The following is a 141750-nucleotide window of genomic DNA, read 5'->3' on the forward strand; positions in this document are numbered from 1 at the left end:
GTAATTAAGTTTGATCATGTTGGCGGAAAAATCTTCTTCTCCCTCCCTATTTACAGCCTTCCTTAGGAAATTATAAGACCAGACAACCCTAGCTCTTCCTCTATAAAAAGAGGTCTATTTCATCTTATTTCACCAATAGTAGCGGCTGGTTTGGTTGTCACTCAAATCATATTGTTGTCGTTTTCTTTTTTCACTAATTTAATGCAACCACAAAGGACGAGTGAGCCACATATGAATTCTCTAGCTTTTTTTTTTTTTTTTGGCATTCTTCTACTGCAGACCATAATTTATATCACTACTAGCAAAATAACAACACACACGGATTTACTGTAGTTAAAAGCCACAGATATCCGTGTGAAATAGAAATACTGACAGAAATCCGTGTGAAATGAGCATAATGGGGCCCACAATAATTTATACAATAACAATATCAACGGATATCCGTGTGAATAAACAACAGTCACAGATATCTGTGTAAAAACTAAAACATTTTCACACGGATATCTGTGTGAAAAACAATTCACACGGATTTCTGTATGTATTATAAATTAGTTTATTTTGAAATCATTAATTTTTTATGTTATGTGAATTATGGAGGGACGGATTTCCGTTACAATAAGTATTTGATACAGATTTCTGTGTGAAATGAGTAATACACACGGATTTCCGTGTGAAAAAGCCAAAAAGGAGACTACACACAGAAATCCGTGTGCATAAACAATAGTAACTGATGTCTGTGTAAAAACTAAAACATTTTCACACGGATATCTGTGTGAAAAACAATTCACACGGATTTCTGTATGTATTATAAATTAGTTGATTTTGAAATCCTTAATTTTTTATGTTATGTGAATTATGGAGGGACGGATTTCCGTTACAATAAGTATTTGATACAGATTTCTGTGTGAAATGAGTAATACACACGGATTTCCGTGTGAAAAAGCCAAAAAGGAGACTACACACAGAAATCCGTGTGCATAAACAATAGTAACTGATGTCTGTGTGAAAACTAAAACATTTTCACACGGATATCTGTGTGAAAATAACAATTAGCTACAAAATTCCGTGTGAAAAAATATAGGTGTATATAAGGTTGACCATTTATTTGATATCGAAATAACGGCTGATTGAGTTAATTTTTTTACACAATATCTATTAATACACTATAAATAGATGGGTAATGTCAAATTTATTGATTTTCAATTTTGATTTATTGGTTCGCACCAAATTCTTATATGTCTACTAATGTGGTATAACTAGTTTATTAGTTGTCAAGAAAAGTATACATTTAATGAGTAACAATGTGGAGCAAATAGATTTTATCAAAATCGACCGTTGGATGTTGTCATGATTAGAATAAATAGTTATGGTCAAAATATCAGCTATTTTTGTTATCGTTTAGGTCTCGATCTACTATATCAATCCTTAACCCTAAATACCACATAAAACTAATATGCTCATAACCGCTCATTCGCAACTTATTTTTTCGATCTGTCAGCTCTCATACTCTCATGAATATGAGGTATACCAAATAATGTAAAAATTTTGTAAAATTTATCTCCTTGTGGTTTAACTCCCCTTAGGGAAGTATCGATGTATATAAGGTTAACCACTTTATTTGATATTGAAATAATGGCTTTAATTTGAGTTAATTTTTTTACACCATACCTATTAATACGCTATAAATACCCATCTCAAATTTATTAATTTTCAATTTTTATTTTTTGGATTGCACAAAATTATTATATGTCTACTAATGTGGTATAACTAGTTTATTAGTTATAATGAAAAGTATACCTTCCATAAGCAACAATGCGTAGGAAATAGACTTTATCAAAATCGACCGTAGGATGTTATCATGATAAGAATAAATGGTTGTGTTCAAAATTTCAGCTATTTTCGTCGTCGTTTGGGTTTCGATCTAGTAGGTCAACCCTAAACTTTAAATACTACATAAAACTAATATGCTCATAACCGCACACTCCTAACTTTTTTTTTTGATCTGTAAACTCTTATGCTCTCATGGGTAGAAGCTATATCAAGTAATGTAAAAATTTCTGAAATTTTATCTCCTCAAGGGTCGGCTCCCCTTAGGGAAGTAGAAGCTTTTAAAGGATTGACCAGTTTTTGGTACAGACATCTGTGTGCAATGAGTAATACACACAGATATCTGTGTGAAATGTTAACACAGAAATCCGTGTGAAAAGAACAATGAGCTACAAAATTCCGTGTGAAAAAGGAGACTACACACAGAAATCCGTGTGAATAAACAACAGTAACTGATGTCTGTGTAAAAACTAAAACCTATTCACACGGATATCCGTGTGAAAAGAAAAATTAGCTACAGAATTCCGTGTGAAAAAGTATATGTGTATATAAAGTTCACCACTTATTTGATATTGAAAGAACGGCAGATTGAGTTAATTTTTTTACACCGTACCTATTAATACGCTATAAATAGATGAGTAATGTCAAATTTATCAATTTTTTATTTTTATTTTTTGGATTGCACAAAATTTTTATATGTCTACTAATGTGGTATAACTAGTTTATTAGTTATAATGAAAAGTATACCTTCCATAAGCAACAATGCGTAGGAAATAGACTTTATCAAAATCGACCGTAGGATGTTATCATGATAAGAATAAATGGTTGTGTTCAAAATTTCAGCTGTTTTCGTCGTCGTTTGGGTTTCGATCTAGTAGGTCAACCCTAAATTTTAAAGACTACATAAAACTAATATGCTCATAACCGCTCACTCGTAACTTATTTTTTTGATCTGTAAACTCTCATGCCCTCATGGGTAGAAGCTATATCAAGTAATGTAAAAATTTCTGAAATTTTATCTCCTCAAGGGTCGGCTCCCCTTAGGGAAGTAGTAGCGTTTAAAGGGTTGACCGGTTTTTGGTACAGACATCTGTGTGAAATAAGTAACACACACAGAAATCCGTGTGAAAAGAACCATTCGCTACAGAATTCTGTGTGAAAAACTCTATTAGCTACAGAATTCCGTTACAACAAGTGTTTATTACAAAATTATATGTGAAATGAGCAACACACGAATATCTGTGTGAAATGAAAAATTAGCTAGTAAATTCCGTGTGAAAAAAATAGAATAGAGACAGAATTCAGTGTAAACAATAATTAACATGACAGTTATATATTACCAAGATAAATACACACGAAAATCAGTGGTAAATATATATGTATTTCACACGGATTTTCGTGGTAAATTTTTTCCCGCTCACTTTTTTGGAACAAATTCAATTTCCCTCCCGTAGTAGTATTACACACGGATTTCCGTGGATTTCTTAAGTACATACACACGGATATCCGTAGCAAAGGTAAATGTATTTCACACGGATTTCCGTATGAAATACTATAAACACACAGATATCTGTGTATAATGCTACTTAAAACCTGAAAATTTTCCACAAAATAACAACACATAGGGATTTACTGTATTTAAAAGCCACAGAAATCCGTGTGAAATACTAACAGATATGTAGCTCACACGGATTTTTCGTTGTAAATTTTTTTCCCGCTCACTTTTTGGAATAAATTCAATTTCCCTCCCGTAGTAGTATTACACACGGATTTCCGTGGATTTCTTAAGTACATACACACGGATATCCGTAGCAAAGGTAAATGTATTTCACACGGATTTCCGTGTGCAATACTATAAACACACAGATATCTGTGTATAATGCTACTTAAAACCTGAAAATTTTCCACAAAATAACAACACACATGGATTTACTGTACTTAAAAGCCACAGAAATCCGTGTGAAATAGAAATACTAACAGAAATCCGTGTGAAATACTAACAGATATGTAGCTCACACGGATTTTCGTGGTAAATTTTTTCCCGCTCACTTTTTTGGAATAAATTCAATTTCCCTCCCGTAGTAGTACTACACACGGATTTCTGTGGATTACTGAGCTATACACACGGATATCAGTAGCAAGGGTAAATGTATTTCACACGGATATCCGTGGCAATTCCGCTTATAACCAGCACATTGATCCAAATCTGAAGCATATCGATCCCTATTTCTCTCTCTCCTCTCCCCGAGCTGAAAACAGAGCATGGAGTCTCCGGCTCCGTTCTCCCTCCTCCGGCCACCGTTTGACGCCAAACCACATCCTACAGCTTCGTATCTTCCTTGTGCAGCTGCCTGTGGTAGCCTTGAGCGGCGGCACGGCCTGTATCGGCGGCGGTAACCACGTTTCCATTTTCGGCCGTTTTGGTTCAAACCGAGATTTCTCCTAACTCCGGCCACCAAAACTCGAGTTCTTTAGTTTGTTGAACTAGTATCAAGGAGTAGAACATGCAGAAAGAAGGACCGGACCCGAAGCAACCGTTTTTACGTTGAACGGAGCATCTATCGGAAACTGCAGTTTTTCCGGCCAAACCGGACTGTTTTGGTAATTTTCGATCACTTTTACTCATTTTCTAACTTCGTGCTAGTTATAAATGTTTCTCAAAATGATGAAACGAAGCGGAAAAGCCCGGCCCCAACACCATTGGAGGTGGTCGGCGGCGGCTCTGCCCGTAACTCCGGCGACCTTTTTCGGCCAGTTCCGGGGGTCCCAAGAGAAGTTTCTGCTCATTTTTAGATTCTACATGTCGATACGATCATTTTGATATATAGCATGTGAATTTTGGATATCGTATGATTTAGTTGTGAATTTTACAATTTCGATCGATTTTGATAGTTCGATTTGTGATATGTGAAGATCGGACCATCCGTTAGACTTGTAATTTTGATATGATGATCGTAGGACTGTCACAAATGTGGGTCTTGCAGAAACTACCTACCTATATTGATTTTCAATTTGCTTGAGACGTGTTACTCTATGACATTGTCTTGGTTGCCATACAGACGAATACCGGTAATCGAAGACAAAGTTCGGTTATGTCAAGCTCTCATCCAAACTTTTCACATTTCACTTGGAATGTTGCAGCTTGGGCAGACAATGAAATTAGTAGTACTTGCATTGTTGATGATCATGTACTAATTTTTATTCTAATTAGCATTGGTATGAAATGTAAAAAAATATCTTGCTATGAATGTAAAGTTTGAATATTTTCGATTGAGTTGTGGATTTGTTCATTTTATTGTAAATATTTGTAATATATTTAAATTGTAGAAAAATAAAAGTATTTTTTTTGAATAAAAAATAAAAGTATTATTATGTTTAGGTTGCAAATTAATTAGCAGAATTTTTTTTTTTTAACATGCTGTTACTTTTACACACAGAAATCAGTGAGAGTTAGGGTAAAAGGATTTGACACAGAAATCCGTGTGAGATAGGTATGTATTTGACACAGAAATCCGTGTGAGATAGGTATGTATTTGGTACAGAAATCCGTGTGAAATAGAGTTGTTCACACGGATGCATTCCATTACGGTGATCTATATTTACGGAAAGATAGTGGGGCCCACTTCTAATATTCACACGGACAAAATAATCCGTGTGAGATAGTTATGTATTTGACACAGAAATCCGTGTGAGATAAGTAGGTATTTGGCACAGAAATCCGTGTGAAATAGAGTTGTTCACACGGATTGCAGCTAATTCCGGTAATTTATATTTGTGGAATTATAGTGGGGCCCACGTAAGTATTTCACACGGACAACATAATCCGTGGGGGATGAGCATTACCCCCCCCTCCAAACCACACGGTAATACCAATCTGTGCGTGCACCGTGGGTAAAAGCTATCACACACTGAAATCCGTGTGAGATAGTCTTATTACCCACAGATTAAAATCCGTGGGTAATTGTTGTTTTGCTAGTAGTGTATGTCATTGACATGCCTCCTTTCTCAGGTTAACGAAGACAACAGTACATGCGTCATGCATGAATAACAGGCTGTGCAGCTTTCCAATGACAATTAAGCTCTCATTTGTATTTTGTTTGTCTTTGTCCCAATGTAGTAGTGATGAGAATTGAAGAAAGTGGTTTACATTTTGGAATAATTTTCATATACTAATCACCTGAACACAGGTGCTATTATTTTTTTATTTTTGCTTGCAATCACATACGTTAAATAAATAGTACATAGCTAGTAATATTTTTCTTCGCATGATTTTTTTTCAACATGGACAAGCAAATGACCAAGCACATAGCAATCTAGACGTGGTGTAGGACACCAAGCAATTCTGCTTCACGCAACAAATTGAAGACAACAAACAACCTAAGCACTTGAGTTCTTCCATTTCTTAGACTTGGTGGGAACTCGGCAATCCAAGCAATTAGGCTTTGTGTGTTTGTCGACGATGAAGGAAAGAGAAATAACATCCTGAATGCTTGGATTCCTCAATCTCATGGACGTACGAAGAATCCGCTTCAAGCAATTTGGTTTTGCGTTTTCGTCAATTATGAAGGGAAGAAAGTGAACGTCCTCAGTGGTTGGATTCCTCCATGTCTTGAAAATGGAAGAATCCGCTTCAAGCAGTTAGGCTTTGCGTATTCGTCAACTACCAAGGGAAGAACGTGAACGTCCTAAATTCTTGGATTCCTCCATCTCTTAGACATGGGAGAATCTGCTTCAAGCAATCAGGCTTTGCGTATTTGATGATTGCGAAAGAAGGCGCGAACTTTCAAAGATTCTACAGAGTTATGCTCCCGGTAGATATTTAATATTTGAGTTCTACACACACGTTTCTTCTTTGACTTGGCAGACAACTCCAAATGCTTGAGTCATATTGAATCCAATCATCATCTTGAAGTATCTCTGAGCAGATTCATCTTTTTATTTTGTGGTGATTGAATTTTAGAGAGACTTTCCAAGTAGAGTCATCTTCTTGCTTTGATATGACCGTACTTAGAATAACTTCCCGAGCAAACTCATCTTCTTTCTTTGGTATGACTGGACTCAGAGTAACTTTTCGAGCTGCCTACGTACCCTTCCGAAGAAAGAGATTAAGTCATCACGTAGTTCAAGAATTTATGGATGATGATGGTTTTTTTTTTGTCCTTATTTTATTTGAGCCGCCCTTTCGGATTTTCAACTCAAAGGACTTTTTTTTTTTGGGTGCCACGTGCAGTTTAGGCTCTTGCTGGCTAGGAGTGCTATAATTCTTGTGTGCTCTAAGGCAATTTGGGCAAGTAGCATGCCCCCAGCAAAGGTGACGATGACACTGCTTCGAGTTGTTCAAAGATGATGGCAGCATGATTTGATTGAGCCACGTCGTCTTCAATGTCTAAATAGATTTTTTCTTATTATGTGAGCTTCATGATTAGGTCTTTTAACACAAAGCACTTCTCGGTCGGGTGACCGATGACACGGTGGTATATGTAATACTTTGGTTCATTGATGCGATACCCCTCTTCCGGACGCTTGCAGTCTGGCAATTTGATTACTTTGTTTTGAAGCAAATCTTCCAACATGTTAGCAACATCGGAATATGAAAAAGGATAACATTTAGCGTCTAGCTCTTTTAGAGTGCAGCGCCTTGCTTGACCTTGAGTCGATTCAAACCTGTTTCGATAAATTGATTTGATTTTTGTTGTGATCTTGACAGGAGTTGTGCTGATCGCCAAAGACTCCATGAAACGTTTTTGATTATGTGGTTTAACAATTTCACCTTTTCTTTGACCATGACTAGCGATGCTAAGTTCCATGTCATGAGCTCAAGTGGCAAGTTCTTCAAAAGTGCGAGGCTTTATCCTCTGAAAGATGTACAGCAAGTCCCAATGCATGCCTTGAATGCACATTTCTACTGCTAACAACTCTGAGAGTCGGTCCTTACAATCGAGGCTTAATGCATGCCAACGGTTGATGAATTCTATGGCTGGCTCGTCTTTTCGTTGTTTGGTGTTGGTGAGCTCTAACATGCTCACAATGCGACGTGTACTGAATAAGCGATTCAAGAACTCTTTTTCCATTTGTTCCCAGCTGTGAATGGATTCAGGCTCCAATTCTATAAACCATTTGAATGTTGTCCCTCAAAGTGAGAGAACGAATTGTTTCGCAAGGTAGTCGCCATCTGTGCTAGCGATATTGCATGTCTCGATGAAATGCGCAATGTGTTGCTTGGGGTTATCTTTGCCATCGAATTGTTGAAACTTAGGGGGTTGGTACCTAGTTAGCATCCTCAAATTATCTATCCGCTTGGTATAAGGCTCAGAGTATGTTAGCGTATCTTGAGAGGGACCGCCATATTGAGCTTTAATTATGTTGGCAATCATGTCTTGAAGTTGTTGAATTAACCATGAAGCTAGGATGGAATTTGATTCTTCTTTTTGTTCAGAAAATGATCCACCGGACGAGTCTTCCTTATGACCATGCAGACCTTTTTCTGAGTCTTTTCCATGTTGAATTTCTAGCTTCTCCATGAGCCCAGCAATTTCCATATCCTTCTCTTTAATAGTTTTCTGTAGCTTCTCAACTGCTTCAGCTAATTAGGCTATTTGGGTCACCTGTTCTTCCACGGTGGTGACCCCTATTACCATGACTTTTGGTTATCATTAGATGATTTGGGGCATAGGTGTGTATGCAGATCAACACTGGTAGTGGGCGAAGGAGAATGTTTTGTTGAGTTGCTTAAACATGCTGAACACCCTTGCTTAGTGATGTTTGCCCCTACTGTTGTGAAAGTGGTGATCGTCTTACACGACTTGGATGGATGAATTGTGAATCTCGCGAGTTGAGACAACTCTTTCCAAACGATACAATTGTTAAGGTTTCTACTCATTTTTTGAGTAGCTACCTTATTGGTCTTGTTTATTGATTTGAGTTGAATCATCTTGGAAGCCATATGCTGAGGATGACAACTTAAGATTGTTGAAGAAAGGAGATAAGAAGCAGAGATGGTCCCGCTGGGCGTGCCAAATTTGTAAACACGAAAATCCTGCAATGAATGAAAGAATGACACGTGTACAAAATAATATATTTTTTATTAATGAATTTGAGGGTTACAATCTATGTAGATGCTCTTTCACAAGAATCTCATCTGATTCAATTTCCGACGTTGATTTGATCCAAGGGTGGTGAGCACTTGATCTTGAATCGAACGGTTGTAGTGTAAACTTCTTGTTATGTTGACGATTTGAGGAAGCCGATTGACCAAGGGTTGTAGAGGCTTGATCTTGATCGGATTTAGGCCACGAGAGGTGTCACATGGTGAGCATTCTTCAACTTGGGTAGGGGATGAACTAGCACGTGTGTTTGTGCTTGTTGATTCTCCAGGAGCTTGATGAGGAACTTGTAGAGGATTTACTTTGTTGACGACTTGTAGGAGGCGATTGATCAAGGGATGCAGAGACTTGCTCTGATCGGATTTGAACCACGAGCGATGTCACGTGGTGAGTGTTCTTTAACTTTGATGGTGGATGAATCGGCACATGTGCTTAGTGCTTGTTGATTCTCCACGAGCTTGATGAAGAACTTGGCAGAAGCTTTGCTTTGTTGACGACTTGAAGACAACATATGATCAAGGGCTGAAGAGGTTTGATCTTGATCAGATTTGAACCACGAGCGGTGTCACATGGCGAGTATGGCTTTGATTGGGATGAGTTGTCACATTTGCTTGGTGCTTGTTGATTCTCCGCGAGTTTGACGACTTCTGAGCTTGTAGGTGATTTTCCTTGTTTGTTTGAAGCCGGTGAGGTGAAAGGACCGACTATTTGGCAGCTTGATGGTTCTTCACGATCTTGGGAGACTTCTAAGCTTTGGAGAGATTCTTCCGTCAGTCTGTCGGCCCCTTCTCTTGATTTAAGTAGAGGTATTTATAGTGTCGGTTTTTCTCTCAACTTGGAATGCATTGATGACACAACTTTAATCACATAACTTAATTGTTTAATTAAATCAACCAGTTTTAATTGATTGATTTAATTATTTTTTATTTAAGGAATATGCCAATCAATTATGATTTGATTTAATACTTAATTTTAATCAGAATTAAACAATTTAATTTGATTGATATTTGTATTTGATGTTTGATTTTCTTCGAGATCAATCAGTTTAATATGATTAATCCGTTTTAAATGCTTAATTCGAGCAACAATATCAATCAGCGATAAATTGACGCTTTTACAATTGATGCTTCGACGTCATTCAATTGATGCATTACTCGTTTTGGTGACGTACGAGCCACATATACCTTTTGTAAGAACCATGTGCAAAACTAAGCTTGTTTAGACAGAATTTTAAAGATTAACTGATTTATTTAATAAATTAAGGGGGGTGTATTCAATTCAGATTTTAAAAGACTTTGTTTGAGTTTTTATAATCCATGGATTTACTTAATCCACGGATTGTTTAAATTCTATATGGACTATGATTGATTTTAATGGATTGATTTACTAGTATTTGTTTAGATTTTACAAATCCTTGTGATGTTTTTGGTAGGTTAATTTTCTTCTTCTTCTTCTTCTTCTTTAATTAAGCAATGGATGTATGGATCCAACTATAATGCTATATCAATGACAAGAAAGTATGGCAATCTACCATTCTTTATGTTGTGTATAATGATATATGAACAATAAGAGAAAACTAACGAGCCAAAATATTACACAAAAAATAAAGTAGTAAACTAATGACATAATTTATTTCATATCTAATTTACAAAAGAATCATGTGTGTATGTATCATCTTAATAATACCATTGAAAGTGAGCTTCATTAGCTAGAAGGATTAAGGCTTCTAGAGCTATAGAGATAAAAATAAAATAAAAAAATTATTAGATGAGAGCAGAGGCTGAGGAAGATAGTGGGAAAATAGGTTTAAGACAAAATGGATGAGTGTCACCTGTTGAGACCTGCTTTTTATTTATTTTATTTTTTGGGTGAAGAGGTTCTTTATTTTTTGAGTCAGAAAGAATCCATCAAAATCTTTTGGGAAGTGGTTGGATTGTTTTTGAGTTTTGATATGTATAAAAAGCACTATAAAATCTTTCAAAATCCATCATTTAATGAAATCCTTAAAAATCCATATATTTTTAAATATCAGCATATTTGAATGGATAATTTTAAATTTTAATTGAATACATCAAGATTTTAAAGGACTGTTTAAAATCTCAGTTGAATACCCATAGACTTTTAAAATACAAAAAAATCTTGTAGACTCTTAATTGAATACATCCCCCTAAATTTCTTGTGTCTGCACACACCTCATGGAGTATCAAAATGACGTGCAACTTCATCTACTACATTTATGGGATCATAAATACCAACAAAATCAGATAGCAACTGACATGGATGGCCGTTGCAGACTTGCAGGACTTGCCCATTGGTACTTCAACGGCCATCATTCACTTTTTACCCCCGGCTTTTTTCATCAAAAACGTATGATTGCAGAAATCCAGGCATTCACTGAATTTACTGCTGCGGAATCATTATGTTGTCCGTTTTGCTTAAACCCTATACCCCGTAATGCCAGCACCTACTATCTTGGTGCTGCAATTAAGAGCAGAACTGCCCACCAAACTTTCTCATTGATATCCCAAATTTTCAATTCTTCCATGAAATGAATACATAAACTAAAAGTTAAGTTTCCTTTCTCACTCAGAAAACCGTTATTGGATTACATTCTATTTCCCGTGAAGAGTGAGACACAGCAAAATGGCAAACTTGTTGATTCCTTGGCTATTTTTAGTTCAAACACTGACAATTGTTGCCAAAACCAGAGCTAAAGTTCCAGCAGTCATAGTGTTTGGAGATTCCTCCGTTGATTCAGGTAACAACAACTTCATTCCAACAATTGCCAGGAGCAACTTTCCACCTTATGGTCAAGATTTTCCGGGAGGCCAAGCCACCGGGCGGTTCTGCAACGGCCGAATTCCTCCTGACTTGATCTCCGAAGCTCTAGGCCTCAAGCCAACCATACCTGCATACTTGGATCCAATGTATAGCATCTCAGATTTTGCTGTAGGAGTTTGCTTTGCTTCTGCAGGGACTGGCTATGATAATGCCACTTCTGAAGTTGCTGTAAGTAATCCAATTAACTAGTATTTGATAATTCCTGCACTTGATTTCTTTGTTGATAAAATTTCCAGCTACGGAAGTGTTTACACTGATATACTAATCCATTATGTCGGCTGGGGTTTATGTATACTGTTATCGGTAGATATTTTTGTTCTTAGAATCTTTAGGATTTTCTATCAATTTAATGAGAATACAGCTGCGCTATTTTTCTTGTTAACACTGGCATCTTTGTTGCAGGATGTGATTCCATTGTGGAAGGAAGTGGAGTATTACAAGGAGTACCAGCAGAAATTAAAAGCCTACCTTGGAGATAGGAAGGCAAAGAAAATACTGAGTGAGGCTTTGTATTTGATTAGCTTAGGAACAAATGACTTCATGGAAAACTATTATACACTCCCAAACCGACGATTGCAGTTTACCGTGAACCAATATCAGGATTTTATTATAGGACTTGCTGCAGATTTTGTGAAGACAATATATTCTTTAGGGGCAAGGAAGATGTCCCTGACAGGGGTTCCTCCAATGGGGTGTTTGCCACTGGAAAGAACCACAAATATTATGGAAGACCATGCTTGCATGGAGGAATACAACAACGTTGGTTTGGAATTTAATGGCAAGTTAAAGGGTTTGGTGGCAAAGCTGAACAGCGAGCTTCCTGGTCTTGATGTGGTATTTGCAGATGCATATAACCTCTTGTTGCAAGTCATAAAAAGGCCTTCTGTTTATGGTAAGTTTTGACTCAAAATTCCCAAATGATTGGTTCTGTTAGGCTATTAACCCCAAGTTTTAACTTGGACCAGAGTTTCACTTCTAAAATGTTTGCATTTATCAAATCTGTCTATGGCTTTTTATTTCTCAGTCCCCTTAAAGTGATATAAGTTTTCCTTTGATGACAGGATTTGAGGAATCAAGAACTGGGTGCTGCGGCACAGGGAGGTTTGAGATGAGTTTCCTATGTGATCCGCATAGTCCATTTACATGCCAAGATGCAGATAAGTATGTGTTTTGGGATGCCTTTCATCCTTCGGAGAAAACCAATCGAATGATCACAGATCATCTACTCAAAACTTCTTTAGCAAAGTTTCTTTGATCCTGTTTCTAAAGTGTAGTAATGTGCAACATTACGTTACTATTCTGGGATCATCTCCCATAGTAATTGAATTCTCATTCCACGTATGAGCAAACCAGAACAAGATTTCACTAGAGGAAGTTAATATATGGACTTTTATTCATCTTTGAAATATTTTACATACATGACCAGAATGGGCAACCAGTTCATGTTCATAGAGTTAAATGCAGGTCATTGTACATAATTCAATAGGTACCAACCATGAAGCTTGTCATACACGACAGGGCACTTGCTTAACCTTAAAAGACTAATGAGTAAAAGTTACAACCAACCTGGCTTCAGCAACTACCTTATTTATACAGCACCATGGACAAACCTGAAATCACGCAGCTGCCGGCTCTGCAATTTGCCTGGCTTCAAGTGTCTTCTCGTATTCTTCAATGGACTTGAAGAGCTCCGAAAAGTTACCCTTGCCGAACCCACCACATCCACCCTTCTGGTAAACCTCCCCTTTATCATTCTTAAGCATGCACCCAACTCTCTGTATGATCTCTATGAATATCGTCGGCCTGCCCATTCAACATGAGAACCGATTAACTCAACGTGGTTTTCTTGTCAATTTCCTTTTCCAACATGAAAAAGTATAACCACATCGCAAACAAGTGGCCAAAATGCCATGAATACGTTTTGCCACAAAACTAGTTATGACACCATAATTCCAAAAACCAAATGGACCCAATTTTAGTTCAGTAGCATAACTTTCGTACAATCATGAAAAAGATCTTAGCAAGCACAGAAAGCTATCATCTTTATAGCAAAAGTGAAATAAATACCGTACCTTAACCTTAAACACAAAAACAGAACTTTTAACAAAGAAATGAAGAGAATGGCACATACCTATCTCCCACAGGCTTTGTGAAAATCTGAAGCAGGGTCCCCTGGTCATCCCTATCAACCAAAATCCCCAACTCCTCACACTCCTTGATCTGCTCATCCGTCAACACGTCGCCGGCCCTCTTCTTCAAATTCCGGTAATACGTCGGCGGCGGCGCCGGCATGAAGTCAAATCCTCCGACTCCGCTCCGCTTCCTCATCTCCCTCAAGGTCCTGAATATGTCTCCGCTGACCAGAGCCAGGTGCTGGACTCCGGCGCCTTCGTTGTGCTCCAGGTACGTCTGAATCTGGCTCTTCCTCTTCGTCCCGTACACCGGCTCGTTCATCGGAAGCAGCACCATCTCTTCGTTGTTCGCCAGAACGACGGAGTTCAGTCCGCTCTCGCTCGTCCCGACGTCCTCCGCCGTGAACTCCGCGAACTCGTGGAACCCGGTGAAGCCTTTCACGTAGGCCACGGCGGCGGAGAGGTCGGGGACGTTGCCTACGGCGTGGTCGAGGCGGCGGAGGCCGAAGTCGAGGGGGAAGGAGGAGGGGACCGGCTCGAACCCGGGGAGGAACCACAAGTCCGGGTTCGGGTCGGATAGCTGGGCCGGGTCTTTGTAGCTTACATACCGCAAAACGACGTCGCCGTAGAGTTGGACCTCGGCGATTGTGACGCGGTTGTCGAGGAGAATCGGTTGGGAGGCGGGTTTAGCGCCGTGGGAGACGCTGGCGTGGTAGGCGAGGTCGGCGTCGGAAACCTCGATGGCGATGGCGCGGACGCCGAGGCCGTGTTTGGCGGAGAAGGCGCGTGAGGCGGAGTGGTCGAAGGTGGGGATGGAGGCGGTGGAGGTGGGCCGGGTCGGGTCGGAGAGGGTGGGGGAGTAAGGGGCTGTGAAGAGGAAGGAGAGGTCGCCGGAGCGGAGGAGATAGGAGGCGTGGGATTGGTTCCCTGTGGAGAGGTCAGACTTAGCTACCATGGGCATGCCGAGGCCCCAGGAGAAGCGGAGGGCGGCGTTGGTGGCATCGGTGCACCAGTACTCGATGTGGTGGAAGCGGTTGACCTCGAAGCGATCGGAGCGGGGGTTGGACCGGACGAAGTTGGAGAATCCGACGAGGTTGGACTTGTTCTGGGTTTCGGCGAGGCCCATTGTGATGGTGTGCTGATGATGGGTGTGTGGTGAGGTCCTTGAGGATATAGTGATGTGGAGACTGAGAGTGGACTTGGAGGGAAGTCCACGTGGCCGGGTATGGGTGGTGGTGAGGAGGGGTTTTCAGTGACGCAACTCCATACCGGCTAGGGTATATAGTTTTCATTTTCATGAAGAAGAAAATTCAAGTTTGAGACTCGATGTTTCTTAGGCGGTTGAGGGCAAAAAGGATGGATGACGAGGAAGAAGAAACATATTGTTTTCTATTGAGCTCTCGTGGCTAAATTGCATTCACATGTCAAAACAGATTAATTTCCATGTCTCTCATATCTTCCGAGAGGGCAATTACATGGCAGATAAGCTTGACCTGCCGGGTGTGGGTGGTGATTAGGATTTAGGAAGGGGTTCTAAGTCACGCAACTCCATACCGACTAGTTTTGTTTTCATTGAAGAAAGAAATATTGAAGTTTGAGACTTTTTGTGTTTTTGGGATCCCTAAACAACCAGAACCTATCATTTTGGTCCGCACTTGCACCCTGCTCCAAACAGACTTCCCAAAATGTTTTGGACACCCAAACTAGAATCTCTGATTAGATTTTTGCAGTCTGGTTTGGGTCCCAAAATGACTTGGCCCAAATTTAATTTGGGCATCTAGGCAGGTCTGGGTCGACAATTTGCTTTGGACACCCCCACCATGAAATGGCAGCTCTGCACTTGTAACTGTCAAGTTCGCTGCCCGTATCAGACCCGCCGCCGCACATCCTCCACGAGGTGCAGAGCCTTTCTCCGTCACCTCTACCCAAATCCTTTTGCAATTGTCCCATCGAAAGATCGATGGCGGCAAAATCACTATCCACAGTATGGTGAGACACGCATGTGCAGAATGAAAACTTCATTCTCGATTCTACGAGGCCTTTCATTTGCTTCTCTTTGGTGGAAGTTTTATTTTCCCAGAATGTATCCTATTGCCTAATTCTTCTTCTGATTGCCTAATTCTTCTTCTGATGATCGATTCAACCTCTGATCATAAAGATCTACCTTGGTTTTATTTCATCTCTTTAACAATTTTATTAATGAGCATAACAGCCCTAATCGCCCTATTGTTCTGATGGAGAGAAGAACCTACGATTAGCTTTTCGGAAATATGTATTATTTCTAACATTACTTTCTGGTGAATCTCAACTTGAAGGAGGGGGAATTATTAGGTGGTCCTGGAGTACCACGTGGCACTGCCATGTGGTGGTCCCAACTAATAATATCACTAGAATGTGGTGGGGTCTATGCAGGGGTGAAAAAAGAAAAGAAAAATTAATTTAAGAGACCAATAGAAATCACTAAGAGTCACATGAATCAATAATATCATTCAGGACCACCACATGTACTATAGTCCATAACCATGTAATAATTTTTTTTCAGGAAGGAGAAAATTTATTAAAAAGAGAAAAAATTACATTCGCAGGTGGGACATAAATCATACCAAAAAAAACAAACACCAATAACGAGGTAAAAAAAACCTCATTTCTACAAGCCACTCAAACAAATAATTAACAGAAAAAGAAACTAAGAAGTCCAAATTATTTCCTAAACTCCTAATACCCAAAATAAAAAACCATACACAAACAAACTTTAACAAAGAATATTTAAAAAACAAAACAAACAAAAACAGAACTTTTAACAAAGAAATGAAGAGAATGGCACATACCTATCTCCCACAGGCTTTGTGAAAATCTGAAGCAGAGTCCCCTGGTCATCCCTATCAACCAAAATCCCCAACTCCTCACACTCCTTGATCTGCTTATCCGTCAACACATCGCCGGCCCTCTTCTTCAAATTCCGGTAATACGTCGGCGGCGGCGCCGGCATGAAGTCGAATCCTCCTATTCCGCTGCGCTGCCTCATCTCCCTCAAGGTCCTGAATATGTCTTCCGTGACCAGAGCCAGGTGCTGGACTCCGGCGCCTTCGTTATGCTCCAGGTACGTCTGAATCTGGCTCTTCCTCTTCGTCCCGTACACCGGCTCGTTCATCGGAAGCAGCACCGTCTCGTCATTGTTGGCCAGAACTGCCGAGTTCAGTCCGCTCTCGCTTGTCCCTATGTCCTCCGCCGTGAACTCCAAGAACTCGTAGAATCCGGTGAAGCTTCTCACGTAAGTCATGGCAGCGGAGAGGTCGGGAACGTTGCCAACGGCGTGGTCGAGACGGCGGAAGCCGAAGTCTAGGGGGAAAGAGGAAAGGACCGAGTCGAATCCGGGGAGGAACCACGTGTCCGGGTTCGGGTCGGTGAGCTGGGCTAGGTCTTTGTAGCTTACGTACCGCAAAACCACGTCGCCGTAGAGATGGACCTCGGCGATTGTGACGCGGTTGTCGAGGAGAATGGGTTGGGACACTGGTTTAGCGCCGTGGGAGACGCTGGAGTGGAAGGCGAGGTCGGCGTCGGTGACCTCGACTGCGACGGCTCGGACGCCGAGGCCGTGTTTGGCGGAGAATGCGCGTGAGGCGGAGTGGTCGAAGGTGGGGATGGAGGCGGTGGAGGTGGGCCGGGTCGGGTGGGATATGGTTGGGGAGTAAGGGGCGGTGAAGAGGATGGAGAGGTCACCGGAGCGGAGGAGATAGGAGGCGTGGGTTTGGTTGCCAGTGGAGAGGTCAGACTTGGCAACCATGGGGATGCCGAGGCCCCAGGAGAAGCGGAGGGCGGCGTTGGTGGCGTCGGTGCACCAGAACTCGATGTGGTGGAAGCGGTTGACCTTGAATCGGTCGGAACGGGGGTTGGATCGAACGAAGTTGGAGAATCCGACGAGCTTGAAGGGGTTCTCGGTTTCGTGGCCCATTGTCATTGTGTGCTGATGAACTGGGGTGGTGAGGTACGTGAGACTGTGAAGAGGATATGCCAGTGGACTTGGAGGGAAATGAGACTGTGGGGACACGTGTCCCGGATTGTGTTATCTGGGGTGGCGACACGTGGCCCGGGTGGTGCTGACCTTTGTTTGGGTGACGAACTCCACACCGGCCAGGGATTATACAATTCATGAAGTAAGGACTTATTTGTTTGGAGTCATATATGAATTTTTTTTTTCGAAAAGAGAAAAAAGATTGCCAACTCGATGGGCGACGAGAAATATTGTTTTCGTTTTCAAAAAAACAGAAACATATTGTTTTCTATTGAGAAGTGTCGAACCACACTCTACGGTTTGGCATTTGAATACTACCCCTAGTCCTACGATTAGGACCTATATCAGTATTTTAAGACCTCAAAGTCTTGATATTATACATTTTTCGATTATTGGTTCTATAACTAGGTTGATTAGGAAGAAATCCAAAAAGAAAACCTAGGTTGATTAGGACCTATATCCTATTTTAAGACCTCAAAGTCTTGATATTATACATTTTATTATTATTAGTTCTTTTAACTAGGTTTCATATTTATTTAATTAATTTAGATAATCATTTAATTACGACATGAATTAAAAATGCGTAGGTTACTCTCTCTGAATAGGTTGCGGTTGTTGTCTTCTGAAGGCAGCTTCGAAATTTTTGCTAAAAGAAACGGTTATATAGAAAAAGCTATGGTAGGTGCGACGGACTTGTGCCAAGCTAGGGTTAGATCTGGATCTGACAGTGGTGGCATTGTGTTGGTCAACTATGATGTGGTTTAGTGTTGCATCGGTGGTAGATCCGAATTGACAGGGGTATGGAGGTCGATGGGATCCTGAAGTGCTAGTTCAACTGACGGCGCAAGAGGTGCAACACGATGATAGTAGGCACATTTTTCTAGCGTTGTCGAGGGGAATTTGTAGCTGTTTATTGATCTTTAGTAACAAATGGTTAGCGAAATGATACTCCATAAAAAATTGAATTAAGACAGTGAATATAGAAGATTAGTATCGGATAGATATTGAAGTCTTCTTCACTAATCTTCACTGTTGACAAAATAGATATTGTTACTGACCATTAGTAGCAAATACATTAAGATTAGTATATACTACATGTTTTGCATCCTCAATGACACAACATGAAATTGTTCATTATACTATGGAAAAAACCCACAATGAAGTGAAATAAGCACCTTAATAACAAAGAAGATAGATTCACTATTGCTATTGATCTTCAGTAACAAACGGTTAGTGAAATGATACTCCATAAGATTTTGAATGTTAAAATTTAGTTATTTTCTTGATGGGTTTTGATAAATTTTAACAGTTAACACAAAACTTAGTGGTTTGGTTTTGGTTTTAGTATTCTCCACACGTTAGATTAAAGTTTTGTTATTGTGTTCCACGGTAAATATACGGAACAAACTTAACACGACACGACACGTTGTTTTGCCAAGTCTAATTGGAGATGCTCTTGTATTACTAAATTAAATGATTTTGAGTTATTCTGCAATTTTAATTGTTTAAATTTTACTCACTACTTTGTCGACTTTTTACTAATTGTTATCGATTTTTTTGCCATCTAAACAATTTTTTCTTTTCTTTTATGTAGAGTGAAATCCACACTCCCCTTTTACATTCTACACTCTCACTTCAACATTTATATTTATTACATTAAATTCTACTTATGGCCCAACAATTGTGCAATGTTTCTTTCTTCACTCTCCACTTGTGCCATAACTTCTTCTTGGTAAGTTTCGTCTTCTTTGAGATAGAAGACTAACAAATGACTGCCAAAGTAACTCGTGCAAATCAAAGTGGGTTTTTGGGTATAATGCTGACCTAAAAACTATTATTATCTCAAACCTCCTCCATCAATTTACTTTTGTCACCAAAGAATTTTGATACTAATACGAACAAACTTACCTAAACTATAGCTGTTTATATGAAACCATTCCTTGATATTCTTTCTCAGTTGGTAATTTGGTATGCAATATGACATAAACACTTAATTTTTGAGTAGTGCTACAGATCCCAAAAAATTATACCAACTGATGTTGCATATGACATGGCAATGCCACATCATCACCCTCATTTATTAAAATCCAGCAAATTAAATTAATTTCATTTGAACAAAATTATTCTTCAGCAAAAAAATAATTAAAGAACCAGATTTTTTTTTTGAGAAGATAATTATAGAACCAGATTAACCCTAACTAAATCAAAAATGTAGATCCGTTGATGATCGAAATTTCACCGATCATATCAATTTCCATAGTCAAACCAAAACGCATACGCCCACCTCCTCCCCAAGTGAATTGTTTTGTAATCCATCTTGACTAATTTCAAATCAAAATTAGAAATCATTCTAGATTGGTAATTAGATTGGCTGCTTGCTTATTGTTCTGCATCAAGAAATAACAGTAAGTTAATTGAAACACTTATATTTGCCAGGTTAATCATTTGATTTGTTTGGATCTTTGATTAGAACTTTAATTTCATCAACGTCTGACTATTACATAGTCAAATCCATCATTATTAAAAGATTCCCAAAGAGGGGATTGCAGTACCTCCTTATAGAATTCTTTATCCTCTTTATTCACATAGGCATGTACATCCCTATATAATTATAGTTTTTGAGTTTATGTTCTGTTATGCTTGCATTTTCAACTATGTTTCTCAAGTGAGGATTCCAGAAGCTGTCAATCTTAATTTTAAGCGATGAAATTTGTAAATTGATCTCTATTAGTCAAACTTGAATATGTTTCGAACTCTACGATAGAGTTTGAAACATTTGAGCTTGAAACATATTCGAGTTTGATTAATATTTTTAATTGTTAATGTTTTATTTTAAAATTATAAAATTAAATAATTTATAGAAATACAAGAAGATGAAAAGAATTGTTGGAAATTAAATGAACAAGAACTCACCAACCATGCAGATCTGTCTGATCTCAATCTATTTCACAAAAACTCAAACTAAAAAACTTGTTCATGATCTCATTATGAAACAGGAAAAGTGAAGATGGAAAAGATGAAGAGGAGTCGTTGGAAGATAAATGAAGAAGAGCTTCATTTTAATTGCGGCAGGAATTGCTGAAGTGAGAAGGAGAGATTGACTGTGAATAATTGATGATGGGTTGGGTTTTGTTTGCAAACAAAACGATGAAAAAAGCAATAGCAACAAGGGGAAATTAAAAAAACAAGAAGGGGTTGGGATGGATTTGGCAGATGGGTTGGAGGTGAAGTCCACAAAATGTTTTTTGCCAGCCGTCAAAATTAAATTTGACAAATATTTTTGACATCTCTTATTGGAGATGCTCTAATGGGTTTACAGGGTTCAAGCTTTTATTGCATCATTGAGTTGGAGTTTTAAAAAATTATTGATTCTATTGAGATTTAGCTGAAAGTAAGTAAGATTGAGTTTGTGATTTGAAAAATTAAGAAAAATGCTTGGGATCCCAAAACATTATACCAAATAGCAATACCAAATGACGTGGAAAGCGACACATCAAGACCATCATCATCTTCAACTCAATAATTTCCAGCTCTTCCTCATCTATCTCAATTATCTGCAGTTTAATGTTTCTTTGAGATCGACATACAACATCGATGTTGAGAAGAGAAGGAATTTCAAATACATATCAACATGTGAGATTTTAGATTGACATCGAGAGAGAGAATTTCATTTCGAAATCGAGAGAAAGCTCTGGATCTTGTCATGATAATAACGAATCTGGCCATCTGGGATTTCAAATATAGATCGTGAAGAAGTTTTCCAGTTTGGGTTTTTGGGAACAGAGCAATTTCTTTCTGATTATGGAAAAAAAAAAAAGCAATCTTTGAAGACGATGAAGATGAGCTATTGAGGCATTTGACAGTTTTGAGAGATCTGTCAAATTTGACAGATTAGGTTCATATGTCAAATACACGTAGGATTTGACAGATTTGTTGGAGTTGGTTTCACAGGCCTTATGTTACCGTTGGAGCTCCACGGTGGATTTTGACACCACCTTTGGAGATGATCTTAGACCATCTCAAACGGAAGTGTCAATTGACACCTGGACACATTAACTAAGACCATCTCCAACGGAAGTGTCAATTGACATCTGGACACGCTAACGGTTATAAATGGCTGAAAATGGAACTCCAATGGTGTTGTCAAATCCTACATGGATTTAACAGATCCTATCTCACTGTCAAATTTGACATAGCTGCTGGGTTCTGTCATTTAATATTTTAATGAGTATTTTAATATATAAGGACTCATTAGTGAAAAGCATTGTGAGAGAGTTTCAGAATCTTATTATAAAATTGGACCCACAAGTAGTTTGAATATATAATATAATAATTGCTGTAAAACGATAGTAAAAGAATTTGAGAGAGGGAGAGTTTAGACACCAAGAATGAAGTATGAGAAATGGAGTAATTCTATTCATCTCACAATGAGGTTTATATAGGAGTACCTCAGGTTTACAAAAGGTAACTATTTAACGATAACATCAATCACTCGTCTGATTACAATCAATCAATCGCTAATTATATTCTATTAATCACCAATCAATCTTAATTAGCGTATATCACGCAACACTAATTGCTATTACATGAATAGCCACATTAATATTTACAACACTCCCCATTGGATATTCCATGTCAATAGTGTTGCCCCTGCTATGCGCTTCTAAGTTGCCTCGTCAAAAACCTTGCCAAGTAATAAAAACTCTGTGGGAAAAAACAACCTTGGTCGAAGGAGAAAAAGAGCACAACGCGCTTGAGTGTGGAGTAGCAGTATTACAGCTTCAGAGATAGGTGGAGTCTTCTTATCAGCACCATAAGTAGGTAGTATGTCTACGAGAGGGATGCATTAGAATTGTTACACCAAAACCTTGCCCGGTAAACCCAGTGGGAGAAACCCGTGGTCGAAGGAAAAAGATGAGCAAATGCATATATATGTCGAATCAAAGCATCTTCTGGATGTACTATAATTGGGGTGACCATGCTAAAGATGTGCCTCGTTAAAACCTTGCCAGGTAACAAAACCCCAGTGAGACAAAATAACCCTGGACGAAGGACAAAAAGAGTACACGATGGTCAAGTGGGTATGCTTCAGGATACTCCCCCTGATTTCGACTCCCCCTGAAAATTACAAGTTTGGTAATTCAAATAGTTTACGTAGACCAATATCTTGAACATGCTTCTGGAATGTATACTTTGGTAGTGACTTGGTGAAGAGGTTTGCATGATTGTCTTCAGATCAAATATGCTTAACTTCAATCTTCTGATGATCCTGTTGTTGCTAATTGAAGGAGAACTTCTATACAATATGTTTGGTGTTGTCTCATTTGGTGAAACTTGTCTTTATCTGCTCTATGTAAGCAGCATTATCCTTATAGATAATGGTTGGTTCATCAATGGTGGAAAGCAGTCCACATGTGCTTCGAACATGCTTTGTAACGGCTCTTAGCCCTGTACATTCACATATTGCTTCTTGAAGAGGTAGTAGTATCTCAGCATGATTCGAAGAGGTAGCAACAAGTGTCTATTTCGTAGACCTCCAAGAAATTGCAGTATTTCCAATGGTAAAGACATAACCAGTTTGGGAACGCGCCTTGTGCGGGTCTGATAGATAGTCTATATAAACATATCCAACAAGGCGAGCATCATTCCGAGGATCAAGGGGGTTTGATCCATTCTTTGATGCGTAGGGATAGAATAAGCCCATATCCGCCTTACCTCTAAGGTAGCGAAAAATGTCTTTTATGCCATTCCGGTGGCGGCGTGTTGGCGCAGAGCTATATCTAGCTAACAAGTTCACATCGAATGAGTTGTCCTATCTAGGGCATTGAGCCAAGTACAATAATGCGCCTATTGCACTTAGATATGGGACTTCTGGCACCAATATCTCTTCATTATCATCTGCAGGACGATACGATTCTCTCTAGACTTCAGACGACCATGGGTGTGCTTACTTTTATCCTCATTAAAGCATCTTAACATCTTCTGGATGTAATTTGGTTGATGGACCAAAATTTCATCTGCACTGTGCTCGGGCTCCAGGTCAAGGCAATAATTTGTTCTCCCAAGGCCTTTCACCTCAAATTCCAACTTCAGGTGCTTTGCGGTTTCCTTGATCTCTTCAGGAGTATCAATCAAATTCATGTCATTGACATAGACCGCCACAATTCCAAACTAGGAACTTGTTTCCTTAATAAACACGCATGGGCATAGTTTATTATTCACATATCCCATCCCGATCAAATATTCACTTAGACGGTTATACCACCTCTGTCTAGATTTTTTCAATCTATAAAGTGAACGCCTCAAAACTAATGGAGAGCGTGTTCAGTGGTCTAGAACTATTTGCATCGGGTATCATAAGTCCTTCAGGAACTTTCATGTATATCTCTGTATCGTGATCCCCATAGAGATAAGTTACGACCACATTCATAAGCTGCATATTCAGTTTTTCAAAAACTACCAAACTGATAAGGTAGTGGAACGTTATGACGTCCATTACGGGAGAATACGCCTCCTCGTAATCAATCACAGGGCGTTGAGAAAATTCTTGCGCCACTAGACGAGCCTTGTGTATCACAATCTCGTTTTTCTCATTACGCTTCCTTACAAATACCCATTTAAATTCTACAGGTTTAACATGGGGAGGTGTAGGAACAATAGGTCCAAACACCTTTCTCTTTGTCAAGGAATCTAATTTGACCTGAATTGATCAACAAAGCAAGGTTCGAGGTCATCGCATATTATAGTTTCGGTGGCCACCGCAAATACTAATATATCATCGATGGTAATCTCAACCCGATTCCAAATCTCACTAAATTTACCGAGATTTCTCTATTCTCAGGAGTGGGTTCAAATGTTGGAGCGTCCCCCAACATCGTCTCTTCTAGGACAGACCCATAATCCGGATTTATCTCATGAGATGGATCGGTTTTGAGATTGCAATGTCAAGAGGATTTGTTTGTGCCAAGTTTATCCTCTTCTAAGGATAAGAATCCTTCGAACCTAATAGTCTACCTCACTTCAGGGCAGAGACATATGACTGGTTAGCCGCCATGGTCGTACCTCGTCCATCTGGGACGACACATCCTACAGGGACGTCTATCCTTGCAGGCACATTTGCAGCAGGTATATATGATCTCGTCACTTTAGCTAGATCAGAGAAAGCGTCTGGCATATTTTGGGCTACACTCTGTAGATCTAGAATTCTCCGCACTTCATTATCACATTGTGCAGTTCGGGGATCAAGATGAGACATAGTGGGGACATTCCACGTCAATTCACGTCATTCATCAGGAACGGTAACGTTCTTATCTCCCCCTAACGGCGGGAAGAATGTCTCATGAAAGTGACAATCCGCAAATTTAGCGGTAAAGAGATCACCTGTCAAGGGCTCGAAAGAGCACATAATGGATGAGATTCATAATCGACATGTATGCCCATCCTTTGTTGAGGACCCAAGTTTGTACGTTGTGACGGCACAATTAGCACGAGGACTGCATACCCAAATGCGTGTAAGTGCGAAACATCAGGTTCGTACCCAGTCACCAGCTGTAACGCGGAGTAAGGTTGGTAGCAGTGGGCCTTAACGGGACCAACGTAGCTGCATGCAAGATTGCATAGCTCCATGCAGAAATTAGAAGCTTGGTGCGCATTACTAAGATTCTATTTGCCAGACCATCTTGGGTGTGAACATAGGGAACTAACTGTTCAGCATCAATCCCAAAGGATATGCAATAATCATCGAAAGACTTCGATGTAAACTCTCCGGTAGTATCAAGTCTTATGGACTTTATGGGATAATCCGAGTGGTGAGCAATCAATTTCATGATCTGGGTGAGAGTTTAGCAAAAGCAGTGTTTTCTTGCGCACAATAGTGTAACATGTGATCACTTTGTCGATACATCAACTAAAACCATTAATATTTAACTGGTCCACATGGTGGTTGGATATGTCCACAAATTTCCCTTGCATTCTGCGCAGAAAAATGGTGGTGTATGTACTAGTCTTTGCATATGATGGTCTAGTATTAAATATTCTTAACGAGTATGGCATAGTGTGTCATTATATATAGGACCCTTATTCAGAAGGGGATGCACCTGCGATGAGTTGAGGATACAGTGCATCATACTTTGACCTGGATATCCCAAAAGGTCATGTCATAGCATGTAGTTGCTTGAATTAGTTAGCTTCTAGCTAACAAATTTCAATTTCTCAAATGTACGCTTCTGGCCACACACTCAGAGGTTATGAAAAGATATTCCACTCATTTTTCTCAGTGGTTTCAACGTGGTAACTGTTGGTTCGAATATCCTTAACACTCAATAACGTTCTTCTGGAACGTGGAGATTATAAGGCCTCATTAATGGTAGGTTCAGTACCATTGGACAACATACTGTGGGTTTTGCCATAACCCTCTATCAGGTTGGATTGGCCTGATACGGTTGTCATAGAGGTATGAATAGACAATATGTTTGAAAAATATCTCCGATCTGGGAGTATGGTGTGTGTAATAGCACTTTTAACCAGACAACAAACTTCCCCACAGAATATGTCTATTCATTTATTTAATTCAATGGATCACATGTATAAACAAGTTTATTGAATTAAATACATTCGAACATAACCACATTTTCATAATCCAAAATGATTGAAAACATAAATCACCAAAAATAATCCGAAGATGTTTCATTCATTAAGATGAAATAGATATGACACAAGGGATCAATTATACCCATGTCTTCGAGTTCTAATCCTCGGTATGTTCAGTAACTGCCTGAAAATCCATGATCTCTAGTATGGAATTGCTAGAAAATTACCCTTCAATAAAGTTGGTATTTCGAGTTCCGCGACTGGCTTAATACTCATCTACTGCTTCGGCTATCGTACAGCAGGTGCAAGACCAACAGTTAATTCCTCCACATCGATAACAAAGATCATGCTGATTTTGGTGGCAGCGGACCGGACCAGTGTTCCTTTCAACTCAGGCTTGCTGAGTTATGGCATCATGGTTCCTACCACGTGGAGCCTGATTACATGGCCTCTTGGGCTTTGGCCAAGTGGCAGACGGTCATATGGGCTAATTTCATTATGCCAATCATGTCTTGCTTCAAGCAAGAAAATGGTCATCTGATGGTGAAAGTGCTCTTCTAGAGCGACCCAAAGAGTCTGTATATCCTCTTCATCGGATACTCAACTTGGAGCGTTTACTCCATAGGTTTCCTTTTTGAAAATTATGGCACTCATATTAAAAGCCTTAGTGACGACATTGTCATAGGTATCGATTGTTGATCTCATCTTCTTTGTAGTCAGATGAATTTTCACATCTTGTGTCCACTTTAGATAGTTTCTTCCGGAAACCTCCAAAGCAACAAAGTCAAACATGTTGAGATTTGACATTTCTTATAGGAAAGGAATAAATAATATTTGTAATGCCCCGTACCTTAAAGTCTTTACTAGTTACTTTTTACCGTGGTTGACCGAAAAGTGACTTTTCTTTAGTCCGGTAAATTAGGAAATTTCTTGGAGATTGTCGTAGAATACAAAAAAAAAATCGAGTTTTTGGATACGAAGTTTGTTTCGATTGGAGTTTTTACGGGGAAGTTATGATTTAAGTGTCTAAGGTATTTTTCCTTTAAAATTATTGGTTTCGTTTAAAGAAAAGGGAAATAGGATTATAAAAAAAGGAGAGAGAGAGAGAGATCAGGAGAACCCCCCCCCCCCACCCCCCGCGTTTTTGCTTTCTCTTCTTTCCGTCTCTGCGCACCCGGAACCAAAATTCCGGCCGATTCCCCACTTCCGGACGTCGTTGGGCTCGTCTCCGGCCACCACAGCCTCCTCTCCTCATCCTCTGTCATCTCAGGTAAGTTCTTTTTACTGGGTAGCCCGGATTTGTTTGATTTTGGGGGAGGGGTGCCGTCGGGTTTGATAACCCTGGTTGGGTTTCCGATTTCTGAAGGTCTCCGGCCGGAAATCCTTGTGCTTTAGGGTCGCTGGGAAGGATGGAACACTTTATCAACCTCCTTGTAGCTTGATTTGGCCGGAGGAGGTGGTAGGGTTGATGAACAGTGGCGGTCGGGTTTTATTTTCCGATTTGGGTTGAATTTTCAACCCTTTCTGCCTAGTTTCAGCTATTGTTGCAGGGTTGAAGATTATTGAGTTGTTTTTAAGCTAGTTAACTGTTTGTGAGGGTTGTTTTGTTGGAAATTGTTGACTGTTGCAGGTTTAGAATTGGTTGGGTGTGTTGTGGAGTGGATTTTGGAATAGATAGGTTGTTTGGTATCGGTTTTAATCTTTGAGTTTGTGTTAAACTTGAGGTTTGTTGGATATTGAGTTTTCTTTGGTTTGTGATGTTGAACATGGTTGATGGTTTTGTCATGTTTGTAGTGTTGGGTGAAAACTCTTGGAAAAAGGGCTATTATGAATTGTTGTTAGGAAGTAGAGAGAATTTGAGATTGTTGGAGTTGAAATTGTGAACTTGAAAAGGAGAAAAATTAAGAATGAATGTGGAAATTTTTGGAAAGGATTTATATTATAAATTGGTGGTAATTTGTGATGAAGGAAGTGAGATTAAATTGATTAAGTTATCGAACGGTCCTTCTGAAGGTTTAGATTAAGTGAAGTCTTTGAACGGTTGAGAAATCGAATTAAAAATCGGTTGAGTAGTATGAGTTAGAGGGCATTGAGATTGTAAGGAAGTATAGAATTTAATTCCGAATTTAAGTGTGGGAGTTTTATAACCATATATTTATGAACAACGGATGCCTATTCCAAGGGAAATGAGTTGTTTTTTAGAGTATTTCTTTATTATGGTTAATTATATCCTATGCAATTGTGACAGGACGTACTGAGCCCTCGAGCGAGGAGGACACAGGCAGGCAGCAGGGTTAGCTGCGGGACTCACTTGTGAGTGGACCTTTATTTTATTTAAATAATGCATGCAGCATGGTATTAAGTTTTGAAATGTGATTTTGTGGAAAGAAAATGATTAAAAAGGAAACAGTTGACAAGGAGGCCAGTTTTGGCGCATGCGTATCTTACCTAGTTGGCAGTCCCTTCTAGGTAATAGTCTGGTCGGCAGTCCCGTCCAGACTACAGCTCGGTTGGCAGTCCCATCCGACGCGTCATCTGGTTGGCAGTCCCTTCCAGATGACTTGAAGTAGTTAGTCGGCAGTCCCGTCTACTACCTGTGGCTAGTTGGCAGTCCCAACTAATCACCGCCTCCTACTCCGGTTGGCAGTCCCTTCCGATGCGTCATCGGGTGGCAGTCCCTCCCCGATGGCATGAGATGCCTAGGAAGCAGTCCTTCCTAGTCATCAAATGAATTTCTTGGAAAAGGATTGAGTTGGAACTTCATAGGGTTTAGCTGCATGATGGTTTTGTTAAAAAGAGAAATGGGGAAGCATACCATAAATTGTTTTGATTCTCGTTTCGGTTTTGTCCACTCACTCTAATGGATTTTATATGTTTTCCCCTGGGCCCTTCGTTTTCAAATGCCCAGATTACAGATTAGCCGAGATCGCGTCCAGACTCAAGGACTTTGGAAATCAGCGCTTCCGTTTTTGTCCGTAGGTTATTACTTAACCTACCTTGTATGATATCGGCTTAGTTTAGTGTTGCTCTGATAAACCTTTTCTTTTAAGTTTGATGGATGTTGTTGTTTGGGTTGTTGTTGCTTACGGAGGATTATGTTGGGATTTGAACTTTCCAGATGTAATATATGTGCTTGGATTGTAAATTTGATATTGTAGGTTGAGTAGAAGATATAGTTGTAATCATGTCCAGGTTTGTGAAACTTTTGGGTAGCCCATATTTAGGGGAGGTTCTGCCGAATTTTCGGTAGGATTTCTCTTAACGTGGGCCCCGCAGGCTCGTATCCAGGTAATTGGGGTGATTCTTGGGTCGGGTCCTGTCAATATTAGTGCTTTGGGTAATATCATCCATAAGCAAGTAATGAGAACTTCAGGTTCTATAACATGGTATGAAAAATCGGATTAGACATGTAAAATCTACTGGTTTTATCATGTGTGGTGAATTTATGAAGAAAACTTCAAGTTTCTTAAAAGACATTATCGAAACTACAAGTTCGATTTATGTATGAACTACCGGTTCATCAGATACCTGCATTTTCTACACATATATTCTAATGCGAAAATTTGGCAAGTAACAAAATGATATTGAATAAAGTAAATTGTAATAATATCTCACAAATTGGATAAATGGAAATCATAAATCAATTGAGATATTAATTGCATGCTAGTAATATACCATATTAATTATCACACAATTATGTGAATAAATGCTTCTGGCAATTAATTACGCATATTAAATATGGTGAATATATTTACAATATCAAATCATTTTTCCTTTTATTTGATTCTGCTGGACCAAAGGAGTGAGTTTGATAGTGAAGCCTATCGGGCTTAATCTGCGGGCTTGTGACCTAGGCTTTCATGCGCTAGTCAAAGAGTATGTGAGGCCTGCTGGGCTGCTAGGTCATGCAGAGGGAAAGTAGGCCTGCTGGGCTCAGGCTAGTCTGCCAAGGAATGAAAAGTTATTACTCAACTCTTTCGGTAACTCCAATTGAATACGACCAGGTAAGGAAGGATGAGGTTTAGGAGGAGCGAGGCTCACTTAAGTACACGGCCTCATCTGAACCTTGTCTAGACATCGCATCCAACTGGATGAGCCTAGTTTGAGAAGATTCATAACTTTTGTCATGGCAACATGTGATGAGCTTCTGTTCTGGTCTTGCAACTTGGGCTTGAGCTTCTGGCTTGGATTTGTTGTTGTGACTTTGGACTTGATTTGAGCTTCTGACCCAGCCTCATTTAATATTCACCATTAACCTGTCTTTTTTTTTTTTTTTTTTTTTCTTAAATGCTTCTGGCATTAACGCTTAATTAACCCCATAAATATTCATAATCATTATGGCAATAAACTTAATGTACAACATTAAGAAATTATAATGAAGTAAATAAATATCATAAAGTCAATAATGAAATCATTATGGTGATGAGCGTAATATACGGCATTAACAGGAAATGATGCACATTATTATGGCAATGATTTGAATAAACGCTTCTGGCATTATAGTAATATTAAATAGGAATCCTACATGTCAATGTGTCATGGTATATGTCAATCAAATCAAAAACATGAACAAATATATATGACAGATATATATGTATCAACCAAATAAATTAATAAAGTAAATTTGGGAGTTCATGCATCATGGTGATTGTTCATATAATCAAGTTTGAAAACATGAATTAAAATTAGAATTTGGAGAACTTAACTCAATGTAGAATGGATGAATCTTTGTCTTATTTGTGTAGAACTGAGAAGATTGTCTTCTCAGCCAATCCAACCAATCCAATAGGTTGGGAGTTATTCGCCTCTTCTCTTGATTGAATGATGAACCACCTCTCTCTGCAACTCGCAATATGAATCCTAGAGCTTGTCGTGCTGATAACGTGTTGTAAAACGATAGTAAAAGAATTTGAGAGATGGAGAGTTTAGACACCAAGAATGAAGTATGAGAAATGGAGTAATTCCATTCATCTCACAATGAGGTTTATATAGGAGTACCTCAGGTTTACAAAAGGTAACTATTTAACGATTACATCAATCACTCGTCTGATTACAATCAAGCAATCGCTAATTATATTCTATTAATCACCAATCAATCTTAATTAGCGTATATCACGCAACACTAATTGCTATTACATGAATAGCCACATTAATATTTACAACAATATTATCATTTTTAACTCATCGGCTGGAGTTGGTATGTTTGAAAGATGAATTAAAATCTTATTTATCATATCATATGTCCAATTTGAATTTGACACAAGCCAAAAACATCCATGGGAAATGGTCTTATTTAGATGATATTGAAATTTACGATCCTTTTTAATAAGCCGTTTGGTCATTTTCATTTTCTATTCGTTCCGTACATTGATCTCCATCTCAGCAGTGGGACCGACCAGCCTCGGAAAATCTATATTTATAATTCCTCTTTTCCCATTAGAGAACAAAAAAAAAAAAAAATTTAGCTTCTTCTTCCTCTCTAGGACACACAGCAGACATGCATTCTGTTTTGTCTTGAACCCATCCACCTCTCCCTTGTTTTGCCTCTCCCTAAACCCTCACAACCATTTCTCTACATTCCATGGTCACAGTGCACCATTGTTTCCGACGCTTCTCTATATCTCTACTGCACACACCCGAATACCAACTCCAACCCAACACGCCCACTAAGTGACTGATAAATGGCCTCAGAGAAACAAGAGCCCACCGCAAGAGAATTCGTCAAGGGAAAGTGGACCACGCAAGAAGACGAGAAACTAACCGAGGCTATTGCAGTTCATGGTGCAAAGAAGTGGAACTCATTAGCGTCGAAAGCAGGTCTGTATTCTTTGCATGTAACCCAATTCGAGAAGTACTTGATCACATTATGTACTTTATGGTCCAGAGATTAATGGGTTTTCGGTGCAGGGCTGAATCGGAATGGCAAGAGTTGCAGGCTGAGATGGGTGAACTATCTGAGACCCAACCTCAAGAGAGGCGACATGTCTGACCAGGAAGAGGACATGATTATTAGGCTGCACAAGCTTCTTGGAAATAGGTTACTTCGTATTCCAAATGACAAGCTCAGTTCATTTCCTTGCTTCTGAAGTTGTTGATCATCAAATTGGGATTTGCATTATCATTGTTGTAAGCTGATGTATGTGCAAAATTTCTTGTTTCTAAGGTGGTCTTTGATTGCGGGAAGATTACCGGGTCGAACAGACAATGAGATAAAGAACTACTGGAATACCCATTTGAGCAAGAAAATTAACCAGAAAGAGAAGCAAAGTAGCAATGGATCTAATTCGACAATACAAATTCCCACAGTTGACGAGAAACCAAGTGTAGCAGATGATGATCGGAAGGTCCATGTAGAAATGAAGCAAGAGTGCTTATCATCAGGAGTGGGTACAAGTGCGGCTCTAATAAAGAAAGAGGTGATGATCGATCCTGAGGATTACTCCAACACCAACATTAACAATATTGATGTTGATGACTTCTTTAATCTCCTCCATAAAGAACCTTTGAGTTGGGAGGTTCCGCAAATTCCTTGAACTAGAAGATGCAAGGTTGCTCCACTGATGTTAAATATTTGATGAATCTAGTAGGTTTCATGTGAGTGCACTAACACTTTTGGATGCTCCTATAATCATGATTTTTGTAAATTATGTTTATCTAACTATCTATCATGAACGAAATGTCTACCAAATCACTTTACCATGATCTGCTATTAAGTGTCTATCCCTTGTATTACACTTGTAAAAATCAATGCATCTCCGGGTGCTATTTGGATGTTATGGAGACGTGCGGCTCGCAGTTACTTTTTACTAATCTAAGATGCTGTAGAATTGTTTCAACTGATGTGGTTAATTTAGATTGTTCAAACAATGGTATATGGTTTTATAGATAACTATAATAACCTGAACATTTCCAAGGTACTGATTGATGTACGGGACGATTGGAAAGGGTTAACTAGCTAGTAAGTAATGAACTTTGGTTTTTGGTTTGTGGCCAATAGTAATATAAACAATAACCTAATGAAACCTTAGAAAAGTTTTCAATGAAGCACATATAAACAACCCACTAAGCATTGGATTGTGAGCTTCTGTGTAGTGACATCTCAGTTGATAGAAATGATTGCATCTTGAGCTCTGTGGAGAATCTATTGCTTCATCCGTTTTGAGTAACTAAAAGCCATTGGCAAAAACAATTGTAGTTTCTAGGTGAGAAATACAGGGGAATACAAATAAACGCAACTACAATCTTCTACATTCCTGACCAAAACCTTCAAAAACTACAATCTTCATTGTTCTGCATGTCCAGAAAGCTCTTGAAGTTGAGCAATGGCTTCTCTTCGCCCTCTGAGATTTTGTTCTACCACTCCCCATTTTTTCAAGATCATTCTGGAGGACACTTCTCGACACAAACTTGTAAGTACCTCTGTTTCTCTCTTCATGCATGTATATCTTGCTAGTCCTTGCATATACGGGATCTTCTATTAGTTGAACTTGAAGCAAGAAACGATTGAGCTTCGATCCATTACTATGTTGGTATCATTTGAACTATATATGATTCGGTTTGGCTTTGGCTCATTTCCCTATAATTTCCAATATGGATCTGTATGTGACATGTATGAGAAGGTTTCTTGGTGCAGTAATGCATAAACTTAGTTCGATAATGTAACGAATGTAAATTGTTATTTTTGAAAGAGAGTTGCATGTGACTTGGTTTAGTTTGCAGTGTTAAAATTTTTGTCAATGCATGCTAATTAATAACATGTGATTTGGTTCTGTTGTGCAGAAAATTCTGAAGAAATTTGTGATGAAATATGGTAAAGATCTGTCAAATTCAGTATTTCTTAAGCTCCCAAGTGGTTCTGAATGGGAAGTAGAATTAACAAGACCTTTGCTTGGTTTGAGAAGGGTTGGCCAGAGTTCTCTATGTTTTGTTCTCTAGACTATGGGAGCTTCGTGCTTTTTTGATACGAAGGGAATTCTCATTTTGATGTTTGCATATTTGATGTGAGTGCCACGGAGATTGATTATCCCATGACAATGCCCAAGATTGAAGAAGCTGATGAAGATGATGACTTATCTATTGAAATCTTGGAGGGTTTTCAACCTAGTCCTAAAACAAGAAGGAAATGTCCATTAGCATGTCCTCCTTACAAGAAAATGAGAGCAAGTTTGAGCGGCAAAGCAGACGTGAGTTCTGAAATTGAGAACACTCAACCTTGTGACATGTTCGAGAAGCCAATCACAAACAAAGAGTCACATCGCAATAAAGTAGAAGTGGAAAATCTGGAAAATAAAGGTAGTATTTTACCTTATTTGTTGAATGTCATAACCATTGATAAGATACAGTGCTTTAACAGGTGTAGATGATATGTCGGCAGAGAAAGATGGCAGAGTCCTTGGAGGCTTATCTGGCACTCAAAGGTTCCTAAAGAAAACATCTCACAAGGTTGTTGGCAACGGTCTAGCTCTTCATAGAGCTTATGATTTCAAAACTGAAAACCCTTCATTCGTTGTTTCCCTGCAGCCCTCGGATATACAAAGTTCTTTGGTAAACATTTTAATTAAAAAGGATTTGATACTTCCTCACTCTAAAATTAAGTAGAATCATAACTTATTGTTCTCTCAAAAAATTTCTAGTTCTATTTCATGATTTCTACTGTTTTTTGTTTTCAGTCTTTGTTATCGGAGTTTTCCAGAAGACATCTCATTAAGCTGCCTGCAAGTAACATTCCTTAGAGTTTTGGATGGAAGAATATGGTCTGTTGAATTCACATATACTAAAGAGAAAGCCCAATTCCAGGGTGGCTGGTTGACAGTTGTGAAGGACAATAATTTGGAAGTTGGCGATGTGTGTGTCTTTGTCTTGATTAAGGACATCAAGCTTTTATTAGGTGTTTTGTTTTTCCGCACTTCAGAAGCTACAACTTGGTTCTTGTCTAATGGTAAGTAATTAGGGTACTTTTATTTTGTGAGGTTGAGCTCCATTAGGTCTGCATAACTTACACTCATTTTACTATTTTCTTTTATCTATTAGGAGAAAAACCGGCAATAGATTTCATTAACTTGTTTTACGTACATTGATTCAGTTTCCTTAACAACGCAGATTCAGCATTACCATTGTTGTAAATTTTAATGTCCTATTGGCTATAATCTTCAACAGGGGAAAATTTTTTTCTGGCTGAAAGAGATGGTGGAAGCTCTTCTAGTTCTCAAACAATCCTAAAGCGAACACATGAGGTTGTTGCAAGGGTGAAGCCATTGACTGCAACTGAGAAAGCTAATGCCTTCAAATCTGATAAACCTTCTTTTAGGATTGCCATGCATCCTTATTCTATCCATTATAATAATGTGGTAAACTTTCTATATACAGCTCAGCTATGCCGGTAAGATATGTCAAGACATATCTTATGAAGCTGTCTTCTATAATAAAGTTTTTTCCTTACAGTATTTGCCAAATGAATTTGCCAAGACATATCTTACGAAGCTGTCTTCTGGCGTAGCCATCCTTCAAGTTTCAGATGGAAGAACTTGGTCTGTTAACTTCAAGTTTGATCATGCAAACTCAAGGGCTTGACTCATGAAGGGTTGGTCACCTTTTGTGAGGGACAATAATTTGAAAGTCGGTGATGTGTGTATCTTTACACTGATTAACTGCACTGAATTAGTATTTGATGTTGTCTTTTCCCCCACTGAAGAGTCTGCAGAGCGCCCCTTGTCAACAGGTAAAATCTGTTGTTTGTGAATTTGTGCTCCTTTATCTCTGCACAACTTGCACATTATATTTTTCTTTGTGATTTGGGGCAGGCCATGGCAGAGGAGCAGCTGTTCAAGTCCGAGAAATGAAACGCCCCCTAGTTGAAGTTGAATATGAATGCGGCATGAATTGTGAAATTGGTACGTCTTGCTAGTTCACTTGAATGAGAAATTGCCAAGATCAATTTTATTTTTTTATTTTTTTATGAGGGGTTAACGAAAGTAATCAGACTAATATTATTTCTTAATTTGTGTAGGCAAGAACAAAATGTCAAATATTAGTGGGCAGGTTACTCAAAGGCCTTCTTCATCTTTGAGGACAGCAAGGGTTAATCTTGAAGCTGCAAGCAAGTTTTCATCAAATAATCCCTTCTTCAAAGTCACCCTGGGGTCGGGCCATACTGTGGTATGGCAGTTGACAACATTAACCTTCGCTTCAAGTTCTATAGTTAATTGTTTTGGTGAAAAACAACAAAGATTGATTGGCTAGAGATATCTTGCTCTATTGTTCAGTATAACATATATACAAGAATACAGCTTGATTCTAGGATACAAAAAGGAAAACTATTCTAGCCCTATTAATGCCTAATAACACAGAATCAATGTGATGATTCAGATTGAATGTGTTAAATGTTGACATAGAATCAATGTGATATTCAGATTGAATGTGTTAAATGTTGACAGCTATACTAAGCTAATTTTGCTCTACTTTCCAACACTCCCCCTCAAGTTGGAGAGTGAATATCCTGCACACCCAACTTGCGAATCATAACCTCGAAGTCCTCTTTGCCAAGAGCTTTAGTCAAAACATCAGCCAGTTGATTTCCAGAACTCACAAACCGTGTCTCCACTGAACCATCTTAGATTTTATCCCTAATATAGTGACAATCCATTTCTATATGCCTTGTACGTTCATGAAACACTGGATTTGCTGCTATATGTAAAGCAGCCTTGTTGTCACAATAGAGCAATGTCGTTTCCTTATGTAAAATCCCTAAGTCTTGAAGCAAATAACGTAACCAAGTCAACTCACAGCACGCTCCTGTCATAACACGATATTCTGCTTCAGCTGAAGAAAGAGAGACTGTTTTCTGACGTTTCGACCTCCATGAAATTAAAGAAGGCCCTAGGAACACACAATACCCTGTAGTAGACCTTCTTGTAAGTGGACATCTTGCCCAATCTGAGTCACAAAAAGCTCGTAGCCGAAGATCACTATTTGAGGAAAAGAACAAGCCTTGACCAGGAACTGACTTGAGGTAGCGTACCACTCGCAAAGCTGTCTCCCAATGAGTTTTTCGAGGCTGATGCATAAACTTGCTTAATATATGAACATGATATGTAATATCTGGCCTTGACACTGTGAGATAAATCAATCTTCCAACCAAACGCCTATACTTCTCTGGATCTTTGAGTAACTCAGTCTTATCTGACAACTTTAATCCACGTTCCATAGGTGTGTCAACAGGGGCAGCACCCAATAATCCTGCATCTTTTATAATTTCTAACTCATACTTGCGCTGACAAATAAATATCCCTTTCTTAGATGCTGAAACCTCAATGCCAAGAAAATACTTTAAACTGCCAAGATCTTTCAAACGGAATGTTTTAAACAAAAATTTCTTGACATCAGCTATACTCACAGGATCATTGCTAATAATTAATATGTCATCAACATATATCAATAAGAATGTAAAAGACTTGCCTTGCCTCATGGTAAAAAGAGAGTAGTCTGCTCTAGATTGCACAAAACCAGCAGACCGAATAACTTCTGAAAATCTAGAAAACCATTGCCTTGAAGCCTGTTTCAGACCATACAAGGATTTATGCAACCGACAAACCAAATGCTCCTCCCCTTGTCTCTGGAGCCCAGGCGGCGGAGACATATAAATTTCTTCATCCAGGTTGCCATGGACAAAAGCATTGTTGACATTGAGTTGAGAAAGGGACCAACCACGAGACGCAGCTAAGGCAAGGAGACAACGAACTGTAACAATTTTAGCAGTAGGAGAGAAGGTCTCCTAATAGTCAATACCGGCCAACTGCGTGAAGCCTTTGGCCACTAACCTGGCCTTGTATCGTTCAATCGAACCATCAAACTTATGATTGACCTTGTAAACCCACCTACAACCAATTGGAATATTCCCAGGGGGTAGCGTGGTAAGGGTCCACATACCATTGGCCTGCAAGGCCTCCAACTCGGATAGCATGGCATCCCTCCATTCGGGAACAGTGGCCGCCTCAGAATAAGAGGTCGGTTCAGGGATGGCACTAAGCTGAGCAACAAAAGAGGAGTAGGCAGGAGTATAACGATGATAAGAGATATAATTTGTCAATGGATACCGCGTACATTTGGTAGGACCTGGCGAGAAGGAGGACGATTGGGAAGTGCAAGTGTTGGACTGAGGTTTGGAGAAGTCGATATCAGCGAACCGAGCCGGAGGCTCAGTGGAGCGGGTGGAGCGACGGAGCGGTGGTGGGCCGGGAGGCGGGGGAGGAGGAGACGGAGAAGATGGAGGGGATGGGGACCACCCTGGCATGGGGGACGATAGGGGGGTAGGAACAGGGGAGAATGATGATGGAGGAAGGACAAGGGGTGGTGGGGCAGGCAGCTTGGGTCGGCGGGAATATTGACGAAGAGACGCTATGGGCCTGACGGGAAGAGGCGGAGGCGGAGGTGGTATAGAGGAAGTGCCAAGATCGGCGTCTATGGAAGGACGGACCGGTGGAGAAGGAGAAGGAGGCAGATTGAGTGATTGACCTGGGAGTCATAACTAGAATAAAAAAGGAATCAGGGAGAAGTGGAAGTGGGCCTGGGTCATGGTCCAACGGGGTAGAAGGAAGAGTGGGCTGAGTGGAGGCATAAGGAAACACATCTTCATGAAATATAACATCTCGACTTGTAAAAATCTTCTTCGTCGATAAGTTAAAGAGTTTAAAGGTTTTTTGTCCCACTGGGTAACCAATGAAAATGGAAGGGATTGCTCGGATGTCAAATTTATGAGTGGGGTGCACATTAGTGGCATAAGCTAAGCAACCAAAAACCCGAAGGTGGGAAAAGGAAGGTGGTTTTGAGTAAAGAAGCTCAAAAGGAGTTTTGGAAGAAAGGATGGGTGAGGGCAACCAATTGATTATATGGACGGATGTGAGAACACACTCCCCCAAAATTGTGGAGGAAGATGAGCCTGGAATTTTAAGGCACGAGCTACCTGGATAATATGGCAATGCTTGCGCTCCACAACCCCATTTTGTTGGGGCGTGTAAACACAAGAATGTTGGAAGACAACACCATTATCATGAAAAAAAGAGCGAAGTGAAATAAATTCACTACCATTGTCACTTCGGAAAGTTTTAATGCGAGAGTCAAATTGAGTGAGAATGTGAGCAAAAAAACGCTTCAAAAGTGGTTGTGTTTCATCTTTGTGCCTAATTAAGAAAACCCAAGTAAATCGGGTGAAATCATCCACAATAGTAAGAAAATAAAAGGCACCAGAAAGAGAAGGGTGTCGATAACGACCCCAAATATCACAATGAATTATTTCAAATGGTCTTGTAGAAGAAAGAGAACTAGAACTGAATGGTAATCGACTCTGTTTAGCCAAGGGACATACATGGTAATTATTAATTGGCTAAATGGAAAAATGCAGAAAATGCTTTGCTATGTGACTTAAACATGGAGAAGAAACATGACCCAAGCGATTATGCCAAAGATTGGTCGATGAAATGGCAAGGTTGCAAGATGATCTGGAAGGTCTGGTAATGGAAGGTTTGGTTTGTTCCGCCGCTAGTGCCACCAAATAGTATAGCCCATCACGTTCTTTACCCAAACCAATCGTCCTCTTCGTAGCCAGATCCTGCAAAACACACTAATAAGGATAGAATGTCACTAAACAATTCAGACCTCTTGTCAAACGGCTAAACGACATTAAATCCACTTTAAACTTTGGCACAAACAGTACATCATGTAGATAATATGCAGTACTCAGAGGCAAAGAACCTGTGGCTTCAATATGCACTTTTTCTCCACTAGGTAGCAAAACAGGCGGTAATGCATATTTTTTATTCTTATTCAATAATTTAGAGCACGAAGTAATATGATTTGTCGCCCCGCTATCAATTATCCAATTGCGGGAAGCGACTCTAGACAAACCTGGCTGCGTTACTGCATTTGCTTTGGAACTCGATTCAATATTTGGATTGGGCTTTTGGGCTTGTTGGAGAGCAGCTAAAAACTTCTTGAATTGGGCCTCAGATAAAGTAATTGCTGATCTATTCTCCTCTTCTACGATGCTTGTCGCACTAACCTGGTTAGCAGAAGGAGAGGGCGCAACTGGTGCAGCAGTGTGCTTCTTCGGGAAATTTCCTGATCCTTGCTTTGCTTTGGGATGACCTGGAGGGAAACCAATCAAGTGAAAGCAAGTTTGGACCTAATGTCCTGGATCACCACAATAGGTACAGTGCGGCCTTCCCCTTCCTCCACCTGAACCAAAACGTGCGGTGAAGCCGCGTTCTGCATCCCTACCAGTCTGAAAGTTTGGTCGGTCACCACGATCGCCTCTGCTGCCATTCTGGTTCGGCCGGCCGCCACTTCGAACTGCCATGGCAGCGACACTTGAACTGGATTCCGCTACTGCAATGAAACATTGCTTTTCTTCTTGTGCAACGGCAGCATATGCTTGTCTGACACTTGGAAGGGGGTTCATCAAGAGGATTTAACTGCGGGTTGCACTATAAGTCTCATTTAATCCCATCAAGAACTGCATAAGCTTTTGTTGATCTGCTTGTGCTCATTGTGATGCTTCTGAATAGGTTGCCAATTCATCCCATAAACTTTTCAATTTCGTGTAGTATGCTGAAACTGATTGTTGTTCCTGCCTGAGTGAAGCGATGTCTCGCTGAATTTCAAATATGCGAGGTGCATTACCTTGTGAAAAACACTCACTTAGATCTTCCCATACCTTATGAGCCGTCGGATAGTAGATGATACTGTCAGCAATTTCAGAACTGACTGTGTTAACGATCCATGAATGGACCATGTCATTGCATCTTGACCAAGTCGCATATCCTTCTGGATCAGCTTCGGGTGATGGAGCTTTGATTGAACCATTCACAAAGCCGAGCTTGTTTTTAGAATTGAGAGCCAATGTCATAGCCCTCTTCCAACCTGTGTAGTTGTCTCCATTCAATGGTTTGGAGACTAAGACCAATCCTGGATGGTCTGAATGGTGAGTGAAGAATGGATTTGAGATATCAGATGTTGAATTAGTGGACTTGCTGGAATTGGGTGGTGATGATGGGACTTTATCACCAGCCATGATGATTGTGATTTCTGTGAATTTGTTGTTGGGAAGGCTAGAAAAAAGTCAGGATCGTGAGTCCTGCTTTGATACCATGAAAAACAACAAAGATTGATTTGCTAGAGATATCTTGCTCTATTGATCAGTATAACATATATACAAGAATACAGCTTGATTCTAGGATACAAAAAGGAAAACTATTCTAGCCCTATTAATGCCTAATAACACAGAATCAATGTGATGATTCAGATTGAATGTGTTAAATGTTGACACATAATCAATGTGATATTCAGATTGAATGTGTTAAATGTTGACAGCTATACTAAGCTAATTTTGCTCTACTTTCCAACATTTGGTTACAGCATGTACCAGTTAACATCGCTACGAGTTTCATCAAACAGGAGAAGCAAACAGTGATGCTTCAGGTCAAAGAAAGATTGTGGCCTGTGAGTTTGATTTCTTATAAGCCATGTGCGACTTCTATAAGTCAGGTTGGGCTGCATTTGCAAAGGAAAATTGTTTACGAGAAGGAGACATTTGCATATTTGAGCTCATTGAGATGAATGACATTGTACTGAATGGTCACATTTTTAGTTGTTGATTAGAAAGGGAAAGTAATCGATGTCTTGAAAAGAGGCGTATGACGTCGAGGTCAATCATCGCAGTTTGGTGTGGAGAAATATGCCACTTTTGCAGTATTTATCTTTTCTGCTCTCTTTCTGTTAGTTTCTGTTAGAGCATCAAAATTAAAATCTCCAAAAAAATTTATGCTCCAACTCCAATAGATTCTCTATTTTACAGATTCCATAATTCTTCCCTAAAATTTTGCAGATTGCTGTAAATATAGGGAATTTTGTTTTCTTTCTCATCACTATCTCTATTTTAGGGATAATTACAGGGAATCTGTTGGAGTAAAACAGCTAAAATTTTCCCTAAAATGGAGAAAAATCAAGATATGGGAAAGATGTTGGAGTTGCTCTTAATGTTTTTTTTTTTTTTTTTAGAGTAATAGTCAACCATTTTGTTAATAATAAACATAAGAGGGGTCATGACCACTTACCCAATTTTAACCTAAAAATTGCCCACTTACTCCACCAACAGTTTTTTAAACCTACTTACGCAGTTTAAACCCAAGTGACATTTTTACTCCCAGTCTAATCTCTCTCTTACTATCACTCTCTCTCTCCGCCACACACATATCCAAACCCATAACCATACACCAGATTTGACCCAGACTCCATCAGCTCCTCTGACTCCGGCCATCTCGACGCCGACAGGGACAGGACGACGACTCCAGCCCGAACAACGATCTCAGTGGCCTCAACGACGACTCCAGCCCACCAGCGAAGACTCCACCTGATCATCTCCTAACACTGGCGACTACTCCACCTGCACACCTCCGACAGCAACAACCTCGATCTCACTTGCACACCGCTGCCAGCGACGACCTCGATCTCACCTGTACAAGCTTACCTCGACCGCCCAGAGGCCGACGACTCCCTCTCCGACGTTCAACCACCGACCCGAGCCATTCGATTGCATCCCAGCAGCAGCGAATCATCAGCCATTCGACCCAGACCGGACCCGCCATCGACAACCAATAATCATCTGCCATTCGATTCAGACCAGACCCGCCATTGACAACCACTGCTCTTCCCTCAGATTTCGACTTCAACCCAGACTATCGACATATAAATTGATATATATATATATATATATATATGTATATAATTGAACATATAAATTGATCAAGGGCATTGATCAATTGTGCGTTATTTTGATTTTGAGAGTTTATGCAATTCACCGATGGGCAATAATATGATTATTATGGGGCAATAATATGAGTATTGGGGGGGGCAATAATATGAGTACTGGGGGGCAATAATATGATTAATTGTGCTTGTAGTGTATTCATTTTGGTTTCGGGAGTTCATACAATTCACTTGACGAAAATAATATGATTATTGGAGGCAATAATATGATTTTTGGGAGGCAATAATATGATTACTGGGGGGCAATAATATGGTACGTTACTGGATATTATTAGGGACCGGTCGCCGGATTCCGGTCACCGGTAATCAGATTCCGGTCACGGTCACCAGATTTAGGTCACAGTTCGCTGGATTCCGGTCACCGGTCGCCGGCGCCCTGCCACTGGTCACCGGAGACCGGCAAGGTGGAGGATGACTTCTCCCTCTAAGTGAGAAAGAAGGAGAGGGCAAAAAAGTCTCAAAAAAAAATAAAAAAGAATTAATTGGGTAAAGAGGAAATAATCCCTTAGAGTGTTTTGGGTAAATGGGGTTAAAAAACAGTTGGTGGAGCAAGTGGGCAATTTTTAGCCTAAAATCGGGTAAATGATCATTTCCCCAACATAAGAAAAATTACAACTTAAAGATGTAGAAATTACATCAAAATATAAAATAATAAGGGAAATACTAGATGCAATAAAGCATCGGAAATAAAACTTAACAAAGATACGAAGGAATGTAATTAAGCATTTGATGACGCCCAAGACAAAGTCCGGGCTGTGTAAAACGGTTCCAATAGTATGGCCGACCATGCTTCCACGCATATAAATACGTCGAATAGAGGATAACCTTCTATCAAGATAACCGCCGGTAGTGTGACTGACCTTACCCACCCCACCCAAAATACTACGTCGAGTAGAGAGCAATCTTCTACCTAAGTTGCGCAATTCCAATTCCAAAGTATAGCAGGAAATAGCGTCCCGAAAAAGTCTCCTAGGTCCCAAATGCGGATCCAAACAAAATATAAGGCCAAACAAAGGCCCATCTTGAATGGCCCAAACAAAAAGAAGCCCAGAACCAGTTGGGCACCCGAAACCTCTATGGGCACCCAAACCTGCCCTAACCTCCCCTGTTCCGCCATCCCTTTCCGGAGAAACCTAGACCCAGTTCCGGCCCCTCGATTCAATGCGCCGCTGCCTACCCCACCAGCCTGGGGGGGGGGGGTTCCCACGAAGAAACAGAGGAAGGTTGTTTCTCAACCCGACCCAACCCCACTGATCAAAGCTGCAGGGCAGCGAACACCAAAGCCAAACCCAGATTCAGGCAACCGCATGGATCTCGGCCTCGACAGCTACACCAGCGCTCGATGGCGGAGAACGCGATCCCTCCAGCACGCCTCCACCCACCTCCACCAGATGTAGCGCAGGTCTAGCTGAAAATCCTGGCGCTGCTCCACTCCGATCGCCGCTCCAATGCACAACTGGATCGACAACCGGCCTATCACGAACCCTGCACTCGCCCCCAGTCCAGATCCTCACACCGTCGACTTGAGCCGTGCCCGAGATGGCCAAAGACGTCCGACTCTCGGAGCTGTCCTACCCGAGATCTTCCAGTCACCAAAAATCCCCAATCCAAATGGACGATGAACCGAAAGCGACCTCAAGGCCCAGATCAAACCAATCTGAGGAGGAATGAACGAAGGCGCTTCAATACTGGTCGAGGACCTTGACGTCTTGGAGAGTAATAGATAAAAGGGGGAGACGGTTTGGACCATACTCGATGACTGTGACACCAGGGGAAGTGCCGGAAATTTGCTCCATCAGAGATGGAGGAAGTTGCATAAACGCATACCCAAGGGCGGCGTTCTCATTGGGAGAAAAAAAATGTATTTGTTGAGAACCTGAGATCAAGTAACTGGCAAAAGAAAAAAGGAGTTGCTCTTAATGTTATGCTATTGAAATATTTCCAATCGTAAACTTGGTACTTTTGGTGGAAGTCACTTTTTTTTTGGTTCCTGAACCAAGTTAATTATGACTAAAGTTACAATATATTATTAACCTAATAAACTTTGGTTTTTGGTTTGTTCAAGCATTATCAACCATTTAACCTAATGAAATATTATAAATAATATAAATGAAACATTAACAATCAATGAGGCATTGGATTTTGAGCTTCTGTGCAGTGACTTTTCAGTGTATGGCAATGATGACATCTTGAGCTCTGTGGTATCTATTGCTTGATTCATTTTCAAAAGTAACTAAAAGCTATTGGCCAACACAATTTAGTTTCTAGCTGAGAACTTGGGAATTCAAATTAATAAACGCATCCACAAGACCACAACCCTGCCAGACCTAAGCTTTTGAAGTTGCTGCATGGCTTCTCTTCCCCTGCCTAGATTTTCTTCTACCACTCCACATTTTTTCAGGATCATTCTGGAGGACACTTCTAGACACAAACTTGTGAGTACCTCTTTCTCGCTCTCTAAGTTATGTTTTTACATATGCACGTACATCTTGCTAGTCCTCATTGCATATATGAATGTGCTAATAGTTGAATGTGAAGTGAGAAACGATGGAGTGTTGATCCATTGTTATGGGTGGTCATTAGAGCTAATTGGCTTTGCTCATTTACCTCTTCCAATATTGATTTGAATGTGATGTTTATAATTGCGTGGGAAGAATTCTTGCTGCAGTACTGCATAAACATCGTTGAAGAATGTACTGAATGTAATATTCATATTTTCTAAAGAGGATTGCATGCAACTTGTTTTACTTTGTACACTGTTGAATTTTGGCAATGCATGCATGCTGAGTAATAGCATGTGACTTGGTCCTGTTGTGCAGAAAGTTCCGAACAAATTTGTGATGAAATATAGGAAAGATCTATTAAATTCAGTTTATCTAAAGCTTCCGAGTGGTTCTGAATGGGAAGTGGAACTGACAAGATGCAAAGATAAGATTTGGTTTGAGAAGGGTTGGCCAGAGTTCTCTATGTTTTGTTCACTAGACTACGGGAGTTTCCTGGTTTTTCAATATGAAGGGAATTCTCATTTCCATGTTTGCATATTTGATATGAGTGCCACCGAGATTGATTATCCTATTACAATGCCCAAGATTGAAGAAGCCGTTGAAGATGATGATTTATCTATTGAAATCTTGGAGGATTTTCAACCCAGCCCCAAAGCAAGAATGCAGTCTCCATTACCATGTCCTCCTTACAAGAAAATGAGAACAAGTTTAAGCAGTAATGCAAACATGAATTTTGATAGGGAGAACACTCAACCTTGTGACATGCTTGAGAAGCCAATCACAAAGGAGGATTCACACTGCACTAAATTAGAAGTGAAAAGTATGGAAAATAAAGGTAGGATATATTTAACCATAGTTTGTTGAATTCCATAAGCATTAATAAGATGCAGAACTTTAACAGGTGTAGATGATTTATCTGCAGAGAAAGATGGCAGAGTCACTGGAGGCTCTTGTGGCACTCAAACGTTCCTTATACCAACATGTCACCAGGTTCTTGGCAGCGCTCTAGCTCTTCGTAGAGCTTATGATTTCAGAACTGAAAACCCCTCATTCATCGTATCCATGCGGCCCTCGGATATGCAAAGTTCTTTGGTAAATCACGTTACCAAGTAACATTTGTATTATGAAAGATTTGATATTTCTTCACACTAATATTAGAATCATAATTAAGTGTTATCTCAAGATGTTTCTAGTTCTCCTTCCTGATTTGTCATGAATTTTATTGTTTTCAGGCTTTGCCATTGAAGTTTGCCAAACGACATCTTATTAAGCAGCCTGATAGTAACATCAATCTTCAAGTTTTGGATGGAAGCACATGGTCTGTTGAATTCAAATATAGTGAAGAAGAAGAAGCTCGATTCCAGCATGGCTGGATGACGTTTGTGAAGGACAATAATTTGGAACTTGGCGATGTGTGTGTCTTTGTCTTGATTAAGGACATTAAACTTTTATTAAGAGTTGTCTTTTTCCGCACTTCAGAAGCTATAAATTGGTTTTTGTATGGTAAGTGATTAATCAACTTTTATTTTGCGAGTTTGTGATCCATTAGGTCTGCATAACTTGCACTCAATTTACTATTTTCTTTATTCAGTTTAGAGAAACCCAGCAAAAGGTTTTGTTCATTTATTTCACATTGGTTCAGTTTTCTTAATACAGACGCAGCTTTACCGTTCTGGTAAATTTTAATGTCCTATTGCCCTATTGGTTATAATATTCAACAGGGGGAAATAGTTTTCCGACCAAAAGAGATGGTGGAAGTTTTTCTAGTTCTCAAAGATTCCTAAACCGAACACATCATGAGGCTCTTGGGATGATGAAGCAATTGACTGCAACTGAGAAAGCTAATGCCTTCAAGTCTGATAAACCTTCTTTTAGGATTGTCATGCAGCCCTCTTCTATCCATTATGATATGATGGTATTCTTTCTATGTACAACCCTGCTGTCACAGCATGACATCGTGTACTCTCACTATTCATAGAAGGATCATTGATGTTTTCTTTATTACTGGGCTTTGTTTTGTTTTGTCTTTTCCTTTCAGTCTTTACCAAATGAATTTTCCAAGAGATATCTTATGAAGCTGCCTGCTGGCATTGCCATCCTTCAAGTTTCGGATGGAAGAACTTGGTCTGTTAAATTCAAGTATGATCATGCAAACTCAAGGGCTCGACTCCTGAAGGGTTGGTCAGCTTTTGTGAGGGACAATAATTTGAAAGTTGGTGATGTGTGTGTCTTTACCCTAATTAACTGCATCGAACTTTTATTTGAAGTTGCCTTTTTCCCCACAGAAAAGTCCAAAAATTTCCCATCGCCAACAGGTAAAACTGTTCATTTGTGAATTTGTGCTCCATTTGCTCTGCATACCTTACACATTGTTTGTTGTTTTCTTTGTGATTTTGGGCAAGGCAGGTCATGGCAGAGGAGGAATTGTTCAAGTTGAAAAAACAAGAAGCCCTGCAGTTAAAATTGAACCTGAATGCAACATGGATTGTGAAATTGGTCCCTCTTGCTCTCTTGAAATTGGTAAGTGCACTAGAATGAAAAGTTCTCTTAATCAAAGTTAAGAATCAGAATGATATTATTTCTTGGTTTTACTGTAGGCAACAAAATGTCAAAAATTAGTGTGCAGGTTACTCAAAGGCCTTCTTCATCTTTGAGGGCTTCAGATGTTAATCTTGAAGTTGCCAACAAGTTTTCCTCGAAGAATCCCTTCTTCAAAATCACTATCGGGTCAGGCCATTCTGTGGTATTGCCGTTCACAGCATTAACATTTGCTTCAACTTCCGTAATTAGATTGTACATTTGTACTGGTTACTAATTAATACATTCTCTCATGCAGCATGTCCCAGTTAAATTTTCTAGCAGTTTCATCAAACAGAAGAAGCAAACAGTGATGCTTCAGGTCAAAGATACATTCTGGCCTGTGAATTTAATTTCTAGTAAGCCGTGTTCAACTTCAATTTGTGGTGGTTGGGCTGCATTTGCGAAGGAAAATTGTTTAAGAGAAGGAGATGTTTGCATATTTGAGCTCATAGAGATGAATGACATTGTACTGAAAGTTCACATATTTAGATATTGCTTAGAAGGGGAAAGTAATGTCCTGTAAAGAGGAGTATGAGGAGTTATTACAGATGGTATCGAAATATAACATTTTTGCTGCAGTTCAGGGGTCTCTGGATACCAGAATCCTAGAGGATCCTTTCTCTTTGTTCTGTCAATTGTTATGGGATTGAAAAATTTCTTATCTCAAAAATCTTGTGTTTATAGGTAGGATTTACCATCTTTGATTAGTAAATTGCATATAACTTGTTATGCTGCTATAGTTAAATTTGAAGGGAGAAGAGTGTCCCCTACTTCGGCCATTTTCTGAGTGAAAATAACGAGGACCATTTTTTAATTTATGCATGTCATCCTTAAGCAGAAGCTCAGAAAGACAAGGACAATCAATTTTATGTGATTGGCGCGCTGAAGTTGCCATTGAGAAGGAAAATATAATTTACTATTCTCTTCCTTCATATCCATCAATAACTTAAATCAGGACCAATGTCAACGAGATAAGCTCGGTCTCCCTATCTTTCATTTTCATTAATTTGTTCTTCTCTTTGTGTTAGTTGTATTGTTTAAATTTGCTGTCACTCACATTGTTCTCCAATGGTTTGGCTGTTGTGCCATCCTATTAGATTGTACATTATTTTTATTTCAATAAATTTGGGGTGGGAGAGCACTTTGCTCTTTCCAACTCCTGTTTTAACCCAAAAAAAAAAAAAAATCTGGGTAGGGTAACCAAAATATAAACAAAGACAGCTAACGATTAGAGGACGTTGGAAGTGCTTGCTTCACCATTGGTTTCATGTCCTTCAATCCTTCATCAGCACAGGTAAGTTTGAAAGTGCTTGCTGCACCAAACTTCTTATGTCGTTCAGAGTAATCTTTAGCATTGTTCTCATCATCATTTTCAGAAGCATCATTCATCACCACCTGATCGTGGATACTTTTTGGTGGGCAATCGCAATATGGATAGGCGAGAATGTTGACTTGACAGTGATGAGTGATTTCAATTACAGTGATACCAGTACCATCAAGTGGGATATTCTCCCATGGTGTTCCATCAATTGTCATGTTGACAACCTCTTCTTCACCATCAATAAACTCGAAACGAATTCCCCGTACCTAGCAATCGGATTGTCTCTTTAAATTCAATGCAAGAAGTCAATAAATATACCACACAATGTTGGAAGGTCAGATAATGGCAGCAAAGGTTAAGAATTCATAGTAAGGACATGCACACGTTACAGGATGAGGTTAACTACTAGCACACAATGTTGGCATGTCAAACTTGGAAGACGAAGAAATACTAATTATTTTTATATATTAAACTGGAAGTGCTCACAAATTGAAACAAAGAAGACCAAAGACGGATGGTATTGGTTGACGTAAAATGCAAAGATCCAAGCTTTGAACTTTAGAACAATGCAAGTGATTCGGCACAAATATTTTCTTACTTGGTAATAGCACTTGGCAATGCAAAACAGAAGAAAAAGATAGAAGCAATTTGAAAATAGTTTAAGATGATGTATAACCTGGCCAAGGTGAATGGAACCTTCACTAAGAGGAAAGAAAACATCTCTGCAACCAATAATTTGAAGATGTCCATCATCTATGAAAGACGGAAACAGGTATCTCTGTAGATCATATCATCCAAGAAAGTTTTGATTAGTAAGTGCAGAAGTTGATAAGGACAAGACCCTGATTGAAAATGACATTCACAAACTTTAGCAATACATCAAAAAATAAAACCAAATGAAAATAAGGTACCTCTTTCCGATCTTTCTTCATAATTTGTGGTCTAGACAAGTTATTGAACCAAAAATGAAAACGAAAAAAAAGATTAGAAGATTCCAAAATAGTTTTAAAAACATTTAGATAATTTAAGTTGCAAGTGTTCAAGTGATATAGAATCAATCACACAGGTATATATAAGCTTTAAGCTGGATACCTGCTAGTAATATCAAGTTTATCCCACTGACCAAGTTGTTTCATAACCTTTATATTTGCAACTGATGATAAGGTCCTGCCAGGGAAAAGAATACTTGTAGTATACTAAATACATAAAATCATCGTTTATTCTATGAAAAACAAAAGTATAGAAACACGAAAAGCCTCACGTAGTACATTAAGATTCTGAATAGAATAAACACAGAATGCTTAGGGAGTTAGGAGTAATAGATTGGATATGAACAAGATCTATATTGAGAGAAAAAGAAGAAAGCTCGCTAACCTTTCAGTAGGATGAAAGCAGTGATTTCCATATTGTCGGAGAGCATCAACTTCTATATTTAACAAAAAAAGTACAATCAGAGAATCTAATTACACTCACATAACCAAAAACCAAAATAAAAAAGTAAACTATATAAGTAGTCCCTGAATTATGAGCTGTTAAACCACATAATTAATCCTCTCTAAGTTAACTATGTCCAGATTCAATGTGTATCCTAATTGCTTAATCTTAGCTTCCTGTTCATCATGTAATTGCTTAGACTAAGGATCTAAATAGCCAAGTCACTGTAATAGATTAGACAAAGGATCTAGAGCTCAGACCAAGGATCTAGATAGTTGTAATGTAGCTATTCTTTATGTATATAAACCTTGCCTCTCAATGAGAAGAATACACAGAAATTCATCAACTCTTTCATGAGCCGAGTTGTATTCAAGTCTTCAACAACGTCAACTCTGTTACATGCATCTAGATCAATTTAAGGGGCAGTTTTTGTAAGTCCCCTGCCCGGCCCGCGTCACTATGCCCTATCCTCTCCTTCTCTCTCATCTAAACTCTGTCAATACTAAAACAAATGACTCTTAGACACTTGCTTCACCAACTGTTAGAGGGAGCATAAATGTATGTCTTAGGAATGCATGCAAAAAGATGAGGGGAGTAAAGGAAGAAAAGTCGGCCACCTTACAGAGAAAATTAGTAGGGGAAACATGCTTACCCAAGCTGAAGTAGTTCCAAAACCCTCCGGACAATTTGAGATTATCCTAAGAAATAAGAGGAGAAAGTATGAAAAATATAAATATGGAAACATGAAAAGGACGACACAGAGATATGTAGCGTTGATTCCATAGGAAAGTTGGATATTCTCTCTGTTTCAAAAATGCGTGCTTCTGGAAATATAATAAAATTGATGAGGCCTATTAACCATTACTGTCAGTTATAATCAAATCCTAATAGTATCCCTTCGTTTATTGTAAAATTTTCCCCATATATATCGACAACTATTTGATTGGCATGAAATATTGTTGATGGTTACAGTATAAACCAATTAATATATCATATGCCTAGATTTTGATGCTTGCTTGCACTTCCCTTTTTTATTTTTATTTTTTTTTATCAAGGGGTAGGGGGATTTATGGTAACACTTCAAATCAAGTTATTGAGTTTCTAATGAGTAATGGATGGAGTTTGGAAAGAAAATGAGCACTTTATTACCGCATTTTGCTTATCCGGTTCGTGAACAGGATGACATAGATGCAAAGAATGAGGTATTTGTTGATTAGCTGTAGAACTTTTAATGGTTTTCATCCAAATGAGAATATGCCGGCTGAATCCAATGACAAATTAGGTTACCACCATACCAAAAATTGACAAACATTCAAGAAAATGCAGTGGGGCAAAATAAAAGGTGCTAGCAATTACTCAATATAAGCTAAATGAGAAGCAAACCAAGACGAAGAGAGGTACTGAAGAAATATCATAATGCAACATAGCATCTAAGCAAGTTAAATTGATATATTTTTTGCATGGAAAAAGTTCAGGTAAGATCCGGTACCTGTCAGTTTTCATTTTTTTTGCATATTGTACATCTAGCAGGGACAATTTCACTGGATCGTCAGGAGAAATGCTCCTCTGGAAATTAGCAGATCGTCATAAATTACATGACGAAAGCAATGACCAAGCACAGCATATCTTACATATGCATACAGTTAAATGAAAAGATGCACAAGAGCAGCTACTCTCCAGTTTCTTTCCAAGTACAGTGAAAAAAGTACAAATACACACTAGATCATATTCCTCAATCTGATACACAAGTAGTCACCAAATGCAGTTTATTAATTACATATAATTTTGTTTCAGACAAAATAATGATTATAATAATTAGTCAGTCACTTTCCCAAGAATTGGTAAAATTGGCACTAATTTTAATAGAATTTGTCTCTGTCAGGATTCAGGAGAGTCCTCAACAAAACAAACACAGTTACATGCCATATCTTTCCATGAAAAGTTGACAGTGGCTTATGGCAGAACCTATTATGTATATAATAAAGAAAATACAGTAACACAGTAGTTACTGAAACGTACAATGTGTGTCTAATATGCTTATTGTAGTTATGAAATCATGCGCTTGGAAACTGACTCCTTTTAAGTTATAATACAACTACGAGGGAAGCAACAAACTGCAAACTAATGCAATCAGTCCATATTTAGCATGCTCATTGAACTAAAACTTGTCACCATTGGCCCAGTGACATATCTCACAACATGCCTAAGCCATCGAACAACTCTAACAAGAAACCAACAGCTTTTCACCAACATGCAGACAGAAAATATGCCTTGCTAAAAGAGAAATGTCCTACCCATCCAAAGGAACTTGAGATGCTACCACCAATAAGAGAAATGGTTTGTAGCGGAATTGGAGCAATGGAGGGTAACTCCGGCAATTTTAGATCACAGATAACTCCCAAAATCCAGTTAGCCACACAATCACCACCAACAATCTGAGAATGAATATATGTTCGAAATACAGTCACCAAACACCGAGAAAATTAATTATAGAAAAAAATTTATCAAAACAACAAAAGAAACATAGGGATGCATATAAATAAATGTCAACACATTACTCACTATAACCGTCATCGTCTTTTGAATTTCATCAGCAAAACCATATCCTTTACGCTTAAGCTTTTCTAAAGTGCCATAAACATCCTTTAGCACCCTCTCAGGGTCATGTGCCTTTACTTTTTTCTTCGTATCAGACTTCTCTTCTAAAACAGCAAAAACCTGGAAAAGGAATGAGACATAAAGGTGAAATGGCATCCATCTTTACAATGATATGAGCTAATTTTCTTTTCACAAATGATTATGTCAAAGTACTACATCTGAGTTACAGAGAAAAAGAAAAATACCTGCTTTTTATTAAGATGATAGCGAAATTTGTCAAGGAGTTTTTCTCCAAGCTGTTTATTGTTCATATTTTTCATATCAATAAACACCAACACTGGGAATTTTGGTATATGGACAGCAGGTTCGACTTCCAAATCAGCATGAAGCAATTCATCAGGAATGTACATCTCCTTCAAGAAGCGGTTGGACCTACAATTCCATCCACAAACTATCAATTGTGAGATGCAAAATCTATCACAATCACTTATTCTAATTTTCCTTCTTCATATAGGATACTTATGCAAGAAAAATTTAGCAAGAGTTCAAGATGAAGGATATGAAATTCATTCATATGAGTGTCTCTATCTCACTTCAGTTTAAGTAAAGCATGAAGTATAAAAACCACCCACACATATATACAGCCATCAAAATAAGAAAAACAGAAAACAAAAAAGGAAGCAAAAACCAAAGAAGAATACATTTAGGAAAAGTTGAGAAGAATACTCTATCTCACGAATCCGTTTGGGAATGATTCCTGCGAGCTCCTTAGCAGCCAATGGTAGACCGTAACATTGGTCCTTAATTTCATTTTTAATCTTATCCAAAGTTTCATGAGTTGAAATGTTTAAAACTTCCTTATTATCCTTGATAGTCTCCATAAATATTCGCCAGCAGCATTCTGCGTCCAAAGGCTCAACAGTAATCAAGTTATTTCTGCCAACCATGTGTTCAGCAACTTCTGGTATATCCTAGTGGTGACAATAACAGCACCACCACTACCCTTAGGCAATCCATAAGATAACCGATCCTGAATTGTACAACCTAAATCCGAATAAAATTCGCTAATGTGCCACACATCATCCAACACAATCAAATATCTTTTACCAGATAAAAGCCGGTTAAGCCTTGCCAAGAGCCTCTCAAGTCCGAGGCCAGAAATATCTCTCTCCTCCTCCACTATGGCATCATTGAGATTGTCAATGGCACCATTGCCACTATCAACGGCCCTTAACTTATCAAGAATGCGTCTCACAATGCTAATGCCGATGCTATTAGTAAATTCATATTTTTCTTTGTCCGATAAGCATAACCAAATTATAGGAGAAAACTCATGCCTCACTCTCTGCCTATTCAAAACCTGGTGCACTAGAGTGGTCTTACCTACGCCAGCAATGCCGACTATCCCAATTGCCGTAGCACCGCCACACAGCAAGCCCTCAATCTTCTCCGCCTGCTCATCAGCACCGACTATACTCGTTTCTGCGCTGACGATTTGACTCGCACGGTCATCATCCATTTCAGTTCCCGGCTCACCGTCTAGACTCGTCTGATCACAAATTACAAGTGTGGAATACATTTTCTCCTCTTCGACCAAAGCCGCAAACTTGCGTTTCATTTGGTTGAGTCGCTTCTTCATCTTTCGGATAGAGTAGTTCAACAAGGGGTGCAACAAGAAAAAGAGCTTCTTATTTTGCAGCTTGCACACGTTGGCCAATACTCGGGATTCGGCCAACGCGTCGTTGAGCTCGTAGAGCAAAGACACGGTCTTGTGGTAGAGGTCGTCGCCGGAGCCGAGAGTGATTTTGATCTCCGGGATTATCGATCTGTATCTCTTCCACGAAGCATTTGATTGCTTTGAAGTGGGAGAGGAACACAAATCCTGACAATTCAGACTCTGCGTCTTGAATGGACTTCAAGAACTTGTGCCTCAAGAACTCTGCAACTTCCAGTGTCATTCCTTTTCCTGGTTCAACCCCCAAGTTCGTGAACGAGGATGAAACTCGCACTTGGTTTCATAAAGTAGATTCCTTTTTTGGTCTGAAAGTACCCACTTTTTCAAGAATCGAGGAAAGAAAATGAAGTACAGTAATTGTAGACCACAGAGCCCTGCCGATTTCAGACCAAAAAAAGGCTCCAATTTTTTATTTTTTTTCGATGACAGGAGACTCTAAAATTATCAAATGCTGTACAGAGTGGCAGAGATGCTACGAGACATGCAAACCACCAACACAAATGGCCAAAAGGCATAGAAAAGGCTTAGATAGATAAATCACATGCTTTTTCTTCTTCTTTTTTTATAGTGGGCAAAGAAGACATGAGCATGACCATAGTCTTGGTCCACAAACTCCCCAGGCCAGGCTCTGCTCCAATCAACTCTTCTTCAGTTCAAGCTCTTCAAAGACACCAATTCGTTGAAAATGTCAAACTCATTGTTTTCAAGAGATCCAGACAAGTTCATGCCCAAGTTGCTGGATCATCTGAGAAAAGCCAGAGCCGTGGCCGACACAGATGACGAAGCTTTACTCGTGATCGAGCTTCAAAAAGATGGAAGATGAGCTTGAGAACATCAAAGGCGTGCTACCCAGAGTGAAGCACTGGGAGCAAACTCTGGTGAACCAGTTCACTAACTTGGAGCGCCGCCTCGACAAGATCATCTTGGGCACTGAGACTTCCATCGAGGCCATCACCGCCACACTAAACCGCATGTTTCAAAATGTGGAGCAAATCAAACTCTCACATCCTCTAGTGCAGCTGATGCCTTCACCCGAGCGCAGCTCCGAGTCGACATGGACGCGCAGATCTCAGCCGGAGTTGAGTCAGGGAATGTCACCGGAATGGTCCGAATTGAGCCTCGAAAATTGGGTTGATAACACTCGGAGCATGGAGGATATAAAGAGAAGCTATGAACATCTTGAGAGCGTTGAGTTGAAGATGTGCTGTCTATCTCTTTCAATATTCCCTCCTGATTCTGTCATAAAGAAGAGGCCTCTGATTTACTGGTGGATTGGCGAGGGTTTCGTTACAACCACTAAAGGCAGGACAGCTGAAGAGACAGGTGAGGAAATCTTCCGGAAACTCATAATCTCGGGTTTGATTCAAGTTCAACCACATAATGCATTTAGTTCTAGAGTTGTGAATAGTTGTACAGTGCATCCTTGGGTTCGTCATATGTTGGTCTCCTTGGCCAAGCACGCTAAGCTTTTCGACTTCGATTCAAGATGGCCAAGGATGCCGTCTTATAGTACAGATAGTATTTCAAATTGTAGACGTGCATGTTTAGTTTATGACAACCCAATTTCTGAGGGGTCTAATGGCCGGAAAGTGGAGGATCTGTTGACAGTGTTCAATGTGAACGAACAGTATCTTAGTTTGAAACGGGAATGGCTTAGGAAGTTGAAAAAAGTTGAGGTGATTCAGCTAGGACGGTGGCAGAACTCGGCTTCGCATCACATTGAAGTCGAAGATAAAGGGTTTTTGAAAGGTTTAGGGGCTCAGAATAAGCTCTTGAAGTATCTTTGCCTCCGAGGGATATCAGGAATTACCAAACTCCCTTCTTCTATCTTGAAGCTTCTCAACCTTGAAATTCTTGATCTGAGGGCATGCCACAGCTTAGAGACTTTGCCTCCAGATATCTCACCATTGAGGAATCTCACGCATTTCGACATATCCGAGTGTTACTTGCTAGAAGCAATGCCGAAAGGAATTGAGAAGCTGTCTTCTCTTCAAGTGCTAAAAGGCTTTGTGATTGGGGATTTGGAAGGAACTCCCTGCAGAATTGGTGATCTTGCACAGCTGAGGCATCTAAAGCGGCTCAGTATACACATGGGCAATCAGGCTGAAGTTCAAAAGGGGGAGTTCCACAAATTGGAGGAAATTGTATCTCTTCGCCACCTCAAACTTTCATGGGGAGTTGTTTCTCCAAACTTGAAAGCAAAAGTTGGCTTCCAGTCCTTGGAGTTCTCTTTTCCGCCGGATTTAGAAAAATTGGATCTTCAAGGCATCCCTCTAGCACATGTACCAGAATGGTTGAACCCTGTCAAGCTCAAGAATTTAAAAAAGCTCTATATAAGGGGTGGGGAACTTGATAGCTTGGATCATGGAGAGACTGAGAAGTGGACTGTTGAAGTCTTGCGTCTCAAGCACTTGAATAATTTGGAGATAGGTTTGCCAAAGTTGAAGGATGAGTTTCCTCGTCTGCGCTATTTGGAGAAAATCAACTGTCATGAGATTGAAAAGGATCGATACGATGAAGACATTGTTTGGAGTGAATATGCAGAGTACACCTGCATATGAGCATGTAATTAATGAAAAGTATTCTCTTTTCAGATGATCTAGGATGTCAGGCTAGGAATTGATTAGTTGTTAACTAAGATTTGAATTTTTTCATGTTATTAATACAAGTTTATTTGCTAGAATCCTAATTGGTGATACAGGAAGATATATCATGTGTCATGAATCAGATGAGTTCTTCATTTGTGTCTGCATGTTCTTGTTCTTGTGTTCAATATGTTCTTATGTCTGCATACATCGATCCCATTTGTAATTGCTAGGATAAGAACATATAATCATCAGCAGCACCAAACGGTAGGCCTTGTTTACATTGACTTCTCAATTTCCAATTTCGCACCGGAGGAGTTTTGCAACCACTCTTTGGCTGTTTTACAAAATGATATATGTGTCAAAATAAATTTAAATCTTTGTGCCAAATTCTTCAGCCTGCAGGATTAGATAGAAGCCATAAAATACAAGTTGCAGACAGGAAGAGTCTGGTACATTATGCTAAACAAAATGGTACATTATGCTACCGTCTTGCAAAAATAATTCCGGGATACTGTGTTTGTTTCTCTTTATTTTTTCAATTAAGGTGACAGTTGTGTCTATTTTTTCATCAGTTCATGTAGCAGGGAGGTTCTCCTTTGTCATTTGAGTTCTCTGTTTTTAGTTTGTTGGTGCTTTGCTGCTACTGCACGCTGATTGAAAAACAAATAATAATGATTAAATGACCATATTCATCACTAGAAAATATCAGTTCTTTTTTCCTTGTCTAATGCCCTTTTCTTTTTTAACTCAAGCTTTCCAGATGGGAAAATTATACAATGTGTTAACGTATGACATGCATACAATTGCCTTAAAAGTGGTAAAATGAGTCTTCAAAATATTAATATTAGTCCTCAAAGTAGTAACATGAGTCCTTAAAGTGGTAAATTTTCTTAGTTACCACATGAGTCCTCAAAATAGTAATATTAATCCTCAAAATGGTAACATGAGTCCTTAAAGTGGTAAATTTTCTTAGTTTACCATATGAGTCCTGAAAATAGTAATATTAGTCCTCAAAGTGATGACATGAGTCCTTAGAGGGGTAAAAATAGTTGATGTATGAGAAATGTTAACATACCATAGCTGTACCCTTCCAGATGATAATAATATCTCGTTTACAGACCACAATATGTTTATCAATGAGAAAATTAGATAAAAACCCAAAAAACAAAGTTCCTATTAAGAAAAACTCATCCCTATATTTTCTTTTAATCTACACCCAATTCACATAATTGAACCTTCCTTATAGGTTTTAAATCTATAATTAAGATTTTTCACGTTTTTTAGTTTGACCTTTTTGCACTTCTGATTGAATAAATAAAATATTCCTCAAATATAGCTGTTGACTATTTTTTGAATTTAAATATTTAGAATTTAATACAATCAATTTAATCCTTGATTTTTCTCTTATTTAAAAAGATTAATTGCCTTAATTATCCTATATTTCTTTCTTTCCGATGTGATCTATATATTTGCTATTTTTTAATAAATATGGTTGTGTATCATCAGATTCTGTTATATTCCTATTATATAAATATTTCTCTTTCTTGACATGATTAAACATCCTCTCATTAAAGCTAAAAATGAGTATCATACAACTAACATACCAATTTTCTTTGCTTGCCACCGCCATTTGACGCAAGTCCGTCCACATGAGGATGATGATATGATCATTTCTGTCTCATTGTTTTGTATCTTATCTTTGTTTCAGTAGTTAATCAATGAATGATACATGAGCTACTTTAACGCCAAATACCAGACGTGATCCATTCTTTCCATGTCTTGACCTAGCAGAGCTCTGCTAGGGTTGGGAGAGCGTCACCCTCGGGCTTGGCTTCTCTGCACCTCTCTCCGTCCTGTATGGAGTGCATTTACGGCGTCTTCTTTGGGGGCTCCTAAATCAAGACCGGCTACCACCGTGTCTTCTATGTCGCAGATTCCTTCTCTGCCATCGTGGCTGGTAGGCGTGATGCCCTGTGTCCTACCGAAATTTCTACCTCTTGATGGTGGTGGCTCGCTTAGGTTTAGGAGCGCGAGGCTCAAAGGTCCAGGCACGTTGCTCGAGGTAGAGGCAGTTCCGTTTCAATTATGGAGGAGGAGATCGTATTTTGCGATCGGGTCGGGTCAATCTCTTTTCGGGTCTTCTCTATATGGATGGCAGTACCACCATCGAGGACGTTTTCTAGATACTCGGCGTCCCTTGGTTGTCTGGCGACAAATGGATCTGCTGTTTGGGTGGTCCGACTTCCGAGTCGTCAACGCTGGCTTGGATGGATTGATTGATTCACACCCTCGTTGCCGACAGGTTGAAGGTACGGTGGATGTCGGCGTCCTTTTTCTATGTGGGTCGTCTGGTGGTAAGGGGGTCAGGAGATCTCTGGTTCCGTGGTGCAGGGAGACCGGAGGCCTGGTGACAATTTGGTGCGGCGGCTGCAGGATTACAGCTTTGGCTGGCAGGGCAAACCCTATTTGGGTTGGGGCTTTGGCCTATTTTTCTGACTTGGACTTGGGCCCTAATGGGTTGACTAAGGCTGCAGCTTGTGGGCTTATTTTGTTTTGGATCCGGATTTGGGATCCTGGTGGATTTTTTATAAAAATTTGGGATCCAGGTCGATTTTCGTCTCGATGCCTAACTTTTTATTTTTATTGGGATCAATACCCGCGAGGAACTGCAAGGATTATTGGTCTGAGGTTGTCAGCGAGTCTACTGATAGATGCTGTGGAAATATTTTATTGTCAGTATTTTATTAGTTTACTCCCCCTGAGCTTCACTCAATAGGTGGAGTGGTATTGCGTTTAGCGATGTCTCTTTCTGACGGCCCCACAGGGGTGGGTCACTATGTAATATTGCTTTTTCTTATTGAATAAAATGGTTGACCTCCTTCTACTCAAAAAAAAAAAAAAAAACCTTTCATTAAGGTATGTTATTTTGCTTATCTGTTCTAATAGGTGTAGTTATAAAATCATTCCATATTCATTAATTTTCTAAAATGATCGAGTTAATGTAATTAGCTCATGTAAAATGTATTTGATGTAGATTGATTGCTTTAAGATTTTTTTTTTCCGCCCCTACATTTTTCTCCACATAGGTGCCTGATTCTATGGGGTGGTCAAGGACCACATGATAGTTATGTGTAACTGTAGAGTTTGATTAATATATAATTATCCCTTAATTTTGGCACATTAATTTTGAATGTTTTTGCACTATAATTTAGCAAACTCATTATTATCATTCATTGTTTTACAATTGAAAATGAACTTTACAATATTAAGAAGTTTATTTCTAATATCAAGGTAATTTAAATACACATTCTTTTTGAATGAATAAACCTAAAAATTTATCGAACCTAATATAAAGAACATTATAACACTTCATCCATCATCTCGACTACCACTTTGCAATGTAGTCTTCAAAAATCTCTCAACTACTAGTGCCCTGCATGTTGTGATTCCTTATACAATTGCAAATGACCTTCATGGATCTATTTCAAATGTAAAACTCTATTTGGATTTAGAGTCACACAAATAATTTAAAACTACAAAAACAAACATCTAAATCATAGGCATTACATATTAAAGCAATCTAAGTATCAGGTAATTAGAAACAACGATTCTATTTTGAAGGAATGAAACTAAGTTTTGTACCATATTTATAAATTGAAATTTCTAATTACTAAAAATCCATCCAATTCAAGCTTTACACAAAATCAAGATATTAACAAAGATATTATACTAAATAAATCTGATGAATAAGTAAATTGAATTACGAATATGATATATGTACCTATTTGAAGGAAAGTCGCTAACCCATAATAAAATGATGAAATAAACCTCATGAATAAGTCGTTTGAAATCATATGCAACTTTGTGAAATGTCTCCACCCAAAGAAAAAAATGACGAATGAATTCACTAGCTTATATATATAGGAAGAAACATACCAAAAATTCATCATTATATGATAATAATGAGATTAATGTAAACACCTAAAATTAAGTACTGATAAAAACCTAAAGTGAAAGTAATACCAATTACAATAACGTCAATCAAACTCCATAATATTTGCTAGATGATTTTGACTATTAATCCTATTTAATGGGTGAATGGGGAATTTAATAGTGGCAGCTTTAATAATTCTTAACAACATTATGTTTTAATATTTATCATATTTAATTGGTTTTTTTTTATTTTGAATAAACCTAATTAATTGGTTTGGTGTATATTAAAACACTCTTATGGATGAGTTTATTCTAAAAGAGGTGTGTGAATTTGGGTGTAGAATCAAATTCCCCATTTATCAATATATAATATTATTCATGATCGACCAGGTATTGGACACTAATGAGAATGTCTGCAGAATTGCAGTCACATTATATGTCAAAGATGAAAGATTTAAAAACACCACTGGGTTGTAAATTCAAGGTGAACTCATCAAACAAAACAAACAAGATTAAGCAAACTCAAACTCTATTGGGAACCTTCCTGCATCTCTTGTACGAATGTGTCCAGGAAAGGCGGTTGCGAGTACCTTAGCAGCAAATGGTAGACCCTGAAATTCCTCCTCAATTTGATCCTTGATCCTATTCAAAGCTTTTGCAGGAGCTTGTTCGCTAAACTTTTCCTCTCTACTAGGATCAAAATCATGATTATTGTCTTTAATATCATTAGTATAATTATAGACACCCTGATGATCATCACGCAGTATAGCATCCATTAATATACACCAGCAGTTTTGTTTGTCCATAGGCTTGACAGGAATAATCAAGTTATCTGCGCCCACCATTTGTTGAGCCACTTCCAGCCTCCTACTAGTGACGATCACAGCACCGCCACTATCCCAAGGCAAGCCATCCGATAGGCGATCCATGCCGTTGACATTGTATTCCCTAAAGAGCAATAGAAGGCATTCTTATGCCAAACACCATCCAACACAATCAGATAACGTTTACCCAACAAAAGCTGCTTCATTTTTTGCAAGAGGAAACTCAGCGTCTGGTTGGCTTTGTCATCAGGGCCCAACTTGTCAAGAATGAACGTCAAAATCCTGAAACCAATAAGATCTGCGTCCTCTTTTTTTATATTTGTTTCTTCATACAGAAGAAGCCTATGCAAATGATTGGAGAAAACAGAGGACTAGTATTATTCAAAACCTTGTCCACAAGTGCCGTCTTGCCCACACCAGCAATGCCGACGACTCCAACACACCTAAATCCAGTTCTGGACTCACCAAAGAGCAAGCGCTCAATCGACTCTGCCTCCTGATCCAATCCGATACGACTCTCGACTCACCAAAGAGAACGTCCTTCAGAACCGTCTCATTGTCATCATCTAGATCGTCTCCTTCTTCTACCTGTATCTTCACCAATTCTGCAAACCCATATTTGATGTGGGCCATCCGCTTCTTCATCTTTCGACTCACGAAATAACTCCTCAAGGGGTTGCACATGGTCGCACTGGTAGTGTCTACATAGACACGGTACTCTGCCAATGCGTCGTTGAGCTCTACAACAATGACATAGTTCTGTCAAGAACTTGGATCATCCGGTCGTCCATGTCTGGCTTTGTTGTTTTTATCTGTTGGACACTTGGACTAGGGTAGAGCACTCATCCAAGTAAGAAGAAGGAATGCTTCTGCATTATTGAGAATGCTCTTGCTCCTCAATGAACTTGAAGAAGAGAAACCCTGAAGCGTCCGCTGCCATTCCTTCAAACTGCAAATATGATGACTGGCTGGCAGAGATCAGTTCTTTTCTTTTCTTTGTTTGTTTCCTCTTTTCCTTTTTTTTTTTTTTTTGGCGTGCTGGATTCAAGGATCAACTTTATGGACAGAATGAATAAAGAAGAAATAGTTGATAGTGCTTTTGCTTTGTTGGTTATGCTTGTTTAGGATTTCACCGCAAGACAAGATCACCTGAATGGAAGATTACAACTATAATTAAACATGAAAACTCAATAAACTAGCACAGGTTTAGATCAAATGTAAATAAACAGATACGAATGATAACTGACTTGGTTGATTGCTGTTGCAATCCCTTCGATCTTCTCCTAGATGCACACTGTATTTCTCCTTTTGCTTGATGGGACAAAACCAGATGAGAATGAGTTTTTGTGTTCTAGCAGGGATCAAAAACGAAATCTTCACATACATAAGCTGTTGTGACAGCAGCAATTACATGACAGTTCATTCCATCAAGGAACTGTCAAAGTAACTGTTTGTCTTAATCAGATTTGTCCAAATGATCATACCTTTTGAATTTTGAATTCAAAACAGATATACTTACACATTATCTTAATTCGATTACTAAATTAAGTCTACATATATATATATATATATATATATATATATATGTAAGTGACTGCAGTTGTACTTTATAATCAAAATAATTTGTTTACATTAAGCTACCGTATATACAATATATAATATCTAGTTCATTCTGCTCATATGCAGTGTGATCAATCTTACACTGAACGGAAAGAAGGAGCAAGTAATTAATGAAGCAAGGGATCTTCTACAGCTACTTGTATCTTTATCTTTTACTTTTTCTTTGCTTCATTACTTGCTCTTTCTCTATCAGCACTTTGCTCTGCCTCGATCATCATTCATTGAATGGTCCATGTCGACCTCAGAAACTCCAGAGGAATTCCTTCAAAGGTTGTCCAAGTATGTGAGAAAAGCCTGGACAGCCGCGCACGCCAAGACCTAAAATGAGGATGAAAGCAAATCGAGCTTATCCAAGAGTGTGGAAAGAGTCGGGATAACCGCGCCGGCCAACAAGCACATGTACCAGAATGGTTGAACCCGTTCCAGCTCAAGAATTTAAAGCAGCTCGATATAAGGGGTGGGGTCCAGGGGAGCTTGATAGCTTGGATCATGCAGAGACTGACAAGTGGACAGTTGAAATCTTGCGTCTCAAGTACTTGAGGAAATTGAAAATAGAATTTAAATAGTTGAAGGAAGAGTTTCCTCATCTGCGATACCTGGAGAAAATCCAATGTCATGAAATGGTAACAGGGCCGCAGCCTAAATGTGATGAAGACATTGTCTGGAGTACTGACGCTGACGCTGGAGCCTATATTTGATTATGAGACTAGTAAAACAGCCTTGGTCACCATCAGGTAATTAGTAGTCAAAAGTTACATTTCTCCCCTTCCATGTCTTGACTATTGAGTAACCTTCTACCTTCCATGTACCATGGTTTGAATTTGATTTGTGTTTAGTAATAATGTACCGCTCCATTTGCTGGAGTTTCATCATGTAACTTCTTATGTTTTGTTGTTGTTCATTCGATGTCTATTAAGATTGTTATTTATTGTTATTGAAAATTTCAATAAGAATTGTTTGAGAATTATCGCTTTTTGTATTGATCAAACTCGTACTTGCCACTTCTTCAAATGTTGTGTTCATGTGAGAAGCAGTGATAACCAAACAAATATCGACGTGCAGATGAGTTATGATTATGCAGAGAAATGTGTGCATAATAGCAACTAGAAGTCGCAAAATTTCAAATGTGCTGATTGATCGAAAAGATCACTCTCATGTCCGATTAGTTAACTCAAAAACCAAATCAAGTGTGCACCGCACTCTCACTCTGTTGTACATTTCCAAATCTTTTAACATTTAATGAGAGATCATTCAAGTTCATAGTACTCGGTAAAACATAAGGAATTCTATCATCAAGGTGCAATGCATGCTTGTTTTGGTGAAAGCACCAGCAATTGTTTTCGTAAAAGTGAAGTCAATCATTATAATTGTGAATGCATCGTCGTGATTATAAGATCGCTAGGCTACATTTCTCTACATGTGAATGGAAGTTGTAGGTATAGTCATATTGTATAGAATGGAATCCAAAATTGTAGTTAACAATATGCTCATGTTGTTGAAGGATATCGACATAATGTGTGCCTCTATAAACTAGGGTTTAGAGTTGTAATAGGAAAGTACCTTAGGTATACTAATTGTATTCCGATTCTGTTACCTTTTGTGTACTCTGTAAACTCCCTATATAAAGGGCTCCTATTATCAATAATAAACACAATTTTATTCTCCTACAACACGTTATCAGCACGAGTTCTAACCCTATCTTAAGAAGAAAAAAACCCTAGAACTTCTTCACTGCCGCCAACCCAAAAAAAAAAAAAAAAAGAGGCCGAGCAGCAGCAGAAGCCGCAAGCCGCAAGCCTGCAGCATTCGACCCGAGCTCGACCTGCCTGCAACAGCCCAGCCCGGCCGGCGACGCCAACACCTCTGTCCCCCACGCACCAGCCCACCTGCCTTTGCGTCCCTGCAGCAGCCCAAGCCTCCGATCAGCCTGCCTCCGACCTGCAGCAGCATAGCCCGCGCACCAGCCCCTGCACACCGGCGAACTGCAGACGAACCAGAGGAAGAAATAGTCGCAAAAAAGAAAGGGGAGGAAGACCGAAAGAAAAAAGAGAAGGGACCAGGTCGAAAAAAAAAAAAGAGAAAGAAAGAAAAAAAGAAAAGGAGAAGGGACCAGGCAGGAAAAAAAAGGGAAAAGAAAAAAAAGAAAAAAAGGGAAAGAGAGGGGACCCGGCCGGCCAGAGAAAAAAAAAAGGAGGAAAGCCCAGAAAATAAAAAAAAAAAAAAAAAAAAAAAAAAAAACACGCCTGCTCCAACACGCGCGTGTCCTCAAGCAAAATCACATAAGTTTTTATAATTAAGGTTGTTGCTTTCTTGTATTTAAATTCCTTTTATTTTCTGCAAATATTGGAATATATGTTGCCAAATGATTTTGATATTTAACAAAGCGGAATTGTGGGGATTCACGCTTAACGAACTAAGAGTGTTCATAATTAAACGAACCAAGAGTGTTCATAATTAAACGAATTAAGAGTGTTCGTGTGAACTAAGAGCGTTCACAATGCTTGGACTAAGAGCGTCCGTAAGCATCAAATTGTGACCATATTAAAACATTATTGTTTGGTCTAATCCAAAAGAGATTCTTGGAAATTGATTTCTTGGTAGCATAGTTCGGAAATCTTATTATTTTAGTTTTCGTGGAAGTTTAACTCCGAAACTAATATATTTTCTCTTCTTATTTTCAGGATGTCGAATGAACCTAGACTCGACTTTCCCATGCTTGACTCAACAGGCTCGGATTACCATAGTTGGGTAACCGATGTTGAGAACCATCTCACTTCAAAGGGAATTTTACCCATAATCCAGGCACCTAACCCGGATCTTATGTTCAACCGAACATCTACAAAGCATGCTCAAGCAGTTATCTTGATGCGACGCCATATGGACAAGGCACTCAGATTGGAGTATATGTCGATCAAGGATGCAAGAGAGCTATGGGTAGCGCTAGAAGAGCGCTTTGGCAATGTCCAAGATTCCCTCCTCCCTGACTTGAAGGTTCAATGGAACAATCTGCGCTTTGTTGACTTCAAGTCTGTTGCTGAATATAATTCAGAAGTTCTTCGCATACAGTCCATGTTGAGGTTTTGTGGACAACCTGTCACAGAGCAAGAGCTAATTGAGAAAACTCTCTCCACCTTCCCCGTTTCAGCCATTGTGGTATCAAAGCAATACCGTACTGAAGTCAATGCTAGACGGATCACGAGGTTTCATCAGCTTATCAATATTATATCTGTAGCTGAGAAACATGATAACATACTCGTGAGGAATTATAATTCAAGGCCCATTGGAACTAAGAGCGTTCATGAGGCGAATTATAATGCACCCAAAGGAGGGCGCAAGGAGCGGTACCCTAAGAATGGGGGACAAGAGGGACGTATGGGCCCATATAACCGCCCTAACCAGGAAGGAAACCGCAAGTTTGGTGCGGATACACGTGGTGGTAATGCCACACGTGGGAGAGGGGGTCGTGGTATCCCTAGCCGTAATGGTGGCTCAATGGGTCGTGGTGGTGGCACCAACCCTCCTAGGGAACGCCCGCAACGTGCACAACGTGCACCTCAATTAAAGGGAGGCAACCGCAATGATGAGTGTCATCAATGTGGATCAAGTGAGCATTGGTTCAAGTAATGCAAGGCAAGCGAGGAACTAGCTGCAAGATACAGGGCATATAGGGACCTGAGAGAGCAAGAAGTGTACCTTGCAGAAGAAGAAGAAGATGGTGGAGATGTCAATCTCACCATAGAGGACTTCAAAGCTGAAGATGAAGTGCACATAGATGCAACAGACTTTGATTAGATTAGTCCTTTTATTTTTCCAAAAACTTTTGTAATGGCAATTTGCTTTAGTCAATAAATGACAATTGTATTAACTCTTTCTTATGTGGCAGACCCAATAAAATGTGATGTCTAGGAAAGTCATTGAGATTCTTGGTACTTAAGAGAGCCTCGCTCCACCAACATCTCTCTCTACTTTCCTGGTCATATTTGATTGGAGTTACCAAACGTATAGAGTGACTACAATGTGTCTTACTTTGATTTTATTTTGGATTAGACTTTGGAAACTTTGATGTGATCATTGGCTATTAATAAAGTGTCAATTTTTTACTTAATGTCTTGGGCATACCTTAATTCGAACTTTATAGAGCCAATGGTTTTCATGTGGAAACACATTATGAGAATGGACAAAGTTCCTTTGCATCACCTCTAATGACTACGAACATAAACGAGTAGTAGAGAAACTTATGTGTCGCTCTAGTAGGTTGTATGCAACCACTATTTGAGTTATTGAATCCAACTATATGGGATTTTTGGCACATATAGGCTTTGACATGATGATCCGTGTATTAAAGACTTACACAGACATCCACTTTCAGAACGAAGAAAAGTAAGAACCAAGAATTGGTTCGAGGAGCTACACATGTGCCTCATGGCGCCATGATTGTGCAAAGACAGCCCATACATGGCCAGTGCCGCCTACCCCCTGCGGCAAATACATGGCATTGACGCCATTAACTCCTCTCTCTACTTCTCAAGTCTATTGTGACACTATGGCTTCACCAAAACCTTTATTGGTTGATTATAAAGCCCATGTTTCGTTCTATAAAGCCTGTTACTTAGGATTGAGACCATCCTATGCAAAGGAGATTGAGGAAATAATTCCATTCTCACAAAGAATCTAAGGGAATTCTATGGATTTGATCAACCAACTTGCGGACCATATAGATGTTTTATGGTGTTGGTTGATACGCAAACACGCTGGTCACGTGTTGTGCCATTATCCACTCGTAATGCTGCTTATACTACACTCCTAGCACATAACATATGGCTACGGGCTCACTACCCAGATCATCCCATTCAGTTAATTTGACTTGATAATGCTAGAGAGTTTACATCGACAGTTTTTGATGACTATTGCATATCATTGGGTATTGATATCAAGTATCATATTCCCATGTACACACCCAATTGGTCTCGAGGAAAAGCCACCATTAAACGACTACAATGGTAGCCCGGACATTGGTAATGCACACCAATATTTCCGCTTGGGTTATGCAATAACGCATGCAGCTATGCTAATTCGTCTACGACTCATAGCCGCCACTCAACTTTTATTTGCGTTACAGCTAGTGACTGGGTTCGAGTTTAATATCTCGTATTTATGCATATTTGAGTGTGCGGTTCATGTGCCAATTGCGTCGCCACAGCGCATCAACATGAGTCATTGCAACGAATGCATATATATATTTGTTGGACATGAGTCTCCAACTATAAGTCCGCTATGTAGAACCCTTGACAGGGGATCTCTATTTCGCTGGATTTGCGAATTGTCACTTTGATGAGACAATCTTCCCGTCGTTAGGGGGAGATTAGAACGTCAATGTTCAACAGGAACGACAGGAATTGTCGTGGTCTGTCCCCACTATGTCTCATCTTGATCCCCTAAAAGTGACGAGATCACATATACCTGCTGCAAACATGCCTGCAAGGATTGATGTCCCCACAAGAGGACATGGTGCCACCCAGAGAAGATGGGTACTGCACCACTACCATGGATGGTAGTATGGTGACGCCACAAAAGTGGCATAATGGCGTCATAGGCCATGGGTTCCGCTAGAGAGAGTAGGAGACCCATAGGTTCGATGGATTCTCGCCCTAAGAAGAGAGCGAGTTTGGCACAACTTGATCCATTGATCATTGATACTCATAATCCGTCTCATGAGAATATTTTGGATTGTGGTTATGTCCAAGAGACATCGTTGGAGGACGCCTCAATGTTGGAACCAATTCCTAAGAATATAGAGATCTCTACGAACTACACTAGTGTACATGAGGACGTGGAATTATTGAGACCAATGACATCGAACCTTACTCCGTTGAAGAATGCCAACGTAGAGAAACTTGGCCTAAATGGAAAGATGCGATCCAGGTTGAATTGGATTCACTAACGAAGAGGAAGGATTCGGGCCTGAGATGCCAACACCTCCTAACATAAAACCTATTGACATTAATAGGTCTTCGTTAGATAGCGTGATGAGAAAAAGTGATGGCAATCTCGCCTTATGGCGCAAGGTTTCTCACAACGCCCTGGAATCGACTACGAGAAGACATATTCTCTCGTAATGGATGTCATTGCACTCCACTACCTTATCAGTTTGGTAGTTTCCAAATAACTGAACATGCAGCTTACGAATGTGGTCACTACGTATCTCTATGGGGATCTAGATACGGAATATAATTAAGGTTCTTGTGGACTTTATTTACCCAAGTCAAGTGGCTCTAGACCACGGAGCGTATTTGCAACGATTTTGAAATACTCACTAAAATGACTACTTGATTGGGAAGGGATATGATGAACTATGCCCACGCGTTTCCACGACAAGTTCCGGATTTGCAATTGTCACGGTTTATAATTGGAACCCTTGAGAGTTAAGGGAAACCGCTGAACACCTGAAATCCAAGTTTGAGAGGAAGGACCTTGGGAGAACACGGTTTTGTCTAGATTCAGAACTTGTATACCGTGTCAATAGACATTTTTGATAAAGTCAAAAATGCACTCCCATGGTCGTCCGTAGTCTTAGCCCTAAAGGGGATCCGTTTCGTCACAGGGATGATGACGAAGACGTGTTAATAGCGAAAGTGCTTACTTATGTACAATAGGCGCATTATTGTACTTATCACAATACAAGACCGGACACCTCAATTTTTATTATGAACTTGTTGGCTAGATATAGCCCTGCGCCAACGCAACACCATTAGATTGGTATAGAGACAATCTTTCGATATTTGAGAGGTGCGATTGATATGGGCTTGTTCTACCCCTACAGAGAAAAGAGATGACGGAAGTGTGGGATCGGACCCCACAAGGCAAAATGCCACCTTCCGTGCTCCTCCTCCCCTCCATCAAAATGACAACATGCACTTCTAAATACTGAAGTGAACCAAATCCGATCAGAGGATAATGTAGCGGACTTATTTACTAAGTCGTTACCAAAATCCACCTTCGAGAAACATGTGAAGAGCATCGGATTGAGAAAGTTATCCGAACTCCCATGATTGTAGCAATCAGGGGGAGATATTGACATCAGGGGGAGGCATGATGTCTACATGTTCGATCTCGAAGAGTGAAGGACGTGTTGTGCTCTTTTTGTCCTTCGACCAGGGTTATTTTTGTCCCACAGGGTTTTTGTTACCTGGCAAGGTTTTTAACGAGGCAACAATTAAAGCGTCATCACCAAGTTTGAGCGGCACAAGGGGGAGTGTTGAAGGATATCGACATAATGTGTGCCTCTACAAACTAGGGTTTAGAGTTGTAATAGGAAAGTATCTTAGGTATACTAATTGTATTCCGATTCTGTTACCTTTTGTGTACTCTGTAAACTCCCTATATAAAGGGCTCCTATTATCAATAATAAACACAATTCTATTCTCCTACAACACATGTAACTTTTTACGGTACTGCAAGACAGCAAGAATTAAGTATTGGGACTTTTCTGTTACTTATGCCTAAAAACTTTTCTTGTCACAATACTAGGAATTGGTATTGTATTCTTCCCCAACTAGCACTCTATCAATGACATGAAGCCAAGCTTGAGGCTTCTGTATACTTGGAATTTAGAAATATGAGAAGGAATATAAATTAAGCTGGATTCTCCTATAGCCTTGTGCAAATGCACATAGAACTTTACCTTTTTGATCTTTTATGATATGAACAAACCATGCAATCAAAGTTCACCAAACCTAACTATACCATATGATTTTCCCCATTGAATCTTCAAAAGTAGCATTCATACTGATTAACGTACAAGTATCTGGAACTGAACATGGATGGGATAAAGTATAGCTAGACTGAACAAATTATATACAGTAATTTGCAAAAGCAAAAATGGGCTCTCTCTATACAAAGTATTAATTAACACAAGTTGAGTAAATAGTTCTATTGCTATGTACATATATGTAAATGTACTGAAGTGTGAAGAGGGGAAGAATATTAGTCTACAGAATGAATACTCGAAGAACAAACAATCTGATCATAGTAGCCCTGACAGCTCATAGTAAAATATGCTGACCTCTTATCTGACCATAACCATTAACGTCGAAGGGATCAAAAGGCTCAGTCCCCAAAAGTGACTCAAGATCTTGAATTGGCAACATATCCACCATTTGGTCCGCTGCAGAAGGTGATGAACCTTCAAATATATTTGTTGTTATAGTATCGTCTGAATACATCTGGTAACACGGTTGGTTTAATTCTTGGTCATTTATAAACATTTCTTGGTTCCACAGCTCAGAAGAATCAAATGATGCATCAGTTGAGACATCCACACTACTGACACTAGTACTCCGTTCAGGCTCTTCTTGATACTCCTCATGAACATCTACAACTGGTACCCCGTTACTGAGGTGTGATCAGGAAGTAGCGATTGAGATATTAGAGCTTCCATTGCCGATGAGGTCTTGCACAAGGGTCTTGAAGCTTGAGCAGTCAGTGATGTAGACTTTAGGCCTCAAGAGTCTAATCAAACCGTTAAACTCCTTCTTCTCTTTCTTGAGCAGTCAGTTGATAGTCTGAAAACTGAATTGAAAAGCGTTAATTTAATGAACAATTCATACAAAATTCTTCCTGTGATAGTTCATATTATAATTTAGTTCCTTACCGTATAATTATATCGGTGTTGATCTTAGTGGCTGACCTTGATAGTCTGGAAGAGTAAGATGTCGGTGCAGGTAGAGACTTCCAGAAAGAGCAAGAGGGTCGATCATGCTCATCCACCCAGGCTTGTCAGGCAAAGCTGTAAATTATCAGAAAATAAGGACAAAAGTGTAATTTACACCAACGGGCTCGGCTCGAGCCAATGCACCACACGGCTTAGTAATAGTAGCAGGAATCCCTGCTATAAAGTATAACTAGAAAAGATTTATGTAGTTTGAGTGTAGTTTGGTTAACAAAAATAACTATACTGTGCTGAAATGAATGGAAGATAAGATAGGGGCAGTGAATTGAAGCGAAATTGTAAGACGATAATTATTTGAAATACATGGGATGTTATCAACAAATGGGCAAATGGAAAAGTAACTATATATCATAGCATGTCACCGCAGCAGCCTCAAAAGCCTTACAAGCTGGAAATGCCATACTCCTGTGATTACACTGGAAATGGAGAGGCCTTGGTTGTTGGTTTGGGTTTCGTGTTTATATATAAAGAGAGACTTCCATTGCCTGCAAAACTCATCTCTTCCATTGCCTGCAAAAAATAAAAATATGGAAACCCTTTTAACGACCTATCGAAATCAACAAAATCTCAATCTCAATCAAAATCAAAATCAAAATCAATTGTGGTCAAATTTTTGATGATTGATTTTAATTTTCGCAGTATTGTTGTGCTTCTAGAGCAGGTAGATTTCATATGTACCACTTAACCACCTCAACAACATGAACAATATCATCTATCTCAATGATTCAAAAGAAAAAAACTCATCTTCTTTACCTCTTTGTACTTCGACATTCCTTATCCAAAACCAAGGTATAAAACCCACAATTCTAGATCTCGAACTATAAAAAGGCAGAAACCTATGTCAAGTAAGCTTCAATATACAAAGCCAAATAAACCCACTTTGACAACAAAAATAACAAATATAGGCAACAAAGCTTGAATACCTACATGGTTTTTGTCATTCTAGGTTAAATGTAAAATATCAAAATGTAATACTAAAAGTTGAGAATTGATTAACTATAATGGAAAGGAAAATTGCACCTGGATCGTGGTCTGCAATTTATAACAACCAATCAAGTTGTAACTGACAAAAATACGATGTAAATTGATGTTGTTACATAAAACAATCAGTAAAGAAAAAACTATCTTGCTTCCGCATATCAACAAAGAAAAACATGGAGGAATATAAAACACTAACACTATTCACTAATGTTTCCAACACCCATTGGCATCCAAATTTGTGTGCCCATAAAAATAATAGCATTAAGGTACTGGGTTTTGCATCCAACTCATAAGCAAAGCTCTGTTAACAGAACATAATTGACGCAGTCGGATTGATAACTAGGTTTACCAGCAATAAACCTAAGCAAAAGATTCTAGAGTCCACCAGAGATAAAAGAGAAAATCTCTATTTTATTGATTAAAAGATGAAAGATGCGTTCTGCAGCCGCTTGCGGCTGCATAAATAAGAGAAAAATACCCTAGGGCGACTAACATCGAAACCCTAAAGCCCATGGATAAAAACGAAAACAACCCAAAAATAACTAGGAAAACCAAAAACGGATAAAATAGAAAAATGCAGTTTTGAGGCCCTAAACGACCTCGAAAGCCCGAAAAATACTACAGCTCATGGCAAAGTAATGAGTCTTGTTTCTGGTGCGATTCCCTTTCCGGAAAGGTAAGGTGCGTCCCCATCGGACTCCGGAAGCCCATTTCACGTCTACTAGTCACTTTTCGTTTTCCTCCTTTAGCACGATCCAATTGTCCTTCAAATTGGACTGGCATCTGTTCTGCATCAATAATAGCTATTGATTTTGAAAGATTTAAATTTTCTGATCAAACCTGATATATTCAACTGTGATTATCAATCAATTACGCTTTGTCCAAAACAAAAAATGCAGATAGGTACTTAGAGAAAGAGGAAGAGCCTGATTACTTGGCTTGGTTCTTGAACAGGAAAAACCAAAACCTTTGAGATTACTTTATTCTTTGCTCTATTATAAGTTAGCAAGGAAAATAATCAAAAGCCTCAAAACCTATTATCATCATCCCATGATTCTCAAAATTCAGGAATTGTCTGGAATGAACCAAAACTTTTGTAGACCAAGAGACGCCGTGCGGTCAACCGTGAAATTGTCCCGGTCAACTCGCATACGACAGGGAAGATGAAAGTGTGATTGATTAAGTTACCACATGGGCTTTTAAGGGAGAAGGAGAAAGGCATGTGCATCGAGGAGATAAGGTTGGAAGACTAGGTAAGTCTCTGGCTCGTTGAAATCTTCAGAAACCATAAAGCTGGAAACAAAGCAGAGCCACCATAAGAATAAGAAGAAAGGGTCAGATATATGTATCAAAACAAGGCGAATTTCCAACCCGAGTTGTTGCCAGTGAAGTAGATCGGCCAGGCTGTGCTGTCGTCAATCACAATGTCATACAATCAGATTGTTATTCAACGAGGCAAATAGTTGTGGCGGTGCCATGATTAGCAATGGCAGTCCTAATAGGCCAGCGACAAATCTTGTGTTGCTGAGTCTTTTCTTTTTCTTTTTCTTTTTGGTTCTAGATTCTTGTTTATTTCTTATGATTCATTATTATACCATTCTATTATCATTCTCTTTTCCACCAAGTGGTTGATGCTCATGATTTCTGACCCGAAAACTGGAAAACAATTGACCTGAAATAACAGACTAGTGCATTGATACCCTTCTCAAATGAATGCTGGAAAACAATTGACCTGAAATAACAGACTAGTGCAGAGATACCTTTCTCAAATGAATGAGTGACATTCAACTGATTCAAGTTTTTTCGAATACATCTAAACTTCAACGTAGAACCCAGATTATAATATCAAAGCAGGGCCATGAATGCCGTATGGCCTAGTTGATGTGGCGAAGCTCTGGGATTATCCAGGTCCTTGCTTCTTCATGTTTTTGGTGAAGAAGCTACCAGACCAGATATTTGTCGATCCAAGAGACCAAGACTGGCCTTATCCTCTCTTTAGCTTCATCCCAGATGCCAAAATACCAGAAACTCCCCATCATTTTACCATGACGGCACGAGATTTACATTTAACACAAGGTTAACAGTCAACAAAATATCTGCACTTTGTGTGGAGGAGAAGAGGCCGCGTCATTGGGCCCACTTTGGTGCAAGAATGTTTTGGTTCATTCCAGCCTACTCCCAAAATTCATTAAGTCTATAGTCTTTGGAAAGCTTAATAACCAAGTCTGGACGGTCTCAGCTTTCAAAGTGTACCCTTTCTGACACAGAGAGAACATTTTCTGGGGACATTCCACATCAATTTATAAGGTATGAAACTATAAAAGAACCACCTTTATGTTTTTATTTTGGCCGATTATTTTCATAACCTAGTAACGATTTTGATGAATAGGGACGTGGGTTTTGAGATAAATGCAAATGAATCACTGAATTAACAGAGATGCCACAGCTGGGAAGAAGTAATTGCAATCTTTTACATCATAGACCGAATATAATTAGAGCAAATGATAATCAGCTGCTTGGAGCAATCAGGAAAGGACTGTCCAAATACGAAGCATATATATGCTCTGCTTCAATCACCAGCCTTGGGGAACCAACTGACAGAGAATAAATGAAACAAATTAGAAGCCATGGTAGCGGACCTGGGATGATCAATTTACTCGATTTCTGTTGAAACCGAACATCACCCACCCGTGCTGACTTGAATAACACTGAAATTCTTCCCGTTTCCCTCCTCCTCTTCTTCTTCTTCTTCTTTTCGTTTCTTTTCTTCTGTTTCAACAAAATCCCAAAAGAAAAAACAGTTGTATTTAGGTCCAATGAAACAGAAACCCAACCTCTATCGAGGGCTAAAACTGATCATCTGGAAAAGTTGATCTTAGTAGCTAACCTTGATAGTCTGCAAGAGTCGATGTTGGGGTACAATGTTGCTACAGATTGGTGCTTTCAGAAAGGCTAGAGCTAACGTTTATCCTAATCGGACAGACCTATAAATTATCAGGAAATAAGGATGTAAACGTAATTTCAACCAACCAGCTCAGCTCGAGCCGATACTAAAACGGCTTAGAATAATAATCGGAAATCCAACTTTAATATATAGTATAATTTCATATTAAGACATATTCACCTAAAAGACAGTTTTTAAGGGACTGTGAGGGACAAGTGAATATGACGGCCGGAAATAAATGTACAGTTTTAAGGTGTTATAATTTATGCTTTTATATTTAATACATGTGGTTGAGATACATATGTCCCTCACAGTCCCTTAAAACTGTCTCTTAGGTGAGCAAACCTGTAATTTCATATATAGTATAATATTGGAACGAAGTTTCTCATTTCCACCTTTCTCAAGATTTACGTTCTCGTGGTTTCTGGCACAGACAATCAACATCAACGTCAAACACACCCATAGAGACATAGTTATATAAGAACTTAATCTCTTCTTTCGTAATTACATAGCAATAGTAATCTACAACTACCATTTCGACATTTATGTGAGGAAATAAATTTTGATCAGCTACCATCTCTATCTTGCAGAGAAATTGAAATGTATTCAAAGCATAGAACTATCATTAGAGAACTTGATAATTTTTCTTCCTACAAGCAAGAGAATGCAACGGTGAAATGGAAAGAACAAAGCATATGAAGTTGTCGGATACTCAAAGTGGCGAGACTGCCTCCACCTACGCGGCAAACTTTTGTGCTAAAATCACATCTACCATTTTGTGATGAGTTAATGATTTGTACATATATTGCATATAGAATGCAGCTCCTAGAACCGAGTAGATACAATGCAACGTAACTCATAAATAATGTCGCTTCATTTAATTTTTCCCTTCTTTCATTTCATTTCAGCGTAGCTAAATTATTTTTATCAACCCAACCACACTCAAACTACAAAATTCTTAATTAAATAAACGATAAATACTACAACTCTTTACCCCGCGCATCATTTTTCTAGTTAAGTACTAAAAAGAGGACAACATATTACAACGCTATCACAACGTTAACAAAAACCAAATCATCTACGTCATACCAATAAAAAAACAAACAAAACATCCATCATACAGCAGCAATCCATTCCATCTTCAATCCACATCCTTGTCCTCGTCCTTCATTGCATGCTTCATCGTCAAACTCACCATTGGTCTTTCTTACCGCACAATCGGGCTCGATCGATTCCGGAGCTAACTGGTTTATGATGATGACAAAACTCAAAAACTCAGTACTATAGGGACGTGCCATTCATTAATAAGGAAGATAACAATATCAAGTCATAAAATCAGCAAAAATGAATCTTTGATTAAACATATAAATAAACACGCTGCAGATGCAGTAACATCTATGATCCCATCAACAAAGAGTAAATTTTCTATTACTCCATATGTTGCCTATAAATTTTGAATGGTGATACATTGGATGGTGAGTTTGAATGGTGCCATACGGCCAATCAAATTCCAGGTAACTATAATCACAAACAGTAAAATGAGGTTAAAAGCATACCGTAATCCTTGATCTCGTTGTGCTGCTGAATCAAAATTCTATGTATGTTTTTTATTTCACTGACTGTATGCAGGTACTCAAAGCCCTCTGGGACATAATCGTCGATGCACAAAAGATCCAAATACTCTTGATCTGAGTCAGTCCAGACATCAGACGGCATCTTGTGATGTTGGTTAATGCCTGGCGGAATGAAGTTAGTCCCGTATGGACATTTATATTCCTCATAGTATTTCTCACAACAGTAAACCCAGTGGTCCTCCTGACCACAAATTGTACAAAATTTGAGACCTTCATCGAGGAGGTCCTCCAAACTGTAATCAGCAGCCTTTGCCTCCTCTTCAGATGTAAGAGGTTCTCCAAGCTTGAGTTTAAACCAATAGTAACCAGCAGCCTTTGGATCTGCCTCTGGTCCTTCGGCAGCCTTTGGTTTTTTTTCTTCACCCTTTAGGGCTGCCTCTGGTCCTTCTGCCTTGCTAGGAGAACAGCACTTGACCATTTTTTCCGAAGAGAAACCAGTGTTACCACCTGTTTATGATTCCACAATTAAATTAAAATCAAATGAAAGGTCATGATGATGACAAAAAATAAAAAATAAATTCTTTGAGCTATAGAAGATTAGAAGCTATTAGTTAACCTGATGGCTCACAAACAAGTAATCCATGGCAAATTAACTCTTAACCAAAAAATTTAACCAACAAACCAGAACCGTCAATCAGTCTCATTATTTTTCCTCAAATCCTCAAACAGAACTAAAAATCAGCCCGCATCTTTCAAATAAAGAATTACAATATTGTTGTGTAGATAATAAGTATTCTCCGTACAAAAAGAAGAAGAAGAAGAAACAGCAATTTACTTCCTCAAAAGACCAAAGCCGCACAATCTACTCATAAACCCTAAATCATAAATCAAAAACATACCTCGTACCGACATCTCGCTGTCCGAGAGATAACCCATCACATGCCCATCGATGCATATATAGACGTTTCGCCGATACTAAAATAGGGTAGGGATCTCGGCTTGGGCTTGGACAGTTTTTGGTCTGGGCCTGGTGGATGCATATAGAAACCTACAGATTTCTCTCTCTTTCCTTGTTTTTTTTCTTCTTTTTTTCTTTGGGTGGTTCTAGTTAGACCTTCAAATTTGATATTTGGACCTCTATCTTTTTTCAATGATTAATAGACTTTGTCAACTCATATGAAAAGACAAATAAGGACAAAAAGAGAAAGAAAAAAAAAATACTCTTCTTACCTCCCTCATTAATATAACATTCAATTTTCTTTTGAACAATCACATTAATATAACATTTAAACTTTTTTTAGAATTTCCTTATATTACTTATATAACTATATAATTTACCTAAAATAATTAATTTCTATATATGGCCTTATCATTTAATACAAAAGTAAATTCAAAACAATCTGATTTGGATTTTCCTTAAACAAGTATATTTATTGAATATTTTGGTATAACTATTACTAATTTATTTGAAAACCAAAGTCTTTTCTACAACTAATATTGAAAAAAAAAAAAAAAACTACGATCCGAATTAAAAGAAAAATCTTTATAACTGTCTACTTGTTCGGCCCCTCCAAAAATCACTTTCTGGTTCCGTCATTGAAAGTACACAAAAAATGTAGGCAGCTCCCCTCACAAAAATTTTAGTGGTTGAATTGATAGAGATTAAGGAAAAAAACAACAACAAATTGTTGAAAATATAGATTTAATTGTTCAAGGGTGTTTTGGTGAAATTAAAGAGGTGTACTTAGCTTTTTAAGTATTCAAAAAAGTGAATTGGAGGTTTAATAAGTAGGAGGGGTCCAAATATCAAATTTGGAGGTCCAATTAGAACCACCCTTTTTCTTTTTCTTTTGAGATCTCAAACTCTACTCACTTGAACTCAATGACCAAAATATCGATTTTCGAGGAAATATTGATGGTTTCAGAAACGGAAATTTCAATTGAAATATCGTGGATATATTGATTTTGGGTAAATAATGAAGAAAAATGATGCAACCTTGAAGAAAAATATGGAAATTTTAAGTGAAACTTTTACATATGTTTGTTTAATCAGTTATCTACTATATATGAAAAGAAAATGACCAAATTTAGTTGTTGATTTGGGGCAAATATCAGTTTGGTCTCTGATCTTTTTTTTCAATCATGATCGTTCTTGCACTTTCAAATTCCATCAGTTGCGTCCAAATTTCAAAATTGCATCCATTTGTGACGTCACATGCTGACTTAATTGGCACCAACATGAGGGCTCACTTTTCAGATTTTCAACCCACAAGAAGGGCAAAATGGACATTGCATCCTTCCTAATACTTTAGGCCTCAAGAGTCTAATCAAACTGTTATACTCCTCTTTCTTAGATATTTTCACTGATGTTTGGCTTACTTTCTTCCCCATAGTTTCTTGCAATTCTACTTAATTAGATCTCTTAGCTGCCTGCCCAGGATTAACCTCCAAGATATATATATTATGCTAAAACGGATGCTTCAAAGAGCTATAAATATTAAGGCTAACAATGGAGATTAAATTTTGAAGGCGGTGGTAACAGAATATGACACAAAAACTACAGATGCTGAAAATCATGTTGGTTTGTAAAATATAAGAAAAGAAAGCTTCACGGGAATCCATATTGACCAAACTGAAATCATACTCTTATCTCATTTTCGGAGAATGAACCATCAAACTTCAAAGCAAATGCTAGGGTTTGGATTTACATGGAAACAGATGTAGACATGGTCAATTCAAGAGGGTAGAAGATAACTGTAGAATAATACAACGCATTACAAGGGTAGAAGAGGATTCAGGGCACGGGGCCAACTATTTAGAAATGAAATATTATCAATTATATATGGTGCATAATTGTTCATTCTGCTTCAAGTAATCAGGAATAATAAACAAATGAGAACGTACACCAAGTAATGACGGGAGTTTAATACTGATTTACTTGTTCAATGAGGCAGAAATGGAGATGCCACTAGAACAGTGATGTGTGAATGCACTTAACTATCCTCAATGTCCACATCTCAGGTATCACAAAAAAAATTTGGAATTTTGGCTTTGACTGTCTTATAATATTTGCTAGCTTCAATCGCACTATGTCACATTTCAAGAATGAAGATGGGTGAAGCTAGTGTTTAGCAAAGCAAGTCATTAGAACAGTGAGGTGTGATTAATGCACGTAGCTATCCTCAATGTCCACATCTCAGGTGTCACATAAGAAATCTGGAATTTTGGCTTTGGCTGTCTTGTACTATTTGCCACCTTCAATCACACTGTGCCACATTTCAAGAACGAAGATAGGTGAAGCTAGTGTTTAGCAAAGCAAGTCATTCTCTTAAATGGTTGATTAGGGAACTAGTTAGTCTTCCATGAATACTCCAAGCTCATTATCCTGACTGCCTGTGTCTCTAGCAAATTTCCGTCTTCCTCTATATTCACCAACAATGTTTATACAGGTCACCCTTCTGTTTGGTTATTTAGGAAACTTTTGGAACAAGACATTTCAAATCCATTTAAGTCCAGGACAATCTCAAACTTCTGTAGCATTCTCCATATAATGTATCTTACTTTTTAGTGAAACTGCAACTTTGTACTAAATTTTCCTCATTTCATCGAGGTTTCATCCGAAAAAAGAAATAACATAAAATTCCCTCAGGCATTTTTCCGAATTCATATTACCATGATTAGAGTTTCATTTTAATCAACAGGATATGGATTGTCACAGTAACCATGAGTCAAAGCAAGTCCACACGTTTGAACAGGAAACAATATGCTTTTGTTAGCATTAGCTGTAATGAACAGATAAACATATAAGCTATAAAACATGTATTGGCATAGTAAACAGTACGATCAACGTGGATGATAAGTCTGATCCATGACACTGGCACACACTGTATGTATTAGGTTCCCAGCAAAGTAATGCCAACAATGCCATGGCAAAACAGGCGCTTCAATTCACTTCACTTAAGAGTGACAAAGAGTAGAACCTAGCTTAACACATAATAACTAAACTTGACTCTTGGTCCAAAATGTGGTTTTGATCTCAACTCTTCAAGATATGATCATCAGATGATACAATAATAGACATAATTGCTAGAGATAAGCAACCCTTTGAAGAATCAAATCCCTAATGGGGTACCAAAAGGTTGGATGATCCTTAGAAATGACCTGTCCTTGCCAGTGAGAAATCGGACCCAAGGCCTAAAAACCCGGGGTTAACTTGACTCTCATCTAAATAAAATTGTCCTCAAAATATCTGTTCTTCAAAAGCATCTAATCTATACAGACATGAAGATACATACATTAATGTTGTCCTTCAAAACATGTCGATCAGAGGATCTTCCTCATCTTGAGGATTCTCAAGGGCCAAAATGTGATTCTTAAATGAAGCTGCAGCCTCTTCTCTGTCCTCTAGTCTTCCCAGTTTGTCAAAGACAATAGCCGTTAAGTAGAAAGCTTCTGCTGCCAATTCGTGATACTGTGCACCAGAAGCATTTTTATCCCATTAATAAAACCATGAGATACTAGAGCATCCAACCTAGTATGTAGGGTATATGTTATATATAGTCTATACTACTATATGCGCTTGCATCTGGGTTAGGTTACAATTCAACAATTCACGAGTATAAACATGGCTGTGGTGGCTGTCACATTGTATCAGCTGCTCCAGCCACCATGAGCACAAAGCACCACAAAAACATTATTAGACCCGGGGGGGGGAAGAAAAAAGAACAGACCTTTTTCTATTTTTTTTTATTCTTTATCAAGTGGGCTTAGTAAAAATAAAGATTAAGAACCAACAAACTTAGACTTTACAGAGGGGCATTACTCATTAGTAACCAACTCTTAAGTTTCACAGATGCAAATTCTTAAGTATATTTACCTCCAGCAATTGAAGCTCGTCTGAAGCTTGTCTCAGAGGATCCAGCACAACGTCAGGACTTTCATAAACTGCAGTGATATTCGAGACAGCAATGCATAAGCAGTTGGAGAATACAAAATCCAATGTTATAATGAAAAAAAAAGGCAATGATCCAAGTTTTTTTTCGAATCAATGCGGAGCACTCATATAATCTATTCTATAGCCAAATTACCAGGCTTGAGCAAGACATGGTGAACAAAAATAAGTCATCACTGATTCAGGTATAACATATGATACTATTCTCAAAGCAACACGCACAAACTTATTCAACATTGTAACATGTTGTGATAAACATGTATGCATGGTACCTAAAGACTATGGGGGCAAGATTATGTAGTATCTGATTAACAGAAAAAGTAGGCTTCAGTTGACATACCAGAAAAGCTTGGATCAGATAGATAGCATTTTGCTTCTACAATATAGGCCCGAGCACGGAGTTCCAAACCTCCTTGACCAAGAATCATAGGAAAAGCCCCATATATAAGGCTCAAGGCCCTTTTAGCATGATTTGATCCTAGTGCAAGCCACAACTCGGCTAGTGTGAGTGTGGCTGACGCTTTGAGAAGATCCAAGTTAAATGACTGGCAGAATGAGAGGCTCGCCAGCGCATATGGAAGACCTAAAACAGCATTACCTGATTTCTGAGAAAAAAGAATAAAAGATTAACTGTGGCATACAACATGAATTATATAAAATAAACAAATAAAGAAGAAAGATAGCCAACAAAAAGCAAAATTCAAATAACTGAGATAAAGTGAAAAGAAAAAAAACTCATGACTAGGTTGGGCTTGTGAAGAAATCAACTAAAAGGCCTCATAAACAAGCAATGGATGTCGAACTCTACATTCAAATCCTTCTTAACTTCTATGTTATTATTCTGGTTAAAACTTCTATGTATTGATTCAACTAAACTTCTTACACTACGACCAAATAAATACTAAAAAATAAAAATTCTTAGGCTGTGGTGTATCTCCCAGATAGTGGTGTGCAGTATGGTTCTTTTAATTGGCATGTGCATGGGGGATTGAAATGCTCAGCTATAGGTAAGAACTTCCTCTCACTATTTTTAAAAAGATTACCATAGGAAAAGTGATATAGTACACGTTTAGCATATCTGAAGTTCTGAACCTCCAACCACATTTTGCATCAAATGCATAATTGTACCTTGTGGATTTCAGCTAGTAAAAGAAGAACAGTAGCATTTTCAACTTGCATATTGAATTTGTAACACATGCAAAAGAGGGAGTGTGCTACAGCTGCTGCCTGCAATTAAACATCAAAATATGTAAGCAAAACTCAAACAGCACTACAAGCATATCAAACTATATGCCTTGGTTGAAATGAGGCAACCAAAGTTCATTCATATTGATGGCAAGCTAAATATTATTCTTGTTGTTTCACAGCATATCGAATTTGCAGACAGAGGTCCAGCTAAGTTGAGGCAATCCGGTGTGTTATATCCAGGATAAAAACATACTGATCACCAAGATGAAAACATTTTCACTTGAAAGATAAAAGAAGCTAATGACACATTCATAAGATGGAGTCTAGTTCACCTCACTGAACTGGTTTGCTGCAAGCAATGTACGAGCATTTCGAAGGCTTGCTTCTGTCTTCAGTTCCATATCCACACCAGTGACAGATGATGCCAGGACTCCAAGCTCATCGCATACTTGTTGGGCAAGCTTCAAATGTCCTCTAAATGATTTTCAGCAATATACTTGGATCAAAGGTCATACCAACCAGGGGATAAGAAATACTGTATACAAATAAAAACCTTTGTTTACGTCTACCCGATAAACTAACCTATGTAAGGCACGCTCATGAAGCAGCTGTAGTTTTAGTAGCAAGATCCGTGACTTTGAGACAGATAAAAACTTCTCAGCAGCTATTTTAAGAGCACTAAAGGCCTCTAAACAAGTATACACAAAAGAAATACAAGTCATCAAAAATTTACGACTAGTAACTAAGACTGTATTATAGATTATATAATTCAGAGTGAAAAATCTGATTAACAGAACTGCCTCCACTCCAGAGAGTGAAAGCTAGTGGAAAGGAATGCAAGCATTTCATCTAACCTTTGTATCCTCTAGAAACTGCTAGATGTTGGATAAGCTTCAAATATGCTAATGCTGTGTCAGATGTGCTGAGGGCATCCATGAAATAGTGAGCTCAGGTTAAAAAGGGAAAGAAGGTGATGTGTTATAAGAAATGAATGGAGAAAAGAAATGAATGGAGACAGGAGGTGTAAATCTTGTAATACTTTCAGCTAGAAATTACCTCGAAACATCAGGAAAACAAGTTGCATGAACAACAGCATTAAATCTAGCAAGCGAGGTGCTGATGACATACAAACAAAATAAGAAAAAGAAAACGTTAAGAGAGACAAGTCATTTGAGTTATAAAACGTAGTTAGACCAAAGAAAAAAACAGAATCAGCGTTTATAGCTGAATCCATAATCTTATAAAACTCAAGTAGTAAACTACCAGTGTCCTATTTACTTCATTTTTTTTCTTTTTCACAAATCTTACAGAAAAATAAAACCAAGAAACATAAGGGCCATCTCAAGCAATCAACCTAAGAATTTCATATGACAAGCTAACTCAATATCCAGTCAATATAACTTCCACATTATTTCCCCAAAAAAATGCAGATACTGTCAACTAGAAGTTAAATCAGCATAACAAATATCATAATCTATTAGACTGGGGATCACCTTCCGTATGTCTCCCATGCAGTGGCACGGAGTAAGTATGAAGAGCCTACTAATTGTAACACAGATGCAGGAACTGGACTTGGTTCTGCACAGAATTGGAAAGCACTGGGACGGCTTCCTCCACTTTCATGAGACAAGACTTGTAAATCCATTGGCTTCTCTAAATTCTTAAGCCATGCAGTACTAAAAGCACCATCAGTTGTCATTGAAGAAGTCTCAGCGGCAAATTCACTAATCAATTGAGAACTTAATCTAAGTTCCTGCAAAAAATATATATATTAGGGCAAGGGGAACAACGACCATGCTAGGAAATCAAACATTTTAATATGTTAAAAGAGCATTGGATGGCTTCAAAGGATCCACACTACCTTGCAGACATTAACTGGGCTTGTTTTAAGCTTCATTGAAGCCTTGGGACCAAATGAAACTAGAGGCCTTTGCACATGCTGCAAAACAATATACAAAATTACAATTTTACTGGCTAAGATCAAAGTTTGTAGATTCCTTTTAATCAAGACTTTACACATAAACCCAGCCAGAATTGGGAGGGGAAGAGAGAGGTATACTAAGAATCTGTAAAAGGCATTGCAATTCCCAGGCTCACCGTCAAATCAAATTTAGCCATCACAAGATGATTGGAAGCTACTAATCGCTTTAACTTCAAATTGTCTGCTCTCTTCAAAGACCCTCTCAAGAGAACAAACAGTTGTTGCTGGACAGACAGGGAAATGCCTATTCGGGTCAGAGGTGAATATGATGAACCCAGTATTCCAGTTGTGCAAGAGATACCAGTTTCTGACAACAAATTGCAGATGGCCGCTAATGTGTAAGCAAGGCATGTCTCATTACTTTGCTGCACAAATTGATTGTTTTAAGGCCCAATTTTTTATAAGCATTGTGCATATATGTGAAAAACAATATTTTTCATTGAGATGCATGTATATGTCCAAGAGATGAAAACACAAAGTGAGACACAAAAACATGTATGATGAAGATAAAACAGAAAGGTGTATTAACATTAAAAAATTGCAAATGAATATAACTGACATGTGAAATATGTTAGATTTAGATGCAAGTGTAGGCTAGGGAAATCACCTGCCGAGAAACATTAACTGCTTCAGTCAAAACCTGAAAATATGTAAGCAAACATATTAGAAAACCACAGAGACATAAAATATGACAGAAGATTCATAATTAGAGGTGTAAAAAAAAATGGGTTCTTTTTAGAAAAGAGGTAAAATCCTCCTCATGCTCACCTCCAGAGCTTGCTTTGGGTGACCAAAGTGGAAATGCATCATTCCCAAACATAGCAAGGCAATTTCAAATCTTCCTAAGGTATCAGAAACAGATGCTGGAGGAACAAAATCAAATCCTTCAATCCCTGCACTTTTGTGCCAATACTTATATGATCAGTTAATCAGTGATAAAAGGTTTTGTTCTTGAACTTCATCTTTATTTTGAGAGCACAACAAGAGAAATACAACAACAATAGCATAAATATTCTTGATGCATCATCTAGAGGTTATCATATACAGAAACTATCCCAGTGTTTACTTTTTCTATATAAAATGAGTTTTATAGAAAAGGAGAACCAGTGTATGAAGTAAATGACTTCAAATTTGAAACATCCTATTTTAGCAGACTTCACTAGATGAAGAAAGGTCAAAAAGACATAAGTTTCTATATAATGTGCTGTAAAAAACAAACAAACAAATAAATAATAGATGACCATGAAGACCCGACCCGAGTACGCTCGTATATAAAGCTAGAAATAACAGCAGAGAAATATTACAATCATATCCAAAAAATAATAATAAAATAAATAACAGTGGATATAAACGGTAACACAAGTACACAACTAACGTAAAACTACATTCTGAAAGAGCTTTTTTCTGAAATCTTAAACAAAGCCCAAGAAGATATGTCAGACTTGACTTCATTGAGAAAGTCCAAGTAAGGAGCATGCCACTACACACTTAAAGAAAACCTTTAAGAGTGGTGATAGATCTAGTCATAACAATGATTTAAAGGAAATTTCTTTAGTATGAAGATCAGGAAGCCATGGCTCACCATTTTCCAAGTTACATTCAAAGCATCCTGGATTCAGGTTACTAAACGAAGAAGTATAAAGTAAAAGCAGCATTTTATCAGGCAGTTACAAGTGTAACTACAGAGATGAAGTTCTGACATACCTGTAATCAAAATAGCAGTGAAGATTCTCCAAAGCAGCAAAATAATCGTCATGATACAAGCTATTCAAGTAACGCAAGAAGTGAACCTGCATCGAGATCCCAGAAAAAAAAAATGAAAAGCAGCATAGTTTTAAGTGCAAGTACAACACACATCACCTAATAAGTAAAGCATATAGGCAAGTCACTAACACGATGTAGCTCAGGTGCCAAGCTTTGAAGCTGCCTCAGCATAAGTTCAAAATCATTCAAAGAGAAAGAGCCCCCCTGCCTGCGAAAGAAATATTAATACGGCTTTACAGCATAAAATAGGATAAAACACACAGAGAAACAAAGAGTTTGACAAATACTTTAATCTCTTACTTTTCGAGTGCGTCAGCTTGCTCCTGTAGAAATCCTTGTACCTGCCAGTTTGTTCGTAGGAATAGTCCACCATTGGGATCAAGATCTCTTAATGTATTGCTTGGAGGATGTGCATAATGACAGCCTTCTCTAAGTTTGTCACCATATTTCAATTTTGGGTCTGCAGGAACCTCAATATCTGCAAGTTTAAATTGTGTTACACATGTACATGTTTGCCAGTAAGTTGAAACTTGAACATAATATTTTAGATTCGTGAGCAAATCCAATTGAGGAACAGAAAATAGTGAGCTGGGGTAAGCACAACATTTTCAGCATAAAAAATGAAATATTTTGTCTTGATGCATGCAATTTTCCAAAACTAAAGGATTTTTAGATGTTTTGATGAAGAAAATAAAATAAAATAAAAAGAATACTCATATAGCTTTAATGAATATAGATTACTTAGCTTTAATGATATATGTGCCAGAGAAAGTTCTAATATAACTCGTTCAACTACTCATAATCCTCTTCCAATTCTATTCTTAGAGGAATATGAGGAGGATGTCCTGCTTAGTTCAGAAACAAGTTCAAACAGTAAAGTCATAAAATTATTGTTTTTCCTGCACAAAGACCTATATGAATTAGAAGCATCTATATGTGCTTCACGAGAATGGTTCTTAGTACTTATACATACCTTCAACCAATCCAACAAGTGCCTTAGGTGCATGAAGATGAAAAGAAACTCTTCCACCAGCTCTTTGCCTAGCTTCCATTTCTTCAGTGACTTTTTCAAAAACGAAATTCTCCAGGTCCATGTTTTCATACTCTGAAAGTGTTTCTAAATCATTACTAGAATCATCCAACTGAGGTGCCTCATTCGGAGAACAACTTGAGAGTGCTTCTTTATAATACGCCCCTATACTGTTCAAAAGATGGCACACACCCTGCATTAATACCAAACTTATAAGAAAATGACAGTTCCCCATATAATCCATCATTTCAATACAACACAACATGCAATTCCACCAAAGCATGCATCGCGTGGTTGCTAAAAGCCTAAAAAGTACATATTGAGTTGCTGAAAATCAGTCCCCTTTTGCTTCTGATTGGCCAAAGATATATCAGACATTACATTGTTTAGTTATTCACTGATTTTGAAAAACAAAAACAATGATACCTCAAAGGTTAGGAGATTAAATGCAAGCACGCAGCGGCGAACAAACATCCCCAGGTTGCTATTTGGATCCAAAACAACTTGGTCAGCTTCCAAAATAACATCCGGACCCCCAAGGACTCCTGAACACAAACATGCATTAAGTTCAAAAGCATAACATGAAAAATTATCCAACAACAACCAAAAGAACAAAAGGTAAAAAATGATGGACTGACCTCGAGTATCATTGAAGAAGTTAAACAAATCATCAGGCGACAAAAGAGAAGAGAGCCTATTGGTCAGAGAATCAATCAAAAAATAGTTCACCAATCCCCCAATCCCCCTCAATTGATGTATCAGATCATCCAATTTCGGCTCGAAAATGTCATCGAAAGACTGCAAAACCCAAACCCACCAATTCAATTTTTTGAGCAAAAAGATCGAAACTTTGAACCTGAAATCGGTGAGCAGTGAGAGCACACCTAGTACCTTAGTGAGGGCGAGCAAGAACAAGCCGAAGCGGTTGTGGTGGTCGGCGGAGGAGAAGGGGAAGGGGACGGCGACTTGGCCGGGCGGCGCGTAGATCTGAAGGAGTATGCAGACGGAGACTTTGTGCGGCGTGACTTGGAAAGCGCCGGGAGGTTTGAGAATCCCGGCCATTGTAGGAATGGGGGTTCAAGTGTCCCTCTGCCTACTTTTGGGGATTGAGGAGCATAGAGAGGTTTAGTGAGGAGTGGCAAGTGTGGTGGTGGTGACTGGTGAGGGTTTTAGAATACCCAAAATGGGGTTTTGAAAAAGAACCGGGAAGTTCTAGTTTTTTTTTACTTTCCGCTCTACTCTCTTTGAGCGAAGAAGGCCAAGACGACAGAGTAGAGAAATTGAAATGAAAACCCCCTTACTGTTTTTTTTTTGGTTTGCATTTTGGTCCTCTTGAAGAAAAGAAAAAATCGATTATTCACTAACCAATATTGTAATTTATAAACATAACACACTAGTGTGTAGAGGTGTTTTCTTTTTTTTTCTAATGGTCACGTTTATCTCATCACTTAAAAGTTAGAATTTTTTTTTTTTTAGAACAGAAAATATCTATTAATCAATAAAGCTTACAATGGGGACATGAACTTAAACCCCAAGAAACCGCAGTTACAGTGACCATCAGGCCAAAGGGCTCAAACTCTAACCACCAAATGCCCATTTCCAAGGCTACTTTGAGCATTTGAACCCAAAAATTTCAGTAAAACCTTATAATCAACCGCCAAGAATGCAGCGTCCTCTTTAACACCGTGTCTGAAGGTACTAGACCACGTGTAAAGGATCGCATACCAGCAAATTGACAACAAAAGTAAACCAGAGTTGAACAAAATCATCCTCGTCCTCGGGAATGACACCATTTACATGGTTGAATACCTAGACCAACTCCTATCTCAACATAGTAGGAGACCAACCCTAGCTCAGAAGAGTAGGGACTTATTTAAACCTGACCAAACCAAACAGAAAACCCTAATTAAAACACAACTAAAACCAAAACAAACGGAAACCAAGCCACACCAGCAAGGCCCAAAAACAGGGGCCCGGTCCAACACCCCCTTCCCCGAGCAGTAATCAACCAATGCAGAAAACCAATCCCGCCGCCGGCAAGCACCATCAACACCACCCTGCTCCACCTTGCCAATATGCATACAGATTCTACACCCAATTGACAACGCAACCGGATCCAGAATCACGACAGAAACATATCCCAACCAGGATCCCTTCTGCAGCGAGTTGCCCCCATCCACCATAACCCAGATCGCTTTGTCGATGACGCCATCTCCCACCGCCGGCCATAAGCAATTTGCTGCACCCCCACAACCTCTGTCGCCCCTGATCAGAGAAGGACATATCGAGAGATCTGCCCAACCCGAGGTCAAGAGCTCACCCTCCTCCCCTGGACCGCTTCTCTGCCCTGAAGACCCACCACTAACCAGCAACGACATCCCCTCCCGAGCCGGAATGCAACGGCAGGATCACCAGTGGCTCTCGGCCTAGAGAGAAACGAACAACTCCAAGTTTTTTCTTTTCTTCTGCCCGCATGGGGCGCGTTCCTCCCTTGCAACTTTGTTGGCGTAAATTCCCCACTAAGAAGGAATTGTGGGTACTAGGAGCTAGCTAGAATGAAATTATGATCAAAGGTTTAATATGTTCAGAACATAACGTCTTGTTCACTTAAAAGTTAGAAATTTGTGATCGCTCACTTTTAAAATAAATATTAAGAGCTATAATTAAGTTAAGATAACGTGACAAAAGAGGTGGAGATGGCCACATACTAGCTCTTATCCACTTTGCCTCGAGTGGCTTTCTAATATGGTTGAGTGAAGCGAGTAAGATGAAAGGATTCCCTATTCGGTAATTTATCATCTATCACGAGATGAGAATTGGATCTATAATTCAATAATCCAACAAGAGTATTTGATAGTAGAGTCATCTCTTTAAAATATGATGTTGAAACAATCGATTCTCAAACAATAATATTGTTCCTAAAAAAAAAAAGAGAAGGAAAAAACAAATGTACACCTTGCATCTCTCTGCATTGTACAGTGGAGAAAATTGTCGGTACCATGGACGGGCACAGTGCATCGATCATTTTCCATTTTTTGCCTTAGCTCCATGGTCGACATGTAGTTATGTAGTGAAACAAGTCCCTCAAGTAAGTAACAAAGAGAAAAGAAGAAAGAGTCAAAATATAAAAGGAGAAATAATCATGAAAAGGCACCTAGCTTGTTCACCTGCTAGTCCCCTGCAACAAACCTAACAGCCTTCACACACGCACCTCCCTCAAACAAGTCCCTCAATTTCCCCCAAAAGCTTCACGCTTTCCTTATCCTCTCTCTCTCTCTCTCGATCTACGATGGCCTCCAATGGCGCTGCTCCGGTCAGTCCCTTCTTCTTTCTTCTTCTCGGAATGCCTGTAATGACGGACTTTGATTTTGATTGATTTCAATTACGAGTTTTTGTGAATTTCACCAGAGAGTTGCAGACCCAGAGAATAGCTTGGAGAAGATCAAGCGCCAGCTCGCTTCCGGTTCGGGTCGGAACTTGCTCCAGGGCCCACTTCTCAAGCGATCCGAGACTGTAAGCCTCTCCTTTTTTTTTTCCTTCATCTTCATCTTTGTAGTTTTTTTTTTTACTATTCAATTTGGGCTTTTGATTTCGCCTCTGTAGGATCTAATCACTTACATTGTATGAGCTCTAGTTGATGTTATAGAAGTTGTGTAAGTTTGAAATCCGAATTGTTCTAAATCAATCTAAGCTTGAATGAGTTCCAAAATGGAAAATTGTGACTGTGATTGTGATTCACTGACATCAGCAACGCCAAAGGAGTTAATCCTGAGCTGGTTTACGGCAGCCTTTTTCATTTTTCCTGTGCTCTTTGGTATGGAAATTAGCTTATCAGCTGTAATTTTGATTGTAACAGCTGCGAAAGTGGAACGAGCGGTGGATGATCTTAGACCCGACGACAGGGAGAATGGAATACAAGTTAGTTTTCGCAATGCTACTCCTGGCTTCAATTTAAGTCTTATAAATGCACTGACTGATGCCATGTGTTGTTATGATTTAGGATTAGGAGAAATGAGCCGAGTGTGAAGGGAACCATTCTATTTGATGCGAATAGCACAATCGCCCTATCTCCAGTGAACTTTCAGTAAGATTGATCTTTTCATGATTGCCTGATTTGTATATTATTCATCTGTGCAGCTGATAATTTCAATGATTATTAACATGGCCTCTTCTTTTGCCCTCTTTTGTGTTGTAGTGGGTTGGCAAAGTATGATGGCTGCTGTTTCTGTATCCTTTTGCTTTTTTTTCCTCCAGTTATTTTAGTGATGGTGATAACATATGAGGTTGGTTGTACTTTTCAGTGCTATAGAAAGCACCCTTGTAGGTGGATCAATATATATGAACTTGCGTGCTTCTTAACTACTTTCTTTAGATATTGGGACCCCGCAGAAAAAAGACTATTTCCTTTGTGCAGAAACTCCTGGTGCGGCCAGAGCTTGGGTATCAACGTTACAGTAAGTTTTGTCTCTCCACAATATGGTGTAGTGATTATGTAGCTATTCCATTGCATATAGCTTGTTTCTCATAATTTGATCTCTGACAATCAGAGCAACACAATTGGTCCTAAAGGCCCATAAAGAAGCTGTGAATTCCTTGAGCGGCAATGGTTCAGCAAAATTAGGAACTGTTGCTGCAGTAGTTGCTGCTGCAAATTCAACTGCTGCAGAGAGTTCTAAGGAAATTGAAGCAGCAATGCATATTTCTTTGAGAAATGCTTTGGGAATGATAACCCAGAAGCCAACTGATGGTCCCATGGATGATTTTGCAGTAATGAAGGTACTCTGCCCTAAATTCAAATTTGAAATAACGTATCTTTTCTTAATGATTAGCTCTCGTTGCACTTCTACTTAATCAGTTCTAACTAGCGTGGTTTATTCTCTTAGAAGGGTACAATAAAAAGGATTTTTAACACTTTTAGAAGGTAAAAGACACCCATAATGTTAAAGCACCATTCATGCTCAATAGAGATATAAATAGGTAGATTATTGATTCTTTTTCAAATTTGTGAGAAAGAAAAATGGAGTCCAAGAATGAATTTCTATTTGTAAGGTTCACCAAAAAAAGGAATAAAGAAAAAGTGTTGCTAGTCACTTTCTTAGGAGTGTGGAAAAATTTGGAGATTAAGGTCTAGGTTCTAGTGGTTTAAACATTTACTTCCGAGGGGTGTTGGGCGTTTAGTCAGGTGACTTATATTATATATGATTGTTTCATGGTGGAATTGGAGCCTGAGCTTATGAGCTTGTAAGGTAGTGATATTCCTTGTCAGTAAGTTAGTAGCATAGTTGATGGAACCCTTAAATGGTGGTTATCTTGTATATTTGTCATACCCCTTTTGGGTACAAATTGTAGAACAGTTTACAGTTGACTTGGGTCAAGTTATTTCCCGCCATGTGGGGTATATGGTCTAATCTACCTGGATGGACATGCTTCAGTCACGCAGGTAATGTGTTTTAATAATAACCAAGGTATTTAGCTCACTTGGCTATTAAAAGAAAACTTTTGGAGCTTCTAGGTTTCAAGACAGAACTTACCCGATGCTTCTAAGACTGCCTTATGTGCCTGTGCAAGGTCCTGCCTGATGCTCGCTTAGCTTGGCATTTTGGCCTGTGTACTAATAGTCTAATTGTGCTTCAATCTTGTGATCATCTAGTTACACAGAGCCTATTTTATCTGAGTATGTCTCTCTATTCTTCAGGAGACACTGAAGGTCAAAGATGAGGAACTACAAAATTTGGCTCGGGACTTACGAGCACGTGATTCAACAATTAAAGAACTTGCAGAAAAATTGACTGAGACTGCTGAATCTGCCGAGGCTGCAGCCTTAGCAGCTCATACAATTGATGAACAAAGGAGAATTGCTTGTGCAGAAATCGAGCGTTTAAGAAGAGATTCAGAGAAGCAGCGGGAATCTTCCAAGTTAAAGGTATTGATGAGGTTTCATATGTCTTAATCTTTTTGTTTAATATTTTTTTAGTGGTTATTTCCCTCATTCCATTACTAATTTGGTAAAAGAACTGACTTTTATTGTTAGAGCACTTATAATGGGTCTGGTTTTGCTTGTGGCTTTTGTCTATATCTTTGTAGCTAAAAGATTCTGAAGTAAAGGTTATGGACTTAACCAAAGAAAGAGAGCAATTGATTAAGCAGAGAGACTCTGCTCTTCAGGAGGCTCATATGTGGCGTTCTGAACTTGCAAAAGCTAGAGAGCGTGTTGTGATATTAGAAGCAGCCGTTGTGAGAGCCGAAGAGAAGGTCAGGGTTGCAGATGCAGATGCCGAAGCTAGAATAAAGGAGGCTGTTCAGAAAGAATCAGCTGCGCTGAATGAGAAGCAGGAGCTCCATGTCTATGTAAATAAGTTACAAGCACAACTCCAAAGGTTGGAATCTTTTTTCTTTGCCATATATATAAGTTGACTGGGGATAATAATGTGTTAATCCTTTAGTCCCTGCTATTTGGCTTATCAAGTTATTTTATCAATGCTGGGGATACCAATGACCCTTTACTTCTGGAGAAAGACCTAATGGATCGTCTATCCTTTCCTTATTTTCGGGTTTGTGCAGATGGGTTATTGATTGAATTAGTCTGTAACCAAATGGGATTTCTTGAAAAAGTAATTGGACATAGTTTATCTAGTTGTAAGTTGTGCAGGTGCATAGTTAATTAATTATCTTTTTCTTGTTAACAGAGAGCACGTTGATATGAAGCAAGTGTTTGAGGAGAAGTCAGAGTCTTGCTCAGATATTGGCAATAGACCCCTGACAAAACATGTAGACTTATCTGAGGAAAATGTTGATAAAGCATGCCTCAGTGTTTCTAGATCGGTTCCAGTACCAGCTGAGAGTGTAGTTCACATGGCAGGGGATCAGGCCAACTTCCGGCCAGTTGGAGATGGTGAGTGGAGTGATATTCAGGCTACAGAGTCGAGGATAGCTGATGTAAGAGAAATCGCCCCCGAGTCAGAAGCAAGCAGCTTAGATATTCCTGTTGTTAGCCAACCAGTTGGTAACCATCATGATCAAGGGGGAAACTCTTTTCAACAGCCTTGAAGAGTGATACATTTGTAGAGAAGACTATAGAAGTCAGTTATAGGAGAAACAAAAACTTTCTTGGTGTTTTCATTACAACAAATTGATTCTCCAGAGATTACTGTATGCATCCGTCGTAGTGTGTCGGACACAGAAAACGAAAAACATGTGAAACCCGCCTCTGTAATGGTTCCATGTGGTTATGCCCAGTACATACAACACTTTCCCGAGTCTGTCTATTCCGTTCCTTCTTAATGGAACTGTTACTTTTATTAAGGAGCTTCGTCCAAACTATATTTGAGTTAATATTCTTCCGGCTATTTTCTCTTCTTCTAGCTTTTCTTGCCACAGTATGTAATACGTTGATTTTGCCTAGTTTTAAGTTTTAACATTGGGGTGGTGGCTATGTTTTCACATTTGAGGGATTTGATCGCTTTGTTTTTAACTGCCGCTCCTCCAAGTAAAGAAGAGAGTATTGAGGACTGGGATGGAGGTTTATGTCTTTGTTAATGTTAATTCTCAATATCAATGTAACTTGTTCTCAACCAAGCTTGTTTATAGACGACTGTAGCACCAAAGCCATTTAAGACGGTCGTATGCTATAGTGTTCGCTCCTCATAAGAAACATTATCAGTTTTCCATGTCGAACTAAACCGAAGCTTTTTAGGCCATTCTGGTGAGAGTAAAGCAACGAAAGCCAAGTAACAGTCAAAATAAGAAAGCAACGAAATCTAAGATATAAGACCAGGCCACTTTGGTGAGATGGTGACTAAACCCTTATAGGTGAGATGGTGACTAAACCGGATGATTAGCATAAGAAAATGGAGCTACTGAACTGAGAGTGCTTGGGCAGAAACTGATATGTATTATTTTATCTTCCTAGCAGTTACCATGTTTGCTTCTGTAATTCTCATTGCTCACTATAGCCAGAACTAGCAGTGAATTCAGCTGTACAACCATTTGTGAGCAAAACCTAGCAGCCCTTTGTCAAGATCTTCAACTTAATTGGTTCTTTCTCATTTCTCTTCTATAATTCTAATAATAGCTCAACATACCTTCCCCAACAATCAAACAACTAGCTACCAAGCTATCCCTGGACTGATTTAGTAGGAAAGGTTTGGGAGTCACAACTTTGCCAACAACCAAGCAATATTTAATTTGGTCTCTCCTGCTAATGGCGCTATTTGCTGCAACGAAGCTAGCCCATCACACCACCACCTCCACCCTTCCACACGATCCCCTATTGCCGCCAGGGAACTCGAATGGCATAGCAAAGTTTTGGCTTGTTAGTATTCATCAGAAAACATTCTAGGCTGTGTGGGAAATTTATACAAACGTCAGTCTTTACTGATAATCTGGGAGTATGCATTCCCTGCTTCTTGCAAGGCCTTCTTTGCAATCAAAGAGAGTTTCTGGCAGAAAATATTAGCATTGATTCATTTTTTCCCTCCATTTCTCAAGAGTCAAGATCACTTGTGCTGAGACAATTAGACGAACAATTGATGCTGGTTCTAAATCAGTTGGGTCAAAGCAATAGTAGGCACTGGGCACTTGATGATTAGAGGATTCTTGATGCAGGAAATACGTAAATCTATGTGCATAGCGATCAGCAAACACATAATTAAAACAATTAATGTCGCCACAGAATTCCTTTCTATCAAGTATCTAATGCTATTATAATTAACAAATTATGTTCAGTTCTCCGGAAAAATGTCACGGGTGTTCTTACATGCATTTCTTGTTGGATCAAGCAAGTAGATTGTTTGTTATAAACAGAACTTACAAGTCGTTTCTGTTTGTATTAACATTTACCATTTTATATAGTCACACAACTTTCATCGCAATGTTGTCATGCTTCTCGTTTTCATTTCAGTTGTTTTATACATGATACAATACATATATGGGTAAACAAAGATTGTACAATTGCTAACTTTCATGTCACGTTTACATGTATAATGTATTGTTCCAATAGAAAGTAGCTAGTAGTCTATGATTATTCCTTTTATTATGCTCAAGTAACTTGAAATGTTAGAGAAAACCAATAGTAACTCTAATTCATCTTTTAAATACATTAGAATGAAATATTTGAATGTAAGCAAATATAGCCGGTGCAGTCCATTGTGATTGCGGTTTGACCAATAAAAGTTCTCCAACTAGATTAGAACTGTGGTATACATTTGTTTGACCTATACATTTCTTAATGTCTTTGAACATTAAGACTACGCCATGAATTAGAAAAATGATTGATTCTTGGGCAAAAATTAGAAAATATTAATGTTCTTACATGCACTTCACATTTGATCGAGAGGGATTAATCTAAACATGTATTCAGACCTTTTTGTTAACATTCAGCATTTTGCATGAAGTTACTATGTTTGTTCCAGTAATTCCCGTAACTATCTTACTAATTAAAACAAATTCAAACTCGATATAAGCCGAACCAGATGGAATTCAATTTGTATCGTAAGTAAAACCTAGCAATATCTTTGTCGACATTTAGCTGAATTGGTTTGCATGTTCTGAACTTCTGATTGCTTCTCCATTAAAACGATCCATATATACATACACGTACACACACACACACCCTCCCCAACAATCAAAAACCTTATAGCGATACCCTTCATGATTTAGAACAAAAGGGTTCGGACTTGGGAGTTCCAACTTTACCAATAACTATGTATAGGTCGAGCAATATTTTACTCCTGCTAGTAGCAACAAGTATTGCAAACGGGCTAGCTCAACCACCACAACCCTCCTGACAGGCCTATCACGGCCAGAGAACCCAAATGGTATAACAAAGTTGCTGGCCAAACCATATTCAATCGTAACATATTTCCTCCTTTCTCAAGAGCACTTCTACGTAGGTGAAGAGATTAGCTCATCAAGAATATACTGATGCGGATTCTAATTAAGGATTAGAAAAATGTATAAGAAAGAAGGAGACCAAGAAATTAGTGATTCTTTAAAAATGTCAGTTGCCAAAAACGAAACTCTTAACACAAAATATTGGTGTTTTTATATGCATTTTGCATTGAAACGATCCATTAGCTTGTCAATGTGTTAACTTTTTGTTATAGAACTTACAAGATCGTTGATGTTCAATTAATGTGCATTCATCGTTTTGTATAGTAACGCAAATTTCAATACAATGTTGTCAAGCTTCTCGTTTTCACTTCATCTTTGTTATATAACATGGATCCGGCTCCTCTAAGGACAACTCCAACCATTGGGTGCCAAACAAAAATTTGGCCAATTATAAGACTGTGCTTCTCCAACCATGGGTTTTTAGTGGATCTGGTCCTATAAATATGAGACTTGGACTCATTTGTAGTCTCATATTTGAGACAATTCCAAGACCAAGACTAATCACAGTGGCCTGGGACCACAATTTCTGCTTACCCAGCCCAATATTGACAGGGACGCGCTAGAGGAGTTTGGTGGGCAGCACACATAGAAGGGAGAACGGGGGAGGAGGAAGACACGCCCAATTGCCCTGGAGAGAGAAAAAGCAGCTGCATTAGTTTGCTCCAGTGGGCCCCGCAAGGCTGGGTTTGTCTCCTACCGACCGTTGGGACACACAACGGTCATATAATCGACGGCTGAGATCGCTCCATTTTGAATATGGACGGTCCGATGTTTTTTTTTTTTTTTTACTCAAACGGATCTATTTTCAATCTAATGGCTCAGATTTGAGGGAAAAAAAACTTATCAACGGCTCTTATTAAATGAAGGGTTATTATTTCCTTTTTGTTCCAAAAAAAAAAATTAAAAAATTACCAAAAAGTTGAGGGAAAAAAATATACCCGTTGGAACAGTAAATTGTAGGAAATTCTATAAATACCAACCCATTTTTATTCAAAATAAATAAATAAATACCAACCCATTCTTTTCTATTTCCTCACCCATTCATTAAATAATAAGAATAATTTTTAAATATTATGATAAAATGTTAAATTATTATTTTTTACCTTATTTAATTAAATTAACATATTTTTAATATAATATTCATCTGTTCAAGGAAATCTCTATTCTGTGTTTGGCCCAAACTCTAGGTTACTTGACCCAGTGGTAATAGGGTTCCTATTCAATGTATGATTACTTTCCTTGTATGATTTGGATCCTATGCATTGTAATCCTCTATATAAAGAGACCCCTATTATCAATGAGAATACACATAAAATTCCTCTCAATTACCGTTTCCCTAAAACACGTTATCAGCACGATGCCCCTGTAGCCTCGCTGCCCCTGTAGCGCTCGCAAGCCTTACTTGCCTTCTACCTTTGCGCGCGCTCACCAGCCCTCGCGACCGCGACTCACCAGCGGCCCCGTGGCATCTCCGCAGAGGCCTCGCTGCATCTCCGCAGCGGTCTCTCGGCATTCCCGCAGCATACCTGCAGCAACCCCAGCGACTCCGCATTCCAGTGACTAGCCCGCGACCGCGCCACCACCGCAGCTCCTACGCGCCCCTGCGCTTGCTGTCCCCGTGAGCGCGCCCTGCATTTGCTGTCCTCGCAGCCCTACGCTCGCTTGCTGCCCCCGCAACCGTACGCTCACCCGCTGCCCCAGCAGCTCCTATAAGCCCCTGCACTCTGATGCGCTTAAAAGCAAGCGCATAATTTAACCCTGAAATATCGTTAGTAGTATAAGCAAATAGGGATCGTTCTATTCCGGGGATTGAGGGTACACCTGTCATTGTCAAACAAATAAAGAAAAGTATTATTTACAAAAATAAAATAAAGAATAAATATATACAAGTGAACAAAAATAAGGGGGGGTTTAGGATTCTTAAAATTAAAATTAAAATAAATAAAATAAAGAAAACGTAAAAACATATATACAAGGGTGGAACGCAAGGAACAAAGATCAAAATCAATTCCATGTAATCAAATTCGATTCAAACCCTATAATTGTTCTTCCAAGTCATGAGAGAGGAGTTGATCATGTGAAACATTCGAAAGCAAATGATTTCCCATATTTTACTTTTCAATGCTAATTAACCTAAGCGAAAGCACCTAGATTAATCTTATCAAACATGTAATCAAGCCCTAGAAAGCTAGTCAATCATGACATGTTCAACGCATTAGACATAGAGAAAGGCTATCAACTCAAGTGTACAACTTAGTTATGGAAAAGTCCACCTAATTGCAATCCTCTTCAATTAAATTCGATTCTTGTCCAGAACCTTTACTACTTTTGATTCAAGTTACACAAAACGAAAAGTCGATTTCATGTTCTTAAACCTAGCACCAATTACATGCAAATCCTATAAGTGTCGACCCAAATAAGATAAACATATAAAAGTTTTCTGTAAAGCAAATTTAATCGAACAAACTCACATAAGCAACTTAGAATCACAATTATAGAATTCGAAAACTTTATTTAAACATAGAAATTGGGCTTAAACTTTGCCCTAAACATTATTGTTAACTAGAATTCATAGTTTTACAAAATCAAACAAAGAAAACAAGAGAAAGGATATAATACACCTTGAAAGATGAATGATAAAGCCTTGAGACGAAGAACTTGAAGATCCTTGAAAGCAAGCAATCTTCTAGGGACGACACAAGGGTGGATGGCGGTTGGGAAATTGATGTATTGCATGGCTTCTCTTTCTCTTGGCTTGAAAATGAAGAACAAGAAAACTAGAGAATGGAAAAGAAATATGGAGAGGAAATGGAGAGACAAGGAGATGGAATGGATGAAGGAATGTGTATAGGAAATGGTGACTAAGGAAAATGGAGAGGAAATGGTGAGACAAGGAGATGGAATGGATGAAGGAATGTGTATAGGAAATGGTGACTAAGGAAAATGGAGAGGAAATGGTGAGACAAGGAGATGGAATGGATGAAGGAATGTCTTTTAGAATGAGAGGAGAAGGTGTTTATATAGGGAAGAAAAAGAAGAGTGAAATGATGAGTGGAAGAAAAATAATGAAAGTGGAGTATGAAAGTGATTTGTAAAATATGGAAAAGAAAGAGAAATGATGAAATGAAAGCAAAGCATGAAGGTGCAGCAACATGGAAGTGATGATGATCTATTAAAGAGATTGTAGAAAAAATATATCCAAGGAAAAAGAGAAAAGCATCTAGCTTTCTTCATGTGGGTGGGAAACATGAATATGTGGTGTTGAGCTGTTTTCAGGTCAGTTTCTTTCCCTTTATTCCTTCAATTATTTCTCCAACAAGACTTCATTATATGCCTTCGACTTCTTCATATGAAATGTTCCACTATGAGTGTAGATCATCCTGACAAATTTTCAGAGCTTCAATCCATGTGGTTGGGCCGGAAATGCTGCTGGACCTCTTACAGGTCCAGTTTTCCGGTTTTGCTTCTGTAGAAAATTGGGCTGATTGTTTGAAGGCCTTCCACTCATATTTTTGTCTGGAACTCTTCATAAGAAATGATCCTTTGGGTGTCTAGAATGAATCTGGAAGGTTTCAGCTCATTTGAAGTTCATTTGGTCAGGCGGCCACTCCTTCTTCTTTGCTTGGCTTGGTTTCTCCTAGCCGGAGTAGGAATATGTGTAAAATTGATGTTTTAGTACATTTCCATTTTTCTCCATCATTTCCAGGTAATTATGGACCTAACGCTCATTTCACCTTCAATTACTCCAATGTACCTAAAAGTAGAAATTGAATTAAAAATCGATTCAGTTAAGGAATTAACTAAGCAAAATGTGAGGAATTAACTATTAAAATATCACATTAAAATGCTCCTATCACACTCGCTTCTCCAGCCAACGCTCGCTTGCCCTCGCGACTTCTCTTCTTCACGGCTCCGCATCCTCGCGGCCCCGCATTCTCGCTGCTCTGCATTCTCGCGACCCTACGACACATCAACACATCCGCGACACCCGTGACAGGCCAGCAACCCCGCGACACCGCTACCCTGGGACCGGGCCACCACACGACCATCTCTCCAGCCTGTTCGCCTAGGACTAAAGCTCGCTCTGCAATCCTAAGAGGTAAACTTTTCTAAAAGTTCCCGTTTTTGAAGTTTTCATTCTTTTCTTCTTTTCTCGGGGACTTCCAGCATCCCTTTTTCTCCCCCCCCCCCCCCCCTTTCTTCTTCATAGGGGAGACCAAAATCCGAACTGTGGGGGTTGGTGCTCACCCCAAGCTTGGAGCTTGTAGAGTCCTCCAAACTTAGAGTTTGTTGAGAAGAAAACGATCGACCACATACATCGTTGTTTCGATCTAATCCAAAAACCCTCTTGGAATCAGATTTTCTTGGAAGCGACTATGCTCAGAAAATCCCTAAATTTCTTGGAAGTAACTACGCTAAAAAATTTAATAGTTTTTCGTGGTAGCCTTTTTCGCTCTGAAACTAACCCTAATTTCTTATTCTCTTTCAGGATGAATAACCTGAACAAACTGGACTTCGCTCCATTGGGAACAACTGACTCTGGATAACACAGGTGGGTTGGTGATGTCCGCCAGCATCTCAAGGCCGATGGAATCTTGGATATGATTCTCGAGCCTAAACAGGACGTGCTAACTATTGAGCAAGCTCAAGTTTTGGAAGCAAATAGAGCAGCCTTAGAGGAAAATAAGGCGAAAGCCACCATCCTAATGACTCGTCATATGGATGACTCGCTCCAGTACGAGTGTATGAATGAAGAAGACCCCAGAAGGCTGTGGGTCTCACTCGAAGAAAGATTTGGCAACGTCCGTGACTCCCTGCTTCCTGACCTAGAAGTGAGATGGCATAGTCTCCGCTTCTATGATTTCAAGTCAGTTCTTGATTACAACTCAAAAGCACTTCGCCTTAAATCCTTAATGGAAATTTGTGGTAAAGAGATCACAAATGCGATGTTGATTGAGAAGACTCTTTCTACCTTCCCCGTCTCTGCATTGATGGTTACTAAGAACTATCGAATCGATGTTACTGCAGGACGGATCACAAGGTTTCATGAGCTTGTTGGAGCTATGAAAGTCGCTGAAGAGCATGACAATATCCTTGTAAAGAACTATAATTCAAGATCCGTAGAAACAGAGCTTATTCCGAAATCCAATTATAGTCATGCCCCTAAGAGAGGGCGCCAAGAGCGAAACCCTAATCTTAGGGATACTTCTGGACGTTCTGGTCCATATAATCGCTATACTTGGGAAGGTAACCACCAAAATAGGCGAATACGGAACCGAAGAGGTCAACGTGGAAAGAGAGAGGAAAGCAACGCCTCTGGCCATGTTGGTGGCGCCACCAACACTAAGAGTCATCTAAATGATGCTTTCAAAGTGCCTCAATCAATGGAATCCGAGCAAAGAGATGCATGTTCTCGATGTGGAGTATCCAGTCATTGGGCATACATTTGTAGAGCTCGTGAAGAAATTGTCACCACCTACAAAGCATATTGTGAAAAAAAAGAAGCTCACTATGTGGAACAAGAAGATCAATGAGATGATCTAGAGTGAAGGGTTGAAGACTGCAAATCTGGCTGGGATTAATAGATCGCCAATTCTGTTTAAGTCTTTATTTTTCCAAGAGATGTAATGGGCAATTACCATTTTGCATTAGCTAGCATTTGGGTTAGACTCTCCTAATGATTCAGAGACAATGATGCACTCTGTTGGCTTATGAATAAAATTTCGAGTTCTGTTCATTATGACTCTATTTGATTTTGAGCATTGACTTTGTGACTACTATGGCTGGGCCATCAATATTAAACTATTAATTCAAGGACATGGAATAGCCCAAGTTCCCCTTGCCAAATGGCACCTTGATTACTGTCACACTCTCTACGCTCTTAGGGCAAATCGCACCTATGAATACCCAACGAATTCCATGCGGAAACGCATGTAAAGAAGAGAAATGAGTTCATTTGAAATACCTCTAATGATTGCAACAAAGGCCCATCTTAGAGAAGTTTATGTGTCTCTCTAGTGGACTCTATGTCACTATTCGAGCTATTAAATCCAATGAAGTTATGAGAGAAGATCTCTTGGATTTAGACACATATTGGTTTTGTAACGACATGATAGATCATCCTAGTCATGATATGATGATCCGTCTACTAAAGACTTCACACGGACATCCATTCTTCAGAGTGAGAAGAAGCAAGAATCGAAAATTAATTCCCGGACTTAGCGTGACTGCCGCTACCCCGGCATCCGGCACTGCCGCTGTCCTTAGCCGCCGTAGGGCAGCAAAAGTCCTTTGTGACAACGCCATAAACGGCACCAACCATGGCCATTCTGCCATGAATGTTCCTTCCCATGGCCATGCCGCCATGGATGCCACTTTCCATGGTTCCACCGCCATGATGGGTGATGTAGTCACATATTTTGCTTCTAATAGCACTACAGACTCTCATGCCTAACCAAACTCCTCATTGGTTGCTTCTAAGGCACCTCGCTCATTTTGCACAGCCCGTTCCTTCGGGAAATTAGGACCGAGACCGTCCTACACAAAGGATCTCAAAATACTCATTCCGTTCTTACATAGAATCCGTAGGGATTCTATGGACTGATTCAACCAACCTGCGGACGTTTAAATATCTCATGATGTTGGTTGACATGCAAACACGCTGGTCACATGTTGTGTCATTGTCCACCTGTAAAAGCTGCTTATGATACACTCCTAACACATATCATACAACAACGGGCTCACTCCCCGGATCATCCTATTCCTTCAATTGGACTTGACGATGCTAGAGGGTTCACATTGAAGATTTTCGATGGTTATTGCATTGGGACTGATGTTGGACATCATATTCCCATGAACACACCCAAATGGTCTCGCGAAAACGACTACGATGGTTGTCCGGTCATTGGTAATGCGCACCAATCTCCTTATATCTGCTTGGGGTGATGCAATATCGCATGTAACTATGCTAGTTCGTCTACGACCCACCGCCACTCAATTTACCTCTGCGTTACAGCCAGTGACTGGGTATCGTACTTACGCATATTTGAGTGAGCCATTTATGTGCCAATTGCGCCGCTACCGCGCTCTATGATGGGTCATTTCAAACGAATGGGCAACGACGTTGGATTTGAGATTCCAACAATCGTCCGCCACTTAATGCCCTTGCTAGGCGATCTCCTTACCGCTAGATTTGCGGATGTCACTTTGATGAGACAGTCTTCCCGTCATTAGGGGGAGATAAGAACACGGATGTTCAACAGGAACGACAGGAATTGTCGTGATCTGTCCCCACTATGTCTCATCTTGATCCCTACTAAAGTGACGAGATCACACATCTGCAGCAAATATGCCTGCAAGGAGGTACGTCCCTACGAGAGGACGTAGCGCCAACCTACAAGGAGGTAGGCATGGCGCCAACGCCAAAGAATGTGGTACTCTGGCGTTACAGGTCATGGCCCCAGCTAGGATGCGTAGGAGGCCCGTGGGTTCGAATGATACTTTGGCACATTCCAATCCTTTGATCATCAAGACTCAAAATCCGTCTCATGAGTATCTTCCGGGTTATGGTTATCGTTGGGGGACACCTCAATGTCAGAACCTATTCCTGAGAATATAAGAGCTATTTGAAAATTACACTAATGTACATGAGACGTGGGATAGAAACTCCATCATAATTGATGATGTGGTTGCGCATTTTGTTACGCATGAGTTTGTTGAGTCAGGTGATATCGAACCATGCTCCTTTGATGAATGAATGCCAACGTAGAGAGATTTGGCCTAAATGGAAAGATGCGATCCAGGTTAAGATGGATTCTCTAACGAAGAGGAAGGTTTTCGAGCCAGTGATGCCAACACCTCCTATCATAAAACCTGTTGACTAAATGGGTCTTCGTTAGAAAGCGTGATGAGAAAAAGAGATGGCAATCTCGCCTTGTGGCGCAAGGCTTCTCACAAAACACCCTGAAATTGACTACGATGAGACATATTCTCTCGTAATGGATGTCATTGGACTCCACTACCCTGTCAGTTTGGTAGTTTCCGAATAACTGATTATGCAGCTTACAAATGTGGTCACTACGTATCTCTATGGGGGCCTAGATACGGAATATACATGAAGGTTCATGGTGAACTTCATTTACCTAAGTCAAGTGGCTCTAGACTACGGAGCGCGTTTACAAAGAGGTTGAAACGCTCACTAAAGTGGTTACTTGATTGGGAAGAGATATGCCCATGCGTTTCCATAACAAGTTTCGGATTCTATCACGGTTCATGTTGGACATGATCTTCATTGGAAGCCCTTCAAGAGATAAGGGAAACCGCTGAACACTTGAAATCCGAATTTGAGATGAAGGATTTTGGATAACAGGATTATGTCTCGGTTTGGAACTTGAGGATTGTGTTGATAGATGCTTAGGCATTTGGACAAGGTCAAGCCTTCAAGCACCCCCATGATCGTTCGTAGTCTTAATCCTGAAAAGGATGCTCTTCGTCCAAAGGATGATGGCGAAGATGTGCTAGAGGCGGAAGTGCCCTACATAAGTACAATAGGCGCATTATGGTACTTAGCTCCATGCACAAGACCGGACATCTCATTTGCAGTGAACTTGTTAGCTAGATATAGCTTTGCGCCAACGCGACGCCATTAGATTGGTGTAAAAGATATCTTTTGATACTAGAGATGTACGACTGATATGGGCATGCTTTATCCCTATAGAGAGATGATGGATTCGGACCCATCACACACCAGGATCGCCGTCAACACTGGCCTGCGTCCACTATCCCCATCCCAAAACGACATATACGTGTTTTGGAAGGTTTTGCTGATGTTGGGTATCTCTCTGACCCATACAAAGGTCATTCCCAAACTGGTTAAGTGTTCACCATGGGAAAAGACCGTGATATCTTGGAGGTCTACAGAACAGACCCTAGTCGCTATATCTTCGAACAATGCAGAGATTATTACTCTTCACGAAGTGGTTCGTGAATGTATATGGATTGGATCAATAATTACGCATGTTCGAACAATTGTGGTTTGAAGTCTACCACAGATGACCCTACGAGCATTTAGGATAATGCTACTTGTTTTAAACAAATGAACCAAGGCTACATCAAAAGCGACAACACAAAGCATAATCAGCAACTACAGACTCTCCTCAAGATCAAAGTGAACTATGTTCGATCTGAAGACAGTGTGGCAGACTTTCTCACTAAGTCATTGCTTAAATTCCACTTTCGAGAAATATGTTGGTAGCATCATTTGAGGAAGTTATCTGAACTCCCATGACCGTAGTCATCAGGGGGAGATGTCTACATGTATGGTCTTGAAATGTGAAGGGTGTGTTGTGCTCTTTTTTCCCTTCGACCGAGCTTATTTTTATCCCACTGGGTTTTTGTTACTCGCAAGGTTTTTAACGAGGCAATGAGAGAAGCACTGCGTTTGGGCAACACAAGGAGGAGTGTTCAAGGAAATCTCTATTCTGTGTTTGGCCCAAACTCTAGGTAACTTGACCTAGTTGTAATATGGTTACATTAGAAGGATCTAGATTCATATTCAATGTATGATTACTTTCCTTGTATGATTTGGATTCTATGCATTGTAATTCTCTATATAAAGAAGCCCCTATTATCAATGAGAATACACATAAAATTCCTCTCAATTACTGTTTCCCTAAAACATCATCATAATTATACTCATATTATATTTTAGTCAAGAATAGTGAAAATAGCACCCCCATATAGCACCTCATTGTTGGAGATGAGAATTGAGTCATATATGAATAGTGCAACAGGGAGGGTACTAAAATGAGAATAGCACCCCCAAATAGAGTCAATGGTTGGAGTTGCCCTAAATTGAGGAGCCTATGAATTTACTTCAATTTCATAAAATCTTGAACCTCCATATGATCTAAGGGTCATAACAATTGTCACCTCATTAAATCATCAATTTTTGAAATTTTAATATAAAATTATTAACTTTCCAGGCCTTTTGCTAAAGTGAAATCCTTGGTTTGCAGTGACACAAACTTTGCATTGACAACCTCAATCGTGTTTATAATTATGAATTCATAATTGTGCATATCCTTAAGGCTTGCACATAAATAATATCGTAGAGATTTTTCTTCAACCATGGATGAGATTTTCCTGAGGAACTCATACTTGAAGTCCTAATCAGACAACCCATCAAAACATTGGTCAAATGTTCCTCAGTCGGTAAGCCATGGAGGTCCATGATTAAAGACTCAAGCTTTATTCGCACTTACCTCACCCACACACTTAAACTTAATATCCAGAATTCCACTCACCTCCTACAACTCCACTATGTGTTTAGTGATGATGCTTGCTGGCTATTAGGAGAAATTCCCATCCAAGGGTTTAAAGAGGACCATCCATGGAAGCACAAAGAAAGAGCAAATGCATTGTTGCAGCACAACACAGAGAAGGAATTGAAGCATAAGATCACGTCAAATCTCTTTTTTTCTTTTTTCTTTTTGTGGAGTTAACATTAAGTTAAAGTTGTTTAAAATCAAATTCCAAAAATTGATAATAGAGTGAGGTGTTAACTATTTGGACAATTAGATCATGTGGAGGTTCAAGATTTTATGAAATTGAAGGAAATTCAGACTCCTCACTTTAGAGGAGCCGGATCCATATAACATGAATAATACAGAGCTATACAAAATTGTGTTATTGCTACAACTTTATGTTAATGTTTTTATGTCTTATTCTTATGGAAAGTAGTCTTTGACATGTATTTAAGAGCTGAGATGTTAGAGAAAACCAATACTAAGAAAGGTTATGATTGAGGTTCAAAATGTTCAATCGATATAAGAATTTTAGATTATAAAAACAGAAAACACTATTAACATTCACAACATCGAAGTGATTGTAATATTTGTGAAGTGAATTTATCAACTGTTGTGATCTTTAGCTGTTTTAACTTTTAAACAAACTAAAAATTCATGAGAGAGTATTTAGGTGGCCCCTACTTCTCCAAATCTCAATATCATGTGTGCATTGATTAGAATATTGTTTGAACTGTTTGAACTGGTTACGGGAAAATAGAGGAAGATCAAAAATGGGATTAATTAATGTCTTTTATGATACGGAGGGTTATTAGCAACCTGGCCTTTTAATCCAATATTGAGATAGTACTGACGAGACGATCGTAGTTCTCTAGCAAGGTCACACTAGCTCCTAAACCATTAATGTACGTAGTTTAAGACTTTGTATATAAATAGTGAAACAAGGTTGTCATTACATTTTATTAGTTATTGTTTAATTAACCTGCCTATACATCCCTATAAAACAAAAAAAACAAAAAAAAAACAAAAATGTCTTGAAATAAAGAAAAACAACAGGATTTCCAGTGCAGAACTGCAGATCGACTCCTACCTGCGAACTGCTCATCTATACAGTCATGAACTTCGTGGATGAATCCATAGCCAATTGAACTACTGGTCTCAACTCATCCCAGCAGCTTCCGTCTGTAAAGAAATTATCGGTTTCGCTTTGATCTAAAGAGAGCTCATTTCTCATGAAGGATGAACTATTATAAGATGTTGCGAATGAATGAACCTCATGATGATGTTCATCAGCTAGAGGGCCCAACTGCCTTCCACTAAACCAGTGATAATTTGTTTCACCACGATGGACTTGTTCCACAACTGGCTTTCTTTCATTAATGTGTTGAATGACAACCGAGTCTTCGAGGCTCGAATATGGATCATGAGTACTGCAGTTCTCAGACTCCAAGCTGCATGTTTTAGAATTTGAATCAGTTGTATTAGGATTCTGCTTAGTTGATGTGGCTTCTTCCTTCCAATTTGGTGTATATTTCTTGTAAGATGGGATTCTTTTGAATATTCTGCACAGTGTCCATACTTCCTGCAACACCAATTCAAGTAAAGCAAAGCAGTAATTAGATTTATAAAGTTTAATCATGCGTGACACCTTGTAAAATATAAAAAAATAAGAGAGTCCAACAACAGCGACGCTTTGGCCGAGTGGTTAAGGCGTGTGCCTGCTAAGTACATGGGGTCTCCCCGCGAGAGTTCGAATCTCTCAGGCGTCGTAATTTTTTTATTTTTTTATTTTTTTTTCAAAAATATCTCCTACAACCGGACCAATGTAAATGCAGCACATTATGTCTAGCTAATAGCTATCATTTCATGTGAAGACTCGACTTGATTCCATTTATCGTCAACATTCATCTTCAAATGACCTACATAAATGCATGATTGTCACATATTTCAGTCTAGCTAACTATCATTTAACTTGCCTTTTCAAAAAAAAGAAAAAGACTCGAGTCGACTCCATTCATTGGTCATGCACATTATGTCTAGCTAATAGCTATCATTTCATGTGAAGACTTGACTGAGTTGATTCCATTTATCGCCAACATTCATCTACAAATGACCTACATAAATGCATGATTGTCACATATTTCAGTCTAGCTAACTATCATTTAACTTGCCTTTTCAAAAAAAAAAAAAAAATCTATCATGTAATTGCAACTCATGTGAAGACTCGAGTCGACTCCATTTTTTGTTCACATTGAGTTTTTAAATGACCAACATAAATACATGTGACATTTTAAGCTAATTATCGTTTAACCAAAAACTCAACTCGACTATATTTATCATTTATATTTAGTCTTCAAAGTGTAATAGTCATTTTCTCAATAAAATTTTGATTGTTCTATATATATGCAAAAAGAATGGATTTTTTTTTTGGTATTTGCTCGATATAAGAGAATCTCTTAATAATTTTTTATTCAAAAGTTAAAATCTCTATAATTTTTCTATCGTAATTCCAACAGCTTCCTTGTATACATTATCGTAAATTAATATATGATATTATTTTTGAAATTTAAACCCTTAATCAAATAATTCATGATGCAAATGCATAAATTTGAAGAGAGAGAAAGATTAAGTATTAGATTATAGGGAAACTAGTGATTGCTATAAATATAGATATTTTTATTTTCTCTCTCCTCAAAGACAAGTACTGAATCTTCTAGAGTAATACCAAATTAATGAGAATTCACGCTATTTATATTTGATGTCTAATGATCATGAGTGGGCTTATTTCTATGTATCATTGTGAGTACTAGCACACATTTCTGTTTGTTTATAGATGACAGTGGAATGATATGTAATAGTCATTCTGGCTTCAACCACCCAATTTGAGTTTGATTCAAAAAAAAAAAAAAAAAAAGAGAGAGGGAGGTAGGCTTATTTGGAAGATGTTGGAGTAAAAATATGCTCATCATTTTTTTCCTAAACTACATAAAAATATAAATAATAGAGAAATCCGAAGTGTAGTATCTCAATTTTTGTTGTTTGAAATTTGGGTATAATATGGCATTATGTTCTTAATTACAGGTTAAGTGTTGGAGCTATCAAAGATGTGCCGCTTAATACACTTGCTTTCTGGATCAAGGTGCGTGGACTATCGCCGGATTTTCATACGGATCGCTATCTTAGGAGGATAGGGAGTGCCATAGGTCGGTTTGTGCAGAAGGACACCACAAAGTTTGCTGCAGGACAAATCCGGATTCGGGTTGAGATGGACCTGCTGCAGCCTATCATCTTTCAGCGTAGATTCACGGTAGATGATGGTATTGTGGTGGATTTGGAATTCTTCTTCGAAAATTTGTATGGGCGGTGCAAGGATTGTGGACTTGTCACTCATGTTGGCTTACCGTGTTCGGAAACTCCTTTGCAGGCAGAGCTGCAAACTGATACTCCTTTAGCACGTCAAAATCTGGAGCGGGATTTGAACCAAGTCGGAGTGATACAGCCGGCTGGGCCAATGTTGGTTTTTGGGGCACAGAATTCCCCCCAGGTTGGGTTAGAGAGGTTTATGCCGACTGTTAAACCTAAAGTGAGGAAAGAAATACTTTGGAGGCCTTCTGTTGGCAGTGGAGATGGTAGCTCTGGGGTGCAGACAGACTCAAATGAGGTGGAGCTTGCTGGTGGTAGTGAACCTAAGTCTGATGGCTCAGGTAAGGAGACATTTGGAGCAAGCAGTTCGACAGATCATGCACCGAATCCTGCAATGCATTCTCCTGGTCGTGGACTGCGTCGTAAGCGTGTGGATGAGGATGGGATTTCTCCAAAGAAAATGAGATTGAGCTTGGCAGTTGGAAGAACTAATCTGGATGCTTTGACCATGGGTTTGTGCAATGTGAAGCCGGCTGAGAAGGTATACAAGAAGAGAGGTAGGTCGAAAGGTACAAAAAACAACACAAAGGAGTTCAAGGTAGTTCAAGCTTCTCCTATGAAAAAGTCTCCATCAAAGAAGAGTAAGTCTCCACGAAAAGTGGAAAAGTTGGTGAATGGTTTTCCGGAATTTACTTTAGGTGAGGTTGTCAATGGTTCTAATGGGAAGGAACCTATAGTTGCTTAGTAGGTTATCCTAGTTTTGATTGTCTATGCTAGTAAGAATGTCTCTATGAGTCTTGTGGAAGTGCTTAGCTTTAGCGTACCACAATTGCGTGCTCGGCGTTTTAAGGTTAGGTAGATTAGATTGCCTGCAAGGTGAGGTATTTTTATGTGGCATAGACTACTCTGAGCAGAAATGTATTATTGGAGTAGTCTTCTGTACTATTCTTGATCTATGAACCGGGACATACTATTGGTATGTTTCCATTTTATAAAAAAAAAAGTGTTAGGTGACATTTCTTTTATTGAGCATACATGCATTACGTACATAGATACATATAATACCTGAAAGGCATCTAATTAAGAATACTAGATATACGCACATGAATCCAACTTAAAGGAAAATACATCAATACATTAATGTACCGATACATCAAGTAGACTAGGTTCAATACATAGGTAGACTAGCTCGGTGCCATGCATGTCTACCCATATACTGAGCTAGTCTACCTATGTATTGAACCTAGTCTACTTAATGTATCGGTACATTAATGTACTGTAGACAATCCCCAACTTAAAAACCTAAATAGTCCTATGTATAGAAACTTTTCTTGATATAGCCAGGTTGAATGATGACCTTTTGCATGAAGACGCACAAAATTTAATCCAAGTAATTATCATCAAGACTAAGAATTAAGAAAAAGAAGTATACAGAAGGAGTGTAATCTTACAGCTTCTTGTGTATTGTCTTTGACATTGAGGAAGTTGGTAGAACTTTTCCCATTAGGTGGAAGGCGAAACTCATTCATCATCCAGTCGGTTTTGGTGCCTTTTCCTGCACTCCCTCGGTAGTACACTAACGATTTCTTGAGTCCGATGCATTCGAGAGGTTCCTTAGCTGAATAAATGGGTTTGTCAATGCCAGTGGCTTTCCAAAATCCAGATCCTGTGACTCTGTTAGGTCTTATGCTGTTCCTGTATTTTCTCCCTCTTCTGCAGAAGAAGTAGCACTCTTTGTCTCCCTCAGTGCTAACTTCTCCAGTGAAAAAAACCCCATCAGAACATCAAAAAAAAAAAAAAAAAAAAAAATTAAGTGTAAATGGGAAAAGGGTGTTATTGGCTAACATGCATCTTAATTGGTTGCATGAGTAATAAGGGTGATTAATGGTGTTTGAATGAATTAATATTGAAACTATATAAACCCTACTCGGCATGCCGTATACTTGATTTGACCTTATAACTAACTAACTAGTTAGGTCGTCTAGTTTGCCTATCTAGCTAGTGTGGGAATGCATGAAATTATGTTAAGGGTATATGGAAGTATATGAAGCAACACTTTTGAGGATATGTTTATATAATATATAGTCATGTATTGCATATAATGAAAGACTATTTTCATTCAGGCATTGAATGCACTCTGCAGATAAGAAAAGGTGAATCTCAGTTTAGCGATTCACAGATAAATTTGTCGTAGTTCATAGATAAATTTCTATACATATATGTAGTGAAGTTTAAACTTTTGATATCGATCGATTTGCTTAAGATACTTCACTGAAACTGAAGAATAATAATTATTGTTAAAATCAAAATTAGCTTTGTCAAGTGATGATTCCTTCAAGGACCCCTGATTGGTCCCAGCCCTACTGTCCTTTTTTCCCATTAATTGCTTAATTTTTCTTTACAGTAAAAGTAATTGACCTACATAAAATTCCAATCAAAGCACTTCTCGGTTATTAAAAAGCCAAAAAAAAAAAAAAGATTGAAAGCACTCAAACCCACCCTCCGAATCATATGTGAAGATGATGATGAATATCTATCTGTTTTGCCAAAGAAACAGATCGATCTGTAGAACATATATATGATTATCTCCTTGCTAGCTAGCTAGCTAACTAGATGCATATACATGGCCAAGCTAGAGAACTAGTAAAACCTAGCTTTTCATGAGGACCTATTAGAAAACAACTACACATAACTGAACATATCATTAAGAATGAACTGATGAAGTTTAAAAGGTAATAGCTAGCTGATCGTTGTAACTACGTACTTGGAAGATCCCAGGGATCATATTTGTAGATATCAATCTGTCTGATGAGTTGATCCAATCTAGTAGAAACCTTTTTCTTCTCCACCTTAACCGGCAGATAAAACCCAACAAGTTCTTCATCGGTCGGATGAAACCGAAACCCTGGAAGCATCCCACCTGCTAATTCCTCATCATCATCCTTGAATTTAACCTTTGTCACCTCCATCTCTCGGTCTCTCTTTCACTATCTCTTTAGTGCTTCTTATCAGCGCATACTAGTAATATCGATCCTAGCTATTCTCAAAGTGGAAGCTTCTTATATAGAAGATAAAAAAGAATCTTCAAGTCTTACCCACAGAAACAGAAAATAAAAGATATTTAAAGAAAAGAATAGTGCTATAATTATTTGGCGGTGGTTGCCTTGGTCAAGTCATAAGGGCTTCCTTCTGAAACCAATCAAAGAGGCTAGGTCTTGGACGAAGAACTAGTCTCTCTCGATCCATCGATCTCTAGCAGGTACGTTAAGTTCTAAATTAATTAATAAGAGGCAAAACTACAAGTCATATATATGCTGATTATCTGTGACTTGTGAAACAAAGTGAGCATTAGTTTTCTCCATTAATTAGGTCATGAAGGAGCAGTAGTCTTACAAAAGGTTAACCATGTATGGAAGGGAAAAAAACATGTGACTCAGGACTTTCTAAGTTGATCGATCATATAAAAGTCCACCTGTGTAGGCATCGCCCCTTGACTAATTAATTGGGAATTTTTCAACCGGAAGCTAGCTATCTTAATCGGTGAGGGACTTGGGGGAGGTAGTCGATCGAAAGCTACTGCTATATTTATCAAACCCTAGCTAACTAGCTGATTACATTTGAGTATTTCTTTTGCCCTCCTAAATAGACCAGGCCTTCCTATTTAAATCAGACACGTAATTAAGAAACTACACCTGATCGATCGAATTAGATCAATTGCGTATCAATGCTTCTGTTAATTTCTTTTAATAATTTCAAAGTAAAAACCAACTAAGGAGATTTAGATCCATCAATATATCCTGAACAGCGCGCGCTGCATGCATGATGCTGTTCTGTTTGATGTGTTGTATATATAGTTTAGTTAGTCGACATCGATCAATCTTCTCATAATTGCATTGGCAATGGCAAATTCGATTCGTATGAACAGAAGTGTGAATGCATAAACAAGAGCATCTCAAATTCTCATCCAAATAATGACGTACATTTTGATGGCCGGTCTTCAGCCGTACTAGCAAATCCACCTTTGTACCGTACGAACGTACATCTTTTAAATCCCATCTTGGAATGTAAGCAAATTCAAGATGGGTACACAAGGAGGAGAAAGACATACAATTCGATCATCATGCATATATATAGATTAGTACATACGCGTCTCCAACTCAAATTAATTAATTGCAACCAAAAGAGGGAGAGAACAAAATAGAGATCTATATGAATAAATGATTTTGTGTCTGTGAAAAACTGAAAATATAGAGTATTGTCGAAAATAAATAAATATATATATAAGACTTCCTCAAGATCAGCTTATAGAGTTCTAGGATTAACTAATAATACTACATATACTTTCTACCTGCATGGATATTAATAGTCTTCTTTCTGGAACCTTGGATATATAGGAATTGTCCTAGTTTTCACATTAACCTTCCTCAGTAATCGACATACTTATATGTACATATGCATCTCCCAAATTCTCACTCATTAATTAAATAACTTTCAGTCTTAATAAGAAAAGTACTGCATGAGCTATATCTATCGACCACCACAGTTTGTTAAACATTTTCCTTTCACAATTTTCCTCCTCATAGTACGTACCACTTTACACCAGCATGGAAATTGTCTTGTTACTAGAAACTATTGGAATTCCACATTTACCTTCGGCCTTCCTCATGAATCAAGTTACTTAATGAATGTGGTCCGCACACCATAGACAATTTGTACCCATTTAATTTGACAGATAGAGACACAGACGACATATTAGAGACGGTTGCTGTAGAATCCAATAGTACTTTCAAATAGACAAATTCACATTTCCAAGTCAACCATACAAACGTCAGCAATTTAATTCATATTTAAACAGAGACCATGAATAAAAAGTCCAAGTCCTATCGAGTTTGATGCAAAGAGTCAGGTCTGTAGAGAAGGTTCTTTTCCCAGACAAACCTAATTAGGTAATTTGCAACTTATGCTCCTTAATAGAGTCTATACAACTTAATAGCATCTTTAGTAGACCCTCTATATCTTGACTTCTTAATTATTTTGGAGAATATTCTATTTAGCTTTTTATCAAATTTAGTAGCTGCAACAAACTTCTAAACTGCTCTTTATTTTAACTTTTGGCTATCTCGCTCTTAAATATAGAGAGCGAGATGAAGTTTTCTATTTTTGTGTTAATTTAAAACACTCATTTTAAGTTATTATTTATAATTTATAAATACATGTATACTATTTTTTTATTCAAATATAAATAAATTCAAAACTAGCTAAAAAGAGAGAACTTATGTACACGTATTTTAAAATTGGCTAGCTAAAATGACTTTTTAGCTAACAAAAAATAGCTACCATTGCTAAAAATGCTCTTAAAGTAATATTTACCCCAGAAATTTTTTTTTTATTATAATTTTTTTAATAAAGGGCGGTGAGGCTGCCCTCAAACTAGCCTTAATTAATGAAATTGTTAAACACAAGGGAGGGACATTAATTGAGTCAAAACCCCTGATTATAATAAGTCTCTAGATCGAGAATATCCTAAAATACTATCATGAGTCTCTACTAAACAACTGTACTCAACTAGTCACCAACTAGCAAAGAGCGCTCTACAGGCGACTCTATTTGCTTTGACACAACAGAAAGATAACTCGATATGCACCACAATTACAACATAGTATAATTTCCATACACGTACACACAACTTTCCCATCATGTTGCTATTGGAAAATACATCCAGTGACACTCAGTTTCACCCTGCCATTAGGAGGCAGCGACCATTTGACCAAGCAAGGAACTTGCCGCCTACCCAAAGCAGACACATTACCACCACTAGGAGGTTGCGACCATTTGACAAAACAAGGAACTCGCCACCTACCTAGAGCTCGTAGACAAGGCACACAAGATGCACAGACCAGCACAAAGCCCACCTTGCCCTACCAAAACATGACAGAGACTTATTTTCAACAAAGCAACTAACACAAGAGAGCAACTGAACAAAAACCAACAAAACACAAAGTCAGAAATATTAATACACCATAGTATTGCCCTTGATATATTAGTCCATTGCTTGTAAATCTTACACGACCAACATAAATTTTGATTTTGAAACACACACGTCCCTTCGCTCACACACTTTTGTTTTTTTATAAGAGCATGGTATTGTACAGTTCATTGTATCAAGACTATCATGTTTAATATTCATGGAGAATTACCAAACTGTGTGAAAATGGAAATCTAAATTCAACTATGATCATACTTGTTAAAGAAGAAAGGGAAATGGTGTAAAAGGAATCATTTAAACATAAATATAAGAATAAAAAAACAACGAATTAAGGATTAAAACTAAGAATCAAATAAGATTGAGATTGATCATGAATCCTAACCTAAAGAAATCATTCGTTCAAGCCTCTGCTTACAACTTGATGCAATTCCTCTATGGGGGAAGATTCTAAGTAGAGACCCAAACTACATATACTAGTTTAGTACACGGAGTCTCTTCCATAAACAAAACTCAATTAATTGTATCTCTACGTCCTAATTCATATCCTTTTTGGCTAGCATAATCAGCAGCCAAGTATTTAGTCCTGGACTTCTCCATGTCTATTGACAACTCAGTCGAGCTCCTTTTTGTTGATCAAATTATGTAGGGGATTAGAATATTTTCACTCCTATTTTAATTACTTATTCTGCAAACATCAAATTATTATTTATCTACATTAAATTATGATAATTTCATAATTAGTTCTTAGGCGACTCGTACTATAATGCAAATTACATATATAAGCCGATTACAAGACAAACCAAAAACATGTGTTTCTGTACATTGACTTTAATAAAAATATCTATGTAATAAAAATTTAAAATCTGGATTTGTATGTTTCATATTTATTATGGCCCAATGTGTCTGATTCGTGTGTATATATCATGCTAAACGTGTCATCTGTTGTGACAAAATGCCAAATAGATGATGATCAAACAAGATTTTCTCAGTTATCCCTCTTTATCTTCGAGTTTTCATTTTTCTTAAATATCTGCTACAATTTTTCCAGCTGACACTTATAGGTAGGGTTCTTATTTCTTTGTGTGAAAACCGTTTTTCTCAGTACTATTCAAACGAGACAGAATAGTATATACGTTCTGAAATTGATGTATCTGGATCGAAACCACATTATAGTCATCTGGGCTGTGGGAAAGCTCACCTAGCCTTAAAGCCTTCCATTTCAAACACATGCATACACAGTATCTGAGCACCTTAATTATCACTCTGACCTTCAACCTGAAACTTAATCTGATAGACGTACAAATGTACCATGCATGCGACGACTTTTGAATCCCCAAATTCATAATTAATAATTAATGTAGATCGAGCTCATCAAATCTTTGACCACATTCATTCTTATATTATGTCGATCGATCTGGGATTCCAAATTAGTTAATTATCTGCATATGCATTATTAGTATTATGTTACAAACCAGTTTCAGCATTCGACAGCAGACAATATTAGTTCTTTATCGCCAAATAACTGAGCAATCAAACGAGACTTTATTATCGTAATTATTTGATTTTCTTGAGCTTCATAAGTCCGACCACGATCTATACATATATAGTTGTATTACTTGTATACTTCACTCTCCTCAGTCCTCCTGAAACAGTAGAGTTTACGTTTTTCTGCAGACTACAGCCGTACGGTTTGAATGTGGCTCTCAAATAGTCGCCTAATCAAGTGGTTATTTCAAATTTGGATCCTCAACCGATAGTGTTGACCTAAGAATTTGTGTGTGTGTGTGTGTATACATGCTAGCTATAGCTACCTCTTAGACCTTTTACAATGAAATATGATATAAAAGGATTTGAAAAAGGTTGTTTGTGTCCTCTGTCCAAGTTGTTGGAAGATGTGAATAATATATATCATTGACAAGCAGTGTGAACTCGGAGGCGTACTTCAAAAATAACTGCATGCATCGACTAATTTCATTTGCTGGCCCCCTCATATAACATTTCATGTTACTCTCTAGAATTCGTTTTGTGTTACAAGTTAAGCACTCGTCTCTTTGCCATAATGCAACCACTCTTCTCCAAAGCATACCCTATAATCCACTTCCGATCCACAGTGTGGACACTGCAAACACTCCCCTCATTTCGAGACGTTACATGAATCCCAAAACATTCTTTACGGAAGCCAACAAACATAATGTTTAACACAAAGTGATGAGGCTTAAAGTGCAGCAAAGAATAAATTTAAGAAGGTGGATTTTAATGTTTTGATAGTTGGGCATGGGCAGAAAAGTGAAGTCTTATAACAAAAAGAGATGAAAATTTGTTTCTCGTCATAGAGAATGCATGTAGTCTTTTGGTCCGCGCTCATGCACATGTCAATTAGCTTTGTAAATTTATACATTTCAAGTGAAAAGAATAGTCAATTAAGAAACAAGTTTCTGTGAGAATGAGTACGTAACAAAATTATGATAATTTGGTAAGGAGGCCAAGACTGACTTTGGCAGTTATGGAGTAAAAGCAAGATTAGTTGGCTTCTCAAATGTTCAAATTTCTATTATGGTATTACTTTACTGTTTGCCTTTTTCACATCAGATTCTCTTTTTCTTAGTCATTGCTTTGACAGAGGATATAGTTCTTATGTTCTCAAAAATTTAAGCAACTAGCACTCATGTTCTGACTTGATTAACATAACTTATGCATGGGAACAGTATATATCTGGTGCAAATAGTCAAGTTCTGATGATCAATTGCTGTCTAATCGATCCTTACGTAGGTGTGACACTACCAAAAGCTTAATCAATTCATCGTGTCAAAATATTAGAGTGAAGAAATTTGAATGAACTCATCTAGGTAGAGTTTAGAATTCCATTCTTACAGTCACGATCATTAGGCAGGTGTGACACTACCAAAAGCTCAATCAATTCATCAAGTGTCAAATATTAGAGTGATGAAATTTGAAGAAACTGAACCATAATGAGGTCATCTAGGTAGAGTTTGGAATTCCATTCTTACAGTCACGTACATCTTTTGTTCAAACACGTGATAATTCCTTGCGTTTGTGGATAATGGAACACCAAATATGAAAATATGAAAATTTATGCTTGAAAATTAGAAACATGTTTTAGGGAAACGGAATTGAGAGAAATTTGATGTATATTCTTATTGATAATAGGGGCCTCTTTATATAGAGGATTACAATGTATAGAATCTCAATCATACAAGAAAAGTAATCGTACATTGAATATGAATCTAGATCCTTCTAATTTAACTCTCTTACCACTAGGTCAAGTAACCTAGAGTTTGGATAAAACACAAATAGAGATATCCTTAAACACTCCCCCTTGTGTTGTCCAAACGCGGTGCTTCTCTCGTTACCTCATTAAAAACCTTGCCGAGTAACAAAAACCCAGTGGGACAAAAATAACCTCGGTCGAAGGGGAAAAAGAGCACAACACACCCTTCAGGTTTCGAGACTATACATGTAGACATCTCCCCCTGATGTCTGCATCTCCCCCTGATGACTACGATCATGGGAGTTCAGATAATTTCCGCAAGCCAATTCTTGCCGCATGTTTCTCGAACGTGGATTTGGGCTATGACTTAGTAAACAAGTCTGCCACATTGTCCTCATATCGAACCTGGTTCACTTTGATCTTGAGGAGCTTCTGTTGTTGCTGATTATAGAAGAATTTGGGCGACATGTGCTTGGTGTTGTCGCCTTTGATGTAGCCTTTCTTCATTTGTTCAATGCAAGCAGCATTATCCTCATAAATGCTCGTTGGCTCATCTATGGTAGACTTCAAACCACAATTGCTTCGAACATGCGTAACTATGGATCGAAGCCATATACATTCACGAACTGCTTCGTGAAGAGCAATAATCTCTGCATGATTCGAAGAGGTAGCGACTAAGGTCTGCTTTGTAGACCTCCAAGATATTGCGGTATTTCCAATGGTGAAAGCATAACCAGTTTGGGAGCGACCTTTGTGTGGGTCAGAGAGATACCCAGCATCAGCAAAACCTTCCAAACACTTATATCGTTTTGGGTTGGGGAGAGGGAACGCAGTCCACCCTGTGTAGCGTCCCTGGCACTTGATGGGTCCGAATCCATCTTCTCCCTGTAGAGATAGAACAAGCCCATATCGATCGTACCACTTAGGTATCGAAAGATATCTTTAACACTAGTCCAATGGCGTCGTGTTGGCTCAGAGCTATAACTAGCTAACAAGTTCACAGCGAATGAGATATCCGGTCTTGTGCATTGTGCTAAGTACAATAATGCGCCTATTGCACTTAGATAGGGCACTTCTGCCTCTAGCACTTCTTCATCGTCATCTTTTGGACGGAATGGATCCTTCTTTGGATCAAGACTACGGACGACCATTGGGATGCTTGAAGGCTTAATCTTGTCAGTGTTGAAATGACTAAGCATCTTTTGAGTATAAGCTGACTGATGAATCAGGATACCATCTCTACGGTGCTCAAGTTCTAAACTGAGGCAAAACCGTGTTTTCCCAAGATCCTTCATCTCAAAATCGGATTTCAAGTGTTCAGCGGTTTCCCTTAACTCTTTAAGGGTGCCAATTATGTTCATGTCATCAACATAAACCGGTACTATATATTGCAAATCCGGAACTTGTCCTTTTTATGAACACACATGGGCATAGTTCATTGTTGACATATCCCTTTTCCAATCAAGTAGTCACTTAGATGGTTATACCACATCCGTCCGGATTGTTTCAATCCATATAGTGAGCGTTTCAATCTAATCGCAAACGCACTCCGTGGTTTAGAGCCACTTGATTTGGGTAACTGAATTCCATCTGGAATCTTCATGTATATTTCCGTATCTAGATCCCCATATGGATACGCAGTAACCACATCCATAAGCTGCATGTTCAGTTTTTCAGAAACTACCAAACTGATAAGGTAGCGGAACGTAATGACGTCCATTACTGGAGAATAGGTCTCCTCATAGTCGATTCCAGGGAGTTGTGAGAAGCCTTGCGCCACAAGGCGAGCTTTGTATCTTACAATCTCATTTTTCTCATTTCGCTTTCTAACGAATACCCATTTGTGACTAATTGGTTTGGTGTTGGGCAGTATTGGTACAACTTTGCCAAATACCTTTCTTTTCGCTAGAGAATCAAGTTTTGCCTGGATCGCATCTTTCCATTTTGGCCAATCAGCTCTACGATGGCATTCATCAACGGAGCGTGGTTCGATGTCATCGGTCTCAATAATCTCACGCGCCACTGAATACGCGAACACATCATCAATGATGATGGAGTTTCTTTCCCACGTCCCATGTATACTAGTGTAATTTACAGAGATCTCTATGTTCTCATGGATAGGTTCTGACATTGAGGCGTCCCCCAATGATGTCTCTTGGACATAACCATAATCTGGAACATTCTCATGGGACGGATTTTGAGTATCGATGATCAAAGGATTTGTCTGTGCCTCATTTGCTTTCTTTCTAGGGCGAGAATCCTTCGAACCAATTGGTCTACCGCGATTCCTTGCGGGACCTGCTGCCATAGATGCCACATCATTGCCATGCTAGGCAATGGCGCCATCTCCAGATGTCACAAGAGTGACGTGATGTCCAGTATTTGGGACATCGATCCTTGCAGGCACTTTTGCAGTAGGTATGTGTAATCTCGTCACTTTGGCAACATTAGAAAACGTATCAGGCAGAGTGTCTGCTACGTTCTGGAGCTCGATTATTCTTCGCACTTCAAGTTCGGACTATGCGGTATGGGGATCGAGATGAGACATAGTGGGGACAGACCACAACAAATCATGTTGTTCTTGTTGAACATCTGTGTTCTTATCTCCCCCTAACGAGGGGAAGACTGTCTCATCAAAGTGACAATCAGCAAATCTAGCGGTAAAGAGATCGCCCGTCAAGGGTTCAAGGTAGCGGACAATAGTTGGAGATTCATAGCCAACATAGATTCTCATTCGTCGTTGTGGACCCATCTTAGTATGTTGTGGCGATGTAATAGGCACATAGATGGCACACCCAAAAATGCGTAAATGCGATATATCAGGCTCGTACCCAGCCACTAGCTGTAAAGCAGAGTAAGATTGGGTTGCAGTGGGCCGTAGATGAATTAGTGTCGTTGCATGCAATATTGTATATCCCTAAGCAGAAATAGGGAGATTAATGGTGCGCATAACCAATGTTCGTGCTATCATCTGTAGTCGTTTGATAGCGGCTTCTGCGAGACCATTTTGGGTATGAACATGGGGAACTGGATGCTCTACATCAATCCCCAGTGACATGCAATAGTCATCGAACGTTTTCGATGTAAACTCCCCAGCATTATCAAGTCGAATGGACTTAATAGGATGGTCAGGGTAGTGAGCCCATAGATGGATAATCTGGGCGAGGAGTTTAGCATAAGCAGCATTTCGAGTGGACAACATTGCGACATGTGACCAGCGTGTCGACGCATCAACCAATACCATAAAGTATTTAAAAGATCCGCATGATGGTTGAATTGGTCCACAGATATCTCCTTGGATTCTCTGTAAGAACGAAATGAGTATTTTAGGATCATTTGCATAGGACGGTCTCGGTCCTAATTTCCCGAAGGAACAGGCTTTGCAAAATGAGCGAGGGGCCTTAGAAACAACCAATGAGGATTTTGGTTGGATCTGAGTGTCTGTAGCGCTATTAGAAGCAAAGTGTATGACTACATCTCCCATTATGGCGTTAGAGCCATGGAAATTGGATTGTGTGGCGTCATGGCCACTGGGAGGAGCAACCATGGCGTCAGGCTCATGGTTGGCGCCATTTATGGAGTCATCACTAGGGACAGGGGAGGCCTTTCGGCGGCCCAAGATAGCAGCAGCGCCAGAAGCTGCAATTTGTGCCGTCTTACTAAGTCCTGGAATCAATTTTTGATTCTTGCTTCTTCTCACTCTGAAGAAATGATGCCCGTGTGAAGTCTTAAGTATACGGAGCATCATATCACGACCAGGATGTCCTAGTCGGTCATGCCAAAGCCAATATGTGTCTGAATCCAAGAGATCTTCTCTGATGATATTATTGGATTCAATTGGTCGAATTGTAGTGACATAAAGTCCACTAGATTGACGCATAAGTTTCTCTAAGATGCGCTTTCGTCCGCAATCATTAGAGGTAATGCAAAGGAATTCTATTCCGTTCTCACTATGCGTTTCCGCATGGAATCCGTTGGCTCTTATATCTTTAAAGCTTAATAAGGTTCGATTTGCCTTAGGAGCGTAGAGAGCTTCAGTGACTTTAATCAAGGTGCCATTGGGCAAAAGGAATTGGGTCATTCCATGTCCTTGAATTAAACTTGATGGCCCAGTCATCGTAGTCACAGATGAATATGTAGGCAACATCTCTAAGAATAATTTCCTATGTCGTAGAATGGTATGCGTAGTCGCACTATCCGCAAGACATTGAAGTTCATCCATTCCTAAAAGAAAAGCTCGTAATTAAAAAGGAGTCATAAAGAAAAGAACTCAACTTTTATTAATAAGCCAAACGGAATTACATCATCGTTTCTTTAACCAAAGAAAATCTAATCCAATAAACTAGTTAATGCAAAACAATGGTAGTCGTCTAACTTCTTTCGGTAATTCCAATGTAAATGTGACCAGGGGAGTAGAGAGATGTCGGTGGAGCAAAGCTCGCTTAAGTACCACTTATCTCAAAACTTTTCTAGACATCACACTTACATTGAGTACGCCTACTTTGAAGAAAGACTAATATCATTGGCATTTACTACAAAAGTAATATGGCAATTGCCTACATCTCTTGGAAAATAAAAAGACTTAATCAAAATCGCCAGTTTCTGGGTCTTGATCCTTGTAGTCTTCCACCCTTAGATCAAGATCGCCATCTTGATCTTCTTGTTCCACGTAATTTGCCTCCCTTGCTTCACGATACATCTTGTATGCGTTTGCAACATTATGGGATGCAGTACACTTCCTTGCCCAATGTCCACTTGATCCACATCGAAGACAAACATCTTTATGGTCAGGCTCCCTTGATCGAGATGCTTTTGGTGCATGATTTGGACGACTATTACTCTTGGTGGCGTCACCACCAAAGCCGGAGGCTCCGCCTCTCTCTCTCTTCACACTTTGACCTCCACGGTTCCGTGCAAGCCTCTCTTGGCGATTTCCTTCCTCTTTAGGGCAAGAATATGGACCAGAACGTCCAGAATTGTCCCTACTCTTAGGGTTTCGCTCCTTGCGTCCTCCCTTAGGGGCGCGACTATAGTTAGACTCCAGAATAGACTTAGTTGCCACGGGTCTAGCGTTATAGTTCTTCACAAGTATGTTGTCATGCTTTTCAGCTACGTTCGTGGCACCAATAAGCTCATGAAATCTTGTGATACGTCCTGCTTTCACTTCAATCCGATAATTCTTTGAAATCATCAGGGCAGAGACGGGGAAGGTAGAGAGAGTCTTCTCGATCAACATCGTATCAGTTATGGTTTGACCACAAAACTCCATCAGAGACTTGAGACGAAGAGCTTCCGAGTTATAATCAAGCACAGACTTGAAATCACAAAAGCGGAGGCTATGCCATCGCACTTCTAAATCAGAAAGCAGGGAGTCACGAACGTTGCCAAATCGCTGCTCAAGTTCTACCCATAGCTTTCTTGGGTCTTCCTCATTGAGGTATTCACTTTGGAGCGCGTCATTCATGTGCCTTGTCATGAGAATGATGGCTTTAGCTTGATTTGCTTCAAAAGCAGTAGCTTGTTCAATGGAGAGCACGTTCTGACTAGGCTCTTGGATGGCTTCCAGAAGTCCATCAGCCTTAAGATGTTGGCGCACATCTCAGACCCACTTATGGTCTCCCGCGCCAGTTGTCTCTAGTGGAACAAAGTTCAACTTGTTCAAGTAACTCATCCTGAAAAACAACACAAGATTAGGGTTAGTTTCGGAGCGAAAAAGGCTATCACGAAAAACTATTAAATTTCTGAGCGTAGTCGCTTCCAAGAAATTGGGGATTTTCTGAGCGTAGTCGCTTCCAAGAAAATCCGATTCCAAGAGGGGTTTTGGATTAGATCGAAACAACGATGTATGTGGTCAATCGTTTTTCTTCTCAACAAACTCTAAGTTTGGAGTACTCTACAAGCTCCAAGCTTGGAGTGAGCACGAACCCCCACAGTTCGGCTTTTGGTCTCTCCTATGAAGAAGAAAGGGGGGAAGAAGAAGGGATGTTGGAAGTCCCCGAGAAAAGAAGAAGAAAATGAAAAAAAAACTTCAAAAACGGGAACTTTTAGAAAAGATTTACCTCGTTGGATTGCAGAGCGAGCTTCAGTCTTAGGCGAACAGACTAGAGAGATGGTCGCGGGGTCGCAGGGGTTTTGCAGGGTCGTAGGTGTGATGCGGGAGAGTTTGCAGCCGCGTCTCGGGATTGTCACGGGCTTGGGTTCGGTGTCGCGGAGTCGCGGGGATGCCACGAGGGTGCTGCAGGAATGCTGCAGGGATGCCCGATGCCGCGAGGATGCTGCAGGGATGTCGCGATGCAGCAAGGATGCTGCAGGGATGCCGCGAGGATGCAGTAGGGATGCCGCTAGGTCGCTGGGTTGCGGGCGAGTTGCGATGACACTGGGGTCGCTGTGTCGCTAGTGAGTAGCGGTCGCGAGGGCAAGCAAGCGCGCGCGAGGGCAGAAGGCAAGCAGGGCTTGTAGGCGCTGCAGGGGTAGCGAGGCTATCCTGGTAGGGTTAGCGTTGAGTTGCAACGCGGGGGCTGCGGGGGCAGTAGTAGCGTAGGCAAGGCAAATCCAGTGGAGCTTGATCAATTTATGGGGTATTGGTATCTAAAGCTAGGGTTATGGCTTATGCTGATAACATGTTTTAGGGAAACGGAATTGAGAGAAATTTGATATATATTCTTATTGATAATAGAGGTCTTTTTATATAGAGGATTACAATGTATAGAATCTCAATCATACAAGGAAAGTAGTCGTACATTGAATAGGAATCTAGATCCTTCTAATTTAACCCTCTTACCACTAGGTCAAGCAACCTAGAGTTTGGATAAAACACAAATAGAGATATCCTTAAACAAAACACGATAAATCATGTAATTAAGTTACCTGGATAGGCGTTATATTCAGGGCTTCTCCAGTAAGAGTTTCCATTTTCGGTTCTTTCGTGCCGATGTGAACCTCAACAAGAGCTTATCTGCTCAAGTGCAAGCTTGTTGAGCCATGTAACTATCTAACTATCCGCAGATTCCGTTTGGCATCATATCGATTAGTCAAATAAAAAAAGCCGACGATTCTACACTGTCGGCTTCGCCCCTTCCATGGATAGTCAGTGTTCCTTTCTACAACTCCTTATTTTGTACCTACCTAGCTGATTGATCACCTTAGTTTGGCTTTTCTTCTAGTACTGACATGGTAATACCTCTCATTAGAAATGCCTTTTTGTTTTTTTTTTTAGAAGACATTAGAAATGCGTTCTAACATTGGTGGGAATCAAATCCAAGTAGCAGTTTTCCCAGAAAGCTTATTATTAATTAGCAGCTTAAGCCCATATTGGAGACTAAATTGAGGAAGATGGCTCTCCTAAGCAACCCTATCTTCTAAGTTCTAAACACCGCTAGAAGTGAATTTCAATGCTAATTGTCTTGCCAAAATAGGCCACAAGATCACTGCTAGCTAATTGCTTTTTGGTACCATATGATTGGTTCAGCATTGTAATAATACTGTGGTATAAAAAAGGTCTGGAAACTGATTGAGTTGCATGAACATACAAATATGTCAGTTCAATTACTTTGAAGTGAGATGGTTGAGTGAGATAATTTAACTCGGTGGCAATATTTAAAAGTACAATCCTATTCAATCCACTCGAAACAGCTTTCAGTATTTGCTCCATCAGAAATTGTCAGGATAAGGCAAAAACGAGTAGAGCTTCTGTGCTAAGAAATTACGAAGGAAAGAGCACATTATTCCCATAAGTACTAATGTGCATTTATTTTTCTGAAAGCACACAGTGAGTGCATGGAAACTCTTCTCACAATAATCTTTCACTTGCTGGATAAGTGACAAGTTACCGTGAAAGGGATATTGACACCTTAAAATGGTGCACCGAACTCAAGGACCTTCTTCCAGGATGGCCTGTTGCTAATATCATCCCACCAAGCAGAGACATGCTCTCTGCTCTTTATCATATAATCTTTCCCTATAGCACCCACCAAGTACTGGGTAAATGGAAGGTGGCTAAGATCAGCAAGGCTGAAAAAATCACCAGCCAAGTACTTGTTCTTTGACAGCCTCTCCTCATACACATCCAACACCTTGCCTAGCTTTTCCTCACTCTCTTGAATGATCTTTGAGTCTGAAGGCAAACCCTGGGCCGGGGCAAACAAGATGTGAATGACCAAGTTAACAATTGATGGGTGGTAGTTTTGTGCTTCAACCTCTAGCCACTGTTCCACAAGACCTCTTTCCTCGATTGTCTTTCCCAGCAAATCAGTCCCTTGCGACTTGTACTTTTCTGCATAGTATCTTATGATTGCACGTGATTCTGCAAAATCAAATCCGAACAACTTTATTCACGAATAAATTAGGATTGGTACACACAAGAAGGCAGTGAACTAGTTTATCATCAAACAGAATTCATACAGCTCTCTTGCTCCAAAAACATTCCAGTGCTTATTTGATGCTCCACATAATTCAAATAAAAAGATGGAAGTATAACCAGTGAAGTGGAATGCTATGTATGGTTGAACCAAAAGAATGAATAGTTCCAATCTGACCTTTGATATCATATGGTAAAAATCTTACAATGAAAACAAGTCATATCTTATATACCTTGCTTTTTTTTTTTTTCCTGTTCTTTTTTGTTTGGAAAAATATTTCCTGTTGTAGATAATGATCAAACTTTTGCAAATTCAGGAGGCATCCAGAAAGTTAATGAAAAATGGAAATAAATGGTGTCACTCAATCTAAACCACATAGTCAAATAAGTATATTAAGCATACATAGCATTATAGTTAAACAACAAAAAGAAAGCAGAGCAGTATATGAAAGCTCGTTTGAAAATTAGAAGTAGATACCATATAAAGTATAATCCCCATCTTGAATAACAGGAACTGCTCCAAAGGGCTACATATCAAGAGAAGACAACGCAAAAGATCAACAAACAAGTAAACAAACAGATTACAGATTAGATGATAGATATGATTTCCAAAGAAAGTACTTGTAATTTGAGGAATTCAGGATCTTTATGTTCTCGCTTGAAGAGATCAATGGGGATGGTTTCAAACTCAACCTCCTTCTCAACGAGGCACACTAACACACGTTTAGGAGAAGCATAAGAGGGGCCATACACCTTTACCACCATTGTTATTGTTCTAACTTATGAATGAGAAACCAAGGATTTTAGAAGAGTCTGTTCTGCAGTTGGTCTCTACTCCCTAAATTTATGGACTCCTCCTTCCTCTATCTCTCTGATAGGATATAGAGTATGCATCCCCCCTAGTTGAAGATAGGATATATATTTTAATACCAAGAGGCAGTAGAAAAATTGTAAAAGTAGTAGATAGGATGGTCAAGGCGGCCGCCTCATGATGTGTTAAAATCCAATTTGGAATCAACCTTAATAAGAAAAGACATCATTGAGGTCCTATATCTAGTATATATTACATAATAAATAGAGGCCAAAAAGCTGAAAGGAATTAGAATACATATGCACTGAATGAAAAGTAAAGTAATTATACATATGCACTCAAGTCCAGGGCAAAATACATAATAAATTTGCCAATTTTAAACAGTTTCTAATTAGTTGGACAGAGTAGCATAATCTTTGAGCTGTGTTATTCTCACCTCACCAGACAAAAGTAATCATCCACCATCAAACCTTTATTAAGACTACACGACTTAAAACTAAAATTAAAGATAGGAACAAGTTCATAGGGGCTTTTGATCACCAAAACTGACCTCCTCCTTCTATTGGCCTCTTCTGCAAGTCACTATAATAGTTTACATCTAAAGGAAGGTAATGGCTTATCCACTCATGATTCCTAAAAAAAGTATTAGGTGGCTGGTCAGGTCTTGACAAAAGAGCTCTGAAAGGAAAACTCTAAGTTAAGAAAGAAAGAAAGAAAAAAAAAAAACAAGTAGCCACGTAATCAGTGACTATTTTGATTTTAATAGATGATAATGATCAAGGTCAAAACAACCACACAGAACACAGCTGCTTACCACAAATCTCTAGAACTTAATCTACTTTTCAAAATTAAGCAGATGGGTACTCATTATCAGTAACACAGTTCATCCCACTTGACCCAATCACAGTTTCAAAAAAAAAAAAAAAATATAACATTTATTCAAGAAACTAAAAACCCAACAAGAAAACTTGGAACCCAGCAAAACCCAGAAAGTGGGCGAGAGAGTGAGAATGAAAGATGGAACCTTCAGGGGCGAAACCGCGTCATCAGTAGGTTCCCAGGGTTTTGAGGTGGGCAGAGTGGGAAGGAGGGAGAGAGAGAGAGAGAGAGAGTCAATCTGATACGAGCAGCAATGGAATCAAACGGTATATTCAGATTGAAAACTATAAGATGAAAAAAGGGAAAATCACGGTCCCCTCAGATGAGTTTCGTGTCCACATGCTGATTTGATTTGATTGCAGCTTCCAGTATCAGTTTCAACTCCTCTTCTTCTCCTCCTCCTCCTCCACACAGCCGCTCCATCTCGCGCCCTTCAGTCTAACGCCGACTACTGCTGTTTCTATTTAAATGGTCTAGGGCTTGCGGTTTGGGCCGAACTCAAAAAAAACAATATTGTTTTTTTTTTTTTTTTTGTTAGGAAATTGAATTAAAAAGAAAATTGTTGGATGTTTTCAATCACTTGAAACAGTTTTGGAAGTTTTATCAATTATAAGATCGTGGCATGGAAAAATTTTAAGAAATAATGGTCTTAACATGGTTTGATCATCTCTTTAGCATGTCAAAACATGTCACGATTGGTGTAATTTTTTTGTGTTATCGTCTCACTATTGGTGCAAAATGTTTTTTAAGAACTTCTCTAATTAATACCTCACAAAAAATCTCAATCCAATTCTTTTAACTAATTTTCTCAATTTTCCAAATTTTCCAATTTTGGAAAATTGTAAAAATAAATCAGGTTGAGATTTTTGAGTCCCGTCAGTTCTAAAATTGCTTAAAAATTATGACTCAGAGGTAGGAACATCTTAGTAAGAAAATAAAAACATGTAATTTTGGCTAAAAAACTGTGGAGCTATATATATCCACAGTTTTGGCAAAGAAATCATGGTTTCTGACTCCTTTTTTTTTTTTAAGAAGTTCCCACCAAGTTAGGAAAACATGACATCTTTGGGTGTGGAAGAGATGCCTAGTGATAAATCCACCAAACTCTCCAAGTGAAACAGCTTGACCCCTAATCTATCAAATAACCTAACAATTAAGGTATGATTTTCTTCAGTGAAATATTTGATCTGATATATCCATAATTTGTATGATCCAATCTAAAAACTTGACGATATAACACTTTAGATAACCCAAAATGCAAAGATCATCCCATGAACATAGAAGCAAAAGTTAAGGCATAAGTTAATAGGCAAAGGAACTGAGATACGAATTTCATTGATTCTGTACATTCTAGGCAGCAGCGTACTGCCAACATATATTTGACACCAAAATAGAACTTCCAGAATCAGCCTCAACACTGTTCAATGGTGTAACGCAAACCAGTCACCAATTCACCATATCCCGAATTGTTATGCAAACTTCAAACTTAAGTTCGAAAGAACTCAACTCCATGAACATCATTTCGCATGTAAAACAACAACAAAAGGGGATAAAACCACCACCACTCATCAGAATGAAACCACTGACTTTGGCTGGGATGAAGATTGCAACTGAGAAAGAGCAGTATCACTTTCTTCGTTCTCATCGAACACAATGGGCATTCCCCCTATGTTTTTTCTGCAAACCAAAAAGTGTAAATAGTTAGATTTGCCTCAAGGCAAATCAGTGCTTCTTTAACAGCGATGCAAAACATGTGAAAACTGAAGAGCAGAAAAACTAAAGGAGATTATTCACCTCCCAGATGAAGAATGCACAAGTAGGATTATTCACCTCTCAGAAAAACAAAAGAGGAATGTTTTGATACCCCTAAAAGAAAAGCAAAAAATACCTACAATGCTAACAGACACGGGAGGTACAGATGACCACGATAGCCCATTTTAGGCCATTGACATATTTTCAGGTACAGATTTGACTTGATTGTACTTACTGTTGCACCTTTTCAGGCGTAGAGTAAAATATAAATTTTCATCAAAACATAATGTGTATGTGTAAACAAGAGTCATGAAGTAAAATATAAATATTTCATCAAAACATAAGGTTGCACCTTATCAACCATAAAGCCATGAAAGAAAATCAAAAGGAAAGACACAAAAATGAGTCGTGGTCATGACCTCAACCCAAAACCCAAAAAGCCACCTGACAAACAAATGTAACTAATTGGAATAGGTTTAGTGCAACTCTAACAGCCTAGGAACTTAGGAAGTAAACAACTTCACATTGCTTGCAAGTTTCAACCTAAGAGAAGATAATTGCAGAAATCATGCTGCACAGAAGACATTAAGCAAGGAAGGAGTAATACCTCTGAGAAATGAAACTTTCTTCAGACAATGCCTTCTCCAACCTCTCCTCAAACGGTGTAGCATGCCAACTCACTTTCTGATCCTGAAAATAGAAAGGACTTCAGATATGACACTTTAGAGAATGAAGGCTGCAGAAGTACATACAAAGCAGTGAGACAGACCTCTTTGTATTTATTGGTTGAATTTGGGATTCCCTTCCCGTCCCACCACTTGGGGGAGATACGAGTAGCGTCATCTTCATTCCAGTGAGTAGCAACCAACCCAATTATAGGCCTGTCCCCAGGAGTTCTGCCAAAATAACGATTTCTGCCAGAAGCTTCTCCCAACTTCAGATTGTTGTCATCTTGAGTAGATGTCACTGGCTTCTGCCAGGAGGACATCCTTGATTCCGCCTGTAAGTCTTTTCCAGATGAAATTTCTTTTTGCCCCTCTTCTGATATGGGGGTTGCATTTCCGGATTGTTTGAGAGACTCACTAGGCTCACCTGAAAACCCATGTGAGTTAGAATCTTCCTCTGTCAGCACATTCCACCGAGAGATGCCCTCAGGGTTTGGAACTGAATACACATACTGGGACCTGATTCGAGACTTTCCATTAGGAAAAGTTCTCTGGCTTGATGGGTAAACCGTTCCAGGTGTCTGCATCTCGTCAGAAAGAGTCAGTGGGGTTGGATAATCTGAATACTTTGATGTGCCCTGTTTTCCAGGAGTTTCAGCTATTTTTGCACTCCTGCTACAGTTACCAGATGAAGAACCTTTTGAGGATGCTGTATCAAAATCACATTCAAAGCGAACAGACTTGCCCCTGCACTGGACATCTGTGGCTGAGTCCAAAGGTGAAGTTAGAGTTACAGTGTTCTCAGCCCGATTAGAATGAATCTTTACCGATGAATCAGTACCTAGTCCACTACCTTCAGTAGAGCTGAGAGAGCTTCTTCCAGTACCCTGTTGGTTTGTCTCATAACTAACAAAAAGAAATAAATTTGACAAATGTCAGAAACTATGTTGCTTTATAAAAAGGGAACCTAAGATATAAGAATTCAATTACTGAAATCAAAGCATTTATACTAATACTACATGGTTCCCTAAAATCCAAAACATTAGATTGATAACATAATGACGCAATTATTTACTGCAGACAGGTTTCAAAATGGAACCAATTTTTCTTTATGGAAACAGAAAGATGAGATAACCACAAACATTTCATAGCTGACAACAATGAGTTTGGAAATTATGTTTAGGAAAAGACCTTCCATGCCTCCGATAATTAGATAATTTATAAATTTCCAAGCATTTTAAACAATTAGAGGATAACCTGATAGGTGTATGCTCTGACCCCTTTCCCCACTCTTCAAAAAGTTTAACAGGTGTAGGAGGCTGCTCTGGTTGATTCTCCTGCTGAAGCTTTTTAATGGATGTGTTGGGAAGCCATGAGTTGAATTTTGAGGGCTCTGAATCTCTATCATGATGGGGTGAGCCAATTAACTTTGAAGCTTTCCGAATTTCAACTGGGGTCTCAACTATAGTACCACAAGCCTTAAGAAATTTGGCCTGCAGAATCATGTGCTTTAGTTAAAACAAGTATTTTTCAACAGTTCCAAAGGTTAACATATAATCTTAACCAACACAATTGTGACTAGAAATGATGAGACTAATCTGATACACAGAACTGGAGTCAAAGCTTTACTCCACCAACTGCCACAAATTCAACTTATAGAAGCAACATTTTGTAAACTGATGATGGTTACTTGATTTACCATGCTAGTGGAAAAGAAATTCTTTCTTGCAGTGTACTACACTGCAATATGGATGCCTTATTTCTTTTTGCCAAAAGTGATTGCTTTTAAAACAAAAGCTAGAAAATGGATTGCCAAAACTGGCCCTTATATCCCAACAGAACTCGAACTATGTGATTTCCATTTGAACATTTATATCTCCTGTCAGTGTGCGAGTGATTTTGAGTGCCTCATACCTCGTTCTTGAGCTCCTTGTCAATTTGTGGACTTTCCCGATCTCTGGCTGGAGAATCTCCTCTCTCTGCAAAAGTTATACACAATCCAGTGAAGAAAAAAGAATCAGCAATGACATTTGTAAATTCAGATTGAAGAAAATAGTACATGTATGAGCAAACTAACATACCTTCAGCTAAAAATAGAGATGACAAACGATTCTGAGACACCACAGCTCCCTAATCAAAACCGCAAACGATATTAAATCAGTGTCGTATCTCATAATCAACTAATTAGCAGCTAAAAAACGCTTCCGTCTCCATTTCACATAATAATCTCAGCTACCAAGTCAAAATTAGAACCACAGAAACACCTAAATCTCAATTCTTTACCTAATTCAAGACAAATCACAACAAAATCACTCAAATCGACTCTCATTTTCTCAAAACCAAACGGAGGATCAACAACAAGAACCGAAATCGAGCTAGAATTCAAAGAAACGCAAAAAGGGGGAAAAATCAGTTCTTGAAAATTTGAAACCAAAGGGCAAACCCTACCGAGCGCGAGGGCTGAGAAACGAGGTGAGGCCGAGAGCGGAGATGGCGATCGTCCCTGTCTCTGAAGCAACCGAAGAAGCAACCCATAGCTCCGGCAACCGATCTGTCAAGAAACCTCAACACCGATCTGCACACAAACCCTAATTCACGATTGAAGCATAACATCGATCTCCAAGAATTGAAGGAAGCGAGAGGGAAATCGAAACCCTAGCTTCTTGATTTTTTTTTTCTCTTTTTTAGGTGATAAGAGAAGAGTTAGAGAGAGAGAGAGAGAGAGAGAGAGAGAGAGAGAGAGGAGAGAGAAAGAGAGCGATGGAGAGTTGTTGGGTCGTTTTTTGAATTTTGAACAAATAAAACGAGGGAAACAAATACGCCTAGTGGTTCTGCCGTTATGAGTACTTGCTGTGAGTGTGGTCTGGTTGGTACTCGCTCTGTGGAGAAGACACGTGTGGTGATTTGGTATTTAAGTCTGAAGTCTGGGATTAGTGGGAAAAAGGGTACATTGTACGCGAGCTTAAATATGAAAGTTTGTAATTAGGGGTTTTAATTGTTTTTTTGGACACGTAACGTTCATGTATCATTCTGTAATCTGTAGTAACTCCATTTCCCTTTTGGTTTTAATACAATGGATTTCAGTTTTATTTATAGAATTTCTTTTACAAATTTTATTTTCCCGTCCAAAAATATGTTTTCACATATTTCATCATGAAGATGCGAAATCACACTGCTTTCATACCATGAATCAACATGTAAGTTTTTGTTTTAATATGTTGATTTTTTTTTATGACTAAATATTGTTTAGTCCTTGAGGTTTTAATCAAAAAAACACTTCAGTCTCTGACCTTTGAATTTCACTTTTAGTCCTCATACTTCGAAATTCAGGACCAATAGTTCTTTTCCGTTAATCGTCCGTTAAATGCTGTCGTTAAGTGGCTGACATGGCGTTTCCTTCCATGCCAACTCAGCTGCTGGCATTCCATGTCACTAGTAAATTGTCCAAATTGACCCTTGCTTCATCATCCCCCATCTGCAGCTTAAATTCCCTTCAAATGATTCATATATTCCCCTAAAATTACCTCCTCCAAATTTTGTAGAAATCTGCCAATTACACATGATTTTGCAGCCATCTGCGAATTGCACAAATTTTATAGAAATCTGCCAATTCCAATATAAACTGATAGTATGCCACAATACCACAAGAAAAATCCTTACAGAAAAAAAAAATCACCAACGTATGGAAAATACCATAATCTGCCAATTCATTCATATTAATCCACAAAATATGCAGCAAGCCAATGAAGAACCTCTAGTTTGCAAAAAAATAAAAACTAGATCATTACATCCTCAAGAACTGTTCTATTATGCATATACTTTAGCTATAATCATCTTATCAAAAGATTAGAACTAGCAACCAAGTGGCACAGTACAAGGTTGCACAAAAAAATGATGTCTAATTTCATTTGCTTGGCAGCCTAACACTTCATCAATTTGCAGGCCTATTTTCCATTTCCTTTACCTGAATTTTCTCTTATCCTTTGAGATGATCTTGTTGGTGTTGCAACTTGCTTGGTTGATGCCCTAGGAGCTTGTGGAGGCCTTGAACTTGTGCTGGTTGAGGTAGCTTGAACACGTCTTGAGGTAGTTGGGGCAGATGTGGCTTGTCTAGGCCTCCCTCTTGTTGGGGCAGATCTGTTTGCTGCCTTTATTGCAGCCCACTTTTTCTAGACACACAAGAAAAAAATAGATTCAATTTAACTTGAGAATGAGACTTTTAAGTGCAGTAGATAGTAAAAATGGCATGCAACATACCCTTTGATACTGAACTCTTTCCTTCACTTTCTCCCTCAACTCATTGGCAGTCATAGGACCTTTTTTACCTCTCTTGGACTGCAGCAAACATTAACCATATGAAATAGCTTTTTATCACACAATTAACTTTTAAACTTTGCAATTGAAACTACAAAGAAAGTACAATGAAAAGTTGTATACCTGATTTTCAGAACCTTGACTAGCTTCATTATTTGCCTTCCTCTTCCTAGAAACAGCAGAAGTCTTCCTCTCCTTTGGAGGCAAATGACTTTGACAAGTTTTGAGATTATGTCCTACTTGGTTGTAGTTGCTACACTTGAGTGACCTTGGCACCATTCCAAGTTTCTCAACACCATCTTGAACCTTTTCAGAAGCATCCTTGATTCTCTTAGTCTTTGGCATACCCGGTTGCCTTGAATATTGAGGAGGTAAAATGCTTGGTTCTTCACTTCTTGACCACATATCCATGCTATTAACAGGCATTATGACGTTGGAGTAGATACTCATATATGTACTCTTGAGGTAGCAATCGGCCACATATGCATCTACATCCTCCCTATTTCCAAAGATGACAGAAATTGCATGCTTACATAGGATTCCAGTCAAATCCCACCTCCTGCAACTGCATGTCCTTGCAGCAAGGTCAACAACATTCTTAGAACCTTCAATGTTCTCCACTTCTGCTTGGTCCCCACCATTGAATGTTGAAATGCAGTCTTAAGCAACCTTGATCTTATTCTTCTCTATAACATTTCTGGCCTTTGGACATATAGTTCCTTCTTAAGCTGCCATCTTGTCTTTCCTTCTTTAAACCCTCATTAACTTCATCTGTATCTCTTCAAACATTGTGATAGGTGGCTTACCCCTTGCATGTACAATAAGGCCATTAAAGCTCTCACACATGTTGTTAATGAGGACGTCACAATTGTTTCCTAGTCTGAAGTAAGCTCTAGACCAATGTTTGGGTGGCCTCTCGGGTGCTGCAAATAACAAACAAAATCCTTAACTAAAAATCACAAATAGTCCATTAAACATTATAAACAAAAACTTAAGTGGAGACTAAGTACCTGTCAACCAATTACAAGCATCAACATCAAGAGACTTTATCTCCTCCATTTCCTTTAGAAAGTAAGGCAAAGTTGTTGACTTTGCTGCTTTCCACATCTGATCCTTCATAACCTTTCCAGGAAACAGCTTGGTGAAGTTTGTCGATAAATGTCTTGCACAAAATCTGATTTGTGTAGATGGGACAACATCCTCAAATGCATGTTTCAACCCCTTCTGTTTATCACTAATAAAAGTCTAGCCTGCACCTTCATTCTCAATACTCAGGTCCTTCACCAACAATTCAAGAAACCAAGTCCAACTATCCTTGTTTTACAGCTCCACCATTGCATATGCCACAACCCAAGAAGTGTTGTTGGCATCAATTTCGACAGCTGTTAGAAGCTGACCCCTAAAGTAACTCTTAAGATGTGCTCCATCAAGTCCAATAACTGCTCTACATCCAGCCTTGAACCCCTCCTTTAAAGCTCCCAGGCAAATGTACATTCTTTTGAATATGGGTAGCTTCTCCCGGTTGTTGAAGTCACATTTTATGTCTATTGTTGTTGCTGGATCAACCCTCTGCAGCTCAATCCCATAATCTCTCAGCCTAGCATACTACCCTCTGATGGATCCCTCAACCTCCAACATGGCAGCTCTTTTAGCTTTATAAGCCTGAGACCTTGAAACTCTAACTCTAATGGTAGCTGACATGGTTTTAGCTAGAGAATCTGCAAATACCAAATAGAACTAATAGTTAAAAAACAAATCAGAACCATAAATAAGTGGTTGGAAATAAGTCAGAATTAATAAACCTGGTGTAATCTCTCGGTTAAGAGTAATCTAGTCCTTGAACTTTGCAGTTAGGTATCTCATCCGAACCATGCTATTGTTGAACTTTCTTGTACAGTTGTGAGTTGGTACATACTCTTTCATCTGAAGAGTGCTTTCATGTTGCATTATTTAGGCAAAAACACAAAAAAAAAAAAGGCAGTTATCCTCCTTGCACACCACCCTTAAACTGGTCTTATCATTCTTGATATAGACATATTCCCATCCTCCCTGAATTGCCATCTCTCTTAAGGCATCCCTCAATACCTTTACATCTGCAAACTTCATTTCCAAGCAAAACTTTGGTTTTTTTCATATCAGTTAGAGGGTTAAATTCAATCCCCACATCCTCTAACTCTCCATCAGAATTAATGGCATATTGCAGCTATTCATCATCTGAACCATCCTCCCTAAACATATCCTCATCATCAGAAAAGTGACCTAAATTCTCTTCAACTGTTGACCCTTTGATCCCACCCTTGAAGTGTTGCCTTTTGAAGCTGCCTCCATCCCTGCTTCTTCCAACCAATCTTCATCCTCAGTTCTATAGTGGTCACAATCCTCATCCTCACTTGAAGATGTCTCCTCACTGCCCCCTTGTGCAAATCCAACATTCTCAATCTCCACATCAGCCTCTCCACCACCAAAGGTTTGAAGATAGTCCAACACATCTATATCATGTAGACAAAAATCCTCACCATCCATACCACTTGTCCCTTGCACCACATCTGACCCTTGCACACCACTTGTTGAACCAATACCACTACTCCCTTGTCCTATAC

The 141750-nt window shown here is 38.9% G+C and overlaps 13 protein-coding genes, 1 long non-coding RNA gene and 1 other non-coding gene across 25 annotated transcripts; 6 read left to right on the forward strand and 9 right to left on the reverse strand.

The window, feature by feature from the left end:
* The first annotated feature begins 11573 nt into the window (after positions 1-11573).
* Positions 11574-13109, forward strand: LOC112186106 (GDSL esterase/lipase At2g42990). The gene is made up of 3 exons (XM_024324465.2): positions 11574-11939; positions 12174-12663; positions 12833-13109. Exons 1-3 carry the CDS (start codon positions 11574-11576, stop codon positions 13024-13026), a joined length of 1050 nt encoding a protein of 349 aa, XP_024180233.1. The 3' UTR covers positions 13027-13109.
* A 28-nt stretch (positions 13110-13137) lies between these two features.
* On the reverse strand, positions 13138-15423 carry LOC121048780 (4-hydroxyphenylpyruvate dioxygenase-like). The gene is made up of 2 exons (XM_024324464.2): positions 13903-15423; positions 13138-13574 (listed from the first exon to the last, which is right to left on the reverse strand). The coding sequence occupies exons 1-2, from the start codon at positions 15027-15029 to the stop codon at positions 13388-13390; spliced, it is 1314 nt and encodes a 437-aa protein (XP_024180232.1). The 5' UTR covers positions 15030-15423; the 3' UTR covers positions 13138-13387.
* A 1277-nt stretch (positions 15424-16700) lies between these two features.
* On the reverse strand, positions 16701-17875 carry LOC112186104 (4-hydroxyphenylpyruvate dioxygenase). The gene has a single exon (XM_040513560.1). The coding sequence runs from the start codon at positions 17859-17861 to the stop codon at positions 16701-16703; it is 1161 nt and encodes a 386-aa protein (XP_040369494.1). The 5' UTR covers positions 17862-17875.
* A 14077-nt stretch (positions 17876-31952) lies between these two features.
* LOC112189588 (transcription factor MYB114) lies at positions 31953-33278 on the forward strand. The gene is made up of 3 exons (XM_024328932.2): positions 31953-32321; positions 32412-32541; positions 32668-33278. Exons 1-3 carry the CDS (start codon positions 32186-32188, stop codon positions 33035-33037), a joined length of 636 nt encoding a protein of 211 aa, XP_024184700.1. The 5' UTR covers positions 31953-32185; the 3' UTR covers positions 33038-33278.
* Positions 33279-44664: 11386 nt separating this feature from the next.
* LOC112186154 (B3 domain-containing protein LOC_Os12g40080) lies at positions 44665-48929 on the forward strand. Its single transcript, XM_040513561.1, has 9 exons — positions 44665-44724; positions 46142-46646; positions 46728-46918; positions 47059-47329; positions 47548-47741; positions 47865-48141; positions 48233-48346; positions 48424-48569; positions 48663-48929. The coding sequence occupies exons 1-9, from the start codon at positions 44665-44667 to the stop codon at positions 48927-48929; spliced, it is 2025 nt and encodes a 674-aa protein (XP_040369495.1).
* Positions 48930-49392: 463 nt separating this feature from the next.
* Positions 49393-55979, reverse strand: LOC112183799 (diacylglycerol kinase 5-like). Of its 6 annotated transcripts, none has more exons than XM_040515173.1 (12): positions 55143-55962; positions 54005-54210; positions 53724-53879; positions 53456-53596; positions 52651-52727; positions 52311-52422; positions 51814-51859; positions 51102-51153; positions 50820-50894; positions 50639-50669; positions 50404-50505; positions 49393-49993 (listed from the first exon to the last, which is right to left on the reverse strand). In XM_040515173.1, exons 1-12 carry the CDS (start codon positions 55396-55398, stop codon positions 49628-49630), a joined length of 1620 nt encoding a protein of 539 aa, XP_040371107.1. In that variant the 5' UTR covers positions 55399-55962; the 3' UTR covers positions 49393-49627. The 6 variants fall into 6 exon arrangements, with proteins under 6 accessions (XP_040371107.1, XP_040371108.1, XP_040371110.1 ...); XM_040515174.1 differs by having other exon boundaries at positions 49394-49993; positions 54005-54191; positions 54486-55285; XM_040515176.1 differs by having other exon boundaries at positions 49394-49993; positions 54005-54191; positions 55143-55276.
* Positions 55980-56069: 90 nt separating this feature from the next.
* On the forward strand, positions 56070-58177 carry LOC112183797 (disease resistance RPP13-like protein 4). The gene has a single exon (XM_024322132.2). It carries the CDS (start codon positions 56307-56309, stop codon positions 58053-58055), a length of 1749 nt encoding a protein of 582 aa, XP_024177900.1. The 5' UTR covers positions 56070-56306; the 3' UTR covers positions 58056-58177.
* A 14132-nt stretch (positions 58178-72309) lies between these two features.
* On the reverse strand, positions 72310-73222 carry LOC121051908. The gene is made up of 2 exons (XR_005807421.1): positions 73110-73222; positions 72310-73027 (listed from the first exon to the last, which is right to left on the reverse strand). It is a non-coding gene; the product is annotated as an uncharacterized LOC121051908 (long non-coding RNA).
* A 4829-nt stretch (positions 73223-78051) lies between these two features.
* LOC112190061 lies at positions 78052-79650 on the reverse strand. Of its 2 annotated transcripts, XM_040515503.1 has the most exons (4): positions 79586-79650; positions 79099-79193; positions 78669-79065; positions 78052-78356 (listed from the first exon to the last, which is right to left on the reverse strand). In XM_040515503.1, exons 1-4 carry the CDS (start codon positions 79620-79622, stop codon positions 78304-78306), a joined length of 582 nt encoding a protein of 193 aa, XP_040371437.1. In that variant the 5' UTR covers positions 79623-79650; the 3' UTR covers positions 78052-78303. The 2 variants fall into 2 exon arrangements, with proteins under 2 accessions (XP_040371437.1, XP_024185255.2); XM_024329487.2 differs by having other exon boundaries at positions 78669-79193.
* A 2845-nt stretch (positions 79651-82495) lies between these two features.
* LOC112183682 (anaphase-promoting complex subunit 5) lies at positions 82496-90878 on the reverse strand. The gene is made up of 20 exons (XM_024322039.2): positions 90492-90878; positions 90239-90398; positions 90027-90145; positions 89544-89793; positions 88871-89048; positions 88700-88778; positions 88511-88596; positions 87575-87704; positions 87414-87446; positions 86923-87171; positions 86687-86764; positions 86319-86578; positions 85882-85941; positions 85680-85747; positions 85408-85513; positions 85158-85299; positions 84766-84864; positions 83978-84242; positions 83563-83630; positions 82496-83157 (listed from the first exon to the last, which is right to left on the reverse strand). Exons 1-20 carry the CDS (start codon positions 90660-90662, stop codon positions 82996-82998), a joined length of 2763 nt encoding a protein of 920 aa, XP_024177807.1. The 5' UTR covers positions 90663-90878; the 3' UTR covers positions 82496-82995.
* Positions 90879-92750: 1872 nt separating this feature from the next.
* LOC112187577 (switch-associated protein 70) lies at positions 92751-96956 on the forward strand. Its single transcript, XM_024326436.2, has 10 exons — positions 92751-92913; positions 93009-93113; positions 93457-93518; positions 93601-93684; positions 93796-93827; positions 93973-94054; positions 94148-94376; positions 95296-95523; positions 95685-95977; positions 96287-96956. Exons 1-10 carry the CDS (start codon positions 92890-92892, stop codon positions 96645-96647), a joined length of 1500 nt encoding a protein of 499 aa, XP_024182204.1. The 5' UTR covers positions 92751-92889; the 3' UTR covers positions 96648-96956.
* A 13748-nt stretch (positions 96957-110704) lies between these two features.
* On the reverse strand, positions 110705-116195 carry LOC112185939 (transcription factor JUNGBRUNNEN 1). The gene is made up of 3 exons (XM_024324266.2): positions 115923-116195; positions 114610-114911; positions 110705-111377 (listed from the first exon to the last, which is right to left on the reverse strand). Exons 1-3 carry the CDS (start codon positions 116125-116127, stop codon positions 110901-110903), a joined length of 984 nt encoding a protein of 327 aa, XP_024180034.1. The 5' UTR covers positions 116128-116195; the 3' UTR covers positions 110705-110900.
* On the forward strand, positions 111483-111564 carry TRNAS-GCU. Its single transcript has one exon. It is a non-coding gene; the product is annotated as a tRNA-Ser (tRNA).
* A 13693-nt stretch (positions 116196-129888) lies between the features above and the next one.
* LOC112186193 (glutathione S-transferase F9) lies at positions 129889-131627 on the reverse strand. Its single transcript, XM_024324552.2, has 3 exons — positions 131351-131627; positions 131208-131256; positions 129889-130675 (listed from the first exon to the last, which is right to left on the reverse strand). The coding sequence occupies exons 1-3, from the start codon at positions 131492-131494 to the stop codon at positions 130224-130226; spliced, it is 645 nt and encodes a 214-aa protein (XP_024180320.1). The 5' UTR covers positions 131495-131627; the 3' UTR covers positions 129889-130223.
* A 2090-nt stretch (positions 131628-133717) lies between these two features.
* LOC112186192 (protein JASON) lies at positions 133718-137610 on the reverse strand. 5 transcript variants are annotated; one of them, XM_024324551.2, is made up of 8 exons: positions 137285-137610; positions 136918-136966; positions 136751-136815; positions 136094-136329; positions 135690-135742; positions 134941-135596; positions 134779-134861; positions 133718-134096 (listed from the first exon to the last, which is right to left on the reverse strand). In XM_024324551.2, exons 1-8 carry the CDS (start codon positions 137447-137449, stop codon positions 133988-133990), a joined length of 1416 nt encoding a protein of 471 aa, XP_024180319.1. In that variant the 5' UTR covers positions 137450-137610; the 3' UTR covers positions 133718-133987. The 5 variants fall into 5 exon arrangements, with proteins under 5 accessions (XP_024180319.1, XP_024180318.1, XP_024180316.1 ...); XM_024324550.2 differs by having other exon boundaries at positions 134941-135602; XM_024324548.2 differs by having other exon boundaries at positions 135678-135742.
* Positions 137611-141750: the final 4140 nt, after the last annotated feature.

Source organism: Rosa chinensis, chromosome 2 (genome assembly GCF_002994745.2).
Source record: "Rosa chinensis cultivar Old Blush chromosome 2, RchiOBHm-V2, whole genome shotgun sequence".
NCBI classification, from domain to species: domain Eukaryota; kingdom Viridiplantae; phylum Streptophyta; class Magnoliopsida; order Rosales; family Rosaceae; genus Rosa; species Rosa chinensis.

Excerpts from the sequence above, each read along its gene's own strand:
- LOC112183682 (XM_024322039.2), bottom strand. The coding sequence starts at position 90,662 with ATGGCCGGGATTCTCAAACCTCCCGGCGCTTTCCAAGTCACGCCGCAC. Across the intron at positions 85,300-85,407 it reads CATGAGCGTGCCTTACATAG|AGGACATTTGAAGCTTGCCC; the intron begins GTTAGTTTATCG and ends AAAATCATTTAG. Across the intron at positions 83,158-83,562 it reads ACGAGCTTCAATTGCTGGAG|TATCACGAATTGGCAGCAGA; the intron begins GTAAATATACTT and ends TCTGGTGCACAG.
- LOC112186106 (XM_024324465.2), top strand. The coding sequence starts at position 11,574 with ATGGCAAACTTGTTGATTCCTTGGCTATTTTTAGTTCAAACACTGACA. Across the intron at positions 11,940-12,173 it reads ATGCCACTTCTGAAGTTGCT|GATGTGATTCCATTGTGGAA; the intron begins GTAAGTAATCCA and ends TCTTTGTTGCAG. Across the intron at positions 12,664-12,832 it reads AAAAAGGCCTTCTGTTTATG|GATTTGAGGAATCAAGAACT; the intron begins GTAAGTTTTGAC and ends CTTTGATGACAG.
- LOC112186154 (XM_040513561.1), top strand. The coding sequence starts at position 44,665 with ATGGCGGAGAACGCGATCCCTCCAGCACGCCTCCACCCACCTCCACCA. Across the intron at positions 48,142-48,232 it reads AAATTTCCCATCGCCAACAG|GTCATGGCAGAGGAGGAATT; the intron begins GTAAAACTGTTC and ends TGGGCAAGGCAG. Across the intron at positions 48,347-48,423 it reads CTCTTGCTCTCTTGAAATTG|GCAACAAAATGTCAAAAATT; the intron begins GTAAGTGCACTA and ends GTTTTACTGTAG.
- LOC112185939 (XM_024324266.2), bottom strand. The coding sequence starts at position 116,127 with ATGGAGGTGACAAAGGTTAAATTCAAGGATGATGATGAGGAATTAGCA. Across the intron at positions 114,912-115,922 it reads TGATCCCTGGGATCTTCCAA|TTAGCACTGAGGGAGACAAA; the intron begins GTACGTAGTTAC and ends TCACTGGAGAAG. Across the intron at positions 111,378-114,609 it reads AAGACAATACACAAGAAGCT|GAAGTATGGACACTGTGCAG; the intron begins GTAAGATTACAC and ends TTGGTGTTGCAG.
- LOC112187577 (XM_024326436.2), top strand. The coding sequence starts at position 92,890 with ATGGCCTCCAATGGCGCTGCTCCG. Across the intron at positions 93,519-93,600 it reads ACAGGGAGAATGGAATACAA|GATTAGGAGAAATGAGCCGA; the intron begins GTTAGTTTTCGC and ends GTTATGATTTAG. Across the intron at positions 93,685-93,795 it reads CTATCTCCAGTGAACTTTCA|TGGGTTGGCAAAGTATGATG; the intron begins GTAAGATTGATC and ends TTTGTGTTGTAG.
- LOC112183797 (XM_024322132.2), top strand. The coding sequence starts at position 56,307 with ATGGAAGATGAGCTTGAGAACATCAAAGGCGTGCTACCCAGAGTGAAG.
- LOC112183799 (XM_040515173.1), bottom strand. The coding sequence starts at position 55,398 with ATGAAGAAGCGACTCAACCAAATGAAACGCAAGTTTGCGGCTTTGGTC. Across the intron at positions 54,211-55,142 it reads AGTCGGCATTGCTGGCGTAG|TTTGTGGATGGAATTGTAGG; the intron begins GTAAGACCACTC and ends CACAATTGATAG. Across the intron at positions 50,670-50,819 it reads AAACTTGATATTACTAGCAG|ACCACAAATTATGAAGAAAG; the intron begins GTATCCAGCTTA and ends TAACTTGTCTAG.
- LOC112189588 (XM_024328932.2), top strand. The coding sequence starts at position 32,186 with ATGGCCTCAGAGAAACAAGAGCCCACCGCAAGAGAATTCGTCAAGGGA. Across the intron at positions 32,322-32,411 it reads CTCATTAGCGTCGAAAGCAG|GGCTGAATCGGAATGGCAAG; the intron begins GTCTGTATTCTT and ends TTTTCGGTGCAG. Across the intron at positions 32,542-32,667 it reads CACAAGCTTCTTGGAAATAG|GTGGTCTTTGATTGCGGGAA; the intron begins GTTACTTCGTAT and ends CTTGTTTCTAAG.
- LOC112190061 (XM_024329487.2), bottom strand. The coding sequence starts at position 79,622 with ATGGGTTATCTCTCGGACAGCGAGATGTCGGTACGAG. Across the intron at positions 79,194-79,585 it reads CAGCGAGATGTCGGTACGAG|GTGGTAACACTGGTTTCTCT; the intron begins GTATGTTTTTGA and ends AATCATAAACAG. Across the intron at positions 78,357-78,668 it reads CAACGAGATCAAGGATTACG|TTAGCTCCGGAATCGATCGA; the intron begins GTATGCTTTTAA and ends ATCATAAACCAG.
- LOC121048780 (XM_024324464.2), bottom strand. The coding sequence starts at position 15,029 with ATGGGCCTCGCCGAAACCCAGAACAAGTCCAACCTCGTCGGATTCTCC. Across the intron at positions 13,575-13,902 it reads ACAAAGCCTGTGGGAGATAG|GCCGACGATATTCATAGAGA; the intron begins GTATGTGCCATT and ends TTGAATGGGCAG.
- LOC112186193 (XM_024324552.2), bottom strand. The coding sequence starts at position 131,494 with ATGGTGGTAAAGGTGTATGGCCCCTCTTATGCTTCTCCTAAACGTGTG. Across the intron at positions 131,257-131,350 it reads CTGAATTCCTCAAATTACAA|CCCTTTGGAGCAGTTCCTGT; the intron begins GTACTTTCTTTG and ends CTTGATATGTAG. Across the intron at positions 130,676-131,207 it reads TGGGGATTATACTTTATATG|AATCACGTGCAATCATAAGA; the intron begins GTATCTACTTCT and ends TTGATTTTGCAG.
- LOC112186192 (XM_024324546.2), bottom strand. The coding sequence starts at position 137,449 with ATGTTATGCTTCAATCGTGAATTAGGGTTTGTGTGCAGATCGGTGTTG. Across the intron at positions 136,330-136,750 it reads ACAAGGAGCTCAAGAACGAG|GCCAAATTTCTTAAGGCTTG; the intron begins GTATGAGGCACT and ends ATGATTCTGCAG. Across the intron at positions 134,862-134,940 it reads CAACCAATAAATACAAAGAG|GATCAGAAAGTGAGTTGGCA; the intron begins GTCTGTCTCACT and ends TTCTATTTTCAG.
- LOC112186104 (XM_040513560.1), bottom strand. The coding sequence starts at position 17,861 with ATGACAATGGGCCACGAAACCGAGAACCCCTTCAAGCTCGTCGGATTC.